The sequence below is a fragment of the Amphiura filiformis genome, chromosome 6 (genome assembly GCF_039555335.1).
Source record: "Amphiura filiformis chromosome 6, Afil_fr2py, whole genome shotgun sequence".
Lineage (NCBI taxonomy): Eukaryota > Metazoa > Echinodermata > Ophiuroidea > Amphilepidida > Amphiuridae > Amphiura > Amphiura filiformis.
This window is the reverse complement of record NC_092633.1, coordinates 65,500,980-65,645,158: the sequence shown is the minus strand read 5'-3', so window position 1 is coordinate 65,645,158 and position 144,179 is coordinate 65,500,980. Positions and strand designations below refer to the sequence as shown.

Here is a 144,179-nt window from a genome sequence, read left to right as displayed (position 1 = left end):
GAGTAGGCGCCTGCAAAGTCTAGATATGCGCCCAAAAATACTCAAAAAGGCTCGAAAATGGATTTTAAGGTTAATAGACATTGTTAATCTGCATGAAGCCGTTTTGCTGAATCTTCAGTAGGCCTACGCAAAAAGATCGTAATTGCTACCACTGGAACGGGGGGGGTATTTATACTTCAGACTTAGTAATAAATGATTTCCAAAACAAAATGGGAACACTGATAATCTAGAAATGAAATTAAACTTGGTTCAAAGACGTGCTCAAATTGTCGTCTGTCACTAAGTTTGTGAGTTTTGTATAAACTTTCGCATATTGGAGGAAAAGTCGAAATATTCGATTTTCGGCATTTCGGCACTGATCTTTAAAACATCATATCTCGTGAACGGAATGTCGCAGAGACATGAAATCTTCGGTGTTGAGCTTCAAATTTTCTCTAGTTTACTTAATGAGTAATAAATGTGGATTTTGAAAACGTTTAACACCTTATAACGGCCGTCGTTATGAACGCGTTCCTTTTACATTCTTCGCGCAAAATAAGAGATGCGCTTCACAAAATGTGTTCCATTTCAATCATGATGATAAACAAAGATTACAAAAAGTCATCCCCATGAAAAATTATTGGAAAAACACTTTATTGGCCGAGTAGGCGCCTGCAAAGTCTAGATATGCGCCCAAAAATACTCAAAAAGGCTCGAAAATGGATTTTAAGGTTAATAGACATTGTTAATCTGCATGAAGCCGTTTTGCTGAATCTTCAGTAGGCCTACGCAAAAAGATCGTAATTGCTACCACTGGAACGGGGGGGGTATTTATACTTCAGACTTAGTAATAAATGATTTCCAAAACAAAATGGGAACACTGATAATCTAGAAATGAAATTAAACTTGGTTCAAAGACGTGCTCAAATTGTCGTCTGTCACTAAGTTTGTGAGTTTTGTATAAACTTTCGCATATTGGAGGAAAAGTCGAAATATTCGATTTTCGGCATTTCGGCACTGATCTTTAAAACATCATATCTCGTGAACGAAATGTCGCAGAGACATGAAATCTTCGGTGTTGAGCTTCAACTTTTCTCTAGTTTACTTAATGAGTAATAAATGTGGATTTTGAAAACGTTTAACACCTTGTAACGGCCGTCGTTATGAACGCGTTCCTTTACATTCTTCGCGCAAAATAAGAGATGCGCTTCACAAAATGTGTTCCATTTCAATCATGATGATAAACAAAGATTACAAAAAGTCATCCCCATGAAAAAATTATTGGAAAAAACACTTTATTGGCCGAGTAGGCGCCTGCAAAGTCTAGATATGCGCCCAAAAATACTCAAAAAGGCTCGAAAATGGATTTTAAGGTTAATAGACATTGTTAATCTGCACGAAGCCGTTTTGCTGAATCTTCAGTAGGCCTACGCAAAAGATCGTAATTGCTACCACTGGAACGGGGGGGTATTTATACTTCAGACTTAGTAATAAATGATTTCCAAAACAAAATGGGAACACTGATAATCTAGAAATGAAATTAAACTTGGTTCAAAGACGTGCTCAAATTGTCGTCTGTCACTAAGTTTGTGAGTTTTGTATAAACTTTCGCATATTGGAGGAAAAGTCGAAATATTCGATTTTCGGCATTTCGGCACTGATCTTTAAAACATCATATCTCGTGAACGGAATGTCGCAGAGACATGAAATCTTCGGTGTTGAGCTTCAAATTTTCTCTAGTTTACTTAATGAGTAATAAATGTGGATTTTGAAAACGTTTAACACCTTATAACGGCCGTCGTTATGAACGCGTTCCTTTTACATTCTTCGCGCAAAATAAGAGATGCGCTTCACAAAATGTGTTCCATTTCAATCATGATGATAAACAAAGATTACAAAAAGTTATCCCCATGAAAAATTATTGGAAAAAACACTTTATTGGCCGAGTAGGCGCCTGCAAAGTCTAGATATGCGCACAAAAATACTCAAAAAGGCTCGAAAATGGATTTTAAGGTTAATAGACATTGTTAATCTGCATGAAGCCGTTTTGCTGAATCTTCAGTAGGCCTACGCAAAAGATCGTAATTGCTACCACTGGAACGGGGGGGTATTTATACTTCAGACTTAGTAATAAATGATTTCCAAAACAAAATGGGAACACTGATAATCTAGAAATGAAATTAAACTTGGTTCAAAGACGTGCTCAAATTGTCGTCTGTCACTAAGTTTGTGAGTTTTGTATAAACTTTCGCATATTGGAGGAAAAGTCGAAATATTCGATTTTCGGCATTTCGGCACTGATCTTTAAAACATCATATCTCGTGAACGGAATGTCGCAGAGACATGAAATCTTCGGTGTTGAGCTTCAAATTTTCTCTAGTTTACTTAATGAGTAATAAATGTGGATTTTGAAAACGTTTAACACCTTGTAACGGCCGTCGTTATGAACGCGTTCCTTTTACATTCTTCGCGCAAAATAAGAGATGCGCTTCACAAAATGTGTTCCATTTCAATCATGATGATAAACAAAGATTACAAAAAGTCATCCCCATGAAAAAATTATTGGAAAAAACACTTTATTGGCCGAGTAGGCGCCTGCAAAGTCTAGATATGCGCCCAAAAATACTCAAAAAGGCTCGAAAATGGATTTTAAGGTTAATAGACATTGTTAATCTGCATGAAGCCGTTTTGCTGAATCTTCAGTAGGCCTACGCAAAAAGATCGTAATTGCTACCACTGGAACGGGGGGGGGGGGTATTTATACTTCAGACTTAGTAATAAATGATTTCCAAAACAAAATGGGAACACTGATAATCTAGAAATGAAATTAAACTTGGTTCAAAGACGTGCTCAAATTGTCGTCTGTCACTAAGTTTGTGAGTTTTGTATAAACTTTCGCATATTGGAGGAAAAGTCGAAATATTCGATTTTCGGCATTTCGGCACTGATCTTTAAAACATCATATCTCGTGAACGGAATGTCGCAGAGACATGAAATCTTCGGTGTTGAGCTTCAAATTTTCTCTAGTTTACTTAATGAGTAATAAATGTGGATTTTGAAAACGTTTAACACCTTGTAACGGCCGTCGTTATGAACGCGTTCCTTTTTACATTCTTCGCGCAAAATAAGAGATGCGCTTCACAAAATGTGTTCCATTTCAATCATGATGATAAACAAAGATTACAAAAAGTCATCCCCATGAAAAAATTATTGGAAAAAACACTTTATTGGCCGAGTAGGCGCCTGCAAAGTCTAGATATGCGCCCAAAAATACTCAAAAAGGCTCGAAAATGGATTTTAAGGTTAATAGACATTGTTAATCTGCATGAAGCCGTTTTGCTGAATCTTCAGTAGGCCTACGCAAAAAGATCGTAATTGCTACCACTGGAACGGGGGGGGGGGGTATTTATACTTCAGACTTAGTAATAAATGATTTCCAAAACAAAATGGGAACACTGATAATCTAGAAATGAAATTAAACTTGGTTCAAAGACGTGCTCAAATTGTCGTCTGTCACTAAGTTTGTGAGTTTTGTATAAACTTTCGCATATTGGAGGAAAAGTCGAAATATTCGATTTTCGGCATTTCGGCACTGATCTTTAAAACATCATATCTCGTGAACGGAATGTCGCAGAGACATGAAATCTTCGGTGTTGAGCTTCAAATTTTCTCTAGTTTACTTAATGAGTAATAAATGTGGATTTTGAAAACGTTTAACACCTTATAACGGCCGTCGTTATGAACGCGTTCCTTTTACATTCTTCGCGCAAAATAAGAGATGCGCTTCACAAAATGTGTTCCATTTCAATCATGATGATAAACAAAGATTACAAAAAGTCATCCCCATGAAAAAATTATTGGAAAAAACACTTTATTGGCCGAGTAGGCGCCTGCAAAGTCTAGATATGCGCCCAAAAATACTCAAAAAGGCTCGAAAATGGATTTTAAGGTTAATAGACATTGTTAATCTGCATGAAGCCGTTTTGCTGAATCTTCAGTAGGCCTACGCAAAAAGATCGTAATTGCTACCACTGGAACGGGGGGGTATTTATACTTCAGACTTAGTAATAAATGATTTCCAAAACAAAATGGGAACACTGATAATCTAGAAAAGAAATTAAACTTGGTTCAAAGACGTGCTCAAATTGTCGTCTGTCACTAAGTTTGTGAGTTTTGTATAAACTTTCGCATATTGGAGGAAAAGTCGAAATATTCGATTTTCGGCATTTCGGCACTGATCTTTAAAACATCATATCTCGTGAACGAAATGTCGCAGAGACATGAAATCTTCGGTGTTGAGCTTCAAATTTTCTCTAGTTTACTTAATGAGTAATAAATGTGGATTTTGAAAACGTTTAACACCTTGTAACGGCCGTCGTTATGAACGCGTTCCTTTTACATTCTTCGCGCAAAATAAGAGATGCGCTTCACAAAATGTGTTCCATTTCAATCATGATGATAAACAAAGATTACAAAAGTCATCCCCATGAAAAAATTATTGGAAAAAACACTTTATTGGCCGAGTAGGCGCCTGCAAAGTCTAGATATGCGCCCAAAAATACTCAAAAAGGCTCGAAAATGGATTTTAAGGTTAATAGACATTGTTAATCTGCATGAAGCCGTTTTGCTGAATCTTCAGTAGGCCTACGCAAAAATATCGTAATTGCTACCACTGGAACGGGGGGGTATTTATACTTCAGACTTAGTAATAAATGATTTCCAAAACAAAATGGGAACACTGATAATCTAGAAATGAAATTAAACTTGGTTCAAAGACGTGCTCAAATTGTCGTCTGTCACTAAGTTTGTGAGTTTTGTATAAACTTTCGCATATTGGAGGAAAAGTCGAAATATTCGATTTTCGGCATTTCGGCACTGATCTTTAAAACATCATATCTCGTGAACGGAATGTCGCAGAGACATGAAATCTTCGGTGTTGAGCTTCAAATTTTCTCTAGTTTACTTAATGAGTAATAAATGTGGATTTTGAAAACGTTTAACACCTTATAACGGCCGTCGTTATGAACGCGTTCCTTTTACATTCTTCGCGCAAAATAAGAGATGCGCTTCACAAAATGTGTTCCATTTCAATCATGATGATAAACAAAGATTACAAAAAGTTATCCCCATGAAAAAATTATTGGAAAAAACACTTTATTGGCCGAGTAGGCGCCTGCAAAGTCTAGATATGCGCCCAAAAATACTCAAAAGGCTCGAAAATGGATTTTAAGGTTAATAGACATTGTTAATCTGCATGAAGCCGTTTTGCTGAATCTTCAGTAGGCCTACGCAAAAAGATCGTAATTGCTACCACTGGAACGGGGGGGGGGGTATTTATAACTTCAGACTTAGTAATAAATGATTTCCAAAACAAAATGGGAACACTGATAATCTAGAAATGAAATTAAACTTGGTTCAAAGACGTGCTCAAATTGTCGTCTGTCACTAAGTTTGTGAGTTTTGTATAAACTTTCGCATATTGGAGGAAAAGTCGAAATATTCGATTTTCGGCATTTCGGCACTGATCTTTAAAACATCATATCTCGTGAACGGAATGTCGCAGAGACATGAAATCTTCGGTGTTGAGCTTCAAATTTTCTCTAGTTTACTTAATGAGTAATAAATGTGGATTTTGAAAACGTTTAACACCTTGTAACGGCCGTCGTTATGAACGCGTTCCTTTTACATTCTTCGCGCAAAATAAGAGATGCGCTTCACAAAATGTGTTCCATTTCAATCATGATGATAAACAAAGATTACAAAAAGTCATCCCCATGAAAAAATTATTGGAAAAAACACTTTATTGGCCGAGTAGGCGCCTGCAAAGTCTAGATATGCGCCCAAAAATACTCAAAAAGGCTCGAAAATGGATTTTAAGGTTAATAGACATTGTTAATCTGCATGAAGCCGTTTTGCTGAATCTTCAGTAGGCCTACGCAAAAAGATCGTAATTGCTACCACTGGAACGGGGGGGGGTATTTATACTTCAGACTTAGTAATAAATGATTTCCAAAACAAAATGGGAACACTGATAATCTAGAAATGAAATTAAACTTGGTTCAAAGACGTGCTCAAATTGTCGTCTGTCACTAAGTTTGTGAGTTTTGTATAAACTTTCGCATATTGGAGGAAAAGTCGAAATATTCGATTTTCGGCATTTCGGCACTGATCTTTAAAACATCATATCTCGTGAACGGAATGTCGCAGAGACATGAAATCTTCGGTGTTGAGCTTCAAATTTTCTCTAGTTTACTTAATGAGTAATAAATGTGGATTTTGAAAACGTTTAACACCTTATAACGGCCGTCGTTATGAACGCGTTCCTTTTACATTCTTCGCGCAAAATAAGAGATGCGCTTCACAAAATGTGTTCCATTTCAATCATGATGATAAACAAAGATTACAAAAAGTCATCCCCATGAAAAAATTATTGGAAAAAACACTTTATTGGCCGAGTAGGCGCCTGCAAAGTCTAGATATGCGCGCAAAAAAACTCAAAAAGGCTCGAAAATGGATTTTAAGGTTAATAGACATTGTTAATCTGCATGAAGCCGTTTTGCTGAATCTTCAGTAGGCCTACGCAAAAGATCGTAATTGCTACCACTGGAACGGGGGGGGGGGGGGTTTTATTCTTCAGACTTAGTAATAAATGATTTCCAAAACAAAATGGGAACACTGATAATCTAGAAATGAAATTAAACTTGGTTCAAAGACGTGCTCAAATTGTCGTCTGTCACTAAGTTTGTGAGTTTTGTATAAACTTTCGCATATTGGAGGAAAAGTCGAAATATTCGATTTTCGGCATTTCGGCACTGATCTTTAAAACATCATATCTCGTGAACGGAATGTCGCAGAGACATGAAATCTTCGGTGTTGAGCTTCAAATTTTCTCTAGTTTACTTAATGAGTAATAAATGTGGATTTTGAAAACGTTTAACACCTTATAAGAGGGCGCAACACTAAATCACTCCGCATTTTATGTAACAACGAAATTCGGCTAATATAGTCCATAGTGAATATGAGATTGTAGCGACCATATCTACCGACATGTTCACTTTAAATCACTCAATATTGGCTCATATGAATTTGACAAGTGTCTTTAATGATAACATGCAGAAAAAAAAAATGGACAATTAATCTCAAAAGCAATTCTCTGTGGCGGATTAAGAGAAACCCGATTTTGAAATGTGAGTGGTGAGTTTAGTATATTTTTAGCTATTTTTTTTGCACCGCAAAATAGCGAAAAAAAGTCAATGGTCATCGATATATGCCGACAAAAGTTTTGGAATCTAGAGAAACAGAGCTTTAATTTGATACCAAATTTATTTTGCCAAGTATTGCAGGGACGCCAGAAATGGCGCTTGAAGTAGGCCGAATTCACACGTTATCCTATGGGAGGCTGAATTAGTGCTGCGCCCCCTCTAGGGAGCACACCACCATAAGATTCCGCGGCCAAATGTGTAACCCGCAAAATAGTCCTCATAAAACGTAGAAATTGAGCTTTTTGTTACATTTTTCAGCAAATAATGTGTCTGAGATACGTTTGTTTGATGACATTCTAAAGCTGAAACGGTTTTGATGAAATTACGTGCAGAAAAAATGATTTTAAATAGGCCTATGTTCTGGCGGACTAATCGTGCATATCATGTATCGATGTAAAATTCCAAGAATTGAGCTTTCAACAGCTTTGAAATCACGGGATGGGGTAAAAATGTCAAATTTGCAAAAAACGGACATTGGCGATCTATGTGCAAAAGAAAATATATTAAAGCTTAAGGTTTATCCCATAACCATGCCCAGTTTCATTACTCTATCTATTGCAGGGAAATAATTAGAAGAGATTTCCGAGAGGCTTTTTTGCACGTATTTCAATGGGAAGCGTAATGGTGGTGTGCCCCCTCTAACGAAAAATGCCGGGATTTTCGCGAGGGACATGGGGGGTATTTTTTTTCTAAATGGTCCATAGAAGTCGAATCAATCGTCAAACCTTACTAGCCAGAGAGTGGTCACCAAATTGAAGTTTTTGACTTAACTAGAAGATTAGTGTAGATTCTTAAATTTATTAGGACATGGAATTAGGTCTAAATTGCACGCACGCTCAACCGGTAACACCTTTAATTCATAGACGTAATTTTTTATATTATTTCAGCAGTTTTCCTTTAAATTATTCCAGGAGAAATCATATTACATTTTCTGTCTGAAGTATTATGTCTAAGGGTTATTTTACTCGATAGAAACCTTTCTCTTGAGACATAATTTATAATTTGATCTACAAATATAGCTTATACTCAGTGCAGGTTTCAGGCATTTTGTTAAAAGCGAGCTGTTATATAATACCTTGCTTTTCTTATCGTATTTAATGCTTTCATGTTGTATTTCTTCCCAGGATATGTGATATAAGTCATAGTAGTTCTTCAGTAACATTATAGCACATTGGATATATAAATAGCGCAACATGTATCACTCTAACACGTTTTCGGTTTCTAATTATATTGCATAGAACTAGGTTAATCTTTAAATCCTATCAAAAAGTAATTAATATAGCTTAAGCATATTAATGATCAATATTTAGGTGCCTTTTACACGATTTGAACATTCATTTTATCTATGTCATTCATTTAACGCTTAACTGAGCCACACAATGAAAATCCGGTTTAACTTAAATGAACTATAGATGAGTGGCAACCCAAAGCATTTTAAACTGTTTTGAGATCACCCTTCACTTTTTTTGATCCCCTTTATATTAAAATTGCACTATGATAAACAAAGCATCGATACTGAAATCATCACGTTAATGCCATAATTACTTTAGCAGGACTCAATTTGATTTTACGAGAAAAAGGCACGATTAGTCATAAGCAACAATAGGAAATAGTTTTAAAAATCAAAACTAACCAAAGCAAATAGAAAAAGCAATACCTTTGTGTTCAAAAAGCAATATAATTATGGTTAAAAACAGTTTTGCTTGGCTTTATATATATATGATTCACTCACGTTAATGCAATTGGAATTCATTCCCAAATATCTAAACTCCACTATTAACGTGCTTTTAGCATTAAATGAAATGGCCTCAACTGGAATTAATTGTTGGAATACCCTTTTCTGGTCTGAATTTAGATGATAACTTCAATATATTTACCTACAAATAAAAAACAAATGTACAAAAATTACGTCCCTTAATTCAATCTTAAATGATATGTTTATGAAGTTTGGCTATAATGATAAAGTAGTAATATGTTACTGATACGGGGACAACTAAAATTAGTATTAAAGGTGAACCTCATTGAAAATAAAGTTATATATCAATGGAAAGCTTATGATGTCTGGATACTAAAAATTATTTTTTCCGATTTTTTGATGGCCAATAAAGCTGAAAAATTAAAAAATGAATGAATTTTTGGTCTTTTTAAGGCGCCCAAAAAGCACCCAAATCCATCGTCTATGCCCTTGGGTATGCTCGTGCCGTAAGCTCAGGGTTCGCAGTCACGTGAACCAACTCGGAAACATGTAAACAAGACTTGCTTCCTGTACTTTGCAAGCTGTCCGGCAAGTCTGATTTTCACAATAAAGCTTGAAATTAGAGGACTCTTCAAGTTGCTGGTTCCTTCTATATATATTAGAAATAATTGAATTATTGTCAGCACATAAATTGTCCGTAAATTTTTGACAAAATCAGTCATAACTCGCTAGGTATAATTGGGTAATTGAGTTTGAATTTCGCGCTGGGATCAGTTCCATGCGCAAATGCTTGCTGCTACCGCTCATGTCATGGACTGAATAAACAAATTAAATACTTGTTTGTGACATTCCCTATTCTTTGCATTTTCGCAATAAAGCTTAAAATTAGAGGAATATTCAAGTTGCAAATAATAGAATTATTGTCAACACATAAATTTTCCGTAAATTTTGGACAAAATCAGTCGAAACTGGATGGGTATAATTGGGTTATTGAGTTCGAATTTCGCGCTGTGATCAATTATTCCATGCGCAAATGCTTGCTGCGACCGGTGTCCGGTCATGGCATAATAATATAAACATCAAATTAAATACTTGCTTATCAAGTGACATTCCCTGTTCTTGATTCATTTTAAAATATCTGATTTCTAAAAATATTGTCTTGCAGTAATCAAAAAAGATTTCATTAAATCCAGCTCATAAAAAGGTTTTCATATCTAGCGCCGTGATCATTCCCCGGTCGGATATCATTCATTGCGGAAAATATTCTTTCCATGAATTCACAATTGAAAGAAACAAATACTTTATAAATACAATTTAGGCTTAGTAGACCGAATATTTGATGGAATTCTGAAATCTAAATTATAATATTGTCATTTCTGTCACAGTTCTTGATGATAGCACAATCGGTGTAGCCCTACTGAAAAAGAAAAACATCCATGTAAATTGTTGTATGGATGATGGTAGTAGCGAAATACTGAAGAAATTGCAGGAGCTGATGTCTGCGAGGCGGGTATGCCCAAACAGCCGCTAGCGCTTCGCGTCGTATTCCGGGAGAACTTCTGCTGTGTAGGCCTATTAGCTGATTTGATCAATCGTTCATTGATATGAACATTTACAGGAATAAATTTTGCTGATGAAGTAGCAATAAGTTGGAAATATCAGAATGTGAATATCAAATCGGTCATTTTGTCTGCAAGTACAGTACAGTCGCGGATACACTCGGCGACTGAGACTCGAGTCACTGAGTTCATCCACCATGGTTCATCCCGTACGTATGTATCTACGAGTTCGGACATGACCGGTTGTAAAGCTAAAAAATAATAAAAAATCCTGTACATGTACCTTATTCTATTCCCTCATTTTCTCATTGTGATAAGTTCATCTCAACTTGGTGTGACGATGGGTGACGATCTGAACTGGTAGCACTAGCAGTTATTTTTTGCAATCTGTTTTCATTCCGGTTCTTCGGCGAATCTTCGCTCTTCGTGCTTTACTGTAATATTCCCTATGCATATCGTGGATGGCTTGGCCAGCACTTTTCCATTTTTATCCACACACTTTATTCAGGAACTTCATTCTTGATTTGATCATGATGTTTCCTTCATTTTATTCTTATTTTATTGAAGATATTTTTCATGTAAAGTAAGTTGGCAATGACTGAATTCGTACATTGGCCCGATGCATGACACAGTAATGCATGGACATTGTGTTTACAATCAAACCCGGACTCACTGTGTGTCCCCGAGCTGACGTCATCAACGAAAGCGCCCAATTTGAACGATTTCGTTTTGTAATTTAGGGGGGTGGCCAATATCCAATCTTTGCATGGAGATTTTGTCTAGCCTGGTACGTTAGGCAAATAAAAAATATTCTTTTCTGCTTCCTGACATCATAAGCTTTCCATTGATATATAACTTTATTTTCAATGAGGTTCACCTTTAACATGATTAATGAATTCTGTATTTCCTCTAGATTGTGCGTGGTAAATACAGCTTGAACTAGACATTGTGCTCACAGAGCACGGCCCTTAGCCAGTGATGTTGATCTTTTTATGACCGTTGACATAGAGTTGTTCATGCGACATTTGTACCACCAGCCTATGGTTCATGGTGGTGACGACATTGTTGTAGGGCTACTATGTAATTTACGGGAGCAGCAGCATTTTGAAAGTATTTGGGGAAAGAAAAAAGAAGAATCAGACAGAAAGACCAAGACCTAGCTTAGCTAGGTAAATACACAGATATCCTTGGAAGGCTCTGTAAAGATTGTTTACCTATCTTTACAAAACCTGGCAAGGACATACCTATTCTTACTATAATGTATACTTTAAATTACACATAATGAGGAATGATCAGCCCAATTATTATTTTACATGGCTCATTGAACCACAATGGGCTTGTAAGGACTATCTTTGCTGTATGGATGATATATTTGTGTGCAAATCTATCATGGGGTAGACTGCTTTGCATTCCTTTTTTACACAATTCATACCATTCCATGCATTAAAACACAACACATCCACATCCCCAGTGACTGCCCTGCCCAGAGAAAAAAGGATAGATAGCTGTTGGATCAGAACAGGATTGGTGTATTTTCCATGGTGGGATAGAGGGATAATAAATTTAAATGGTCTACTACAGTAGACTAATCAGGGGGGTCATAGGGGCCCTAGTAAATCATAGTGAAAATTGCGTGTTTGGTCATTGTCCGTAAGTGGAAGAACTTTGACCACAAATGATCTCGTGACATTTGTGGCACCACCCAATGGTCCTAGTGCTCAACTATGGTCAACATGGCAAAAAGCATATGGCTACAATGTCCGATTTAAGGTATTTGGTTACATGCCGGAAATGACCCCTAAATGACCTTTGACCCCAATTCTGTGTACAACTTTTAGACACTGGCTATAGACGATGCATGTGTGCCAGTGACGTCACGGTGCTATGTAATATGGGGAAGGGGTAGCATTTTAAGTGAAAAACATGTTTTGGGCTATAATGACCTTGACATGACATTTGCGCCAGACATTTTCACGTGACATTTGTGGCACCCCCAATGGTCATAATAACCAAATTTCGTCAAAATTGACAAATGCATATGGCTACGATGGCTCATTATTTGATTGGTAGAAGAAAGAAAGAAAGAAAGAAAGAAAGAATCAGAATCTAAGAAAAAGAGACCCTTAGCCAAATGCCATTTGGCTAAGGTAATTAATGAATGGCGTGCAAGTTAATTGATATATAGTTGTTAAATGAAGTAGTTCAATAATACTACAAGTAGGCCTACTTCAAGTGTATACTTACTCGGTTATTAAACTGTATATTAATTACTGTTTAAATCAGATTGCCGAAGTAGATACACAGGCAATGTGCTGTCATTCCTCACTTCACTTCACACTGACCCTCTGTATATTGAATCCCTCTTCAAGAGTTTCCCATACATTTTGTCATATCTGAACGGTCATGTCATCAGATCATCTCGTCATGTCATCAGATCAATTCGTCATGTCATCAGATCATCTCGTCATGTCATCAGATCAATTCGTCATGTCATCAGATCCATCATAATCATCTCGTCATGTCATCAGATCATCTCGTCATGTCATCAGATCATCTCGTCATGTCAGTAGATCATCTCGTCATGTCATCAGATCATCTCGTCATGTCATCAGATCATCTCGTCATGTCATCAGATCATCTCGTCATGTCATCAGATCAATTCGTCATGTCATCAGATCATCTCGTCATGTCATCAGATCAATTCGTCATGTCATCAGATCTGTCATAATCATCTCGTCATGTCATCAGATCATCTCGTCATGTCATCAGATCATCTCGTCATGTCATCAGATCATCTCGTCATGTCAGTAGATCACCTCGTCATGTCATCAGATCATCTCGTCATGTCATCAGATCATCTCGTCATGTCATCAGATCATCTCGTCATGTCATCAGATCATCTCGTCATGTCATCAGATCATCTCGTCATGTCATCAGATCATCTCGTCATGTCATCAGATCATCTCGTCATGTCAGCAGATCATCTCGTCATGTCATCAGATCATCTCGTCATGTCATCAGATTATCTCGTCATGTCATCAGATCATCTCGTCATGTTATCAGATCCTCTCGTCATGTTAGCAGATCATCTCGTCATGTCAGTAGATCATCTCGTCATGTCATCAGATCATCTCGTGATGTTAGCAGATCATCTCGTCATGTTATCAGATCATCTCGTCATGTCATCAGATCATCTCGTCATGTCATCAGATCATCTCGTCATGTCATCAGATCATCTCGTCATGTCATCAGATCATCTTGTCATGTTAGCAGATCATCTCGTCATGTCATCAGATCATCTCGGCATGTCATCAGATCATCTCGTCATGTCATCAGATCATCTCGGCATGTCATCAGATCATCTCGTCATGTTAGCAGATCATCTCGTCATGTCATCAGATCATCTCGTCATGTCATCAGATCATCTCGTCATGTCATCAGATCATCTTGTCATGTTAGCAGATCATCTCGTCATGTCATCAGATCATCTCGGCATGTCATCAGATCATCTCGTCATGTCATCAGATCATCTCGTCATGTTAGCAGATCATCTCGTCATGTCATCAGATCATCTCGGCATGTCATCAGATCATCTCGTCATGTTAGCAGATCATCTCGTCATGTTATCAGATCATCTCGTCATGTCATCAGATCATCTCGTCATGTCAGCAGATCATCTCGTCATGTTATCAGATCATCTCGTCATGTTAACAGATCATCTCGTCATGTTATCAGATCATCTCGTCATGTCATCAGATCATCTCGGCATGTCATCAGATCATCTCGTCATGTTATCAGATAATCTCGTCATGTCATCAGATCATCTCGTCATGTCATCAGATCATCTCGTCATGTCATCAGATCATCTCGTCATGTTAGCAGATCATCTCGTCATGTTATCAGATCATCTCGTCATGTCATCAGATCATCTCGTCATGTCATCAGATCATCTCGTCATGTCATCAGATCATCTCGTCATGTCATCAGGTCAATTCGTCATGTTATCAGGTCAATTCGTCATGTCATCAGATCATCTCGTCATGTCATCAGATCATCTCGTCATGTCATCAGGTCAATTCGTCTTGTTATCAGATCATCTCGGCATGTCAGGAGATCACCTCGTCATATTTGTTTTTACCTAGCTCTTCTCAACTCACTTGTTTTTGATTGCCATCCCAGTAGTGGCGGCGCTACCTTGGGTCATGGGGGAAATGTCCACCTAGACTGGATCCTTCAGTCTTTCAACAACTACGCACGGTCATTGGGTTGTGCTGTGGGAAGGCAACATGAAGGATTGTGGGTAAATAAAAGGCGCCGCCATTAGAGGCCAGAAGGATTCAGGCTAATGTCCACCAGTCAAGACTCTTGCCACCCATGTGACCCATAAAAATCCAAAATTACGAAAAAATGACCCTTTTACGTAAATTTTGGGCGAAAATTTGTTAACCCCCCCCCCACCCAATTCACTTTGCCCCACTTCCCAGAAAATAATTCTGGTGCCGCTATGATCCTGTGATTCTCTTGGCCTGTATTGTAGTCATTGCTACGTGGCAGACCTGCTCACGTCCCTTTCGCTTCGCTGATCTTTTCCATGATGCGTGTTTCGTTTTGCCGCATCTGTCTTTTCGCCAGCCCATACGCGGGGCTGGTATCTATTTCTGAGATAGGGTTTGTATGCTCAAGAGATTAACTTTATTGGTATTGGTAAGAATTATTTTATTTTACTTTTTGAGGTGGAATGTTTTAAAATTATTGTTATTCGATTTGTAAGGAAAAGTAAGTATGTTTTGCCGTTTCAACGAATGAGTATTACCAAAGTTATGTTTGAACTAATTATGACTTTAAAAGTTCTAGGTATAGGCCTAAATGTAACAATAATAGTTAATATACAGCATCATATGGTCAGCAGAAGAAAATTGCATCACCTATGATGTCATATCAGTGTCCTTGACCGGGGGTCCTTACTCCTTGACCACTGAACAGCGTGATATCATGTTGATAACAGATCTATACAATCAAAATCTTCATCATATCACAGATTCTCAACAATCTGTGATCATATGGACCATATTGATGTGAAAGTAGTTATCTATCATATCCTGTGTCGTTTTATGGATAAAATGACTCAAAATGTTATTGATGAAATGGTTGCTATCATAAACATCAGTTTTGTCTTTTCAACGGGAAAAAACCGATGCAAAATAAAGTTTTTAGGGCCTAGCTATAATATGGGCATAATGTATGCATGTAGGCCTATAGTATTGAACAATGTACCCCATTTGACATGCACTTATAGATAAATAAATTGTCTTACCCAGCAAACACAAAAACGTTTTAAAAACGTTTTAAATAAGTTATATTTTGGCTTTTGGTTTAGGTAAAAACGTTTTAATAACATTAAAATGTCGGGTTATATAAAGGTCATGACAACGTTTTAAAACGTTTTGCATGAAAACACACTACAACAATATTTTTAAATGTTTTCAAAAAATGTTATTGTAAACTATTTTTACAAATATTTTTGCCAAATATTGTGTCAATACTTAAATAACATTATGTTAAAATGTTTGAACCCAGCAAACACAGAAATGTTCTTAAAATGTTTTTTCAAACCTTTTAATAACATTTAAATGTCGGGTTATACAAAGGTCATGAAAACGTTTTTAAAACGTTATTGAAAATATTTTGGGCAAACATTTTTCGCAAAATATAATTTCAACCCCAAAATAACATTCTGTTTAGAATGTTTTGTATGAAGTTTTCAAGAATGTTTTTGGAATGTTATTAAAACGTTTTTATACCCTTTATATAACCCGACATTTAAACGTTTTCTGTAAAACATTTTTGTTTGCTGAGCAGTAGATTATCAAAAATGTCTTCTTAGGTTATGAAAACGTTTTATACTCTTCATATACCCTTTATATAACCCGACATTTGAACGTTTTCTGACAACCTTTTATAACCTTTTGCGAGTGATGTCGAAAACGTTTTGTGTTTGCTGGGTACTTTATTAATTTAATAACTTCTTTATTATAAATAAAATGACACATAACTTATGTGAAGTCATTTCTATCTTTTTTATTTGATTCATAAAATTACATTCAACAAAATGATTGAAGAGAAAACACACAAGGTACAGGGTGGGCCATTAAAAAGTTTACACTTTTTTGATGGCTTATTTCTCAAAAGTGCAAACACATATTGAAATAAGTTGAACATATTTGTAAACCTCTATGTCTGGACTGTCATTGCTGAAAAGGGCATTAACATCCATGGTATAATTACAAAATGGCGGCCATTTGAAGCAAGGGGGTCAAAAACCACTTTGCACACACGTAAGTCAAATGGAGCGGATGATCACGCGATATATGTGGTCGCTGGTTCACACCACAATGGATTAGGAACAAAGGAAGAAAAATAACAGTACGCATGAAAGTTCTGTCAATATTTCTCTTGTAAATTAACCATATTTAAATAAATATTTCTTTTTCAAACAGAATATGTAGCCTTCCAGTTGAACAGAATATGTAACAGTAGCTTTAAATAATCTGCGCAGTTATAACACCTTGGTCTGGGGCGGACATTTTAAAAATGAATTTAGAAGAGCAGCAACGACATCACTTGCATTACATTCCAGATGTTAAATCTACATCATATGCAAAATTTGAGGAAATTCGCACGAGTCCGTTTTAATTTAGGGCCATTTGTCTATAACTGGTCTTTACATGTAGCCCTATGGAGAGAGTGCCCGTTGAGGGCGCTATAACCCCATTTTAGGAACAAAATGTGATTTAAAAAAACGGACTCAAAGAATTTTCTACAAATTTCAGAGTATGTAGTATGAACATGTAGAAATATAATCAAGTAGTTGCCTTACCTGCTCTTCTCCGAAAAATAAAAAGTCCTATACCTCAATGATAATGAAACCTAGGTGAAATTAACGTTTGTTTGCAGTCGCATTCTAGATAATGTGCATAATTTTATACCCGAGTCTTCATAATGGTTATTGGACTATAACATAAACCTTATATAGAGATATAACAAGATAAATTTATAAATAGGTTGTCAGGAATGTCTCTCCTTCTCTTCGGAAATTATTTCTTCATATAGACACATGTAAACCGTAGCAGTGCTTCAATGGAAACGAGTTATTTGTCTCAAATTGTCATGAAATTAAAAATATTGCACTAGAAAAGTAAGAATACAAGTAAAATCATATTTGACTCTGATAAAAATAGTTCTGTTCTTCATTATTGCTTATCATGGTTCCATAAAGTCACGTATTTATGCATGCCACAGTGAAAATGCTTCTGTCTTTAAAGTGTTCTTATCGTCCTTCAACATGGCCATGCATTCAGGACAGAGCGCACCTTTCCGGTTCTTGAAATTTCCTCCTCGATGAAAATTCGTTCCTCCTTTGTATTGTAAACTGCCGCATTTTGAACAGCAAGAATCACCTCAAAGTACTTACACGGGTATCTCTAACATGAATGACAAGAACGCACGCAAGGCATTTTAAATTTGAAGTTCCCTCCAAAACTAGTGTATTTGTTATGTAAATGAGCATGTCCAATCAGCCTTTTGTGTCAATTTCACAGGTGAATGATTTTCAAATAGTAAACAACTCATACACGCATGAGTCCGACGACCCCGGCAATGACACTCAAGTAAATGCATATAGAGTCATCAAACTTTTTTAAAACTTGCTTAAGCCTAAAAACTTAATATGCATGATCATTGTCTATAGTATTACGTGTGTGCAAAGTGGTTTTTGACTTCTCTGATTTAAATGGTCGCCATTTTGTAATTAGACGTTAATTGGATGTTAATGCCCTTTTCAGCAATGACAGTCCAGACATAGAGGTTTACAAATATGTTCAACTTATTTCAATATGTGTTTTCATTTCTGAGAAATAAGCCATCGAAAAAGTGTGAACTTTTTAATGGCCCACCCTGTACTAGGCAGACTGTTATAGAATGGAGTAGGTAAGATGCCATGTTCATAGCTTCGCAGGAGTTTCCGACTAGCAATCAACATGATCAGTACATTCAGAAAAACACAGTTTAAGAGTGAAGATTGTAGTGAGTAATCAGTCCTTTATAAATGTGCTGTCCACTATCTATTATAATATAGTAGGCTTAAACTATACATTGCGAATTAATATCAAGTTATTTTAAAATAAAATGTACATGTAAGTTAACTCAAACCGGCAGTGTATTTGTGACGTGGTATATCGAAAGCAGAAAAATCGGACATTCCTAAGCGAAGATATTGAGTTCGTAAGTTCTGGTATTACAAAATTGGAAATTGAGATATCGTGGGTAAAAAGCTGGAAAAAAAAACAAAAAAACCCAACAACAACAACAACAACAACAAAACAAACAGACCAGAACAATTTGGAGTATAGTATTATTAAAGAGTTGACATGAGATTAGGAATTAATGTTTTCTGCTGTTTCAGTGTACATGTTCTCATCGTTGATGGTTTGGTGGACTGTCATGTAACATGGATGTAAGCGTGATCCTAAAAATGCCTTTCACATTGACCAAAACTAATTACAAGACCTCTTCTACATTGAGGCTGGCTTTCCCTTTTAAAGGGAATTTTTATTATGGCTCTTTCGACCGAAGTGAGGTTTAAAGTTTAGAATGATTGGTAACAAAACACGGATCGTACATTCACCTCCTTTCTTTGATGCCATTTGCATTTATTCATACAGGGTTTTCACTTATTGGCTATTGTTGAATTAAATAAACGAGTGTAATGAAATTAAATTTTAAAAAAAGGCGCTCATTTCACCATTGAATGAGTTTTTGACGGCACTTTGACCAAAATCGGCATTTTCTTAACCGCAAAATACAACTCGTACATGTTAACGTGTTTCAAGTGATTTCCGTTCTTAACGAGAAGTATTAAAGAAGTTGCCATAATATAATCTCCCGTATAATCTGTAAATCTGTTGTTTTAAAAAGATAGACACTGTCATACGTTCGAAAAAACGTTGAAGGCGTACAATATTATAGAGCTCGTTGCTTGCGATTTCCAAACGTACGTATGTCTGGGATCTATTCAAAATCCCGTCACATGAGATGAGAGTGATATATGAACGGGCGTATGATATGTACGTTCAGAAATCGCTACCTCTCTAACATGTCTAATGATAGTGTTTGTAGACGTTGGTTCAAGGCCTTATGATAGGAAACTCATAATTAATTAAGGACTTGGATAGCGATGTTTTCACGTATTTTTTGTGAGACCTGAGAGCACATCCGCACACCAAATTACATTTTGAACACGATGATTGTCCTTCTGATATCGAATAATTTTGATTTTGTGAAATTCGCGATATAATACAAATTTTATGCCAAATTATTAAAAATTATAATAAACATTTTTATAACATTCGGCCAAAGATAGGTAAAGCCAAATAGTGCTCAACTGACGTCAAAAAGTGGGAGAAACACGTAAGACACAACACACACTGTTATACAACATGTCATGATGTAGGAATGAAGAGATGAATTGCACTGAACAAGATCTTCAGGGAGGTAATTCCAAATTTTGCTTATACATTTTTTTTTTTTTGACAATTTTTGACAATTTTCGTCACTTTCCCCCTCCCACCTTCCTCCCGGCCCTCTTCTGATGAACAAAATCAATGCTAGGAGAAATCACTGAGTGATAGGAGAAAAAAGATATAATAACTTCTGAGATAAGGGTACTGGACAGAAATGTGGAGTTGAGAAATGATGCGGAGTGAAGGATGATTCATATTTCAATATGAAGTTTCAATTCAGATGACCGTTTCTTGTACATAATATGTAATACAATCCCCGAGTTTTTTTGGTTTTTATAAGCAGAAAAAGTGCGAGGATAACATCCGGATGTACCTCCCCACATAAAGTATACACATGCAATTACACGTGGATATCTATTTGAACTAACGTAACAGATCTGAGTGAGGACGAGATCGCGTCATCCGGTCAGCCTTGTGACTTGATAAACTTTTAAAATTTCTTGTTGATGAGAAAAATCTATTATCAGATGACATTTACATGGGTTACCATGGTTATTCTAAGGCGGGAAGTAGTGCTACCTCGATGCTTCGAATGTCTTTCAATAGAGGTTATCCGTGTTCTAGCTGCATATCTTATCAGCGACTGCTATACCTTGTTTAGGACTTTCAAAAGAAGTATACCTGCACGTGCAACCATAACTGTTTCAAAATAGCCCGCCAAAGTCATACAGGTATAACTCCGAGGTCGTGCATTAGTTTGAATGAGGAATACTACGGGAACCATCGCCTTTTGCATGAGTAAAGTGGATAACCTCTATTGGAAAGAGACGTAAAAATCAACATTTTGGGGCTACTTCAAGAGGTTAGTGTTATTTATTTCCGTTACAATTGTTCTAAGTAGGCCTAATACCTCCCTTTCTACGCATGTACATTATTAAAACGCGGTTTAAACAAAATTAAACAAACCTGATTAACTGGTGAACTGAGCTGCATCAGTTGCTTAAAATAATTCACCAGGTTGTTCAAAATTCTTAACCAAACTCTTTAAATATTTGAAGGTAGATTGTTCAGTTCACTCGTTAAATATGGTTGTTTAAACTTTAAAAAAAGTGAAGTGGAAGACAGTTCCAGAGTTTTGGCGCGCACACTGCAAATCTCCTATTGCCGTAAGTTTTTGTGCGGGACGGCTTTTCCTCAAGCAAATATTGGGTAGCAGATCTGAGGCGACGTTTTGGTTCATACCGGTTGATGAGTTCTGAGATGTAAATGGGAGCTGCATCAGAGAGTGACTTTTTAAAATGTCAAAAGCAAGATTTTATATACAATTCTCTGGCGCATATTTTAAACACTATCTTGTGTTAAAAAACATAAACATCTTCATATTTCTAAACGTGTTTTGGTGTTTATAAATTAACATCCCTATATCTTCACTGTACAAACAAGTGTTTATGAAGTGTTAAAGTGTTTATTAAGTGTTGCTCTGCTGTTTTTGAAGTGAGGACGCGAACCACTGCAATTCTGATCCACAAATACCATAACGCTCTTTCAGCCGCCTCATTAAGATGGAATAGTCAATCGTATCAAAGGCGGCTGAAAGGTCTAACAGTACAAGCACCGCTTCTTGATGTTCGTCTACGCCTTCAACAAATCATTATTGACACGTACTAATACTGTTTCTGTGCTATGGAAATTCCGATAAGCAGACTGGTTCTTTGAGTACAGGGAGTTGTTATTCAGGTAGGTTTGCAATTAGTTGATGGCAACGCGTTCAATTACTTTTCCTAGAAACGGTAGGTTGCAACAAGCGCCTGTTTCAAGCAATCAGGGAACACGCCGGATTGGAGGGACGCGTTCACAATTGAGGTGATATATAGATGGAATCAGATCTTTAAGACACTGTTTAGTTAGTGAAGCAGGTAGAGGGTCCAACTGACAAGTCTTTATAGCTGAGCGTTTGATGATCTTTTCGACTTCTTCTGATGAAAAGACATCATATCAAATTGCGAGAAGCGGCTCTTACACTCCTGCTGATAAATCATACTGTGTGGTGGCAGACACATCCAAAGCTAAGCGGATTTTGCGAATTTTCTCGTCGAAAAACGGAATAAATCGATAAGTCCTTTTTTTGACTCAGGTTTAATGGGAACTACGGGAACCATCGCCTTTTGCATGAGTAAAGTGGATAACCTCTATTGGAAAGAGACGTAAAAATCAACATTTTGGGGCTACTTCAAGAGGTTAGTGTTATTTATGTCCGTTACAATTGTTCTAAGTAGGCCTAATACCTCCCTTTCTACGCATGTACATTATTAAAACGCGGTTTAAACAAAATTAAACAAACCTGATTAACTGGTGAACTGAGCTGCATCAGTTGCTTAAAATAATTCACCAGGTTGTTCAAAATTCTTAACCAAACTCTTTAAATATTTGAAGGTAGATTGTTCAGTTCACTCGTTAAATATGGTTGTTTAAACTTTAAAAAAAGTGAAGTGGAAGACAGTTCCAGAGTTTTGGCGCGCACACTGCAAATCTCCTATTGCCGTAAGTTTTTGTGCGGGACGGCTTTTCCTCAAGCAGATATTGGGTAGCAGATCTGAGGCGACGTTTTGGTTCATACCGATTGATGAGTTCTGAGATGTAAATGGGAGCTGCATCAGAGAGTGACTTTTTAAAATGTCAGAAGCAAGATTTTATATACAATTCTCTGGCGCATATTTTAAACACTATCTTGTGTTAAAAATCATAAACATCTTCATATTTCTAAACGTGTTTTGGTGTTTATAAATTAACATCCCTATATCTTCACTGTACAAACAAGTGTTTATGAAGTGTTAAAGTGTTTATTAAGTGTTGCTCTGCTGTTTTTGAAGTGAGGACGCGAACCACTGCAATTCTGATCCACAAATACCATAACGCTCTTTCAGCCGCCTCATTAAGATGGAATAGTCAATCGTATCAAAGGCGGCTGAAAGGTCTAACAGTACAAGCACCGCTTCTTGATGTTCGTCTACCGCCTTCAACAAATCATTATTGACACGTACTAATACTGTTTCTGTGCTATGGAAATTCCGATAAGCAGACTGGTTCTTTGAGTACAGGGAGTTGTTATTCAGGTAGGTTTGCAATTAGTTGATGGCAACGCGTTCAATTACTTTTCCTAGAAACGGTAGGTTGCAACAAGCGCCTGTTTCAAGCAATCAGGGAACACGCCGGATTGGAGGGACGCGTTCACAATTGAGGTGATAGATGGAATCAGATCTTTAGGACACTGTTTAGTTAGTGAAGCAGGTAGAGGGTCCAACTGACAAGTCTTTATAGCTGAGCGTTTGATGATCTTTTCGACTTCTTCTGATGAAAAGACATCATATCAAATTGCGAGAAGCGGCTCTTACACTCCTGCTGATAAATCATACTGTGTGGTGGCAGACATATCCAAAGCTAAGCGGATTTTGCGAATTTTCTCGTCGAAAAACGGAATAAAGCGATAAGTCCTTTTTTTGACTCAGGTTTAATGGTTTCATTCTGACATGGAATTAGATCTAAATTGTACGCAAGCTCAACCGGGAACACTTTTAATTCATAGACGTAATTTTTTATATTATTTCAGCAGTTTTCCTTTAAATTATTCCAGGAGAAATCATATTACATTTTCTGTCTGAAGTATTATGTCAAAGGGTTATTTAACCTTTCTCTTGAGACATAATTTATAATTTGATCTACTGATATAGCTTATACACAGTGCAGGTTTCAGGCATTTTGTTAAAAGCGAGCTGTTATCCCGGGCTGTTATATAATACCTTGCTTTTCTTATCGTATAATGCTTTCATGTTGTATTTCTTCCCAGGATGTGTGTAAGTCATAGTAGTTCTTCAGTAACATTATAGCACATTGGATATATAAATAGCGCAGCATGTATCACTCTAAAGCAGTATTCAGACTTTTTATTGTACGTACAATATTGTATGCAACATATCTACGTTGTTTAATCTATTGCCATTCTATTTCCAGTAATGTTTAAGTTCTAACGAATGTTTGATGACGTAAAATCGATAATATATTTCTACTAGATATTACATGTAACATATTATCGATTTTTCGTCATCAAACATTCGTTAGAACTTAAACATTACTGGAAATAGAATGACAATAGATAAACGTAGATATGTTGCATACAATATTGTACGTACAATACTCGGAGTCTGAAGCGCGCTTTGCACATATAACTAGGTTAATCTTTAAATCCTATCAAAAAGTAATTAATAGCATAAGCATATTAATGATCAATATTTAGGTGCCTTTTACACGATTTGAACATTCATTTTATCTACGTCATTCATTTAACGCTTAACTGAGCCACACAATGAAAATCCCGTTTAACTTATGAACTATAGATGAGTGGCAACCCAAAGCATTTTAAACTGTTTTGAGATCACCCTTCACTTTTGCCGTGATGTTATGATGCGATTTTTTTGATCCCCTTTATATTAAAATTGCACTATGATAAACAAAGCATCGATACTGAAATCATCACGTTAATGCCATAATTACTTTAGCAGGGCTCAATTTGATTTTACGAGAAAAAGGCACGATTAGTCATAAGCAACAATAGGAAATAGTTTTAAAAATCAAAACTAACCAAAGCAAATAGAAAAAGCAATACCTTTGTGCTCAAAAAGCAATATAATTATGTTTAAAAAACAGTTTTGCTTGGCTATATATATATATATGATTCACTCACGTTAATGCAATTGGAATTCATTCCCAAAGAGTTAAAGCAGTTATCTAAACTACACTATTAACGTGCTTTTAGCATTAAATGAAATGGCCTCAACTGGAATTAATTGTTGGAATACCCTTTTCTGGTCTGAATTTAGATGATAACTTCAATATATTTACCAACAAATAAAAAATAAATGTACAAACATTACGTCCCTTAATTGAATTAATTCAATCTTAAATGATATGTTTATGAAGTTTGGCTATAATGATAAAGTAGTAATATGTTACTGATACGGGGACAACTAAAATTAGTATTAACATGATTAATGAATTCTGTATTTCCTCTAGATTTTGTGTGGTACATACAGTTTGAATTAATGTGTGGCGTGCAAGTTAATTGATATATAGTTGTTAATGAAGTAGTTCAATAATACTTCAAGTGTATACTTACTCGGTTATTAAACTGTATATTAATTACTGTTTAAATCAGATTGCCGAAGTAGATACACAGGCAATGTGCTGTCATTCCTCACTTCACTTTACACTGACCCTCTGTAGAATGAATCCCTCTTCAAGAGTTTCCCATACATTTTGTCATATCTGAACGGTCATGTCATCAAATCATCTCGTCATGTCATCAGATCAATTCGTCATGTCATCAGATCATCTCGTCATGTCATCAGATCAATTCGTCATGTCATCAGATCCGTCATAATCATCTCGTCATGTCAGCAGATCATCTCGTCATGTCATCAGATCATCTCGTCATGTCAGTAGATCACCTCGTCATGTCATCAGATCATCTCGTCATGTCATCAGATCATCTCGTCGTGTCATCAGATCATCTCGGCATGTCATCAGATCATCTCGTCATGTCATCAGATCATCTCGTCATGTCATCAGATCAATTCGTCATGTCATCAGATCATCTCGTCATGTCATCAGATCAATTCGTCATGTCATCAGATCATCTCGTCATGTCATCAGATCACCTCGTCATGTCATCAGATCATCTCGTCATGTCATCAGATCATCTCGTCATGTCATCAGATCATCTCGTCATGTCATCAGATCATTTCGTCATGTTATCAGATCATCTCGTCATGTCATCAGATCATCTCGTCATGTTATCAGATCATCTCGTCATGTTAGCAGATCATCTCGTCATGTCAGCAGATCATCTCGTCATATTAGATCATCTCGTCATGTTAGCAGATCATCTCGTCATGTTATCAGATCATCTCGGCATGTCATCAGATCATCTCGTCATGTCATTAGATCATCTCGTCATGTCATCAGATCCTTCAGTCTTTCAACAACTACGCACGGTCATTGGGTTGTGCTGTGGGAAGGCAACGTGAAGGATTGTGGGTAAATAAAAGGCGCCGCCATTAGAGGCCAGAAGGATTCAGGCTAATGTCCACCAGTCAAGACTCTTGCCACCCATGTGACCCATTAAAATCCAAAATTACGAAAAAATGACCCTTTTACGTAAATTTTGGGCGAAAATTTGTTAACCCCCCCCCCCCATTCCCTTTGCCCCACTTCCCAGAAAGTAATTCTGGTGCCGCTATGATCCTGTGATTCTCTTGGCCTGTATTGTAGTCATTGCTACTTGGCAGACCTGCTCACGTCCCTTTCGCTTCGCTGATCTTTTCCATGATGCGTGTTTCGTTTTGCCGCATCTGTCTTTTTATGGCTCTTTCGACCGAAGTGAGGTTTAAAGTTTAGAATGATTGGTAACAAAACACGGATCGTACATTCACCTCCTTTCTTTGATGCCATTTGCATTTATTCATACAGGGTTTTCACTTATTGGCTATTGTTGAATTAAATAAACGAGTGTAATGAAATTAAATTTTTTAAAAAGGCGCTCATTTCACCATTGAATGAGTTTTTGACGGCACTTTGACCAAAATCGGCATTTTCTTAACCGCAAAATACAACTCGTACATGTTAACGTGTTTCAAGTGATTTCCGTTCTTAACGAGAAGTATTAAAGAACCATAATATAATCTCCCGTATAATCTGTAAATCTGTTGTTTTAAAAAGATAGACACTGTCATACGTTCTGGATTCATTACGTTGAAGGCGTACAATACCCAGTGGGCACAGGTTAGGATTTCGACGTTGAATCAACGTTGATACAACGTCGTAGTTAAAACCTAACCTGATTTCAACCTGATTTCAACCTAGAGGATAGTTGAAATCAGGTTGAAATTTCGACGTTGATACAACGTTGAAATTTCAACCTGATTTCAACTAACCTCTAGGTTGAAATCGGGTTGAAATCAGGTTGAACTCCATCAGGTTGAAGTCCATTTACAAATACAAAGTAATTTCAACCTGATTTCAACGTCGAAATTGATTTCGACGTCGAAATTTCAACGTGATTTCAACGTGATTTCAACGTCAGGTGTGCCCACTGGGATATTATAGAGCTCGTTGCTTGCGATTTCCAAACGTACGTATGTCTGGGATCTATTCAAAATCCCGTCACATGAGATGAGAGTGATATATGAACGGGCGTATGATATGTACGTTCAGAAATCGCTACCTCTCTAACATGTCTAATGATAGTGTTTGTAGACGTTGGTTCAAGGCCTTATGATAGGTAACTCATAATTAATTAAGGACTTGGATAGCGATGTTTTCACGTATTTTTTGTGAGACCTGAGAGCACATCCGCACACCAAATTACATTTTGAACACGATGATTGTCCTTCTGATATCGAATAATTTTGATTTTGTGAAATTCGCGATATAATACAAATTTTATGCCAAATTATTAAAAATTATAATAAACATTTTTATAAAATTCGGCCAAAGCTAGGTAAAGCCCAATAGTGCTCAACTGATGTCAAAAAGTGGGAGAAACATAAGTAGGCAATGAAAATCACAACGAACACGAAAGACACAACACACACGGCTACAACATGTAGGAATGCAGAGATGAATTGCACTGAACAAGGTCTTCAGGGAGGTAATTCCCAATTTTGCTTATACATTTTAAGGTTTTTTTGGACAATTTTCGGCAATTTTCCCCCTCCCACCTTCCCCCGGCCCTCCTCTGATGAACAAAATCAATGCTATGAGAAGGGGGGGGGGGGGTTGCAAGGGTGCAGTACTTGAGATAGCGTTAATCGGAATTCAGGTACCCCGATAGATTTTAAAAGTTTCAATTCTCGCTATTCACAATAAGGGCGCCGCCAGCGGTTTGTGATGTAATCGTGATGTATCATGGGAAAAGGTCGACATCCAAGTCCGCGCAATACGAATATTACCATGCTATTACATAGGAACACGTGACAATATTTTTTTAGTTTGTCAAAATAAAGGTGTTACAATCGATACTCAATAATACTTAATAATGTGATTTGAAATGTGCACAATTAATTTTTCTCTATCGATTTGCGTGTAATACCGTTATATTGACAAACTAAAAAATATTGTCACGTGTTCCTATGTAATAGCATGGTAATATTCGTATTGCGCGGACTTGGATGTCGACCTTTTCCCATGATACATCACGATTATCGCAAAATCCGCTGGCGGCGCCCTTTATTAGAATAGCCCCAGACATTGTCTGGGTGAATAGCGAGAATTCATATGACCGTTTCTTGCCCATATGGCCAAATATGTAATACAACCCCCGAGTTTTTTTATAAACAGAAAAAGTGAGAGGATATAACATCCGGATGTACCTCCTCTCGTAAAGTATTCCTACAACACATGCAATTACACGTGGGTATATCTATTTGAACTAAAATCTAACGTAACAGATCTGAATGATGACGAGATCGCGTCATCTGGTCAGCCTTGTGCCTAGAAAAACTTTTAAAATTTCATTTTGATCGTTCTTGTTGATGTGAAAAATTTATTGTCAGATGACATTTACATGGGTTGCCAGAAAAAGTGAGAGGATAATAACATCCGGATGTATCTCCCCTCATAAAGTATTCCTACAACACATGCAATTACACGTGGGTATCTATTTGAACTAAAACCTAACGTAACAAATGATGACGAGATCGCGTCATCTGGTCAGCCTTGTGACTTGAAAAACTTTTAAAATTTCATTTTGATCGTTGTTGATGAGAAAAATGTATTGTCAGATGACATTTACATGGGTTGCCATGGTTATTCTAAGGCTCGAAGTAGCGCTACTTCGATGCTTCGGATGTCTTTCAATTGGAAAGAGACGTAAAAATCAACATTTTGAGGCTACTTCAAGAGGTTAGTGTTATTTATTTCCGTTCATTCATTCATTCATTCATTCATATTTTATTTCCATAAAAATCAAAGACATTACATAAAAAATAATATATAAACACGGTACATATGGAGGAAAAGGCTGGAAGACCAAAAGGTCTGACAGTTAGCCTTCCTGAAATCAAAATAAATCAACATCACATAACATAAAATGAGACAATGCGAAATTCCATAGCCGTGGAGTGGCTGCTTCCTGGCTTGATCTTCAATCACTGATAATAGAATCTGATGGAAGCGGTAATGTACATCAGGGAGGTTCTTCAAAACTACGTCTTTGTGGACACCCTTGCATACCTAAGTATATAAGTGTGCATACATAAAGTGTGCAATTTGATGACTATTAACATGATTAATGGCTTCAGCTTATACTAGAAAAAAATATCCGAGTAAAAGCACTTATACTTAATGAAAATTAAGACTGAGAAGGGTTACTTGAAGATGACGCTACTTATTCCCATCAGTGAAGAGAAGAGGTCATTTATAGACTCGAGGTCAAAAATGAGACAATGTGAAATTCCATAGCCGTGGAGTGGCTGCTTCCTGGCTTGATCTTCAATCGACGTTTTTTTTAAGGACGTGTATAGATGAAGCAAGTTGTTGTTTGCTGTATCAAGCCCAGGTAGACATATTATAAACCCTGTTCCATTAATCTAACATTCTGCTGCACTGCCCCCGACTTGAAACGGGCGATGGTGGGTTGAGCGCTTTGTTCCCGGGAACCCTCCCTCGTCCAGTGCAGCAACTGTTGACATCAGGGAATCACATTACAGTAGTGGCTACTCCCTTCTTGCAGACCAGGAACTGTTGGTATAAGGTGAAACCAACGTGCCAAGCCATCACCCTTAGTTTAGCAAGCAAACCCTTTGTCATGGATCTGCATGGCAGGGCTTGCACTGCTGGAACATCTTGATGTGTGCGAGTTCCATTAGAGGTTAAGCTGGTTACATGATCATGATGATCCTAGTCCTATATGTAGGGAAGTAAAACTTGGACATTTATTCAACTTCAGGTAGGTCGAGTGGTGGCATATACGGACGATTCACCAATTCTCAGTTTCCAAAGTGTCTGTTGTTGCGTGCAAGCCATAGAGTGTATGTTGCTCTTATTGCTGTTCTCGCCACCCATACAGTGCCTTTTTGGTTTCTTTGTTTATGAGGCCAAAGAACTCGAAGCAGGTTCGATATGTCTGGTGTACTGTCAGCTTCCACAAAATACTGTGACACGTTAATATTCGTCATTTGTCATCAGTCCTTTATAGCTAAAGGCCAATGCAATTTGGAAAAACCCATTATATCCTAAATATCAGAGTCATCAACGATTTATTATTATTGAAAATATGGGCCACGACCTCGTGAAAAATTATTGTACCGAAATTTCTGCAAAATTCAATTGTTCAACATGTTAACTCTTCGCATGCAGAACACTTCGAGTATATACAAAAGGGTGTGTTTTCAAAGTTCGCCGACGAGCATGCCTACCCGTGGATACACGGAGTGCGGGGCTGTGGATATTTCCTGGAACATGTAAAACTAAGACCCCGAAGTAGGCACGGGGTGAACGGATCAGTCGATGAATTTAACATTTTACTGAGGGTATTTTACAAAGAAAAAATACCGACAAGCAATCTTTGTCATTTTCCCGACAGGAACAGGTAGGTCTACGATGGATGGAGGTGTACGCCTCCATTTCAATCAAGCTTCTATAATAATAGAAGAAACACCGGGAAGAAATATCAGCTTATTATAAACCAACGACATGGCTATTAATAGTGATAACATATGGTAGCAGTTTTAAAATTCAAACATCTTTTTAAACGGTCGGATCAGTGTATTAGCCCAGTCAAATTAAGAAATCACCCACCACTATATAATTGCAACAGTCGGATCAGTGTATTACTATTAGCCCAGTCAAATAATTGCAACAGAATCCATTCATACTGCAGTTACTGTCCGTTTTCCTATACACAATACACAGTGCTCTTTCCCATTGACGCGTGACCTCTACAAATAGCCTACGTTAAAAGTATGGGGATATGCCTAGTTAACGTCGCTGTGTGAAAAATAACCGGCCAATATTAAAAGTACTCTTCTAAAGTTCTAGAAAATATAGTTTTGTAACATGTCCTAAATTTTTAGCTAATTTAGATGTTTGGAAATATGCGTACTTTGGTGTTTTAGTTAATGTTATAGGTAATAGTACATTGCCTAGTTAACGTCGCTGTGTGAAAATAACCGGCCAATATTAAAAGTACTCTTCTAAAATTCTAGACAATATAGTTTTGTAACATGTCCTAAATTTTTAGCTAATTTAGATGTTTGGAAATATGCGTACTTTGGTGTTTTAGGAAGGATATGTAAACGACAGATAACACCAAAAATATGAAGAAATTATTTCTAAACCGTGTTAAGTCTGCAAACCACCATGTTTCTCATTTTCAAGAACGCTGGTTAACAATAAGCACGTATTGTCTCATTTCGTAAACAAAGACCACAGAGAATTGTTCTCTAGCGCTCGCTTTATAATCGTTCACCCAACTGAAAGTATAATCCCAGCTCATTGCTCCATTGTACGTGTAAAGCAGACACATATGTTGTGTATTTAACCAGAGAAGATATGATTTAATCAGTTGAGCTGTTTTCAACGAGTGTTATCTTGGTTTAATAGCTTTTAATGGGGTTTAGGCCTAAGTCCTGCAAAGATCGAGTTGAATTCTACTGTAGACATGACTGCATCATGTTCACATGCGTCCATATCCTAAAAGCTCACACAAAAACATATCAAAGTCCCGGAAAATCCAACTAGTGGAACAGTGCCTAATTTGTATAAATCCAAAATGGCCACTTATGCGGGTGATATTTTGAAAGTTTGTCCAATCTTGCTTTTAACCATATCCATGTATTCCGCTCGTCATAAGTATTCAGAAAATGAATGGTTTGACCTATCTCCGATGTACATTTCTTGAGTTACAGGGGAAAATGTCAAAGTTTGGATTCCACAGGGGACAAAATGGTAAGAATTCTTTGATTTTGATAAAAATGGTCTCAGATTGCTCCGTTTGCAAAAACATTTATTTTAGACCCCAAAATGTTGACATTGAAATTTTGCTGAATCCATTGTGTGTTGTCTTTTTTAAACAAGATTTGACCAACTTTGAAATTTACCCCCTGCATAAGCGGTCATTTTGGAATTATACAACTTAGGCACGTCTAGAATCTGTGCTTAAATAAATAAATATAAATCAGATATTAATACAACAAGAGTAAACTTAGATGAAACAATCACTACAGATAAAGTGCTCAACTAAAAAGGAGCAGAGATATATTTAAATGTAAATATTAATATAAATATAGATAACTAAGAAGTACCTCAGCCTAACGGAGTCTTTCCTGAAGATTAGTGTAGATTATTAAATCTATTAGGACATGGAATTAGGTCTAAATCGCACGCACGCACAACCGGGAACATCTTTTATACATAGACCATGTAGACGCACTTTTCTATATTATTTCGGCAGTTTTCCTTTAAATTATTCCAGGAGAAATCATATTACATTTTCTGTCTGAAGTATTATGTCTAAGGGTTATTTAACTCGATAGAAACCTTTCTCTAGAGACATAATTTATAATTTGATCTACAGATATAGCTTATACTCAGTGCAGGTTTCAGGCATTTTGTTAAAAGCGAGCTGTTATATAATACCTTGCTTTTCTTATCGTATAATGCTTTCATGTTGTATTTCTTCCCAGGATATGTGATATAAGTCATAGTAGTTCTTCAGTAACATTATAGCACATTAGATATATAAATAGCGCAACATGTATCATTTTAACACGTATTCGGTTTCTAATTATATTGCATATAACTAGGTCAATCTTTAAATCCTATCAAAAAGTAATTATAGCATAAGCACATTTGATCAATATTTAGGTGCCTTTTACACGATTTGAACATATGTCATTCATTAAACTCTTAACTGATGAGCCACACAATGAAAATCCGTTTGAACTTAAATTAGTATTAATGAATTCTGCATTTCCTCTAGATTTTGCCTGATACGGCTTGTATTAACGAATTAGCGTGCTAGTTAATTGATCTATAGTTGTCAATGAAGTAGTTAAATATGTACTGCAATGAGTACTTGAAGTGTATACTTACTCGGTTATTAAACAGTATATATTTACTGTTAAGCAGATTGCCGAAGTAGCTAGATGCATAGGCAATGTGCTACTACGTCTATCATTCCTCACTTCACTTTACATTGATCATCTATAGAATGAATCCCTCTTCAAGAGTCTCCCATACATTTTGTCATATCCCTCTGAAAGATGTCATGTCATCAGATCATCTCGGCATGTCATCAGATCACCTCCTCATTTTGTTTCTACCTTGCTCTTCTCAACTCCCTTGTTTTGATTGCCACCCGGGGATGGGGGGCACTCCACTTTAGAAGTGACGGGTATGTGCCTACCGGCGTCGCGAAGTAGGGGCCTATCGGGTACAAAACGTTATTTAAAAAAAGGGGGGTCATTGGGTACAAAAAAGGTATCATTGGGTATAATATTTTGAAAAAAGGGGTCATTGAGTATAAGATTTCAAAAAAGGTCATCGGGTAGAAAATTTTGAAAGTCTCGGCATAATTTTGAAAAATTTGAGCAAAATTTGAAAGTTTCGGCATTATTTTTTGAAATTTTGATGATGCTATTCTAGAAAATCTAGAAAAAAGGGTCATTGAGTAGCCACAACCAAAAAAAGGGGGTCATTGGGTAGCCGCAACTTTAAAAAAGGGGGTCATCGGGTATGACTTAAAAAAAGGGGGTCATCGGGTATAGTCGACTTCAAAAGAGGGGGCATATTGACAGGCACATACGGTATACCGTCACTTCCAAAGTTGAGTACCCCCCCCATCCCGGCGCTAGCTAGGGTCATGTGGGAAATGCTCACCAGTCAAGACTCTTGCCATTCCTATGACATAAAAACCCAACTTTACCCCACTCCCCAGAAAATAATGCTGGTGCCGCTATGAGCCTGTGATTCTCTTGGTCTGTTGAAGTCCTTGCCACATGGCAGACCTGCTCACGTCCATTCGCTTCGCTGATCGTTCCATAATGCATGCGCGTATTTGGGGGGGGGGGGGGGCACAGTGTCGACTTCCTATTCGATAAATATAAATTTAATACTCCGTTGGTGAGCGACGGGCGACTCTTATTTCACCGAACGCAAGAAAAGGAGTTCTATCTGATTGGCTAGCAATCGATCGCTTAGGTCGCTTAGTAGTCAACTACAAACTCAAAACTGAGCATCGTATTCAATTCGATTGAAATCGATATTCTATTATTGCCGTAGATAAAGAGAGTGATAGTGTGTCAATAATGTACATTGTATTGCAGCTGGATTTTACATGCATTCTTTTATATAAAATTTTTCTCAAAGAGTTGAATATGATCAAAATTTTTACTCAGGATTTCAAATTTTTTACCCGCAAATTGCAGTTAAACATATCCACAGCAAAATACAGGTCCTCACTAATTAGTGTATTTAATTTCCAGTTAGTGTATTTAAGATAAAACCTGACAACAAATAAAAGTTTCTTGCAATAGAAATATCATATGGGATACTGATATGGTAGGCCGCAACCGCCATAACGTGGAGCTGCTACGCGTAGCTGACTTTTTGCTCCGTGGAGCCAAATTGACCAATCATGATCATGTTAGAGTTTTTCGTTACTCGGAGGTAAAACTGACTAATTAAGTACGACTTAATCATTACGTGAAGCGAATTTATTCATTAAGAATTTGCCAGACGAGCGTCACGTAGTTGCAAGATATCCTCGGTCACGAAAGTTATGATTCAAAAAGTAGTTTATGAAAAGTACGAACTGACTTATTATTAAGATGGACATGCACTCATAAGAAACTCATACAGTATTGTACATAACTATATAGCTAGGCAGAGTGGTGGTAAACTATGCACGCAGTTCTGTGATCTGCAGTGTATCGCCGGGAGCTAATTTGTATAACTTGTGCGGTGTCCCTGCGGAATTCGACCTTCTGCAAACTGCAAACCAGTTCGGATTTACTTTATATACTAGTAGTAGGCCACACATACTGTAGTTACTGTCCGTTTTCCTATACACAATACTCAGTGCGCTCACAATTGACGCGTGACCTCTACAAATAGTGTATGTTAGAAGTATAGGCCATTGCCTAGTTGACGTCACTACTGTGTAAAAAATAACCGGCCAATATTTAAAGTATTCTCTGAAATTCTAGAAAATATAGTTTTGTAACATGTCCTAAATTTTTAGCTAATTTAGGTGTTTGGAAATATTGGTACTTTTGTACCAACAAATATGAAGAAATTATTTCTAAACCGTGTTAAGTCATTAAGCTTCTCATTTTCAAGAACGCTGGTTAACAATAAGCAGACTATTGTCTCATTTCGTAAACAAAAGCCCACAGTATTGTTACCTTGCGTTCGCTTTATAATCGTTCACCCAACTGAAACTATAATACCAGCTCATTGCTCATTGCACAGGTAAAACAGACACAAGTGCAGTGTGTATTTAACCAGAGAAGATCTGATGTAACATAGTTGAGCCGTTTTCATTGAGTGTTATCTTGGTTTAATAGCTTTTAATAGGGTTTAAGTCCTTCAAAGGTCGTGGTGAGTTCTACTGTAGACATGACTGCATCATGATTATTTTTAAGTCAACAACATTCAACAATATGATCACCGTGATAGTATGAGAGTATCAGTACCGTGGGTGTCAGTGATCCTGGCCTGACACAGTAGACAAACAAACAAACAAACACGCCACACACATGACACATGCATGCATGCAAGGTAACATTGACTATACACTAATCAAACAATGGTATTGATCCTGTACAACTGGTCGTGGTTTATTTACAATCGATTCATTTAATATCCCCATAGTAAACATTAATTTTGGCAAGAGTTTGCTCTCTCTGGAACGAGAATGCATCCACTGGCTCCGCGTAATGAAAAGATCTAACATGATTGGTCAATTTAGCTCCGCGAAGTGAAAAGTAACCTACGCGTAGCAGCTCCACGTTGTGGCGGTTACGGCCAGCCATATATTGATCATGCGAAAATCGTAAAACATAGAATAGAAACAGTGTGGCAGGCGCTCAAAATCTCAAATTGTATGCTTAGCCTGAGTTGCACGGCCTATCTCGAATAAAATCACCATGCGTAGTTGTTGAAAAACGTGAGGATTCATCGTACTATCACGGCAATTTTTAACACGAAGATATAGGGATGTTGACGGTGTGGGGGGGGCTTTGGGGGCGCCAGCCCCCCGGGGTCAAAGCATGGGGCGGCGAAAATGAAGGGGCGGCGGAAGAAGAAGGGGCGGCAAAAACAGGGGCGGCAAAAACGAAGGGGCGGCAAAAAGAAGAATAAGTAAATAAAAAAGGCGGAAAAATTTGATAAAGCATAAAAATTTTTGAAAAATGGTACTATACATCAAAATGTGCTGCTTTTAGGGCCCTAGCGCAAGAAAACTTTTTGGGTCAACCTTTTCGGGCTGTTAAGGAAGGGGCGGCAAAATTGAATTTTCTTCAGCCCCCCGGGGTTGGGGCGGCCACGGTACGCCAATGTAATGCGTGTTTCGTTTTGCCGCATTTGTCTTTTTATGGCTCTTTTGACCAAAGTCAGGTTTGTCAGGTTAAGAACGATTGCCAACGAAACATCGATCGTACATTCACCTCTTTCATACAGGGTTTTCACTTATTGGCTACTGTTGAATTAAATAAACGAGTGTAAAGAAAGTAAATGAATTCTAACCCAAGATTCTAAACACACTCATTTTACCATTGAATCACTATTCTGAGTTTTTGACGTCACTTTGACTAAAATCGACACAATACAACTCGTGCATGTTAAACGTGTTTCAAATTTCCCTTCTTAAAAAAGCATGAGAATCTGTTAATCGGTTTGTTTAACCGTAGACACTGTCAAACGTTTCCGGAAAGCCGTCCGCCATATGCAAATTTTGACCTTTCGTATTCATCTTTTCCACCAAACACCTATAAATGTTATTTCTGGGAAAAAATGCATATCTTCAATGCGAAAGGTCAAAAGTTTCAATTGTGGTCGGCTTTTAATCCCAGCTACATATATTTTAAGTACATGGTAATTTATAAAGTTTACTTTGATTTTTAATAAATTGCCATGACATTTTTATATTTTATCGTGAATTTCAAAAAAAAAAATCACAACTATATTTGATATCATCAGGACCCCGGAAGCTCCCGGAGATGGACATTCTTCGTATTCATAATGCAATTTTTGGTGTAGCTGACGTGCTCTCCCACAAACAAATACTGTGCAAAGGTGGGTGGCCGACCCCTTAAAGTCGTTGAATGTTATATATGTTCCAGTGTTCGATACGTAATTTATTTATTTATAACATTTGGCGATAACCAGGTAGAACCCAATTTAGGCCTATATCAGTTTAAGGGACGTCTAAAATACCAAAAGTTTGTATATTTTATTAATTAATTAATTTATATATTTAAAACATTCGGCCAAAACCAAGTAGAGTCCAATGGTGCTCAACTGATGCCAAAAAGTGGGAGAAAAAGAATGTAAGTAAAGGCAATGAAAATCACAACGAACCCGAAAGACACAACACACACGGTTACAACATGTAGGAATGCAGAGATGAATGCACTGAACAAGGTCTTCAGGGAGGTAATTTCAAATTTTGCTAGATTTTTAGCTGTTGTTTTTTTGGTGACAATTTTTGACCATTTTTGTCAAATTTGTCTTCCTCCCACCTTGCCCCCGGCCCTCTTCTGAACAAAAATCAATGGCTACTCCACTGGTAGGAGGAAAAAATACAATAACTTCTGGGATGATGAGGGTAGCGGACAGAAAGGTGGGTTAATGGCACAGGAGTTCTGATATTAAGGACGGGAGGATGGGGTTGCAAGGGTATGCACCAAATGGTGCAGTTCTTGAGATATCGTTAATCGGAATTCAGGTACCCAGAGAGATACCAATTAAGATTTTAAAAGTTTCAATTCATATGACCGTTTCTTGTACATAATAATAATACAATCCCCGAGTTTTTAGATTTTTTTTTACAAACAGAAGAAGTGAGAGGATAACATCCGGATGTATCTCCCCACATGCAATTACACGTGGATATGTATTTGAACTAAAACGTAACAGATCTGCATGAGGATGAGATCGCGTCATCCGGTCAGCCTTGTGACTTGATAAACTTTTAAAATTTCTTGTTGATGAGAAAAATCTATTATCAGATGACATTTACATGGGTTGCCATGGTTATTCTATGGCGGGAAGTAGTGCAACCTCGATGCCAGGGAGTTTTTGAAAAAAAAATTTAGCCCACTAGTGAGAAGAAAAAAAAATTGCCCACTATGGCACTAGTGAGATGAAAAAAACAATTGCCTCGCTGGTGAGTAAAAACACTAAAGGTACGAGGGGCGGTCAATAAGTTCGTAGAAAAAGGTAGTTGAAAGAGTACTAGCCAAATTCTTCCATCTCAATGTTGAACATGATCACTGCATACCTTAATGCACCCGTCGCAATTTTTCTTTAAACCTTCTATATCAACAAAATGGAAGTCTTCCGAATGCTCCATGGGCCACTCTTCAGTGAAGACTCACCTGCTATTATGAAGGTAGGACTTAAGATTCTAAAATAGGTTTCACTAACTGGAGGCCGTGCCTGGACCACAATACCCCTTTGTCGTGAATGGCAGCTTGACAAACTGAGAATAGGGCACAGGACACAATCCAAGAAACAGGTTTCACAAAAGCTCAAAGGGCGCAATCCAACAATATTGGCTTTCTTCTTCTCTGATTGATGTTTTGAATAGGCAAGTTTCTACAATATAGGCATAATTATTATACATGGAAATCACAGACAGTTTCACAAGTGTACATTTTCAAAATGTAGGCTTATTTATTCAAGTTGTATGAAATTGATATATTGATTGAGTGCGTCACAGAACACAGTTTAGTTCAATATTTACCCATCTTCAGAATGGCAATATTGATTGAATTATAATTGTATAATAACATGAATAATATAGACTCTATGATCTCATCCCCTTCCTGTTTTGCAAAATGTAGTGACATTTATAGTAAACAATGTAGGCATAATCCGTTATCCATTGTTTTATAATAATAATGCATGATTGCAACTTGCACGTCATTATCTACGATAGATTACGAACTATACAGCACACTATAAACTACGTAGCCCATACCCATTGCTATATCATCCGTTTGCAGTCAAGTTAGCTCAATCGATAAGGCGTTCGACTATGGTGCAAGAGGTTGAGGGTTCGAATCCCGGTGGTGGTTGTTAGTATGCTCTTGTTGTAAAAATTGAGTTGTTACGGTAGATAACAAATAATGCAACATGTATATAATTTGCTATCTACGGTAGATAACAAACAATGCAACTTGTGTATCCATTGCTATCTGCGGTAGATAACAAACAGTGCAACCTGTATATCCATTGCTATCTACGGTAGATAACAAACAGTGCAACATGTATATCCATTGCTATGGTAGATAACAAGCAATGCAACATGTGTATCCATTGCTATCTACGGTAGATAACAAACAGTGCAACCTGTATATCCATTGCTATCTACGGTAGATAACAAACAGTGCAACATGTATATCCATTGCTATCTACGGTAGATAACAAACAATGCAACTTGTGTATCCATTGCTATCTACGGTAGATAACAAATAATGCAACATGTATATAATTTGCTATCTACGGTAGATAACAAACAATGCAACTTGTGTATCCATTGCTATCTGCGGTAGATAACAAACAGTGCAACCTGTATATCCAGTGCTATCTACGGTAGATAACAAACAGTGCAACATGTATATCCATTGCTATGGTAGATAACAAGCAATGCAACATGTGTATCCATTGCTATCTACGGTAGATAACAAACAGTGCAACATGTATAATATCCATTGCTATCTACGGTAGATAACAAACAATGCAACTTGTGTATCCATTGCTATCTACGGTAGATAACAAACAGTGCAACCTGTATATCCATTGCTATCTACGGTAGATAACAAACAGTGTAACATGTATATCCATTGCTATCTACGGTAGATAACAAACAGTGCAACCTGTGTACCCATTGCTATCTACGGTAGATAGATAACAAACAGTGCAACCTGCATATCCATTGCTATCTACGGCAGATAACAAACAAATCAACCTGTATATCCATTGCTATCTAGGGTAGATAAATAACAATGCAACCTGTATATCCATTGCTATCTACGGTAGATAACAAACAATGCAACCTATTATATCCATTGCTATCTACGGCAGATAACAAATAAATCAACCTGTATATCCATTGCTATCTACGGTAGATTACAAACAATGCAACCTGTATATCCATTGCTATCTACGGTAGATAACAAACAAATCAACCTGTATATCCATTGCTATCTACGGTAGATACGGTAGATAACAAACAAATCAACCTGTATATTCATTGCTATCTACGGTAGATAACAAACAATGCAACCTGTATATTCATTGCTATCTACGGCAAATAACAAACAATGCAACCTAACTTAATGAGATTTCAATGAGAGAAGACGTGTTTTCACGACTCTGCTAAAACATGTAGCGGATAATAGCAAATCGATGAGCTGATGGGGCTTGCCACTGCGGCTGTTTATCATTAATATTGCATACTACTACTGTACTACTGTCGTTGACTATTTATATTATCAATTATTGTACACTGTTCTTACTAATTTGAAGGAATTGACATTGGAATTTACCAAGTAACTTGACAGTAAGTAAAATGGAAACTAACGAACTTGCCAAGAGTGTTGTTGATGCACTTGTTGTAAGCGATCAATTTCGAACAATGTTGAAGTCACTGTTATCAGAATCCTTAGACGAGAAACTCAAAATCTTAAGTGACAAAATGGATGTAATAAAGGCTGAAACCAATGAAAAGATGGAAGCGATGAAAGCAGACTACAATGAGAAGATTGAGGAGTTGAAAGGAGAATTGCACGATGCGCGTGTAGAACACGAGAAGCTTGAAAAATCACATGAAAAGCTGCGAGAGAACTCTAATAAGAACTGTAGCACATCTATAAACAATACTCTACTCAACCACCAAGGTATGAACTATTTAGAACAACAGTCCTTTCTTAATTCCATTCGGATAACGGGCGTGCCCGAGTCACCTGTCAAGAAAGACCCAGAGACAGACAAGATCATACCAGAGGACGTGGTGGAAGTAGTCAAAAAAAAGCCCAAAAAAACGGGAGTAGAAGTACGTGAAGAAGATATAGACTATGCCAGGAGATTGCAAAAACCTAAACAACAGCAAAACACAGCAGCCCCTGAGACCAATTGAGGTCAAGTTCACAAGAAATATCATTAGGCAAAAGGTTATCTCATCACGAAAATCACTGAAGGGCACAGGAATTGGAATACATGAAATCCTCACAAAAACAAACCAAACAATATACAATGAGGCCAGAGACATGGCAAAACAGGTTGAAAAAGCTAAATCAGTGTGGACATGGAATGGGGTATGCACAATTCTGGTGGAAGACGGGGGCAAGAAAATCAAATACAAAGTTTCAACTGTCGAGGAGATCAGGAAGATAGCTGACAGGCACTTATAATTATGTCTGAATTAGAAATGAAACTTTAACAGAAAAAATATCTTATGTATATAGATACTCTTGTTGATGTATATATTAAATTGTTCAGTAAAAAATCCATTCGTGATTTATGAGGTCTAATTGACTCATCATAGTATACGTACATACAGAGGTTTCATGTAAAAACTTAAACTATGCTTATGTTAATGTATTTATAATGAGAGAGTGACTTAAAGTTGTACATAGTTCTTTTTTTTTCAAATGAACTCTGTACATCATATTATTTTCAGATTGGAAAACTGGCAAGCACGCCATTTTGTTTTCATATTTGAAAAGCAATACAATCATCATGCATGTAGAACTGTATAATAAAATATGTCTCACAAATGTAATTGTTAACTTGATTATATATCGATACATGTTCGATTCGTTAATAATTTGTTGACAAGCTTTGCGCTTATTTCAATAAAAGTGATCTACAACTTCGTGAAGCAAAATCAATAGTAGAAGAAGCTCAAGTAACCCGTTAAAAACTTCATACAATTTACTACTTGAATATGTTTAATATAATGGCTGCGGAGGCAACGCCTCAAAATCGGCTTAACCTTATCCGCACACTAGCAATCCTCATTATTTCATTTTATATAAACCTTTGATTTTTTAATCTATTTATATTTGTGTATATTTATATATTTTTCTATGTCTGTTTCTAATTTAAATACTCGTGATGTCTGTGTTGTGTGCTCGAAAATAGTAAAAAATGCCACAAAGATATATCATGCCAAATGTGTACGGATATGTGCACAAAAATGTACAAAACTCAAGCCAAAACAACTAAAATGTCTAAATCCTAAGGAGTGGGTGTGCTCAAAGTGCTCAAACAACACTATTCCTGATTCTGATTTTGAAGAAGATGCAAATGACTTAAACGAGAATCCTCAATTTAATGTTACTGAGGTAGACCTAAAAAATATGATAAAATGTTTTTAATCCTATACGATTTGATTGTAATTCAACGGAAAAAAGATATAACGATGTAGTAAATGATGATACGGAAAGGAGTCATGAATGCTCATATATTACCCTGAACATTTTTCCTCAGATTCTAATTCTAGTATTGGCAAATTTAGTTTCCTAAATGTTAATATTAGAAGCCTATCAAAAAATTTCGAAAAGCTCAAAGAATGCATTAATATATTGAAAAATGACTTTAGTGTAATTGGGATATCAGAAACTCACCTAAAAGACAAACCAAATGACTTTTATAACATATCTGGGTATAAAGTAGAATATACAAATAGAATTGCAAGAGAGAAAGGTGGCGTATGCATGTATGTATCTGACAAAATTAATTATAAACTACGAAAAGATCTTTGTATTGCAAACTGTAATTACGAATCCTGTTTTATTGAAATTGAATGTAATAATGCTAAGAACATTGTAGTTGGAGTTGTATATAGAGCACATACGTCTATTGATGACTTCATGACAGATATTGAGCCCGTCTTTAAGAAACTGAATACAGAGAAAAAATCAGTTTATATCATGGGAGATTTTAACATTGACCTTTTAAAGGTAGATACCCATAGACCTACTCATGATTATCTTGAACTCATTTATTCCTATTCCTTATTACCTACGATATACAAACCAACACGGATTACTGAAACTACTGCAACAATAATTGATAATATTTTAACCAATGATGAAAATATTATTAAATCCTCCATAATAGTTACCGATATAACTGATCATTTACCAACTGTGTTAACAACTCGTAATACCCAAACTAGTCCATCTAATAATTCTAAAAGAATTTCTTACAAAAGGAATCACACTGACGATAATATTGCAAAATTTAAAAAGAGGTTATCAGAAGTTAAGTGGCAGGAAGTTCTTGATAACAACAATGTAGATGATGATTACAATAAGTTCCTAGAAACTTTTGATAAGTTATATAACGAATGCGTACCACTTAAGAAATGCACTAATAATAGAAAGAAGGAACCAATGTCTCCCTGGATCACAAAAGGCCTACTAAAAAGTATCAATAATAAGAAAAATAAATTATACAAACAATATCTTCACTCCCCAAGTCAAAATGGACTTCAAAAATTTAAAACTTATAAAATGTATTAAACATGCTTATACGTAAAGCTAAAAGAAAATATTATTTCTTGAAATTCGAACATAGCAAGAATAATATGAAGCAAACATGGAATACAATAAATAATATTCTTGGACGAGGAAAGCAGAAATCTTCCCAGAATAAATTTAAGGATGGTCATGGCAACATATATACAAACTCTGACGATATATCAAATCAATTTAATGATTTTTTTTTAATGTAGGCCCGGAACTTGCATCCAGTATTCAAGATTCCGACAAAAAATATTATGATTACCTTCATGATCCAAGATTTAGTAGCATGTACATGAGCCCAATTGTGGAAATGGATATTATAAAAATTATTGATAAATTTAACCAAAATAAAAGTGCTGGTAATGATAACATAGGAAATTTCATTATAAAAAGAGTAGCTAAGGAAATCGTAAAACCTCTTACAAGCATATTTAATATGTCAATCTCAACAGGTATTGTTCCTGAAAAACTAAAAATAGCTAAGGTTATACCAATATACAAAAACAAGAAGCTGAAGTCTTCTCCAATTATAGACCAGTGTCACTTTTACCATGTTTTTCAAAGATTTTAGAAAGACTTGTATTTGATAAATGTGTTAACTACATAGATACTCACGAAATCCTTAATGACAAACAATTTGGATTTCGATCCAACCACTCTACCTATATGGCTATATTACAGCTGGTGGATAAAATAATACAGCAGTGGACAAAAATAAAGCAACTATTGGAATTTTCTTAGATTTATCAAAAGCGTTTGATACAATTGACCACAAAATACTTCTTCATAAATTAGAGCATTATGGATTTCGTGGTGTGGTATTGGAATGGTTTACAAATTATCTAAGTAATAGAAAGCAATATGTATCCTACAACACGTGTGACTCACAACTTAAAGATATTGTATGTGGTGTTCCGCAAGGATCAATATTAGGTCCACTATTTTTTATATTATATGTTAATGATATCACTAGTACCTCTAATATTCTGGATTTTATACTATTTGCTGATGATACCACTATCCTTTACTCGCATGAAAATATTGAGAATCAAACAAATGTCGTGAATGCTGAATTGAAAGAAGTAAGCAATTGGTTTAGAGCAAACAAGTTATCAGTAAATGCAAGCAAAACAAATTATATGTTATTAGAACGCCTCATATGACATCAGTCAAAGTGCAGCAAGATTTAAACATCGGCCTAAACAACACACTATTGGACCGAGTGAAACATACCAAATTTTTAGGTGTCTTAATAGAGGAAATCCTCCCCTGGAAATGTCATATTGACTGCGTTTCCAAAACTTTGTCGAGAAATATTGGTATCATGAACAAATTAAAACACTTTATTCCTGATCGAATATTATATACCTTATATTGTACTTTTATTTTGCCGTACCTCAATTATGGAATTCTAATCTGGGGAATACATGTAAACTTTATTTAGATAAACTAACCAAACTCCAAAAATGGGCAATAAGAACAATTTCTAATAGTCATTATAGAAGTCATACCAGACCTTTATTTGCCAAATACAACATTTTAAATATAGAAGATATGTATTCTCTTGAACTTGGTGTATTTATGTACAAGAATTCCATACATGAGTTACCCAATTCATTTAATGAGTATTTTACAAAACGTTCTGACATCCATGACTACCAGACAAGACGAAATAATGATCTCCAGTTAACAAAAAATAAAAGAGTTTTTTTTTTTTTTCCATTCGAACGAGCGGGCCCATACTTTGGAACTCTCTAGATAAAAAAATTAAAGACTCAAAGTCCATAAAACATTTCCGCAAACACATTAAACAAAAACTTATCTCTAAGTACAATTAGGCCATTCTCGAGCACTGTAATTTGTCATGTCTGTTAGTCATTTTATTTATTTTTGTTGATTTCATAATCTTTGTTTTGTTTTTTCTTTTTGTTAAGGCAATTCTCAGGCCTTATTGGCCTTCCTGCCTTTTCCGCCATATTGTGTTTCTTTATTTTTGATGTAGTTGTATATTTTTATATATGGAAATAAATGAATGAATGAATGAATGAATGAATGAACCTGTATATCCATTGCTATCTACGGTAGATAACAAACAAATCAACCTGTATATCCATTGCTATCTACGGTAGATAACAAACAATACAACCTGTATACCCATTGCTATCTACGGCAGATAACAAACAAATCAACCTGTATATCCACGGCTGTTTGATGTATATAGAATCTACCAAAAAAACGTTGACAACGTAAAGAAATCAGCAAGTTTTAAAAAACCCACCTCTGCTCACTTTTTGAAACTTGGTCCCATTTGTAAAAGGTACTGATTTAAACTTTATCATATTTACATCAATTTAAAACATTTCCAGAACTGTTATGTATCTTTAATGTGCAGATGCGATATTAATTTGTAAGCTTTCTGGAACGACCTGAACGGTTATTATCTTGTTCTTGCATGATAAGCCAATATCTTTTTGTGTTTTGTTTTATAATATCATGATTAATGATTGAATTAAACGAATAACAAGTAGGCTTGTTTGTAATCTTGTTGGAAACGCTGTATTCTGTTGAACTAAAATAAAAACACTGATTTGCTGTTGGTGTTCAAATGGGACCAAGTTTCAAAAAGTGAGCCGAGGTGGGTTTTTTAAACTTGCTGATTTCTTTACGTTGTCAACGTTTTTTGGTAGATTTCTTTTCTTTTTATGAATGTAGCCAAGCAGCTCCAAGCTTGGAAAGTCAGGTTATGAAGTGCACCATAAACGAATAAAACGAAAAATGGATGTTTGAAGTTGCCATTCTTGATTCATGACAATAAATAAACAAAACTTTATCAGTCGTTTATTTTTAAAACTTGCTCGTCACGCGTGACTGTAATGTTCAGAGGCGTACACAATGATCAATAAACATTTTAATATACTTTAATTATTCAAGGCTACGTAAATATGTAAATAAAATGTAAATATGAACAACACACACCCAATGTTGACAATGCCAGAGAGACACACATAGAGTAAATCCGATTTAGGCCTACTTCATGTCGGAACTGGTAAATGCGCATATATTTAAGCCTATACTACGGAAGCGTCTAAATGCCCCAGATAATCGTGTTTTAATGTTGGTGGTTCTTTGCAGCCCTGCGGGGCAATCTACTTGGCTATCCGAATTTCGCGGTTTGTGGTTCTTTGTAGCCCTTCAGGGCAACCTGAGTTGAATATTCCTATTAAGCGGCGGTTGTCGGCGATCTTTCGTGGTTTGTGGTTTTCATCAAGCCCTGCACTCTATCGGGAGCTAATTTATAGTTTAAGCTTGTTGAATATCCATATTTCGTGGTTTGTGGATCTTTGTAGCCCTGTGGGGCAATCTAGTTGCATATCCAAATTTCGCGGTTTGTGGTTCTTTATAGCCCTGCGGGGCAATCTAGTTGGTATCAATATTAAGCGGCAGTTGTTGTTGATCTATCGCGGTTTGTGGTTCTTTATAATCGAATAATCGGTAGGCCTGCGGGCAATCTAATTGGATATCCCAATTTCGGGGTTTGTGGCTCTTTGTAGCCCAGCGGGGCAATATAGTTGAATATCGTGGTTTGTGGTTTTAATTTCCTCATCAAGCCCTGCCCTCTATCGGGAGCTAGTTTATAGTCTAAGCTTGTTGGATATCCGTATTTCGTGGTTTGTGATTCTTTATAATCGATAGGCCTGCGGGCAATCTAGTCTTTCGCGGTTTGTGGTTCTTTGTAATCTTTCGTGTTTTGTGGTTTTAATTTCCCTCATCAAGTCCTGCTCTCTATCGGGAGCTAATTTATAGTTTAAGCTTGTTGGATATCCATATTTCGTGGTTTGTGGTTCTTTGAAGCCCTGTGGGGCAATAGTTCCATATCCAAATTTCGCAGTTTGTGGTTCTTTATAGCCCTGCTTGGATATCAATATTGAGCGGCGAGTTGGCGATCTTTCGCGGTTTGTGGTCTTAATTTGTTGGATATCCATATAATCGATATGCCTGCGGGCAATCTGGTTGGATATCCAAATTTCGCGGTTTGTAGTTCTTTGTAGCCCTGCGGGGCAATCTAGTTGGATGCCCCTATTAAGCGGCGGTTGTCGGCGATCTTTCGCGGTTTGTGATTTTAATTCCACTAATTAAGTCCTGCCCTTTAGCCCTGTGGGGAAATCTAGTTGGATATCAATATTCAGCGGCAGTTGTTGGCGATCTTTCGCGGTTTGTGATTTTCATTTATAATATTTATATCAAATATAATTTCAGTCTGAGCTGTGAACAGAGCCACTGATAAATAAATAATAAATAATAAATAAATTTCGGTGTTTTAAATGACGAAGATGCCATGATAGTCAGGCCATTGTACTATGATGGTTATGAGTCGATACTGAGCAATCAGTTATGAATGGCGCACTATCGATATGCTAAGCTTCTTATCTATTGAGCTTGGCCGGTTATGAACCACCGTTATCGCGACTTCTAAGCAGAATGGCGTCATTTTAACCCACAAAGCATTGTGGCCGTGACCATAAACAAAGGAAAACAATTTACTTCCGGTAATTTTATAACGCCAATATTTCTTATGGCCAAGCTTGGCGGATCGTAGAAACAACATTGCCAGTCTTGGAAAACCTTTCCAAATCATTTCCACTGGTTTAAAAGTCCCGCAGACACCCGCCAGTATTACTAATCATGATCAGAAAAAATACATAAATTCACCATAACTTTGGAAGGAAAAGAGGGAATTCGATCAGGTTTTCGCTAGTAGATCAACTTGAACTCGGAAACACAATGATGCAATCGAAGATCATGTGACCGATGCAAAAGGGCACTAATACCATCCATTTCGGGTACGGGTCACCTAGGGGGGTCGGTTTAAATTACATTTTAAAATAGATGATCGATATTGTCGCATAACGATCATAAACATCAAAGGCCGTGTTTGAGGGACTGCACTGATTAAATCCATTCAAGTGATGACTCGCGTTGAATAGCGTAATCGGCTTAACCCTATTGAGTGGATTAGGATTTTTCTGTGGAATCTCCTTCCATTAGTAGCTCGACGGTGATAGCATCTGGATGGTGAAAGTAGGCCCAAGGCCTAGGCCTAAATGTGAATAAAAAATCAAACATGTTTGTTTGATGAAAAAAATAATAATATCACAATAGCAATGGATGTTCGAAATGGTGTTATTCTTGATTTACGACAATAAATTGATTAATAAAACATTAAAAAAAAGTGGTGGGAAGTTTCGAACTTGAGCAAAAATTCATAAATGGATTAGAAATCCATGGCCTTAACCACTTCGCCACGGGGACGTCCCGTTATTACGATGTGTGAAAGTGGAGTATTTATTAATATGAATATATGCTGTGGTCCGAAAAGAATAAAAGAATTGTGAAAAACTTGATTTTTTGGCGAATGGGGTCCAGAATTTGTATGTAGGGTATCCAGGAAAATGCCTGGGTATATTTGAAAGTGAATCTGAAAAATTAGTGCGACAGTGACAGCCATGTAGGCCTATGGCTGTAGCAGTGTCGAAAGATTGTGGATATCAGTATGATTAGCTTTGATTTGCCACTAATTTTGGCTATGAAATACCGCGTGAAATAAAGCAAGAATGTTTGTTTATTATCAAACAATCGGATTGACTGTAAGATTCGTGTAACTTTTTGAAATAAAGAGTTATTAAAATATGACACTTTGGACAGTAAATAGGGCCTACGATTTAGCATGGTTTTAGATATATTTTGTACCCAGCGAAAAATATCATAGAACAATAGCGTTTTGTTCCGTGTAAATCTACCAAAAAACGTTGACAACGTAAAGAAAGCAGCAAGTTTAAAAAGCCCCCACCTCGGCTCACTTTTTGAAACTTGGTCCCATTTTGAATATCAACAGCAATAGCATCATTGCCATTAACATGCCTACTTGTTATTCGTTTAATTCAATCATTGATCATGAACTTAATAATTATTATAAAACAAAACATATATAGGATATTGGCCAAGAACAACCTTTCTGATCGTTCCAGAATGCTGACAACCTAATATCGCATCGGCAAATTAAAGATACATAACACTTCTGCAAATGTTTTAAGTTGATAATTATGACAAAGTTTAAATCAGTATCTTTTACAAATGGGACCAAGTTTCAAAAAGTGAGCCGAGGTGGGGGCTTTTAAACTTGCTGCTTTCTTTACGTTGTCAACGTTTTTTGGTAGATTTGCTTTTTATGAATGAAGCCGAGTAGCTCCAAGCCTGAAAAGTCATCCGGTTACGAAGTACTCCATAAGACGAATAAAGCGAAAAATAGAAGTTTGAATAATATTATCCTTGATTTATGATAATAAAAAATACGAGTATAATGTAGCTATACCTATAACTAAATAAATGCATGGGGCAATCTAGTTGGATATCCAAATGTCGCCGTTTGTGGTTCTTTGTAGCCCTGCAGGCAATCTAGTTGGATATCTCTATTGAGCGGCGGTTGTTGGCGGTCTTTCGCGGTTCGTGGTATTCCTTTATTCTTCAAACCCTGTCCTCTATCGTGGCTGATTAATTGTTTAAGCTTGTTGGATATCCATATTTCGCGGTGTGTGGTTCTTTGTAGCCCTGCGGGGCAATCTAGTTGGATTTCCAAATTTCGCCGTTTGTGGTTCTTTGTAGCCCTGCAGGCAATCTAGTTGAATATCTCTATTGAGGTGGTTGTTGGAGGTCTTTCGCGGTTCGTGGTTATAATGTTCCTTATCCTTCAAGCCTTGCCCTTTATCGAGGGCTAATTTATAGCTAAAACTTGTTGGACATCCATATTTCGCGGTGTGGGGTTCTTTATAGCCCTGCGGGGCAATCTAGTTGGATATTTCTATTGAGCGGCAGTTGTTGGCGGTTTTTCGCGGTTTGTGGTTTTAATTGGTAGGATATCCATATTTCAAGATTTGTGGTTCCTGATTCCTGCGGGGCAATCTAGCTGGATATCCAAATTTCGCGGTTTGTGGTTCTTTGTAGCCCTGCGGGACAATCTAGTTGGATATCCCTATTGAGCGGTGGATGTCGGCGGTCTTTTGAGATTTAATTTTCCTTTAATTTCGGGCCGCCCTCCTCTACATCCCGAGGATGCTTTTCAAAATTGTAATTATACGGTGTCAAAAATTACTATTACTTGGTATGGTAATTTATCTTACTATGTTGACTTATATTGTTTGTTAAGGCAACTTTCGCGGTTCGTGGTTATAATTTCCCTAATCCTTCAAGCTTTGCCCTCTATCGAGGGCTAATTTATAGTTAAAACTTGTTGACATCCCTATTTCGCGGTTTATGGTTCTTTATATTTGCGCAAGGCAATCTAGTTGGATATCCAAATTTCACGGTTTGTGGTTCTTTGTAGCCCTGCGGGGCAATATAGTTGAATATTTCTATTATGCGGCAGTTGTTGGCGGTTTTTCGCGGTTTGTGGTTTTAATTTGTAGGATATCCATATTTCAAGATTTGTGGTTCCTGAGTCCTGCGGGGCAATCTAGCTGGATATCCAAATTTCGCGGTGTGTGGTTCTTTGTAGCCCTGCGGGGCAATCTAGTTGGATATCCCTATTGAGCGGCGGTTGTCGGTTACTATTCCTTGGTATGATAATTTAATCTTACCATGTTGACTTATATTGTTTGTTAAGTCAACTGGACGTGACAAAATATCCTGCTATGTAGACATTAATTTGTTGCTAAATTGACTTGGCATAATAATTTATTTCGCGAAGACGATATCCATTTTGGTATGTCGACTTAGCATGACAATTTATCTTGCCATGTTGATTTGTTTGTTCAGTTGTCTTGGCGAGATATTTTATATCGTCATGTTGACATAATGCTGATAATAAGTCGACATGGCAAGATAATTATCTTGTCAAGTTGTGTCACATAGACGCTTCCGTACTATATATGCTTGATAAATGTTATTTGGATATTTTTTTTCCTGCTGGCCTTCCATACTAGCGGAACAATTTTCCACACCTACAGAGTGTTTGTAATCAACCTACCGAGACGGTATGACAATTGTCATGTTCTACGATAGCTGAAGATGACAGAGAGTCAGGTCTCTGAATCGATTCAACAACCATTCATACATATCACAATCATGTTTTATTGTCCTATTATCATGCGAATTTGCCCGTGGTAGGACAAAATATATTTAAATTAGAATAACAATGAGTAACGTCGTATTGCATACCCTATAATACCTGATCTGGTCAGGAGGGTGAAAGTGCATATAGGAACAATGCCAAAAACTACGTCACGCCGGTCACGCTATTGTTCGACTTAAACTACATCATTCGCCATTTTGTAAATATTAACGCATGATCGTTGCTTTGAAGTTTCCACCGGATAGTCTGTGGATAGCGCAAGAGCATGCTTTGACCATGCGCAAAAAAATGAATATCATGAAGATGTTTAAGATTGATTCTTAGATGTTTCAAAAATTACCGTCATATTGCATAGATTCATCAAAGAATGGTTTGAAGTACTAACCTTATTTAGTAATTTTAAAAATCGGGAGAATTTTACAAAATCAATGTTTTTACCTGTCGGTATTACAACTCGTGAAACACATTAGTGATGTGCCTGGGTGACCTAATCTACTAAACCTTTAACGTTTCCTCTATGAACTCTAACCCTCCTGCAATATGGCGCCTATTGTCTAGAGTTAAACTACATCTTTCGGTGTGTTACGTAATACTACGATGCCTATCCCATTATATCGATCCCTGATCTAGTTTCTTGGTTATTCAGATTTCTTTTGATCCTTGATGGTGTTGTATCTCATTATGCTGTGTTTTTAAATAGGCCCTTAACACAATAAACAATTTCCATGAGAATCAAACAACTTGCTTTAATAAAAAAAATAATATCACAATAGCACTGGATGTTTAAAATTATGTTATCCTTGATTAATGACAATCAATTGTTTAATAAAACATTGAAGAAAAAAATCAGTTGGTCACCGGGTTTCGAACTCGGGATAGCGTATCTGGAGTCAAGCGCCCTAACCATTAGACCACGGGCCTCTGCTATAAATTACTGTGTCGAAATACAGCATTTATTATATAAATGGATGCGTCGTCCGATATGAACAAAAGAATGGTGAAAAACTTGATTTTTTGGCGAATGTGGCTCAGAATTTGTATGTAGGGTATCCAGGAAACTGCTAGGGTATATTTGGAAGTGAATCTGAAAAAGTAGTGTGAAGGTGATAACCAGGTAGACCTGTAGCAGTGTCCAAAAATTCTGGATCAGTATGATTTGCAACTAATTTTCGCTAGGAAATACCGCGTGAAATGGAAGCAAAAATATTTGTTTATTACGAACAATGATTGACTGTAGGATTGGTGGCCCTTTTGGAATTAATGAGTTGTCACGATATTACACCTGGGACTGTAAATAACATTTAGCATGGTTTTAGATACATTTTGTACCCAGCGAAAAATAACATCGAACAATAGAAGTCAAGTGTTTTAATGTTAGGTGTAAATATAGTCTCGCGGGAGCATCTGTTATTAGTCTTCTTTATCAGTCTTTTTTTTTTTTTTTTTGCTGGTCACGGCTACCGCGTGACTCTAATATAGTCTCGCGGTGCATCTGTTTATTCTTCTTTATCAGTCGTTTTTAAAAACTTGCTGGTCAAGCTACCGCGTGACTCTAATTGGCTGCATTATTAACTAAATGCAAATTATAGATGGCTTTTTTTTTATCCTAAATCATATTTCTTTATTTGCAAGGGTTAGGTGATTAATACCGCCATTAAAACAGCTGGATTAGGTGAAACAAGCAACAAGGACATTTTATAAACATATTTTATCAAACAACAAAAGGAATTATTTGTATTAAAAGCTTGAAAGGGTAATTTCCAGTAACTAAATAGCGCCACCAATTATATCCGAAAAAGCTTTAAAAAATACTATAAAAGTGCATAATTTTGTAAAAGAGGGGAAATTAAAGTTCTGTACACCCATTGCTATCTACGGTAGATAACAAACAATGCAACCTACATACCCATTGCTATCTACGTAAGATAACAAACAATGCAACCTGTATACCCATTGCTATCTACGGTAGATAACAAACAATACAACCTGTATATCCATTGCTATCTACGGTAGATAACAAACAATACAACCTGTATATCCATTGCTATCTACGGTAGATAACAAACAATGCAATCTGTACACCCATTGCTATCTACGGTAGATAACAAACAATGCAACCTGCATACCCATTGCTATCTACGTAAGATAACAAACAATGCAACCTGTATATCCATTGCTATCTACGGTAGATAACAAACAATGCAACCTGTATATCCATTGCTATCTACGGTAGATAACAAACAATACAACCTGTATATCCATTGCTATCTACGGTAGATAACAAACAATGCAACCTGTATATCCATTGCTATCTACGGTAGATAACAAACAATGCAACCTGTATATCAATTGCTATCTACGATAGATAACAAACAATGCAACCTGTATATCCATTGCTATCTACGGTAGATAACAAACAAATCAACCTGTATATTCATTGCTATCTACGGTAGATAACAAACAATGCAACCTGTATACCCATTGCTATCTCACGGTAGATAACAAACAAATCAACCTGTATATACATTGCTATCTACGGTAGATAACAAACAATGCAACCTGTATATCCATTGCTATCTACGGTAGATAACAAACAATACAACCTGTATATCCATTGCTATCTCACGGTAGATAACAAACAATGCAACCTGTATATCCATTGCTATCTACGGTAGATAACAAACAATGCAACCTGTATATCCATTGCTATCTACGGTAGATAACAAACAATGCAACCTGTATATCCATTGCTATCTACGGTAGATAACAAACAAATCAACCTGTATATTCATTGCTATCTACGGTAGATAACAAACAATGCAACCTGTATACCCATTGCTATCTACGGTAGATAACAAACAAATCAACCTGTATATCCATTGCTATCTACGGTAGATAACAAACAATGCAACCTGTATATCCATTGCTATCTACGGTAGATAACAAACAATACAACCTGTATATCCATTGCTATCTACGGTAGATAACCAAACAATGCAACCTGTATATCCATTGCTATCTACGGTAGATAACAAACAATGCAACCTGTATATTCATTGCTATCTACGGTAGATAACAAACAATGCAACCTGTATATCCATTGCTATCTACGGTAGATAACAAACAAATCAACCTGTATATTCATTGCTATCTACGGTAGATAACAAACAATGCAACCTGTATACCCATTGCCAGATAACAAACAATACAACCTGTATATCCATTGCTATCTACGGTAGATAACAAACAATACAACCTGTATATCCATTGCTATCTACGGTAGATAACAAACAATGCAACCTGTATATCCATTGCTATCTACGGTAGATAACAAACAATGCAACCTGTATATCCATTGCTATCTACGATAGATAACAAACAATGCAACCTGTATATCCATTGCCATCTCACGGTAGATAACAAACAAATCAACCTGTATATTCATTGCTATCTACGGTAGATAACAAACAATGCAACCTGTATACCCATTGCTATCTACGGTAGATAACAAACAAATCAACCTGTATATCCATTGCTATCTACGGTAGATAACAAACAATGCAACCTGTATATCCATTGCTATCTACGGTAGATAACAAACAATACAACCTGTATATCCATTGCTATCTATATCCATTGCTATCTACGGTAGATAACAAACAATGCAACCTGTATATTCATTGCTATCTACGGTAGATAACAAACAATGCAACCTGTATATCCATTGCTATCTACGGTAGATAACAAACAAATCAACCTGTATATTCATTGCTATCTACGGTAGATAACAAACAATGCAACCTGTATACCCATTGCTATCTACGGTAGATAACAAACAATACAACCTGTATATCCATTGCTATCTACGGTAGATAACAAACAATACAACCTGTATATCCATTGCTATCTACGGTAGATAACAAACAATGCAATCTGTACATCCATTGCTATCTACGGTAGATAACAAACAATGCAACCTGCATACCCATTGCTATCTACGTAAGATAACAAACAATGCAACCTGTATATCCATTGCTATCTACGGTAGATAACAAACAATGCAACCTGTATACCCATTGCTATCTACGGTAGATAACAAACAATACAACCTGTATATCCATTGCTATCTACAGTAGATAACAAACAATACAACCTGTATATCCATTGCTATCTACGGTAGATAACAAACAATGCAATCTGTACACCCATTGCTATCTACGGTAGATAACAAACAATGCAACCTGCATACCCATTGCTATCTACGTAAGATAACAAACAATGCAACCTGTATATCCATTGCTATCTACGGTAGATAACAAACAATGCAACCTGTATATTCATTGCTATCTACGGTAGATAACAAACAATGCAACCTGTATATCCATTGCTATCTCACGGTAGATAACAAACAAATCAACTCTGTATATTCATTGCTATCTCACGGTAGATAACAAACAATGCAACCTGTATACCCATTGCTATCTACGGTAGATAACAAACAATACAACCTGTATATCCATTGCTATCTACGGTAGATAACAAACAATACAACCTGTATATCCATTGCTATCTACGGTAGATAACAAACAATGCAATCTGTACACCGATTGCTATCTACGGTAGATAACAAACAATGCAACCTGCATACCCATTGCTATCTACGTAAGATAACAAACAATGCAACCTGTATATCCATTGCTATCTACGGTAGATAACAAACAATGCAACCTGTATATTCATTGCTATCTACGGTAGATAACAAGCAATGCAACCTGTATATCCATTGCTATCTACGGTAGATAACAAACAAATCAACCTGTATATTCATTGCTATCTACGGTAGATAACAAACAATGCAACCTGTATACCCATTGCAACCTGTATACCCATTGCTATCTACGGTAGATAACGGTAGATAACAAACAATACAAGCTGTATATCCATTGCTGTCTACAGTAAATAACAAACAATACAACCTGTATATCCATTGCTATCTACGGTAGATAACAAACAATGCAACCTGTATATCCATTGCTATCTACGGTAGATAACAAACAATGCAACCTGTATATCCATTGCTATCTACGATAGATAACAAACAATGCAACCTGTATATCCATTGCTATCTACGGTAGATAACAAACAAATCAACCTGTATATTCATTGCTATCTACGGTAGATAACAAACAATGCAACCTGTATACCCATTGCTATCTACGGTAGATAACAAACAAATCAACCTGTATATCCATTGCTATCTACGGTAGATAACAAACAATGCAACCTGTATATCCATTGCTATCTACGGTAGATAACAAACAATACAACCTGTATATCCATTGCTATCTACGGTAGATAACAAACAATGCAACCTGTATATCCATTGCTATCTACGGTAGATAACAAACAAATCAACCTGTATATTCATTGCTATCTACGGTAGATAACAAACAATGAAACCTGTATACCCATTGCTATCTCACGGTAGATAACAAACAATACAACCTGTATATCCATTGCTATCTACGGTAGATAACAAACAATACAACCTGTATATCCATTGCTATCTACGGTAGATAACAAACAATGCAATCTGTACACCCATTGCTATCTATGGTAGATAACAAACAATGCAACCTGTATATCCATTGCTATCTACGGTAGATAACAAACAATGCAACCTATATATCCATTGCTATCTACGGTAGATAACAAACAATGCAACCTGTATATCCATTGCTATCTACGGTAGATAACAAACAATACAACCTGTATATCCATTGCTATCTGGGTAGATAACAAACAAATCAACCTGTATATTCATTGCTATCTACGGTAGATAACAAACAATGCAACCTGTATATCCATTGCTATCTACGGTAGATAACAAACAATGCAACCTGTATATTCATTGCTATCTACGGTAGATAACAAACAAATCAACCTGTATATTCATTGCTATCTACGGTAGATAACAAACAATGCAACCTGTATACCCATTGCTATCTACGGTAGATAACAAACAATACAACCTGTATATCCATTGCTATCTACGGTAGATAACAAACAATACAACCTGTATATCCATTGCTATCTACAGTAGATAACAAACAATGCAACCTGTATATCCATTGCTATCTACGGTAGATAACAAACAATGCAACCTGCATACCCATTGCTATCTACGTTAGATAACAAACAATGCAACATGTATATCCATTGCTATCTACGGTAGATAACAAAACAACAATACAACCTGTATATCCATTGCTATCTACGGTAGATAACAAACAAATCAACCTGTATATTCATTGCTATCTACGGTAGATAACAAACAATGCAACCTGTATATCCATTGCTATCTACGGTAGATAACAAACAAATCAACCTGTATACCCATTGCTATCTACGGTAGATAACAAACAATACAACCTGTATATCCATTGCTATCTACGGTAGATAACAAACAATACAACCTGTATATCCATTGCTATCTACGGTAGATAACAAACAAATCAACCTGTATATTCATTGCTATCTACGGTAGATAACAAACAATGCAACCTGTATATTCATTGCTATCTACGGTAGATAACAAACAATGCAACCTGTATATTCATTGCTATCTACGGTAGATAACAAACAATGCAACCTGTATATTCATTGCTATCTACGGTAGATAACAAACAATGCAACCTGTATATTCATTGCTATCTACGGTAGATAACAAACAATGCAACCTGTATATTCATTGCTATCTACGGTAGATAACAAACAATGCAACCTGTATATCCATTGCTATCTACGGTAGATAACAAACAAATCAACCTGTATATTCATTGCTATCTACGGTAGATAACAAACAATGCAACCTGTATACCCATTGCTATCTACGGTAGATAACAAACAATACAACCTGTATATCCATTGCTATCTACGGTAGATAACAAACAATACAACCTGTATATCCATTGCTATCTACGGTAGATAACAAACAATGCAACCTGTATACCTCATTGCTATCTACGGCAGATAACAAACAATGCAACCTGCATACCCATTGCTATCTACGGTAGCAACCTGTAACCATTGCTATCTACGGTAGATAACAAACAATGCAACCTGTATATTCATTGCTATCTACGGTAGATAACAAGCAATGCAACCTGTATATCCATTGCTATCTACGGTAGATAACAAACAAATCAACCTGTATATTCATTGCTATCTACGGTAGATAACAAACAATGCAACCTGTATACCCATTGCAACCTGTATACCCATTGCTATCTACGGTAGATAACGGTAGATAACAAACAATACAACCTGTATATCCATTGCTATCTACGGTAGATAACAAACAATACAACCTGTATATCCATTGCTATCTACGGTAGATAACAAACAATGCAACCTGTATATCCATTGCTATCTACGGTAGATAACAAACAATGCAACCTGTATATCCATTGCTATCTACGATAGATAACAAACAATGCAACCTGTATATCCATTGCTATCTACGGTAGATAACAAACAAATCAACCTGTATATTCATTGCTATCTACGGTAGATAACAAACAATGCAACCTGTATACCCATTGCCACGGTAGATAACAAACAAATCAACCTGTATATCCATTGCTATCTACGGTAGATAACAAACAATGCAACCTGTATATCCATTGCTATCTACGGTAGATAACAAACAATACAACCTGTATATCCATTGCTATCTACGGTAGATAACAAACAATGCAACCTGTATATCCATTGCTATCTACGGTAGATAACAAACAAATCAACCTGTATATTCATTGCTATCTACGGTAGATAACAAACAAATCAACCTGTATATTCATTGCTATCTACGGTAGATAACAAACAATGAAACCTGTATACCCATTGCTATCTACGGTAGATAACAAACAATACAACCTGTATATCCATTGCTATCTACGGTAGATAACAAACAATACAACCTGTATATCCATTGCTATCTACGGTAGATAACAAACAATGCAATCTGTACACCCATTGCTATCTATGGTAGATAACAAACAATGCAACCTGTATATCCATTGCTATCTACGGTAGATAACAAACAATGCAACCTATATATCCATTGCTATCTACGGTAGATAACAAACAATGCAACCTGTATATCCATTGCTATCTACGGTAGATAACAAACAATACAACCTGTATATCCATTGCTATCTACGGTAGATAACAAACAAATCAACCTGTATATTCATTGCTATCTACGGTAGATAACAAACAATGCAACCTGTATATCCATTGCTATCTACGGTAGATAACAAACAATGCAACCTGTATATTCATTGCTATCTACGGTAGATAACAAACAAATCAACCTGTATATTCATTGCTATCTACGGTAGATAACAAACAATGCAACCTGTATATCCATTGCTATATACGGAAGATAACAAACAATACAACCTGTATATCCATTGCTATCTACGGTAGATAACAAACAATACAACCTGTATATCCATTGCTATCTACAGTAGATAACAAACAATGCAACCTGTATATCCATTGCTATCTACGGTAGATAACAAACAATGCAACCTGCATACCCATTGCTATCTACGTTAGATAACAAACAATGCAACATGTATATCCATTGCTATCTACGGTAGATAACAAACAATACAACCTGTATATCCATTGCTATCTACGGTAGATAACAAACAAATCAACCTGTATATTCATTGCTATCTACGGTAGATAACAAACAATGCAACCTGTATATCCATTGCTATCTACGGTAGATAACAAACAATGCAACCTGTATATTCATTGCTATCTACGGTAGATAACAAGCAATGCAACCTGTATATCCATTGCTATCTACGGTAGATAACAAACAAATCAACCTGTATACCCATTGCTATCTCACGGTAGATAACAAACAATACAACCTGTATATCCATTGCTATCTACGGTAGATAACAAACAATACAACCTGTATATCCATTGCTATCTACGGTAGATAACAAACAAATCAACCTGTATATTCATTGCTATCTACGGTAGATAACAAACAATGCAACCTGTATATTCATTGCTATCTACGGTAGATAACAAACAATGCAACCTGTATATTCATTGCTATCTACGGTAGATAACAAACAATGCAACCTGTATATCCATTGCTATCTACGGTAGATAACAAACAAATCAACCTGTATATTCATTGCTATCTACAGTAGATAACAAACAATGCAACCTTAATACCCATTGCTATCTACGGTAGATAACAAACAATACAACCTGTATATCCATTGCTATCTACGGTAGATAACAAACAATACAACCTGTATATTCATTGCTATTTACGGTAGATAACAAACAATGCAACCTGTATATTCATTGCTATCTATGGTAGATAACAAGCAATGCAACCTGTATATGCATTGCTATATAACAAACAATGCAATCCATTGCTATATACAGTGTGTCGCAGAAATAAATTATCGGGTGAATTAATTTACATAAGTCAAGAAATAGCCATAGTAATAAAATAAAAAAGAGTGTAAAACAACGCGTAGCTCATTATGGTGCATCATATACGCAAATGGTATTTGATTCAGTTGACTGGTTGCAAAGAAATTATAATACACACGTCAATGCAGTTCATTTTAAGTTCGTCGTAAAGTTTGTGTATCTCTATCATCTCTTTAACATGAACAAATTCTTTATCCAAAAACAAATAAATAAACAAACCAAAACATGAAAGACATGATCATGTACTGAGCTTTTAGCTTTTAATTTTTCGTACTTAGCAATATGTTTAATGCTTGAACTTTTTGTTTGAAGTTAAAACCTTCGCATTCATTATTCGTAACAATATTTGAAGCAGCCTTTTGTTTGAAAACTTTTGATTTCTGAAAATTTGGAGCTTTATATTTTATTTTATGCAACATGTTTTATTTTAACTTTCCAAAGAACATTTCAGCCAAGAATGACAATGATCAAGTACTTTGAATGTGATTTTTGATATTATGCAATATTATGTTGAAGTTTAAAATGATTTCAATTTTGCATTACCATATTTTTTAAATATTCTTAAAACATTTTATGTGTAAGAAAACTTCTTTAGCCAGCTCAAAATCTTTATAAACTGGGCTCAAAAAGAAGCTTATACTTTTTCACAAGGTCGTATCTTAAAATCCAGTCAATAAAAATGAACCAAAATTGCACACAGGATTACTTCAATACTCGAACACTGGTCAGTAACTGAACAGTTGTCCAACCGACACAACAGCAAAATGCACTGACATGGAACAGCTTCCTGGACCACATTCGCTGCCCAATAATTGGCACCAACACAAGAAATCTGCATGTTCGTGTAATAATTTGGAACTAGACCTGTTTCTTGAAGAAAGTGTGTGAAAAGCAGACGCAGCCCTGTTCCACACTATTCCACTTGGTCTTTGGAAATTATCACTTGTGTAAGGATCTTGTACACATTCTCACAGATTTCTTTTGCTGGGTGCCAATTATTTGTTTGTGAATGTGGTCCAGGCAGCTGTTCCGTGTTCATGCATTTTGCTGTTGTGTCAGTTGGGCAACTGCTTGGTTACTGATATGTGTTTTAGAGTAGAGTATTGAAGTAATCCTGTGTGTAGTTTTGGTTCATTTTTATGGACAGGATTTTAAGATATGACCTATGACCTTGTTAAAACTTTTTGAGCCCAGTTTATTTGGAAGTAAGCTTACTTCCATAGTCTGACTTATTCATATGAATGAAATAAAAAACAACAGACAGCAGTGATTTTCCTTGCAAGTTTATTGAACTAGTTCTATATTTAAACAGCAATGATTACCTTAAGGTTTGAGGTAGTTTATGTTTATGGCATTTCAAGAACAATAAATCCCCTGATTGGATTGGCGGTCAACACATGTATATACACATTGTTTTTAGTGCCAAAAGTATTATGTTGTTGACTTGGACATTTCAGACTCCAAATGGCTAAAATCATAAAGCTTATTACACATGGAGATACAATTAGTGTAGCTCAGGAATTTTGGTGCATATGTGGATTATGCTCAAATCCGGTGTCTTAAAGGTGGTGGTCAGATTTTTTTTCATATTCTGTGTTCCATCTTACATTGAGGCTTACCATTAAAACAATCTGTTTCCTAATATTGAGTTAGCTCCAGCCATTTTGATAAGAGAAGCATAAACTTCTGGTGGTGGTTACCATTATTTCATATTGTTTTTGTTCACACCATCTGAGCAAAACATGCCGTTCAATTTGACTATGAAAAAACTATGAGCTTTCTTCCGATACCAAAATCGTAAATTTTTGATGAGAAAAAAATGGGTGATGAGGCTGTTGATTTGGTCACACACTTTTTATACATGGTATTGGTTGGTATTACACAGGTTTGCATGTTTACTGGCGAGTGCTTACAATTAGCATAGTGCAATGGCTGATCCAGTACTTCCCTCATCTACTCTTTGCGTAGTTTCAGCACCAAATATTTCAATAGTGTTTTCCTCATCAAAACTGAAATATTAGCACCAAATTAAAGCTCATATTTTTCTCATTAGCCTAGTAAAATTTAAAACTTGAGATATATTTCGTTTAGATGATGTGAACAAAAAGGTCATAAAAAGCTTATTAGGCCCTATATCAAAATTCAAAATGGTTGGAGCAGTACACCTCATTATTAGGAAATAAGATTGTTTTAATAGTAGGCCTCATAAACTATTGCCTCGATGTGAGATAAAAAACAGAAAAGGAAGAAATCTGTCCACCCACCTTTAATTACAACTTCCTTAGCAACTCGAAATATGCCTTGATCAGAGTCTTAAGAAATTCACTTAACTTTCAAAAATTCTTAGTTATTGAAAAATCAGAAATGGTTTAAGCATAATATTATTTCAATAGTCAACTTGCAAATGAAGGGTTCATTTTCCAAAACACCTGCATCTCCTCTTGGGAACAGAATGCATCTTTTTATGATTAAACAAGAGTGATTCCAACAGGTAAATCAGGCATATGGTGACAGTGTATTAACCCCATGAGAACTACCTGCCTATTGGTCAAAAAGGAGTTTTTATTATCAATTGGACCAATCAGCAACATTGTTAGAATAATTTCACCACACAAAAAAAATTAAGTGAATTATTTGCAAAACTCCATTCTGATTGGTGAATAAAATGAAGATATCTTGTAATTGACCAATCAGAGGCAATGTTAGATCAGCAGGTAGTGCTCAGTGGATTAAGAGAGTTTGGAAAAAGTGGTCTTCAATTGCAGAAACTTTTGAAGGCAAAAAAACAAAACAAAAAACAATATTAGGAATTCTCTTTTTAACAAATATTTGAGCATAATATTTAAGTCTTGTTCAGAAAAATTGACATCACACAATCACCTGATAAAAATTTAATATACCCAACTGAAAGTAATATTGGATGTCTTTGTATAAACTCTTGTTTTTGCAGTAATCATTTTGTCATCGTTCATCTACATACTATTATCACACATGACTGGACAGTATGAACATATTTGTTGCCCTTTTTAGCAATATGTTATAATATAGCTAATAATTAACATTACAAACATTTCATTGCTACATACACCTATACATACAAATCACATGTTTTTGGCAGTCATCCATGAGGCCAGTTGCTAATGAGCTTGATTGGCTTATTGTGTTATGCTGAATCTCAAAGAATCTCACGGTTTCTTGCTCGTAATCTGTGGACAATTGTTTTTAAAATAAAAACATGCAGAGCATGTACTGACCTAAAAGATCATTGGTATATACTGCTATTTACCAGTGGTACTGGTATCTGGTTCATACAACAGTCAGAAATTCAACTAAATGAACACAATGTGCCATCAAAAACAGGTAATTTCACATGTCTTCTGCATCCCAACCTAACTGTGGGTGCGTTGTCCTGATTGAGTGGCAGGAACATGGGCAAGTGTCACGCTTCATTCAATTGCCTTTGATTATAAACCCATTCACACTGGTCCAGATAATACAGCACTGATCCATTTCAATTGTGGCCCCGATACAACATCCCATTCTAAATCACATCACACACTTGGTAAACAGTTGGTCAACAAAATATCCAGGACCAACACATGACAAAAACAAACAGAAATTGTCTCCCTGATTCTTGGTTCTCTTATGTACAAATTGATAATAAGTAACACAAATCTTTGTGACACTTGTTACCTAGATATATTATATATACAACAATTGACTCATAAACACATTAGAGAATAACACTAATTGTCACATACAACATTCCATATGCTATATCTAAAAATTATATACTTTTGTATAATACTTATAAAATAATAATATATGCAGCAATATTTTTCAACAAAAAAGTGAGGTAACGAAAATCTGAGAATCTGGTATTAATATTACATTTAGTATATAATAAGTTTTTTGAAATTCTTATTCTGATTACATACCAAAATGAGTGAAATGATGTCACAAAACTTCAACAAAACATGTAACGTCCCACCACATAATAAGGCAAGAGAAGTAATGATATTGTCTTTTTTTCAGCTAAATAGAAGGGTTAAGTTGTGTCAAAGTGGCTTAGTTTGTGGATCAACTGCCCCTACATGAACATCTACTCAGCTATTCCATAATTGGGCTCAACAGGTATCAGACGGTATTTGGCCAGTGCTTAATAAGCTTGACTTTGAGTGTCTGGACTCCAAAAAGCCTCCTCTACATGATGGGAGATATGCCATGCATAAATCTCTGCAGCATTTTCAATTGGAAGTACCGTATTACCAAAAAAGTGTCACATGTTTCCGAGGTCATATCACAGCTGTCCATAAAAGGTGTCCATGTTACACAGTGTCCATATTAAAGCCATATTATAACATTTCTGTAAAAATAATGCTAATGCATGTTACTCCCTTGGTTGTAATACGGTACAATCCTCTGGGGTGTGTGTATGTGTATCCCGCACGCCGTGTACGAACTGTGCATACGTGTTCGACTAATATTTGAGTTATGTAAGCTATCCACCAGTGGATCTTCTGCGACCCCTACGCAGAACTTCCGTTAGTGGATTAACTGCGCACGGTGGACGCAGGGAATCCACAGTCGGATTTTCGGCGCACGTGCGCTGAAACAACCCTCCGTATATAGGCGCCGGTGGAGTATTTCTGCGACGGTCGCAGGGAATCCACTGACGGATTTTCGGCGCACGTGCGCAGATACTCCCCTCCGTATATGAGTAATTCTGCGCACGGTCGCAGGGAATCCACTGACGGATTTTCGGCGCACGTGTGCAGAAACTCCCCTTCATGTATAGCTCCGGTGGAGTAATTCTGCGCCGTCGCAGGGAATCCACTGACGGATTTTCGGCGCGACGCGCAGAAACTCCCTCCGTATATAGCTCGGTGGAGTATTTCAAGACGATGCGCAGGGAATCCACAGTCGGATTTTCGGCGCACATTTTTCTTAAATCGTTATGATTTTATATTGGCCTACCCTAGAATGTTTCATAAGAGATAATAAAAAGGTAGAAAGTAAGAAATATTATTTAGGCCTATATTTTTAGAGTCATAAGTTACGGTTCTGCGATCAAATTTTTTAAACGTTTACGCAGAATAAAAATAAAATAATATTTCATATTTTCTACCCTTTTTCTTAAACGTGCACAGAAAATCCGAATGTGGATTCCCTGCGACTGTCCGCAGAAATGCTCCACCGTATCAAAAATGAACTCTAAAAATAATATAGAATTACTCCACCGTTCTAACTTCTGACTCTGTAGGCCTATATAATTTCTTACTTTCTAAGTTATTTTTTTAAACATTGCGCAGAACCATCGTATTAAACTTCCAACTCTAAAAATATAAATAATATTTCATATTTTCTGCCCTTTTTCTTAAACGTGCGCAGAAAATCCGTCAGTGGATTCCCTGTGACCGTGCGCAGAAATACTCCACGGAGCTATATACGGAGGGAGTTTCTGCGCACGCGCACCGAAAGTCCGACTGTGGATTCCCTGCGACCGATGCGCAGAACCGTAACTTCTGACTCGAAAAATATAGGCCTAAATAATATTTCTTACTTTCTACCTTTTTATTATCTCTTATGAAACATTCTAGGGTAGGCCAATATTAAATCATAACAATTCAAGAAAATATGTGCGCCGAAAGTCCGACTATGGATTCCCTCGCGATCCGGCGCAGAAATACTCCACGAGCTATTATACGAGGGGAGTATCTGCGCACGTGCGCCGAAAATCCGTCAGTGGATTCCCTGCGACCGTGCGCAGAAATACTCCACCGGCGCCTATATACGGAGGATTGTTTCAGCGCACGTCATGCGCCGAAAAAATCCGTCAGTGGATTCTTTATGTCCACCGTGCGCAGTTAATCCACTATCGGAAGTTCTGCGTAGGGGTCGCAGAAGCTCCACTGGTGGATCATGTACATACATGAATATTTCCATCGTAATAATAAAACGACGGTTTCAGCGTTTTATTCAAAATCTCAGATTTTTACAAAACTACAGCACCTAAAGTCTTGATTTTTGCAGAATATCTTTATTGACTAAAGTACATTACAATCGTGTAAAAAGCAGAATTAAAAATTTTTTTGAGGGTGTTCTCCTCAGCAAATTTTATAATATGGCTTTAAAAATTGGCATTCCCAATATTCTGTTGAAGTTTTGTGATAGTCATTTTTTAATTCTCTTTTGTCGGGTGTTTAAAAAAACACCCTGAAGTGAGATGTATAGTATTCATTTTAACAAATAACCTTTGCAAGATACCATTTATCTAATTCAATATATTTTCAAAATCCAATCTATCCATATTTCATTATATTAGTTTGTATTTAAACAAGTTGTTTTATTTCAAAGGTTTACATTAATCCTCTTGCAGCATGTAAGCCGACACTAAATTATATTGGCATCCAATTTTGACCTGAGTTTTTGTGTTATGTGACTCAGATGCACTTTACTCATAGGAACAAACAAAAAGATCAACAAATACCTAGTTTTCTAAGGGAGGGGATTTACTATGTTACTATATACTCTTCAAAACATCAGTTATTTTGAAAAACTTCAAGTTTGTTTCTGATGTGGACAGAGGTAAGCTTGGTAAAGAATGTACTTGGCTTCATCAATTTTTGATATGTTCCCATATCCCTGGTCCCCTTAAACAATTTGTCAAATATGCTGATTACAAAATGTTAATAAATTGCCTGTGCTTACAATTGTCACTTTCATACATTCTTGAAAGCCAAAAGGTACACCATATTTCAATAAGTAACGTGGCATTCAATCATAGGAACAGGTTATTTTGCAATAATCATAACACAGGAACATGACAACTTTATACCATCACTGTAAGCCACAATGGTCTCATATCAACAACAACGTTCCATAACCTCCATTCAATAATCCATAGCTCAAAGGTTGACCTTGAGTTGTGGAAGATGAGTTTTTGTACCCAATGCAACCAATTCAAAGGTCCTTCTATGTGTGTATAACTCTATTGGGGTTAAGGATCCTAGTGCAGGCATACAGTTGTGACTTTTGCATACTGCTGAATAGCAGGTTATTATATACTTCATTAATATATTCTTGATTGGTTAAAAGTGGATCACATGACCCAAAATAGTTCTACCATCAGTACTCTCATCCATCCTCATAAGCTGTAAATACTACTTTTGACAACGACTTCCGCCTGTGTGATTCTATGTGACGGAACAATTCACGCGCGTGCAATTACCGTATTTGCACATAGTGTGATTTTGCCCTGCTGTAATTGGTTAGTCCGATTTAGCCCGTTTGATTTTTGAAGGGCAAAATATAGGTTGTTCTGCTCACTCCAGATAGAAATTGGTGAGTACAAAATTGGAACAATATTCTTTAACAAATCAATGAACAAGGAATATATTAATGAAGTACATAAAACAAATATATACTGTGTTTATTTGAGGTTCTGGTTAAAACTATGGTCCCTTGGTGAGATCAATAGTACTATTTTCCTTCAGGGCTGTGCCCTTTAGGAAAATAGTACTATCAATCTCACCTTGGGCCCATAGTTTTAATCAGAATCTCTCATGGCAGTATATAATTGTATCCGTCCCTATAGAACCTGTCAAGCACTCTATGCGAACAGCTTTGCACTGAAATAATTCAATGACATAAAGCCTCTTGCATTATCATTTTTAGTATGTGGTGTTATACATTTCTTAAAATGAACAAGATATTGAATGTTGGGTATTTTTAACACTGCACTTACTGTTACTCTTTAGGATTGTTCCTGATTTACGATTTATGATAGTGTAACATAATTACACTGTTTACATCTTTACTTCTAATCCCTTTGAACTGACCCGATTAAAATAATTGCATTGGATTAAATTATCCTTGAGATCAAGCTGTATTATTGTCAAAATAAAGTACAGTATTTGACATGGAAAAGAAATTTAATATAAAAAAAAAAGGAAAAAAAAGACATTTGAAGGAAATAATCTACGACAATAGTACTAAAATGATCTGGCAAGAAAACAGATTACATATTCACAGAAAAACTGAAACTAATTGGGGAAACTGTGTTTTCTTAAAAATTTACAAAGTAAAGTAAATCACTGGTAGACACAATAATGCCTTTAGAGAACAAACCAAAAAGATCCACAACATCCTATGAATGAAATATGTTTTGTGTGTGTGTTTGAGGGGAGGGGGGGTGGAGGTAAAAATACTTGATTAAGTTTGAAAAAGTATAAATATGTATATGGGTCCAAATTTTCAACATTTCAGGATTAAGTTTCTGGCAGGGGGAGGGGGTCAGCCAAGAAACTAGTTTTGTTTATAGGATGTTATCCATCTTTTGGTTTATTCCCTTCGCGACATCATACAACAAAGGTAACATAGGTATCTTTCTGTACTAATCCCATATTGTTTTTGCCACATTTTGCCTACTAAATTAGGCAAATATTTCACTTCATTGGACACAGGAACTAAACAACAGAGGATTGACAAAGTTTGGAGTAACATGACCCCGAGACCCTTGGCGACATCATAAAACAAAGGTAACATAGATGTTGTGCTATGTTATAACTTATTATACTTTTTTTCTTTTTTTTTTCATCTTTCTGTATTTATCCCACATTGTTTTTGACACATTTTGCCTACTAAATTAGGCAAATATTTCACTTCAGGAACTAAACAACGGAGGATTGACAAAAGGTTGGCGTAACATGACCCTGAGATAATTTTATTTCATGTTAACAACAACCCCAGTCAGTATCTCCTTGTTTATTTTCTATAACTAATATTTCATTTTTTGGCTTGTAATTCTGACCCCATGAGGTAAATTCATTCAATAACGTAAAGGTTAAATACATTTACATAAACCCAAAAGATATTGACTTCACATGCAATACAGGGGCGGATCCAGGAATTTTTGATAGAGGGGGCGCCTTTTGGTCAACGACGAAAAAATGGGGTTAAGGGGATTACCCCCTCCAAAAACTCAAGGGTTTTGGCCCATTGTTTGCTGTTCGTGGCCGAATTTGTTCATTTTCTTAAATTTCTTTCATTTTTTGTATTTCTAAGTTAGGCCGGCGCCCTTTGCTAGTCAAAAAATAGAGGGGGCGCGCGCCGGCTGCGCCCCTAAATCCGCCACTGCAATATCCTTCTTCATACTTTTATGTCATCTAAATCATTCACAAACTTATCCAAAACTGATGAGTTTCTGTAGATAAATGTTTTAGAACAGGCCACTCATTTTGTGTATTAGACCCCGTTTACACAGAGAGAAGTCGACTTCAATTGTGACATCAAATTCAGATTGCGACCAAGTATTAGCATATATTATTTGTTGATGGGCTGTTTACACGGTAGTCAAATTCAAAACAAATTGTGAATTTGACTTTTATGCCATCATTTGCTCATGCTTCAAATAACCATAAGTCATTTGAGGGAACTTGACTTCTAATTGCATGTTCGTTTACACTGCAAAGTCATATTTGAAGTCAAGTTTGAATTCCAGGTTTCTTAAGTCGAGCTCAAAACATAACAACCCTGTTTACACACAAATATAGTTGAGTTCAAATTCAATTTAAGTCAACTTCAGGCTCTGTGTAATGGGGTTTTAGTTTCACATGGATTGTAATCAGTGTGGTCCAGGTCACCTCATCAGTTCATAGATATCCACAATGACAAATATAACGCATTGTGGATTGGCAGATGCACCCATGACTTGAACTGAAGAAGGTATCAAGTAGGGCCACTCCATTTGATATGGTAGGTATATAAACCAAGCAGACATGTTCCTGCGAAGCCTGTATGGCATGCCATTGGTCCAGCAAAAGAAGTTTTCCCACTAGGGTCTCTAAGGTGGGCTCTTGAACCCCAAGTCCCTAGGCAAAAAAATTCCCTCACAGCTGAAATTTACTGTTTACTATCAGCAATTCCCTGAGTCTGACTTTTGTTGTGTCTCAAACAAGTTTTTATATCCTTGTAAAGGTGGTACATCGTTATCAGGCCTCGGCTTTGTGATGTACCTACCTTCATCAAATCTTGTTAATACACAATAATTGTATATTATAATAATGCTATAATGTTTGTAATGAGATTGATGAAAATAAAGATTGATTGAAAACAAAACTTGCCTTTTTGCTGTTGACAATGTTAAACATATCTTACAAACATATACTACAAGCATATTGAGACAGACAGTGTTTTCTCAAATTGCTGAATAATTATAATCTTATATACACTATAACCAACCTATATATTGTCTAACCTAAATAAATGAACACACACTGCCACAGGAAAGCATAGTTCATATTTATAAGGCTTACCAATTAGAAATAAGGTACAATCTTTATATCTGATCACACTTCTTCTTTCCCCAAACCTGTGAGATCCACAGTTCAGATAGGCCATGCCTTTTAGCTGCTGCTGAAATTGGTATAATAGGAGCTATACAGGGCAGTTTAGAAATAGCTGCACAATTAAGGTTTCACCTAACATTTTTCATAATGCACAAAATTATATTTGTATTGTTTCAGCCTAACTTAAATTGTCAGTTGTTTCACAGAACAATTTGTATCATAATGCTATAATCTAATATGATACTACTGAAATAATTTACGAAATGTATCTCATATAACACAGATATAACCATGTATGACAGAAAATAAGGCTGAAAGCTGAATTATTTTATGCCAAAAATAATAATATTGCCTTGTTAGTATAATACAAATGATACAAATACAAAAACAATCTCTATTCAGTTGTCAGTCTTATATCACTTTGGTGTGAGAAGTGCATTATGATGCAGCCCATCATTGTGCATACTACTGCCCTCTTATATTGTCTCATAGAGCACAAGCAGGAAGCAAATTTTTCTGTTTAAGAATATGCCTTTGACCCACACTACCTTATGATATACATTTGCCACATTAGAAAGAAACAAGTAGCTACCACTTACATATCTTCAATTAAAGTGCAGTCAGTAACCCATTGTTGCAGCTACTTTTAAGCACCCTGTATACTCATCTTATTACAATAAACAATATTAACAATACAAGTACAAAATATAAAATAATTCATTGAGATGATTTAGCTGTGTTTTGTGTGATCCAGGAGGGTATGTACCAGCTCAAAATTCAAAGATGTCAGAATTTTTTAGAGATTGACAGCAAAGCTGGGATTTTATCAGAGCTCACGAATGCCTAATAATTAAAACACTTTCCTGCTATAATAACAGGCTAATAATTATTGACTACATGCTGTTTTTACCCTGAAGAGGGTACATGTATCCTCTGCCCCATCCTGGTTGGTATATGTCTTCAGGGGGTTTCACATCAGAAGAGATATCTACCAGTATATCCGAGTTCAAAATCTGCAAGAAGCCGAGATTCCTTATTTATAAGATCTAGCAAACTTCCTCCTGTCAGTTGCCAGATAATCAGCTGCAAACTGCCTCTTCTTGAAGCCATCAGTGGCATTCTCTTGGAAACAAAGGCAAGGTGTATAAGAGGTAGATGGGTCAATTTACATCGATGTGTTACAGTCATCAAACATCTCGAGGAATATTTGCGGTATCTCCTGAGGTCTGTCCAGTTTGATTGTCATAATACGTTCTGCATGCCTTGCACTTATAGTCCTCAAGTCTGTGATCTGAATCAGAAATAAAGGCACAAAAATTGGTTAATTTGCAATCAATTTACCCAATTCACCTTGCTGGCCTGCTCCCAAAACATTTTTCACTGGAACAAATTGGCCCAAACTGAAACTGCTTTAAAGATGATACACCCAACATCCTCACCCCTCCTTGCCTTACTAATAATTACCGAGGACCTGAAAAAATATGAAATTTTTACAAGTCCAAATGTACTTGGTGTGTCATCATGGCAAGCCCTCATAAAGTCGGTAAAACCGAACAAGTGTCAAACCGGTTAACGCTGTGAGGACGTAAGCTATAGAGGGGATAGTAGGGTATAAGACCTCATTTTTCGCCATTTAATTAGGTTTCCGTAGCGAGGATGCATATTTAGGTCCTCGTTATGCACAAGGTCCGCTGGTGTGTCGGTGTGTTGTTATTTTGGAGTCCTCGGAAGTAATGTAAGGCAAATGCACATATACATGTGCACACACACACAGGAAAATAGCACCATGGCAAAATGGTCCAGTATTTGTGACATTTTACATGTATATGCAGGTGAACCCTTAAACAGTATTTATGCATTCTCTTTACTCATGTTACTTGCACAGAGCTTCTGATACAGACATGTAAAGAATCATACAGGAGTGTGATTCAAAGCTTCTGAAATATCATGAAAGTTGTAAGAAAATCCTGAAAAACAGCATGAAATTTGGTTAAAATACCCCAAAATGGATTGAAAATTAATCAATAAAATTTCGGCAATTTTGGCCATAAAAATTCTAAAATCAGGAAAAGTCTGGAAGAATCACATCCCTGGTCATAGAAATACTTGGGTGCTGACAAATTAATGATTAGGTACTGACAAATTATGATCACTTACAAAGCAGCATTATCTTTCATGTTCACTTTCTTTCCTTGCAAATGATTATTTCTACCCTTAAAATTGTAATTTACACACGGTAAACAACTTGTGTTCCCAACCCCATCTGCTCTATTCTCCAAATGTATTGAGTGATCAAAAATTAAGTTTTGTTATATTAGCGTCACTCACCTTCATAAGAATCTTGGCCCAATGTACAGGTGTTTTTGGTCTGGTTTCATTGATGAAATGCTGAAATGCACTCAGCAAAGTATCTTGTAATTGCTCCACTGATCTGGGATTCTTCAATCCAGGACGATCTATTGGGAAGCAGGGATTTAAATGGGTGACTTACAAGTTATTGCCAAGAATGATTAGAAGCATAGGTGTGGGTGAGTGTGGGGTTGCCTTTGTTTTCACTGACAAACATGGACCCACCTTTTCACTCATAATACAGGGTGTATCAAAATTATTGGTACCCATCAGTTTCCAGTGAATATGGACAAGACTACCATAACAAAATGCAACATAAGAGCTACCTTTTTTATAATTGAATGTTATGAAAGGTCAAAAAACTATATAAAACCTTGGCATTTCAATAGGATCTAATGTTGCATATTGAAGAAACAGACTTGTCAACAAACCCCAAAACTGATGGGTACCAAACATTTTGATACAGTCTGTAGTGCGGACCCATAGACACTCTGGACGTCCACAGTCGTAAGAGAGTGACACAGTGCTGCACTTTGTAATAATGCATATGGGGTAATAGGTCCCCCATCATATGTGTAACACCAGGTCCACGGTTTGGTGGTTAGATATCATATCTAATTAGCACAAAAGTCCAGACGTTCAGTAGTGAAATGTCGGTGTGTAGAAGTCCATGTTACTCTGTTCTGGGCCGTAGCAAGGTTGAAAAATGTGGGGCGGCCATCAGAAATAAAATACAAATATATGCCCAAAATGAAATAAATATATAAAGAAAAACATAACAAATTTCTCAAAAAGCGGGGTGGCCATAGTCTCCGGGCCACCCCAGCAACCCTGCTTGCAATGGCCCATTGACATTGTTAACTATATACATAGGGTCCACGTTTGTTGATGAAAATGCGTACGTGTTTGCCGACAAACGAGGACACACACAAGATTTTTCACCCTAAACTGTGGACCTACTTCCAACCGAGGACTGTCCTTGGTCTCAAACTGCTGCAAAAGACCTCAAATGCATGCTAGATGCTTTAAACGCTATTTGCCTGAAACCGAGGACCACACGTGTAAAAACTAACCCAGGGTGATGGCTAAAATTCCGTTTCGTATTATACACACAAAAAATCCGCCATTTTAGTCCACGGTTAGGCGATGAAAACATCATACACACGTCCTCGGTTAGATAGCAAAACACAATGTCCACGTTTGGAGGCAAACACAGACAGGGGTGGGGGTGTGTGTGTGTGTCTACCACAGGTTTATTGTGGGATTAGCTTTTGATTTAACTTGACTTTGTGGAAAGTCCACGGTACCCTGAGTGATCCCTTCAGTTACGTGTTTTCGAATTTATTCAAATGAGCTACAAAGGGGGTATACAACCTATTAACTCTGTGTATTATATGGATACTTGTGTGTGTCAATGCAGAGCCCTAGGGTGTCACTGTCCAATAATTTGGTTGATATTAATTAGTTTTTTATATCTCATGTCTCCATGACAACTGTCAGCCATTTTGACAAGTTTTACTGCTGTGTCAATAATATTCACATTCATAATCATCCATTCTTACTTGATTTGTCATGTTAGGCAAAGCAAAGAAAGCATAGCAAAGCAAATCACATGATATAACGACAAACCAATTTAACATGTTAATATTAGCAACACTTGTTTAATGAAGAGCAATTTTCATTACCTTTATTCTGCACACATTTAATTACACATGATGATACATGACCTGAAAAAGTAGTAAGGTTACAAAGTTGCCCCTTGATGTAGACTTTATGGATGCGGGAGGCATATATTCATGTATCTGTATTAAGCCTGTATTAAATTTGACCTGGATTAAACATGAGCTTATTGGTTCAGCGATTCCAGATCATTTTGTCTGGAGTTGTACTCACAGACAATTCCTTTCATAGAATTGAATTAATTTTAAATATTAAAGAACCAGTGACAAATTGTATGAAAATATCTTAAGTATGGATACAAAAATCTCATTTTCAGGCTTCTGAGTGTTGCTAAGAAACAGGAAAGCAATGTGTTTTTAGGATTTGCATTTTCAACATATACCATCTGCACCCACTGTTTAGGCCAAAAAAGTTTGATTGTCCTCATCCGATCTACCCTAATCTGATAAATATGAAGAAAAAAATTGGGAATATTGACCCTAATTTTGGAAATTCTAGAATGTTTTTTTTTAAAAAGACAAAAATGTTGTCTTTCAAATTTTTGACATCCTAAAGACTGTTTTAAAACATGGAATGCAGTGGTATACAGTAGAGAAATATCCTAATTCACACCTTTTTGGGCTATTTATTAAGCTAATTAGACATATATGTTTTGGCTATGACCTTTATATAAAATAAAAAAATTCTGGCCTACCCTACTACCCGTTGGAGTGGATCTATGGACAACCAAAAAAATTTTTTGGCCTAAAGCATTAGGTAAGGAGGGTATTCTATAGTTAATACGTAAAAAAAAAGAAGAAAAACAGCACAAGCAAAGCCAACATAGATCTCACCTCCAGCAATAAGCAAAACAGCAGCAAGCAAAGCCATTTCTGTGTCCGTCAACTCTAAGCGTGACAGACCTACAGCAAAATCAAAGATAGGTTCCACCAGCTCGTTAAGAACCCCATTGTTAAGCTCGGACTTGTCCACCCGCACTCCATTGCCAAGTATGAGCTTTTCATTTTCGGGGTCATATTTTTGGGCAATGCGGAGACACATTATTTCCATGCAGCAACTTTTAAGCAAAAGGACTTGATCTTCTCCATGAAGCTGGTTAATTGGATAGGAGGAAAAAGGATAAAACAAGTGGTGAATATGCAAATAGATTTGGTGCAAAATAATTATGCATGCATAAAGCAATAGTGGGAGAAAACAAAAAATGCAAGCAATAGCAACTAAAAGGTTATCAACAAAACAAAAGCAACTTATACCAGGGCTTCCCAATTCATATTTATTCCAATTTTTCAAGAAAATCTGACCTATTTTTATACCCGAATAACCCGAGGCCCAGAATTTTGGTCAAAATTGGTGCTTTTTCACAATTTCTACCCATTTCATACCAAACTTTACATAGAAAAGGTCAAATGTGATGCGATCAAGCAAAATGAGTCAGATGTCGGGAATATTGATTTTAAGATATAGCCAATAATAGTTTCAACTTCCTTAGTATTTTGTTGTTTTGAGCAACCCTAAAATGGCCATATCTCTGGAACCGTATATCCAATTTATATGATGGGGTTTTCAGCAAAATAAAGAGCTGAGAATGGCTCATGTAATAAACATCTACATCCGACTCATTTGGCATGATCGCATCACAAATGTTGTGATGTGAAATTTGGATGACCAACCCAGAATATTTTATGTTAAATTTGAGTTAACATCCACATCCATTATGGGTCTCAATTTTTGTTGAAGAAAAATCACAAAAGGGTAGTTATTTGCAACAGCGCCCTCTTACCTCAATGAAACCTGGTACCCGTTTGGCAAACTCTACTACCTTGACAATAGAGGGGGTCATTATACCAGCAAGATTTTGCCAGGTGAGAGATTCTAGTTCTTCTTTGGTGCAGGAACGTTGTTTCTTAGTCTCTGGTTCACCGCCCTAAAAGGAGTAAAAATAATTTTGTTTCTTTTATGATATAATATATATTTGACATGCAATACAAAATATGGCAAAGATGCCATTTTTTTTCTTCTCCCTTTCCAAGTATTTCGACATGACATACCCTAATTTTAATATACATGCCAAACCAAACATGCATCTTTGTTCACAATGTACTTGCCTCATCTCCTGAAGATGAGCTGGACCTCCTCCTATATAAGTAACTAGTTTCTCTGTGAGCGATAACAATAGCGTTAATAAGACCCTCTTCTCCATCTGTCAACCTGTTAGTGAGTAGTAATCCTGTCTGTCTCAACATCTCTTCTCTGCTTCTTTTGTCACGATTCTCTTTGATCAATCTTCGTTTGGCTTTTCTTTGATTTTCATTTAGTACCACTAAATGGAGAAAACAAACATTAATAGTGCTAGTCAAAAGTAATGTATTTGTGGACATAAACTCCAGGTTTGGCAGTGGTTGAGACAATAATGAACTTGTCTTTATGAAATTAACTTTTATTTGGGGAATGGCAAATTTTTGAATCTGAAAATGCCGATTAGTCTGTATTGCACATCTCATATTATTGATTTTGTAATTTTATTAAGGGATCTAAAATGAGCCTTTATTATGCGTTTCGACAGTATTTTTTGTGGGACATGAGAGCACCTCGGACCTGTCGAATTGCATTCTGAATACGAAGAATGTCTTTCTGATATCAAATAATTTTCATTTTTGAAAATCACAATATAATACAAATTTTATGACAAATTATAAAAATTTGATATTTTTCAAATTTTGATATATAACAGTCCTCGAAGTAAATTATATAAATCTAATGATATATTCTTAAAGTGTATGTAGCAGGAGGAAAAGCCGACGGTCAATTGAAAATTTTGACCTTTCATATTGAAGATATGGATTTTTTTCCCAAAAAGACCTAATTTTTTTGGTGTTTTGGGAAAAAATCCATATCTTCAATCACGAAAAGGTCAAAATTTTCCATTGATCGTCGGCTTTTCATCCCACCTACATACACTTTAAGTATAAATCATCAGATTTATAAAGTTTACTTCAAGTACTGTTAAATATCAAAAATATCAATTTTAATGATTTGCCATAAAATGTGTATTAAATTGCGAATTTCAAAAATCAAAATTATTTGATATCAGAATGACATTCTTCGTATTCAGAATGCAATTCGATATGTCTGATGTGCTCTGATGTCCCAAAATAAATACTGTCCAAACGTTCATACCCCAGCCCTTAAGCCAAGAATTTTTTTTGGTCCTGTGGATGTCCACAAGTAAACAAAATCATGATGCCTTTGAGGGTCAGTTTCTCAGGAAAACTTTTTATTTTTTGTTAGATATGGTCCCAATATTGTATAAAATCGTCATTTTCACAGCTAAGATTCCTTGAGACTTATCAACATTATTTCTGACATCAAAATATAACAAAGGATACAAAAAAAACAAAACATTAGTCTGATGGTGATGTTGACTTACAATCTGGTGCCATTCCCACTATTATGCATTTCTTGTATCTACATTGTTGGCATTGATTGCGTGTGGTCTTGTCTATTATACATTCCTCATTCCATTTGCAATAGTAAGACAGGTTCTTCTGTATTGTCCTCCTGAAGAAACCCTGTACAGACAACAAAAGCATTTGACACTAAAATAAATGTCTTCATTTTTCAGCGTTCCGTGTATGTGCTAGTGATCATTGAGCAAGTTGAGGTGAAGTGCTTGGGAGCACATTCGATGACCAATGGGCCAACTGCATAAATGATTGTTGATCAACGAATGTGCTTATCATTTTTGTGTTCACGCTTGTATGCGCTAGATGCACAGCACACAACTCTGAGGAATTAGGAAATTTGGTTTATTATAGATTATAGGTTACATTTGCTCCATTTTTCCAGTTGTTGACATTTTTAACTTTTGTAAAACAATAGTCTCTAACATTTGCTGTAAACACCACATCCATGATCTGGAATTTTATCTGATGGATTTAGACAATTATATCAAGATGGGAAAAACAATTTGAATAATTATACATAGATTTTAATTGTTTTTGTCCACAATTACCAGATAGTGGTTATTAAAAGGCTTCTTCTTCTTCTTCTTCTAATTGAATTCAGTACCTGCCAGCTAGGCAAATCACCTTTTAAACAGATCTGGTTTTATTTAAAAAAAAACATTAAAAATTCTGGAGCCTATTGCCAAATTTCACCTTTTGTTAATTCACCTGCTTTGTGAAACCAGGCTAAAAGCAATACAAATGGTTTCTCAAATGTTATTGTTTGTCACAATTCTAGACAAATACATAGTAATTAAAAAATATCATGTTTTGCCAAATAAAACATAACTAAATTGTCCAGCTGGAACTAACTGGCAAATTAACTTGGTCAAATTTTAATACATTTGCCAATTTCTGGAAATAAAGGCCAAAAACTTGCATTTTATACTTTGATCAGCTTGTAATCAGCAGGCCTTATAACATTGCGGATTAATATCTATATAAAAAGATGATTTATCTTGTGACATCTCGGCAGAAGTATCACAAATTATTAATTCAAGTCTATACTTTGTCTACTTTATTTCATGCATAATATAGACCAGACATGTCAACTATATCACTCTGAATGTGGGTCTATTTTTCGGCATAGTGGTAAAAGCCTAACAATTCCAGCTGATTATGAGCTGATCAAAATATAGGTGTTTTGTGTATGCAGCGACAATCAAGCTTTTTCAAAGCAACATTTTCTTTGCTTGCATAATATGATAAGAGTACAAGACAACTTAAGTTTTAAATTTGGAATCCCAAAAATGTGCAAAGAGGGGGAAGGGGGAAGAATTTTTTTGGGCAGATCAAAAAGGAGGGGGCAAGGTTTTTGGCAGTTTAGCAAAGATTTTTTTGGCATAGCCAAAAGTTTTAGCAGACCATTTTAAGAATTCACTACCCCTTAGGATAGGGATGTTTTTCATTTGGTGAAACACAACAAATATTTGTTTACACTGTCAGATACATTGTATGTCCCTTTGAAAGGTACTCTTTGTTTGTTTATTTGTTTGTTTGTTTGTTTACCTTGCATCCTTCACATGTCATGCATCTGTAGTGATAACCTGTAGCAGCATCTCCACACACAACACATGGCTCTGGGCCATTGGTTAAATCCATATAACTAGGTATATATGGTGCTCCTACATAAATAAAAAATTGATTGAAAACAAAAGGAAAATATTTATAAAAGTATAGGCCCTAATAAAAACTATATCATCAGGATAAATTTAAATTTCACACATTGCTTTAGGCGTAATCAGGCCTGTATGCAGGGGGATGTAAAAGTATACAAAAAGTCTCAAAATTTCAGAATTTGCGAGTGTAGTGAGCAAAAGAATCAAGCAAATCCACTATTCACAAAATTGCCCCCCCTCATGGAAAGAAGTCCCACTTTTTCAAAATCAACACCCCCCCCCCAAAAAAAAACCCCAAACAATCCTCTGTACGGGCCTGGGACTTCTGTTTCATCATGAAATTAACTTGTCACAAAATTCAAATCAATAATATGGTGATTCTAGGCTGATCACTCTACATAAAATTAATATTGGTCACTTCTTTGGGTTTGTCAGCCTGAATGTGATTGATGCAACACTTTTGACACCTTCTCTACATGTATGTGCTTTGCCTTTAACAGCTTATAATTATATTGCACAAGTTTTGTCATATAGTTGATCAAATTAGAGCAGATAATTCCGGTTCAATTATGATTAATTACAAATTGACACGAGACTCTGGCAATTATCATATCCATTTCCTAAACATTGTCACTATAGACTGTGATCATAGAATTCAAATGGAAGAATTGTTCATTTTATGGGCATTTATCTTGCAGACTTATCAAAATTATTAAAGCCTTAATGTGCGATTTCCGTCAAATTTTAATTTTGTTATTCTTTATTCAAAATGTTGAAATAATATTAACTGCCAGGAAGGGTTGCTGTCCATTTGAAGCTGAAATAACAAGGTAAAGTGAAAGAAACCCCACTGGTTATTTTGGGCATTTAACAAGTAGTTCTATGGGAGGACATAAAGTCAGAATTATCACTTAATGTCGAACTTTGCTCTTGATGACCTACAAAGGCAACAAATTTGGCCGATTCCATTTACATTTAGGTGCAAGTTGGGACATGTGTAAACATTACAAATATGCAAAAAAATTAGCTTTGGGAAAAAAATGAACCGATTTCATATTATAAGATCGTACATTATGGCTTTAAGTCCAATTAACATGTAAATATGCAAATTAATTATATTTTGAACAGGTAAAAATGACACTATCATATGTAATTTAAGAGTAGGACCCTTTCTTGTAGATATAATCATGATAATTAGTCTCAGATAAAATTATGCCCAGCCACTAAACATACTAAATGACTAATGTGAAGTAATGACTAATGACCATACAAACAAATATTCTCTGATGGCTGCAGCCAGCTAGCCAGAAGCCTTGTCCTTTGTTAAGGTGAATATTGAATCATTTAATGGGTGTTATGTAATCACTAAACACATTTCCAATATTGATAGATGGAATGCAGCAGATGTCATACATCCCTGCCAAACCAATCAATGTTATGAGCCAGCTTTCATTGTTTTATCTATGAAATCCCAAAACAAGTAGCCCTACTAGATGGAGCCGTTTTGCTTTGACAATCCCTAAAAAATGCTATACCCCAAGAATTGCTAAAACCTACCCCTCCCTGTCACTGGATTTTAGCAGCTCTCAGAATATAGCTTTTTTAAGGGATCTGAAATGAGCTAGCCTTTTGAGCGTTTCGACAGTATTTTTTGTGGGACATGAGCACATCAGACATAACGAATTGCATTCTGAATACAAAGAATGTCTTTCTGATATCAAATAATTTTCATTTTTGAAATTACAATATAATACAAATTTTATGACAAATTATTAAAATTTGATATAACAATCCTCGAAGTAAATTTTATAAATCTAATGATATATATTCTTAAAGTGTATGTAGCTGGGAGGAAAAACCGACATCAATTGAAAATTTTGACCTTTCATATTGAAGATATGGATTTTTTTCCCAAAGACCTATTTTTTTTTTTGTGTTTTAGGAAACAAATCCATATCTTCAATACGAAAGGTCAAAATTTTCAATTGATTGTCGGCTTTTCATCCCACCTACATACACTTTAAGTACATATAATCAGATTTATAAAGTTTACTTGAGTACTGTTAAATATCAATTTTAATCATTTGCCATAAAATGTGTATTACATTGCTAATTTCAAAAATCAAAATTATTTGATATCAGAAGGACATTCTTCAGATTCAGAATGCAATTCGATATGTCTGATGTGCTCTAAATGTCCCACAATAAATACTGTCCAAACGCTCATACCCCACCCCTTAAAAGGCCTTATAATGTTCCATTGACACCATACCAGCAAAAATTCCCCTACAAACATGAATAACTAGGCTTATATGTTCCAAAATAAGTTCTTTTACTTTAGCTCATTATTTTGACTCAAATTGACTGGTCAGAAAACTTTCCTGACAGTTGTTACTATTATTAATATTATTTCATAGTTTGGCAAAGAATAGCAAAATTAAAATTTGACTGAATTGTATATTGTAAAAATACATTGAATAATATTACTTTAATGTGATAGTGAAAGAATATTGAATCTATAACAGAACCGGCCACCTTTATTGAAATGTCAGAAATGTTGGGAAAAAAATAGTTACTACCATTACTAACTTGCTCCTATACACTTAAGCCCGGTCCTGACTCCACATCGCAGCGCGATGCTGCAATGCTATAAAAATTGTAATCTAAGCCAGATTTTTACAAGCTCAGCGGTGAAAATTCTCATCGCGCGGTGGAATTTTCGGTCCGCGATGGAGTTGAACAATGTTCAACTTTTTTCGCATCGCGCTGCGATATCGCAGCCGTGCACGCTTCTGATTGGCTGCTGGAAAATCAAGGTCGGTAGAATGTCCTTAAAAGGAGATGCAGACCCCACATGCTTTTCAAACATCGCAACATCCCGCGATTAAAATGTACATTTTAATTTAATCGCGCGATGCAGCGATGTTTGAAAAGCATCGCAGCACGCTGCAAAGTGGAGTCAGGATCGGGCTTTACTGATGTTGAATCCTAAGGTCTCTTGAATACTTGGTTGCAAAGTTATGAAGCTTTCATATATCCATTTCCTTATGATTTTTATTGTTTTTTCTCCTCTCTTTTAGCCTATATCCCAGTTTCATTAATATTGCCAACTTTTAATAGCCTGATTGGATCAGATCACATATATGTGACCGTACACCACGAATGAGCCGTAAATGTCCTCAATTGTATTCTGAGGTACAGTGTAAAATGGGCAAATTGAGGTATATTCATAATATTTCAATTTCATGCCCATTTTACACTGTAACTCAGAATACAATTGAGGACATTTACGGCTCATTCGTGGTGTACGGTCACATATTAAAGTCAGGAAGAGAGAAAAATATTTATTGTCCAAGTTCCTAGTAATTAGCTAATTATCAATAAAGTGAGGGCAATGACCACGATATTTTCCTTTTCATCATCTTATTCTGCATAATGCTTTACTTACTGTCATTTACATTACATTATAGACAATGTAAAAGTATAACAACCAGTTTCATAAGTAGCCTTGATTTGAGGTATTTGAGAAAATAATTAGCTTTATTCATTTATCTGTTTATGAATTCTAGGAAATTAGCCTTGAAACTTGCCAAGACAGTATTGAATTTTAATGACGTTAATTTTGTAATTGTAAGAAGAAAAAAATGAAAGAAAAGGTTTATGAATCCTAACATATGTCACTGATTCAATGGTTACTTGTATTAAATGTCAGCGCATGCATGTAAATTTTTAACTGCAATTAGGGACCGTTCACAAACACTTGTTAGGGGGGCCTGATGCAAAAAGGTGGGCCCTGAAATTTTTTGACACTCCTAAGGGGGGCCTGAAAAAAAATGACCAAAAATTTTCCTGGAAAAATTGAGTTTATATGCTTTTCTATGGGGTTGACCCATAATTTTCATGTCAAAAAGGGGGCCCTGAAATTTTTGAGGTCTGTAAAGGGAGGGGGGCCCGAAAAAATGTTTCGTGATAATATTTTTTTTTGCATCAGGCCCCCCCCTTACAAGTGTTTGTGAATGGTCCCTTAATTTGGCACATTACTGTACCTGTATGTTGTTTATTTGTGAGTCTGAAGTCTTTACCATGTTTACTAGGAACCCAAATAGAAGTGTCACTAACAAGAATATATATATGTGTTGATTTTACAATTGAGTTTGGGCCAATAAAAATTTCAAACACTAGATGCACTCATATGTTTTCGTGTTACAAAATCATGAAATCACAATTAATTTTAGTGTTTTTGACAAAATACAGTCCAAGTACATGTAGCCCGAAGTCACTCCCATTGTGGCCTGTACACCATCCGCGATAATCAACTTTTGAAAAGCACCCTAAACAAGGATTTAACCCTTGGCTAAAACGACACCCTAAACAGGGATTTCATTCCTAACATCAAATTTCATACCCTAAATTTCATTTCAGCGTATTTAGCAATTGCAATTTTGCTACCCTTTTTCTAATTTTTCATGTTTTTGACACCCTAAACGCGACACGCTGCAGATCGTGCCTACCCACCCACAAAATCGACCCTTTTACGCGCTTTTCATTATCGCGGATGGTGTACAGGCCACAATGGGAGTGACTCCCGGGACATGTAGGCCTACAATAAATGGTTTGCCACATGATACCAAGAATAAAGATCGTAATAATTAGAAGCTGTGCAATAATTATGAGCCCTGGTAAAATTGGGATGGGGGAAGTAATTTTTGGCTAGCCAAAAAAGGGGGGGGGGATGGCCAAGCAATATTTGGCAAGCTGGGAGGGGGGTAGACTATGCCATAGTCGAATTTTATTAAAAATATGTTATTATTAGTCATGATGAACCCATTTCGTTGAACTCAAAATTATACTGATGTTTATTAAAATTAAAGTATTCAATAGTAAAATGGTCATAAAGAGTTAAAAATATCAGACGATTAGTGACAATAAAAGTAATTGAATGCAACATTATCTTGCATAATTATAACGGCTCACTTTAATACTGAACAATTCTGATTTTGGAATCTAACAGTTTATTGATAGCGAACCCCGAAATTTCGACTATGAACTTTGAATTGTAAGCAGAACTTTACCCCCTGGACTTTGCTCTCTAAAAACACACTGTCAAGCATACTTGTTTATCAGTCCATTAACCACAAGTATGCGCTAGATGTTTGATGAGAGATTAACTTTTGCGTCAACACAAAAGCGCCGCAAATACCACAGACAGTTGTTTACGGTGTAGTTAATGGTAATGGCGCTGGCCCAGACGATTTAAACCATAGCGAGGTATGGGCGACCAATCACAAGGCAGATCCATTTAAAGATGCATTACATCATGCCCAATTTTAGTTAGGCCAGAAATTGGCCTAACTCTCCATAGAGTCCCGTGTTAAAAATCTTAACCGCAAGGCAATGTCAGTAGTCCACTTGGGAAGCTAACAAACAGAGGGAGTAGGGTGACTGATCAGATGTGAAAATCTATCAATTGTGCACACATTAATTAAATCAGAGTTTTAAGCTTAAATACAATATCCAGAGTATGCACAATGGGCAAGTGGACTACAGGGTAGTCTAGGAGGGGGGGGGGGCAAGCGATTTTGGCACACATTCATGGGGCACAGTGTAATTTACCCATTAGGCCCTTTACAGCTGATTCTTAGTTTCCTGTTTCATGGTTGAAAACAAGGGATGAGGTGAATTTTAATTATTAATTATCTATTATTTTCTTTATTTTAAAACAAGTAGTCGCAACCTACATCAACCGGTTTTGACTAGGAACATGCATTTAATTATTTTACAACTATGTTTGATTTTATTCATAAGTAATGGTGCAGTTATGTTCTTTGTTTATTCATCATTATAGTTGATATGATAAAAGTCAGAAAGTAGCAAATTGAAGTTAATAAAAGTTATTTTGAAAGAGAAAATCCAAAATCCAAAATAAAATAATTAAATATTTTTGCAATTCTCTGCTTTGGACGTGGGTGGGAAACAGGAAACTAAGAATTAATTGTGAAGGGCCTTACCAACTTCAAAGTAACGCGCCATATTGCCTTAACTCCAAAGTTGCAGCACCCATATGTATCCAACAGTCAAATATGTTGAAAAATCACTCATGAACTTTCATGTTCATTTATTTTTCAGGTTCAAATTATTGTTAAATTATTCAAATGCTTATATTTACCCCATAACGTATTTGAGATTAAACATTGACTTTGTTGTATATTTTACACCCTGCTACGATTGGTACACTCAGTCAGCAGTACTACTACTAGTGTTTATGCATGCAGCGCTTGCATAGCTGACCCCCGTTCCCACACACACACACAGCGGCCATGCGAAAGATGGATTTTTAATGTCACAAAAAACAAGAGAACCGCCAAATTTGCAACGGACCCGCCTCACAAGCTTCAGCGCATTCAACGCTACGATAATAAACGATGTTAATTTGAGATAGACAGTGACATTCATTATCATACACACAAAAATTAAATATTTGCAATTAAAAACTTGTGTTTTTGAACGATTCTGAATTTGATCAATGAAAATGCAGCGATGATGTCATTGGGAAAACGATTTTCCAACTGCTGGTTGGTTGATTGCGTCACTGTCAGTGATCTGTGCATGCACGGTACGGAATGATTTTTCGTATGGGTAAAATACACTGTGTTTTAAATAAAACGCTCTAAAAAGGCTTAGGAAAATAGTACCAAAATGCTTAAATATGCCAATTTTCCTGCTCGCGGCGGCGCTAGCAAATATATATATATCTAGACCATTTCAGGATTGCAAATTAGAATCCCAAAAATTTGGCCTGTGCAAAGGGAGGGGTAAGATTTTTTGACAGGCAGAGGGGGCAAGCATTTTTTGGCGGTTTGAGAGGGGGTCAATTGATTTTTGGCAGGATGTTTGAAAATTTTACCCGGAGGGGGGCTCATAACTATTGCACAGCCCCTTACAATCTTTCTGGCATACCTGAGTCTGGACATATATAGGCCCTACTCCTTTTCAGGATTTTGAGAATTTTTAAACTGAAAAAGCACCTTTGTTCCAGATTTTAGGGAAAAAACTATAATTAAGTTAAATCTACTATTCTTTATGAAGTTTAATTTCCGCAAGCATGTGTCTGATAGTTTGGAGGGTTGCAGGACAGGGATAGATCACCAACAGGGGGGATCACCAATATTGCGGTATTGGTAATTATGCTCTTAATCTTGGATACCAAAAAGCTATTTATGATCTATCAGCTTTTGGTGTATTAAGTTCCTAACCACGATATCATGGAAGTTAAATATTATTTGATAGGACCAGACATCACAACATGAGTCACCACCGATTCCAATAAAATACCTACATAAATACATTGATAAAAGTCTATTCAAGTCCATACTACATTCAAACATGACCTTGCTAGAGCATTGACATCATAGTTCAGTCAAAACAATTCCCAGAATTGACCATAATGCAATGCGCCTGTGCAGAAGTTCAAAATATTGGGGTGGAGCGATATTTGGCACATCTGGGCACCGTTTCAGAATTACGCCCTAATATTATTGGGATAGAGATTTGTTACAAAATGTTCAAATATGCAAAAAATTTCGCTGTGCATCACATGATCAGACAATTTCTGAATTATTTATCATTTATTAAAATGACAACATGATATATATAGATTCTAGTCTAAATAGAATTTACGTCCTCGCTTTGCATATCAGCAATAATAAATATATAAAATTAAAAACTATAATTGATCGACTCACACAACAAGACTTTCTCTCTCTTTTTTTTTTTTTTATTTCTTTCAGGGACTTCCAATTTATGACAATATGTGACTGTTTTTATAATTGTGTGTTAATTTTTAATTGTTCAATGTTTGCGCCTCGGAATAGGTTGTCTAGATAGATGGTGCATTAGGGGTGGTGCAATAATTATGTGTACCCCCGGGGTGAATTATAGGGGGGGCAAAGATTTTTGGCAGGCCAGAAGGGGGGCAAGCATTTTTGGCAGGTCAAAAGGGGGGGTCAAGCGATTTTTGGCAGGTCGAAGGGGGGGCAAGCAATTTTGGCACAGATATTTTGGGTACCGTTTCTATATTATGCCCTAAAAAGGCGTAGGAAAACGTTAGGAACACATTCAAATATGCAAAATTTCCTGCTCGCTGCGCTCGCATTATCTGATAAGACAATTTAAGGTTTTAAATTTGGGTTCCCCAAAATCTTGCATGTGTAAGGGGGGGCATAGATTTTTGGCATGTCAAAAGGGGGAAAGGTTTTTGGCACGTCGAAAGGGGGGGGCAAAGATTTTTGCGTTTTTGGTAGACCATTTTGAGAATTCACCCCCCCACGGGTACACATAATTATTGCACCACCCCTTATAAATGCATTATTATTATTATTATTAATTTCTTTGACAATTTGTATTGACGATAACTTTACTTTTAAATCTGCAGAATTACTCCGTCTGTCATACATGCTGCTCTATCCGGCACCAATGATGATGATCCATCTACCCCCGTCAGCGACATCATCGACTTGTGATACCAGACAATACAATGGCAATTGACCCGACCACACTCAACTTCGGCTTAAGTTTGAAAACGATTGTTTTATCATTAACATATTTAATTAACATGCTAATTAAGTAAAAATTAAAGATTGAAGAATGTTTCAATATAGGGTCAGTCCATGTCAAAACAGACTGAGTGTACACCCACCCTCTTGGATTATGCTCTCCTTTGGCTCAGGGGTACCTTTCATGGACCCCTAGGTGAGGTCACAAGAAAAAATTCAAATTCAATTTAGTTTCCGAATGGCGGGCCATCAAAGTTGGGCGACCTTGACCAAAATTGGGAATTTAAGGTGTCCAAATGACAAAGCGCTCTCTTTGAGAGGCATTTTCTTCTTAATTAAATCAGTTGTGACCCTCTTTTTGAATGTGGTCACTCACTGGCTGTGTCTGAAATGCCTAATGCCAAAAAGATTGTTTTCGGACTTTCGTTGGGATTTCAGAGGGGTTCAAAATCAGCACTTCATACTGTTCAATCAAATTATCTTTGATTTTGAAGGACCCATGATAATGCCACAGTGCACTTATAGGTCCTAATTATGTTCAGAATGGATTAACCATGTGCCAATGTCTATGAGCAATTCAAAAAAGAGAAATTTCTAGACCCCTACAGAATTTTAGGCCCCCTAAAGTGGTTCAGCCACAAATGGCGCTTAAAATCGGCAAATTTTGACACCTAATAACTTTGGGTGTACACCAGATATGAATTTCTAGTCTTTTGCATCTGAAAGAATGTAGTCTTATGTTACTAGGAACATAAGATTTGTTTTGTATTTTTGTGTTTTGATACTTTCAAAAGGTCGTTGACCTATGAACATTTTTTTCGTCATAGCGCCCTCCTGAAAGGTCTGACACATAACAAACTATACATTTTGGAATCCTCATGACCATACGAGTAATTTGATATATTACTTGACATAATTGGGAGCATTCTGAAAATTTGACCCCATAACCTGTACTTTGCATGTGCATCGTTGCCAGGAAGTGCATTTTGACCCCTTAAAAATCCATACAGAGGATTAGAAAGTAGTTTTTTCTTATTACTTGACTCAAGAGCAACTTGAAATATCAGGATAAATAATACAAATGGCTATAAAGTGATCAAAAATATTTAAAGAATATCATACTAAAATTGGCATTTTGTACCGTATCCTGTATGCATGGTATGTTAGGCAAAAATTACTATTTTTGAAAGCGTCAACTTAATACTAAAACACAAAAAATACAAAACAAATCTTATGTTCCTAGTAACATTAAACTACATTCTTTCAGATGCAAAAGACTAGAAATTCATATCTGGTGTACACCTAAAGTTATTAGGGGTCAAAATTTGCCGACTTTAAGTGCCATTTGTGGCTGAACCACTTTAGGGGTGGCCTAAAATTCTGTAGGGGTCTAGAAATTTCTCTTTTTTTTGAATTGCTCATAGACATTGGCATATGGTTAATCCATTCTGAACATAATTAGGACCTATAAGTGCACTGTGACATTATCATGGGTCCTTCAAAATCAAGATAATTTGATTGAACAGTACGAAGTGCTGATTTTGACCCCCTCTGAAATCCCAACGAAATTCCGAAATCTATCTTTTTGGGCATTAGGTATTTCAGACACAGCCAGTGAGTGACCACATTCAAAAGAGGATCACAACTGATTAAATTAAGAAGAAAGTGCCCTCAAAGAGAGCACTTTGTCATTTGGACCCCTTAAATTCACAATTTTGGTCGAGGTCGCCAAACTTTGATTGCCCGCCATTCATAAACGAAATTTTTTCTTGTGACCTCACCTAGGGATCCATGAAAGGTACCCCTGAGCCAAAGGAGAGCAAAATCCAAGAGGGTGGGTGTACACTCAATCTGTTTCGATATGGACTGACCCTATATGTTTTCTGAAACCTTATGTGCCAATCATTATAAATTATGTACTGACATTTAAACAGTCTGGAGCAATTCCATTGCAAGAAACACAAAATTACCACTCAAATCTCCATTACTTTTCTTAATGAACACAACATTTACATGTTTATCATCAATAAGAAAATATATCCTTGAACTGGATGGAACACATCACAGTTGCCTGCTCAATTCCTTTTTTAAAGGAATTTTTATCATACTTGGTACAAAATAAAATATTCAGTGGAAGTGGCAAGAATTTTTTCTGGGGGAGCGAAGTTAAAGGGAAGGTGGGGGAAATTTTATCCCACATAGATTGATTTGACTCAAAATAGAGCAATTTTGACAAAGGACAGAATTTTGGTTCAAATAGGGCAAATTTGATCAAAATTAGTGGATTTTCTGTCCTAGACTAGGTGGGCAAACTGGGGGAGGGCAAAATTGGGGGAAAATGCCACCACAGAAAATATTATGATTTAGCATAGACCCTATACTAATAGGCAGTAATCAGTGGCGTACCGTGGCCACTCCTACCCCGGGGGTGAAGAAAATTCAATTTTGCCGCCCCTTCCTCAAGAGCCCGAAAAGGTTGACCCAATTTTTTTTTCTGGTGGTTTGAAAAAGTGAAGAGCAAAAGCAACACATTTTGATGTATTTACCATTATTTCACAATTATTTATACTTTCTCAAATTTTTCTGCCCTTTATTCTTTATTAATCCTTTTGCCCCCCCCCCCCTTCGTTTTGGTCGCCCCCTGTTTTTGCTGCCCCTTCGTTTTGGCCGCCCTGCTTTTACCCCAGGGGCTCGCACCCCCAACGCCCCCCAAAATACGGGCATGGTATGATTGATGCCTGAAAGTGAAACCAAATAAATTTATTATGAATTTTAATTATATAAAAGACTTGAGCATGTTGAGTTGGCTTTGTTATATTTTCACATGCTCATTTATCTAACCCTATCTCACCACACAGCAGATGGTCTAACCAGGTTACATAACTCTAGATTTATTTCTTATCCAATATTTGGCCTTGGACAACCACTAAGACAATTTCACTGGTTTCCACTGTTCTGTGGCTCCATGACTACATAGATGTTGGGAGCTAATATGTCATCTAGAACCAGTCAATATAAAAGACCTTGGCAGTATCTGGAAGCTCCACCCACACCAAAGATTGAGGTTATTAAATATAGACTGAATCAAGTCTTTTCAAAGCAGGGGAATTACATTAAAATGTTGGGTTTTCTGCAAGAAAGTAGCAAATGGGAGTCATTGAAAAGTTATTTTTAAAATAGAAAATCCAAAATATAAATAAAATAATTAAATATTTTGCATTTCTCTACTTTGGACGGGGGCGGGAAACAGGAAACTAAGAATCAATTGAATACCTGAGTGGAAGAAGGGCCCAACTCCATCAAAACTGTTTTTGAGATATTCAGAAAAAACTTAATATTTGGAAAGGTTTTATAGACAGAATGTTTTCATCTTCAGGGGACCTTTAACACATGAACATACAATATTACATACATTCGAAATTATATATGATGTTTCCATGGCAACGATACAGGTCTTAATACGAGCTGGAGTTGGGCCCTTCTTCCGCTAATATACTGCAAGTGCCAGTTCCGTAAGCAGATGTGTTAGGAATAGCTACAGAAATTAGGTAATTATCCATTAATTGCACAAGTAGAAGCATGTAATATGTTAGCAAGAAAGTTTATTGTAGTGAAAAGCAGATTTCATGTATGAACAAAATTCCTCTTTAACCCAATATTTGTGGAAGAAGGGCCCAACTCCATGGAGTTGGGCCTTTCTTCCATGAAAACCATGATTAAGTGTACGTGGAAGACCATTTATAGAGTGGATTTTGGCTCATCTTTCATATAAAAGGAAGAACAGCCTGCTGTCAATAAAATGCTGGGTCTAACTCATTTTTGTAAAACATTGGAGTTGGGCCCTTCTTGCACTCAGGTATTCAATTGTAAAGGGCCTTATGAGCACTGACAGTGCCATAGTAAACTGGACAACTGTGGAGGCTTTTAAAGAAATCTGTTACACTTTTCTTTAGCTTTAAAATCAAATTTTGGTTATTTTTGTATTCTGGCACTAACAAACTGCACCATCATCAGTGCATCATACAAGACCCCCCCCCACACACACACCCATTTAATAGAATCATGAACATGATTCCAGTGATTCCAATTACAGTTTACTATCTACTGAGACTTGTTATCAGTCTAATTTGTTAGACCCTCACCTTACCAGGCCTCCTATAGACCCTGATAATGAGGTATAGATTGTAGATAATGCAGACCAGTTATACAATCAACAAGGGTTTAATGCAGGCGTCACTCTGCAGCCTGGACCCACCCTCCTCAGGTCATCACCTTTCTTCACCTGAGCCAATTATTTGTAACGTCAGGATTTCACCATCACTTCACATACTTTACAAAAAGCAAAGGCAGAGCATCACTCTTATCAGCAAATGTGTTAATCCAGGCTTCACCCTTTGAAATATTTCCATAGGTGAGGCTTCACTTTTGTGAACCAACTATCATTGGGGATTTATAGGAAGCATGGCGACAGGTAGTGGATACGATGTCACATCACCAGAAAACACAAATTACTAGTCAAAGCGTCCACACTTTCATGATTTGTAATAGGTAAAGCTTCACCCAATGAAGAACAAAGAACGTCAGGACTTCACTACAACAACAAATAGGTCAGGGTCAGGCTTAGGCATCTAATAGACGTCTATATTTGGTGACCTCTGAGGAGGGTGGGTCCAGGATGAAGAGTGATGCTTGCATAAGCATGTTTACTTTCTAGCCCATACACAAAACAATGGGAATGTGGATTGGGAATGGGTAACCTTATCAGGTCATCAGGGACATGAATAATCAAGACAGAGTATAGTATGGGAGCTCCATCTTTGAGTATGACCAAAGATCCTAAATTTTAGGTATACATGTACACACACTATGGAATTTTCTTATTTCTACGAAATTTGAAGAAAGCATTTCTTTGACGAAGATAAAAATTGTTTTATTCCCTGAAGCGATAGAATGGTTGTTTCAACAAAGCAATAGGGCCTACTTCGTTTGACCAAGCTATTTTTACGCATAGGCTAAAAATTACTTATACAGTTTGCATCACTTACAATAAAAATATCTCCTTTTATTACATTTAACATTATGCTTAGAATTCATAAGTAAACCATGTACTTACTCTTCTCTGCTTCTGTAGGACCTGAGAAAAAGAAACAGAAACAGTACAATAACTATAAAACAACAATTCCTGGCACAACTGATCAACCTAAATGATTGATGATGATGATGATAATCTGGTATCTTAAAATAGTACTGAAAACAAAAATCTTTCATCAAACCAGACTCTTTGTGATTGATACACAAATTTCAGGGGCTTTCCCTCCTGATTTCACATACAGTTTTTACACACATGGTCTCAGTCTCTGACTGCATGGTCTCATCTGAATCTTGGTCTTGAACATGCAAGTCTCGACTACAACACTTTCACCCAGAAAGGGGGAAACATACCCTTCCGAAACACCCAACCAGTTGTTGGCAGAACACCATTAACATTACATCGCGAGTTTTTTTCCATGATGTGTTTTACTTTGTTGATCTGTATATTTTCTGACTTATATTATGTAAATCACTCTATAATATTATTTAAAGCCTTGATGTACGATCTTATATTATAATATGAAATTGGTTAATTTTGGAATCGGCCAAATTTGTACTCTTTGTAGGTCAACAGAGCAAGGTTCGACATATTATCATAATTAAAAAATTATGATAATATGTGACCCTCGCACAACTGAGCCCGGATGTCGCCAGTGCCACTATTGAGATATGCTCCATCGAACTTAACAATAAACAATAGGAAACAAAGGATTTATTGACTGTTTTATTGATTTTTCACTACTTAAATGTCAAGTACTATAGACATGATATACATCATTTTAAACCTAATTTCAAGCAGCATATTTTGGTTGAATATCTCAAAAATGATGATTGGCGACTTCAGGGCTCAGTTGTGCCGAGGGGTCACATATGTCCTCCCATAGAACTGCATGTTAAATGGTCAAAATAACTAGTGTGATTTCTTAGATCACTTTACCTTGTTATTTCAACTTAAAATGGACAGCAACCCTTCCGCGCAGTTATAACTAATATTTTTTCAACATTTTGATTAAAGAATAACAAAATTAAAATTTGACGGAAATCATTCATTAAGGCTTTAAGGCTTTTGCTTTGTGTACCTTAAAATGTTTTTAATTTTACTTTGTACATGTAAGTGCTACGAGCTTGTCATAAGGAACAGTGCACATATTAAGCAACAGTGTTCATCAGAATCATATTAACAACACTAAGCAACACTAAGGAAATTTGAAATACATGTAATAATAATTATTCATTTTCAGAGGGTACCAGCCACTCAGTCCTCCTCCCTCAGCTCAAAATACCAGGACAAATTACAAAAGTTGTGATAAACATGAAGATGAAGGGGTTATGTTTTCATACATCATTATATGTTTTGTTAATTACCATAACAAAAATAGACCTCTTATCAAGTTGATGACATCATTATCAACACCTGGTATAGGCAGAGAGGAAAGGACATGAGGGGTGTTAATTAGGTTAATTAAGACAAAGCTTGTCTCATTTAATTGATGGAAATGAGACAATACTTTCAGGATAACCTGAGGTCAACATATGAAAGCTGTATGTGCAGAATACATACACCAACTTGAAATGAACATGTCACTTCACTTCAAAGATCCCATTTGAATGGACAAGAGCCTCCATACTGACACAATTTACAATATTTGTCTGAGGTCCGAACTCCCAAGTAGGGCTCAAAATCCATGTGTGCTATTTAAATTCACTACGGTACTATTAACCACCTCAATAGGTGGTTGATGGATTCACTCGCATTCATGATTCACCTGATCTGTTTCTGCTGGGGCCCTGCAGTTACTGCATATCACCCTAAATTCACCCGCAACCACTGTTTGTATCAGTAGAAACAAGTTGAAACAATAAACCAGTTCAAGGGCAAAATGTACAAGTTTTTGAAAGAAAATGGATTAAAGCCTACAATGTCTCAACTTAGAAGCTCTTAGAGCATAAATAAGTAAACCCATACAAATGTAGATGTTTTAAACCCATCAATTACAATGTTGTGAAGAAAGAGTATAATATGTAAGTGTAAAGGGGTTTTGTGTATGATCTGTGAAACTGATCCAGTTCTATGCTGAAGTAAAAGAAAAAAACATAATGGACTTGCTCAAACTCTTGATTATTAATCTTATTTGATCTTTTCCAAATAGAGCCTACACTGTTTCCACATTGAACAATGTACCTTATTTGACCTTTTAAATAAATAAATAAATAAATAGGCCCTTGATCTTATTATTTCATTATATTATTTATTAATCATTTATGATCTTCATCTATGGTATTGTCTGTTTTAAAAACAGTTCTTGTTCACACAGAAAGGAAACTTTAATTTTGATTATATAATAAGCTATACTGTCCTGCCTGTTACTTGATGATAATTTGCTACTTTCTTTCTTTGATCATCCTAACTACAATGTATGATGTTGAACAAACAAAGAACACCCATCACCCATTATTATCAATGCGTAAAATCAACCATAACTGCAATATAATTAAATCTGCAGTGCCAAATGCAGTTGATATTGGCCAGTGACCACTTGTTTCAAAATAAAGAAATTAATAAGTAATTAGGTTTAATAATTAAAAGTTACCTCATTAAAAAAAAATCTTAAACAGTAAACTAAGAATTTAATGTGAAGGGCCTTATCAACAAACCCTCTCCCTGCCTCTGACTAGATCTCGGAACCAGGGATGTAGCCAAATTAAAGGTGCAGGAGTGTGATGCACCCTCCTGTGTCCCCCATGCCCCCCCCCCCCACACACACACATGCAAAAGGGGAATCTCTACAAAAGAGTCCACTTCGGCCTATAAGTTTTAAATAGGCCTAATGTCAACAAATATCCAATTTCAAACGATTCACTAAAAAAGTCAACTTTTCAGTTTATTTTTGTTTTGTTTAGATGCTTGGAAGTCTAGCATAATGGGGTCAGAGTTTTTAATCCATCTTGAAAAATAGGGGGCATTAATTGTCAAAAAGTGCATGAAAAGAACACAAATTGGGCCAATTAAATTTTTGTCAGTTTTCCCTAAGTCTGAAAATGGAAGAGTCTGCACAAAACAATGTTGAACATGTTGAAGGTCTCATCTCCAACAAATTTCAAAATATAAAATGGTAGCAACAACATCATGACTCACACATAATGACATATGCATGTGTGCAACCCATGTGAGCCTGTCCGATTTTCTTTCAAGGTAAAACCACTCATTATTACCATTATTACATAGCAAAAGAAAAGTGTTGAAAACCTGCTTTATTATTAGGACCTTGATATGTCAAACACAACATAATCTGGCAAGCTGCATAAGTGGGTGTTCTGTGAAGGTTTCTTGCCTTAGTCACTGGCCATTAGAGTAATGAACTTCATTCCTGGAAAGACCTTGAAGCCTAGACATAGTAAATAATTAGACTGTGTATCTATTTTTCTGAATTGTCTTGGTTTCTACAAAGTATTAGTATTCTGGTTTCTTTGAATTTGAGAACTTGATGTTTTATGCTGTATGAAATCAACAACAACATTAGTGGTACATTTTCTCATTCATTATTCATAAAAATACATTGTAAACTACTTTCTGACCAGTTTAAAAATTAAATACTAGTGGCAGAACTGGACTATAGCAAAAAGGGCACAAACTGTGTAAGAAAAGTAGACTTTATTTTTATTTTGACTTTTATTTTTAGGATGGGTGGGATCATCATGAATGCTTTGAGGAACAACAGTGCTAACCTCCTACTTGGTGTCCGTGTAAACATTTAAATATCATAGATCAGTTTTCAATCTTCATATATCTGGTGATCAAATTGGGATTATCATTTAAAACACATTCATTCAAGTCAGGTTTATTTAAAACAATCAATGGAACAAACCCATCTCAAATTTTGACAGTTGAAGTTTGGATAGGAAGTTTTGGGGCACTAGTACACTGTAAAAAACAACTGATAACACTTAAAACACTATAACATGTTAATTTTTATATTTTTAGGTCATACACATAAAAAGTATAGGAGGCATTGCATACGATTAACACTATATCACATTTAGGCCCTTAACAGTCAATTTTGAGTTTCCCGTCACATAATTTCTGAAAACAAGTGAGGTAACTTTTTCATTATTCATTATTTTTCTGCCTTTCATTATATAACCAACACGCATGTAAAATGTGTTGTTATTTGCCGCTCACTCACTTGAAGATGGATGTTGAGCCCAAATGAGATTCAAAAGTATATTAAAAAGAGTCTGAAAGGTTAATAACAGCAAAATGCATGTTTTGATTTTGATTTTTCCACAAAAAATAAAGGGCTATTCATAATTTTTTTTTTGCAAATATAACCAGTTTTTATCGGTATTTTTTGGAAAATCACAATAATGAATTCAAGTGAGGGTCAGAAAATGAAGTGAGGGCGGGTGACGGGAAACTCAAAATCGACTTTCCTTGGCCTTATAGAGGTTTTTGTGATAAAAATATAAACACTCGACTCCAACACGTTTATATCACCGATATAAACATTTGACTTTACCCTGGACTTTTTTTCACAGAAACATGGTAAACATGTACTTTTATCAGTTTATTAAATACTTTTAAAGGTTAATTGTTGTTACAATGGTTAAATGTTGTAAGCTGTAAATCTGAATGATGCCCAACATACAATGTATTAAAATTTGGTTTAGGAGTGCAGTTTAAGGTGGTACTACAGACTACACCCCCTGATAAATTTTGTGACTAATTTTATATTTTTCTCAAAAAATAATTAACAAAAGTTATGTAGACCTATATTATAGGGGCTAGGAATCCAATTACTTTGAACACTGAAATTTCAGTGATTCGAGACAAGTGGTTCATTTAAGAAATGAGGTACATTCTAACGGTACCTCTTTTCTAAATCATAAATAATATACCGAGTCACTGAAATTCCAGTGAAGTAACTGGATTGGATTCCTTGCCCCTAATATACCAGTGTCTTACTATTTTTTGAGAAGAATGCAAAAACAGTCACAAATTCATCAAGGGGTGTAGTATAGTATAGTACCACCTTAAAGGAGGATTTCATGATCCTAGCATCCTCTTTTTATGACATTTTGCAGTAGATATCCACGAAAAAAGCTTATTTCCAAAATTTCAGTTGATTCCGATTTTGAGAGATTATGTGTATTACACTGCTCCATAGATAATGTGTTGTAATTTCGTTCTGGTGCGCCAGAACGAAATTCAAATTTGGCGATATTTTTGCTAATCGAATTAATCTGCAAGAAATATTTGGTACATAAACATTATGTAGCCAGAGGCAGTTGTAGTAACTACAAATTTCGAACGTTTGAGGACTTGTTCTCAAGTTGTAGAAGGTGCCATAGGGTGGCTAGAGTGTTAATTATTTTCATTATAAATGTCGCAAAATATTAATATTGACAATAATTAATAACCTGTTTCACCTCTCCATACATTGCTCACCTGTATTTTCATATCATATTTTGTGGTGAAAAATGATTACAAATGTGTAATTTGCAATAATTTTTGGAGCAAAGATTTCTTCGAACCGACGGCTAAGTGTGTATGTGAATGCACATTAAACATTATACAAACACTGTAACACATACACAGCACCTGTTGGAACTCCCGGTCGGAGCCGGGAGTTTCAATTATTGGAACTGAGCCAGAGGTATCCAGTGGTATAAAAATCTCAACTTTTTGTGGGGGAAAAGTGGGGGGATGAGGCTGTGGATTACGAAATGCCCTTTAAATGACACAAGTTGTAATGAAAGATGTCCAACATATTAAATTTAAATTTTTATTTTATTTAGGAGTGCAGTTCAATATACTAGTATCTATCTACTGTAAAAAATAACTAATAAGACCCAGGAACATGAGGAATAAGACTGTATTCTGAATTCAAGAATCCAAGACATATATACATAGTATGTGTACAGCCTACATTAGGATCGGTAGTGTTTGGTTTTAGGCATAGACCCAGTTGCATGTACACTTTACTAGTACCAGTAGCATTTATTTTATTGATACCAATATCATATGGAATATTTGCAAACACAACTTACCAAATTTGAACTTCTCCATTTTAGGTTCCTAGAATAGAAACAGGCCACTAGTAAACGTCTTGAACCCCGGTCTCAAACCAGGTTTACGTTTAGAACAATGAATTCTTTTCAGTTCTTCCAATTCCAGCTTTCCGAAGACTCCAACCTGTTCATTCGGGCGACTCGTAGTACAAGCAGTCTTCTGACTACTCTTCTCTTCTCTCAAACACTGATCTTAAACTTACTCCCAAGGCCGAACTTTTTCAGGATAAGGCCATCATCAACATAAAATTATATTGAGCTTTATTATGTTTCTCTGCTCGATCAATGCCTCTCTATTCTATAAATAATAGGTAGTGCTGCACATATATTGAGTTGTAATGTTTCTGATGTTTGCTATGTGCCTACTATCTGTGCTACGGAACCAGTAATCAGTAGGCGCATTCATTAATAATGACTTCAGGGAAGGTTATAACTTGGAATGGACATTTCAGGTCATTGACAAATATTGCGTCGTGATTTCTCATATAATATTTAACTTTTTTATATTCTGAATTCCAATGTTACACTTTTCCTTTAAAAAAATATTTAAACATTGTTCAGACATTCTTATAAATTTGGATAATTTTTAGCATTATTACAATTAAACAAGAAACTAAATATTTGACCCCTTGGTGCAAAATGGATTGGCCCAGTTAATGTGGTGTCCGAGTTTGAGGTCAATCTAATGTTACGTAATACTGCGCCACACGCCGTCATTTGCATTAACAGTGGTCGACTGCACACACAGCAATTCATGTGAGGCCAGGGACAACGGCCCGGTCAATGGTCGACAAAATGACAAAGCCGAAGATGAAATGGATGCAGCCAGGGTAGGAAAAGATGGACGAATCAAAAATGGAAGAAAATAGCTAAATAAAAATTAATGGTCCGCCATGGGGAAAACCCTGGAGAAAACGCACAATTCTGCGATTTTAAAAGTACCCCTAGGTTCACTGGGTGATCCCCCAGGTGATCCCGCGGGGAGGGGGTGACCGGGGATGGTGCAGCCACATTGACCCCATTTTTCATCTCGATTTCATGCAATTGTTTTACTGAACTCCCTCTCACCTATTATGTCCCCCTTGTTTGTTTTCCTGTCACTTTTGGGGAAAATTCTGATAATCTCTCACTGCACTGATGACCCCATTTTTTACATTATTTTTTTCAAATTCGAATTTTGTCAAATTTTGTCAAATTTTTTATCAACTTTTATATCTCTTGACCCAAAATTTTTCCCAATCTCACTGAATGACCCTTTTTTGATCAGATTTTCCCCAGTCTCACGGAAACTGATTGGAACCTTAAGACACCCTTTTTTGGTGTCTAATATAGGCTCTCATGCAGAGCTCTGCATGCTCACCGAAAGACCCGTAGTTTCGAACTGCTGTCCGCACATCCCCGTCACTTCCAAAGTCCCACTTCCAGGGGGACACTTCAATGAATGGGTATAGGCCTATATGTAGGCATGTAGGAGCTGGCACTTTCACAAGGGGCATTCGGTAAGAGCAAAATGTGCATTAATTTCGTGATAGTAGCATCCTCTTTTTATGACATTTATCAATAGATATCCACGAAAAGCTTATTCAGTCCCAAAATTTCAGTTGATTCCGATTTTGCGTTGGCGAGTTATGATGTGTATTTTACTGGCCACTGTTGTAATTTCGTTCTGGAATAATTCAAATTTGACGATATGACATGCTAAACGAATAATCTGCAAGAAATTGTTGGTACATAAACATTCCAGTGGTACAAAAATCTCAATTTTGGAGAAATTGGGGGATGAGGCTGTGGATCACGAAATGCCCTTTTAACTTTAAGGTGCGGGATCCTGACAAATATACAATATAAAGCTTTAGTTATTAAGCTATTAGATATATAAGATATTTGGATATTATTAAAGGATTATTTATGGATAATTTGGATAATAGTTGCACCTATTGATATTTTAGATATTTGGATATTTTGGATAATTTAGACTGATTATCAAGGTTCAAAGGGATTGGTTAGTGGGTCAAGGTCACCAGAGGTCATCTAGGGGTCAAATTAGTAAAAACTGTCATATGGGCATGAAACTTGGTGGGTAGGTGCATCTTGACCTAGGACAGAACAAGTTTGTATTGATTAGTGGGTCAAGGTCACCCAGGGGTCATCTGAGGTCAAATTAGTAAAAACTGTTTTCCGCCTATTTTCTCGGAGACTAGGGGTCGCACGTTCCTCAAACTTGGTGGATGGGTGCATCTGGACCTCAGACAGAACAAGTTTGAGGAACGTGTTTCAGTTAGTGGGCCAAGATCACTCGAGGTCATCCAGGGGTCAAATTAGTAAAACTATCGTATGGGCATGAAACTTGGTGGGTACAGTCAACTTTTGTAGTCAAATTTTTGGAAGGTCATTTTGGGGTCATCCGGGGTCACCCAGGGGTCATCTGAGGTCAAATTAGTAAAAAATATCGTATGCGTATGAAACTTGGTGGGTACAGTCAACTTTTAGAGTCAAATTTTTGGAAGGTCATTTTGGGGTCATCCAAGGTCAAATTACTAAAATGGGCATGAAACGTCAAAATTTAGAGCCAAATTTTGGAAGGTCATTTTGAGGTCACAAGGGGTCATCTGAGGTCAAATTAGTAAAAACTGTCCTATGGGCATAAAACTTGGTGAGTACAGTCACCATCAGGCAGGTAATCGCGACAGCCGAGAACCGCCAAATACGGGTAACCGCCTAGTCTATATAATAATACTGGTAGTCTGTGACTCTGTCCCTCTGTGAGTCTGTCTGTCCACCTATTTTCTCGGAGACTGGGGGTCGCACGTTCCTCAAACTTGGTGGGTGGGTGCAGCTTGACCCCACACAGAACAAGTTTGTATTGATTAGTGGGTCAAGGTCACCCGAGGTCATCCAGGGGTCAAATTAGTAAAAACTGTTTTTCTCAGAGACTGGGGGTCGCACGTTCCTCAAAATTGACAGGTGGGTGCGTCTTGACCCGGGACAGAACAAGTTTGTATTGGTTAGTGGGTCAAGGTCACCAGAGGTCATCTAGGGGTCAAATTAGTAAAAACTGTCATATGGGCATGCAACGAGGTCATCCAGGGGTCAAATTAGTAAAAACTGTTTTTCTCAGAGACTGGGGGTCGCACGTTCCTCAAAATTGACAGGTGGGTGCGTCTTGACCCGGGACAGAACAAGTTTGTATTGGTTAGTGGGTCAAGGTCACCAGAGGTCATCTAGGGGTCAAATTAGTAAAAACTGTCATATGGGCATGCAACTTGGTGGGTAGGTGCATCTTGACCTAAGACGGAACAAGTTTGTATTGGTTAGTGGGTCAAGGTCAACCAGGGGTCATCTGAGGTCAAATTAGTAAAAACTGTTTTCCGCCTATTTTCTCGATCTCGGAGACTAGGGGTCGCACGTTCCTCAAACTTGGTGGGTGGGTGCATCTGGACCTCAGACAGAACAAGTTTGTTTCAGTAAGTGGGCCAAGATCACCCGAGGTCATTCAGGGGTCATCTGAGGTCAAATTAGTAAAAATTGTCGTATGGGCATGAAACTTGGTGGGTACAGTCAACTTTTAGAGTCAAATTTTTGGACGGTCATTTTGGGGTCATCCGGGGTCACCCAGGGGTCATCTGAGGTCAAAATAGTAAAAATGTCGTATGGGCATGAAACTTGGTGGGTACAGTCAACTTTTAGAGTCAAATTTTTTGACGGTCATTTTTGGGTCATCCAAGGTCAAATTACTAAAAACTGTCATATGGGCATGAAACATGGTGGGTACAGTCAACATTTAGAGCCAAATTTTGGAAGGTCATTTCGAGGTCATAAGGGGTCATCTGAGGTCAAATTTGTAAAAACTGTCCTATGGGCATAAAACTTGGTGGGTACAGTCACCATCAGCCAGGTAATCGCGACAACCGAGAACCGCCAAATATGGGTAACCGCCTAGTACTTTTATATTTCAGATAGAATTATTTGGATATTTTAGATAATTTGGATTTTATTATGGCTAATTAGGATTATTTGGAAATTTTCCAGGGTGGAAATTTCAGATAATTTGGATACTATTACAGCTATTTAGGATAATTTGGTTATTTTAGGTTTTTGGGAAAGGCTAATTTGGATATTTCAGATCATTTGGATATTCATAGGCCTGGTTAGGATAATTTGGATATTTTAGGTAATTGGATATAGATAATTTGGATATTATTACAGCTATTTAGGATATATTAAGGCTACTTATGATAATTTGGACATTTCAGATCATTTGGATATATTCATATAGGCCCTACCTGTTGTTGGCATAGGCGTAGATGGGGGGGATTTATTCCACTTTTGCACCATTTTTCAACAGTTTAGCTTCAAAATGGCAATTTTTTCACGCGCTTCACACACATTTGTACCATTAACTTATTCTGTTGCCAAAAGGTGCTGGATTCACTATACTTGAAGATTTTTCACAACCCCAGTCAAAAAGAAATCTATGCCACTGGTTTTTGGGTAAAATAGAAAACCGGGCTTTTGTTTGAAGTGAATAAAAATCTTAGAAATAAGCTTTTAGTAAATTTTAATAATTTGCAAAGTAAAACTAAATCAAACAGTCGGTTGTTGACGAGTGTCATTCATATTCATAAAAAGGAAAGTGTAAATTTGTCCGAACACAAAACCAATTTCGTTAAATTCAATCATTGAATTTCATATTTGTATCAGCATTTTTAACATTTGCATCATTGATATTCGTCAAGTCATACCTAGAATTTTATTCTCAATTTGAATTTTATCCTTTTTAGCACACATGCATCTCCCCCCCCCCCAAATCATCGTATAGAACATCCCTGTACTAGGTTATTTAATAATAACTTAAAAGTGATAACAAAGGTCTTTAAATCGAAAATAGGTATGAAAAGGTGAAAAAAAAATTGGGTATCTTTTCGAAATAATACAGGCGTACCTTTAAAATCTGAACATACACCTTTAAACTTGAACAATTAACCTTTGACCTCAATCGGCATACTTTTTAGTCTTTTCAAAGTCTGTAAAATAATATCCGTTACTTGTAGTTAGTTTTGGTGTATGTGTCAAAGACCAGTTTTAATGGCAACAGTTAGTCTCCTACACAGCCAGTTTGCGTCGGTCTGACACTCGTCGATCCTCCTAACAAACAGTCTGCAAAAGAGCACATATAACGACTCTTCTGATTGGTTCCCCATATTTCGGGGAAACGGAAGTGACTGTTGACCTGATCAATTTGATTTGACCTTTGAACAGCTGATTGATTTCGTTCGTCGCAGCACGATCTGTCAACGCGAGCAGATTTGATTGAAAATTGAACGAATTTTCAACATCTATTTGGTAATTTTGAGCACGAAAGAAAATCTCAAGACGAGAAAGTAAGTACTTAACGAACTGATTTCTGTTGATTTTATTGATACAGCTCGACAGGCGCAGGCTAGGTCCATAGTCCCGTCTAAAATTGAATTCCTGCATGATACATCTGTACATTACAATGTTTACATCATTTCACATTTGTACATGGCACACATACTATTACACTGGAATATAAAATATATTATAATACTACCCATTGCATGCATGCATGATACTCTACATACTGATTCTGTCTGATGGCATGGCGTTTGGAGTACATGAGTAAACCTTTGACGAGAGTGTACATCACAAAATTTACTCAGTCATTTGTTGGAACACACTTGTCTGATTGTTGTCTGCAGAGGTGATCTGCTGATGGAGTCAGTGGAAATTTACAAATTAACTTTGTGCCGTGCATAACGCATTGTTAGCTCTGACTTTGCAACATCATCACGGCACGTGCGGGCTCATCAAGGTTTACTACAACATATTATACTTAGGGATTCTTGAGGGTTCAGGATGTGGTGCGAGGTGACTGCGGCCTTCAAACAGTGTTAATTTATAAGCGTTTGATTGTGTGTGTAATTACACAATACACATGAACGCTTGTACGAGAAGTCTAGCTTCGAATTTGTCACAGATAGCTTCACACTATTTAAAGACGAGTCCTGAGCTATCAAAATCTAGTACTTAGAAATCAATGGCTATAGCTGTAAGTAAATACAGCCTGTACAAAACCACATGAATCAGATTGACTTTTAACAGTATCATGTATTGATCAATCAGTTATCGACAATGAGGTTGTTTATCAACCTTGGTCATTACTCCAGTAATGAGTCTGTAGTGAACACATTACATCCCCCTTATTTTAAGGATGTTTTCTTTCAACATAGTTTAAAGAAAATATTAACACTTCTTTCTGTTAACTGTTATCCGAATGTTCATTGTTCATGGATAATTATGCAAACATTTGTTGCATTCACTGAGGTCTCAAAAGTCTATTGGCATATTGTAATCTTTGCCACAAAATCAATATGCATTGAATATAAAAGTTTAGGACATGTCTTTTTTAGTCCATAAAAGTTAAATCAGGTAACTTTGCTAAAAGTCGTTTTTGTAAAGTCTCTAAATGTTAACAACATTTGCCATGTACTTCATGGCTTAACTTTTTAAACTGACTTGCATGTTTTGCAACTTGAAATCAATAAATTGTGATTATTTGATCACTTAAACTGCAGTCTCTGTCTGTTTGTTTCTAAGAGTTCAAGTTCTTGTTGATTTACTGATTTTGGTTAGTTCAAAATTTACTAAAGTGTCTCTTGCATTAACTTTATTGCATGAGTAAATTAAATTACTAACTCAATGACTTGTTATCGAGAGATTTTCAAGAAAATCATGACATTTCAGTGTCTTTTCACTGATTTAAATATGCTCAGTTTCAATTCAGTGTACTTTCACTGATTTAACAATGTTCCAAATACATTAAATGTCCAAATTTGGCACAAAAATGTAAAGTCAAAATTTGGCTTGATTGTTTCACAGAAATCTTTGAAATACAAATGTGGGCTTTATCAATTTTGGATGCCCTTTTGGAGTAATTATTTCACATAATCAGCCAAATAGGATGGGGATTTTATTTGTCTCCCGATTTGGTGGTTTTGGTAGTTAGAGTCTGTTCAGTTGCTGGCTCTGTTGTGCTGCTGGCTTTCTTCAGAACTGGCTTGCTGATCTTGTCTTGTGTCTTGGTCTCTGGTGCTTGTTGATGCTGATTCTGTGTCGTTGCTTGTTGCTTGTTGTCTGTCTCTACCTGTTGCTTGTTGCCTGTCGTTGCTTGTTGCCTGTAGCCTGTAGTTGACTGTTGCATGTTGCTTGCCGTTGCCACGCTGTCTTTGTTAGGTGCTGGTGGTTGTTCTGATGTTTTCTTCAGATGTACTCGGTTGCGCCTGTAGATTGCGTGTGGCGTTTCTACCATGTAGGATCTTTCATCCAGTCTTCTGGATACAATGGCTTTAGTCCATGTTTTCTGACCTTGCACGAGGGGTTTCATTCTGACTACGTCACCCTCGTCCAGAGGCTTGAGATCTTTAGCGGACTTGTTGAACTGGGCTACTTGCTTGTCAGTGCGGCGTTGCATATTTACCGCTTCATCAACGATCTTTGGTTTCAAGAGTTCTGCTGATGTGGGGAGAAGCGTTCTGGTGCGACGATTCATTAGTCTTTGTGCGGGGCTAGATTTTAGTCCTTGTGTGGGGGTATTACGATGGTCAAGTACCGCAATGTATGGGTCGGTACCCGCTTTGTTGGTTTTGGTTAAGATGCGTTTATGGTCTTCACTCGCGGACTCCGCCTTTCCATTGGCCTGACTGTTGCGGGGCTACTACAAAGATGCTCAAAGTCCCAGGCTTTGGCGAATGCTGCACACGCGTCCAAGGATATTGCGGACCGTTGTCGCTAATGACCTGCGTCGGGCTGCCATATCTTGCAAAGTGGTTCTTGAGTTTCTTGATGACAGTTGCACTGGATGTGTCTGGAAGAAGATCAATTTCCCAGAAGTTACTGAGATAGTCAACAGTCACAAGGAAATCTTTCTTGTTCCATGAGAAGAGATCTGTTCCAACGCGTTCCCAAGGTCTTGATGGGAGTTCATGGGGCATGAGGGTCTCCTTTTGCTGACTGTTCTCATATGTCCTGCAAATGTCACAGGTTGCAATGTAGTGTTTAATTTCACTGGACATGTTGGGCCAAAACAGGGATTCGCGAGCGCTGCGAAGACAACCGTCGGTTCCAAGGTGTGAAGAGTGAATCTTAACTTTCATGTCTTGTCGGAGTTTCTGTGGTATGACGACTTGTCCACCTCTAAATATCAGTCCGTTTTGTACCGCTTCTTTCGTCTCTGTAGCCAAAGTATGGCGTAACTTGCTCGGGTAAGAAGTCTCGCGTTACTAGCAATCCATTCAGGATCGTCGTTCTGAGGAGTTGCAGGGATTCGTCTTGTTGTGTTTCTTTGCGAATTTGCTCGAGCCGTTCGTGCCGTAGTGGCAAGAAGCTGACGATGTTGACTTCTTCAAAGCCATGGCTGTCTTGAGGCGAGTTGTCGATGAATGCTCTTGAGAGAGTGTCTGCTAGGTACATAGTTTTACCTGCTTGATGGACAATGTCATAGTCGTATTTCTGGAGTCTGAGCAGCATACCTTGCAATCTCTTGGGGCTTTAACCAGCGCTTTCTTCACAATCATCTCTAACGGCTTGTGATCGCTGATTACTTTGGTGTAGCGTCCAAAGGTATACTGATGGAACTTCTCGAAGGAAAATACCACCGCTAACATTTCCTTCTCAATGGTTGCATACCGCGTCTCCGCGTCTATCAGGGCTCTGCTTGCGTGACGCGATTAGGCGATCATGTTGGAGTAACACTGATCCTATGCCTTTGTTGCTGGCGTCACACTGTATCACCAATGGCTCACTGGGGTCATAGTAATGCGCTAGTACCGGAGCTGCTGTGATCATCTGCTTGATCTTTGCTAAGGCTTCCTGCTGAGGAAAATCCCAGTGCCATTCTACATCTGGTCTGCTCAATTGTCTCATAGGTTCCAACACGCCTGACAAGCTCGGCATGAAGCGGCTGAGGTAGTTGACAAAGCCGACTAGTCGCTGCACACTCTGTATGTCTGTTGGAGTAGGCATGTTGATGATCGCTGTGACCTTTGCGGGTCAGGTTTGAGTCCTTGACTTGTGACTTGAAATCCTAAAAAGGAATTTCCTTTGCTCTGAAAGATGATTTGTCCTTGTTCAACTTGATGTGCTGCTGTACACATCTCTCTAGTAACTTCTCCAGGTTACTGTCGTGATCTGCAAGTCGCGGCTTCTTGGGTTGCTCCATTGCCATAGACTACTATGTCGTCTGCTACGCATAATACACCGCGCAATCCTTCCAGGGCTACATGTAAGCGATACTGAAATATCTCTGAAGATGCGCATGTACCGAAAGGGAGCCGTAGCCACTTGTAGCGACCGAAGGGTGTGTTGAAAGTAGTCAACTTGCTTGATTCTTCATCCAGTGTGAGTTGCCAGAACGCTGACGACAAATCTAACCTGGAGAAGATCTTGGCATCGGTTAAGCTAGGCAAGACATCATCTATTGTCGGCAGTTGATAGTGCGCCCTCTTCAATGCTTTGTTTAAGGGTCTAGGGTCTATGCAAATTCTCAAGTCTCCATTCTTTTTCTCAGCCACAACCAGCTGACTCACCCACTGGGTTGGACCTTCTACTGGTTCAATCACTTCCATGTCAACCAGGCGATCCAGCTCGGCTTTAACTTTTGGCTTTATTGCATGGGGTAGGCGTCGTGGGGGTAGAATTGTCGGTTCTACATCAGGGTTGCATTCAAAATGGACTTCACCTGGTATTTGTCCAAGCTCTTTATTGAAGACATCCGCATATTTATCCTCAGGCTGCTTGAGCTTAGGATCTTGTTTCACATGTACTGCTGCTACGCGATTAAAGTTTTCATCATTTACTGTGATCAAGTTCATCGCTTGACATGCTTTGCTACCAAGTAGTGGGGTCAAATCTTCTTTGACGACTTTAAACTCTACTGAGTACTTTTTGTTGTTCTTTGGGTTGCGTATCTTGAGTCGACGTGCTGCGTGCGACATCAAAGTTGCTTTATTCCACATCTGCAGCTTAGTGGCTTTCTTAACTAATTTCTTGGGGTCAACGTATTCTCGGAGATCAAGTTCACTTTTCGCTCCGCAGATCAACTTGAAAAGTTATCGTTTTCATCCTCGACTAACATTTCAGCGAAGATATCGTCACTCTTGACCGTGTTTACCGTTACTGTGTCCTCTGGTTGCACATCTAAAGCGCCAATGTACTCTGTACTGGTGTCGGTATCGCTGTCATAGTCACCTGTGGGGGCGTCTTCCATGACGTTGTGCACTGAACGCTTTTTCTTACACACTATCGCGAAGTGGTCCTTACCACCGCAGGCTCTGCATGTTTTCTTATATGCGGGGCATTCTAGTTTATTTCTTGTGTGCTGTCGGCCGCAGAACTTGCAGTCTAACTTCTGGTTCTGCATGCTTTGTTTCTTGGCCTGCTTGTGTTTGTCCCTATTACCACTACTAGGCTTTGCCAACCTTTGCTTTACTCCGTGAACACTCGCTCCGTGCTCCCCCGGTGTCGTAGTGTATGCTTTCATCTCGGTTTCTGCTGCCTCTGCACTTTTACAGAGATCTATACATGCATTTAAAGTTAGTTCTCGTTTTTGTAACAGTAGCTTTCTTGTGTTGTTGTTGTTGATGCCTACCACTATTCTGTCTCTCAACAGTGTGTCGCTCAAGCAGGTACAGAAATTGCATGTTTTTGCTAGTGTTCTTAATGTTGTCAAGTAAGCCTCAAATGTTTCACCTTGTTCCTGGTTTCGCTTATTAAATACATATCTTTCATATGTCTCGTTGATTTCACCTATGGCGTCGTGTTGAACTTGGCAATTATTAAGTCTACAGTTTGATTCTCACCTTCAGCAAACTCAAAAGCATTGTAGATTTCAAATGCATCGGGGCCAATTGTGTGTAAAAACAATGCCACTTGATACTCGGGTGTTTGCGTTGCTAACTGTGTTATGACGGCGTAATTTTTCCATCTCAGCCGCCAGGTTTTCCAGTTCTCTAGCGCTCCTTTTTTAACTTGCAAATGTTCTGGGGCCTTAATTCCACCAACTGGTCGCATGGGCGCTGCATGCTGTTGCTGTTGACCCGCTGGGCCGTCACCGGCATTTCCATCTTCTGGGCGGGCATCATCGTGACTATTTTCACTCTTACACTTTCTGAAACCTTCCTGCTACTGTCCGCTACAATTTGAAACAGTTTTTTGGGCGTTTGGTTTCCTAAAAGCGGCGAAAAATGTCAAATCCCACCGCTGTTCACCATGTACAAAACCACATGAATCAGATTGACTTTTAACAGTATCATGTATTGATCAATCAGTTATCGACAATGAGGTTGTTTATCAACCTTGGTCATTACTCCAGTAATGAGTCTGTAGTGAACACATTACACAGCCGATCACTGCTGGAGATCGTATCAAAAAATGTTGCTAAAATTGCAGTTTGCACTTCAACTAAATATTAGACTGTTAAAAATAGGCAACATTTCCTTAAAATACACAGTTGACTCAATCAAATTTTAACTTGCATCAAAATCAGCAGAAATATTACATGTCAGTTCTGATTGGCAGATCCACTGAAATAATGATAGCAAATGGACTCGAGCATGATAGCATCGAATGCGCATACAAAGCTGTACTGTATGTAAAACTATTGTGTGCAAATTTGAAGCTAGAGTTCTCAAGTAAGTAGTAAGCAAACGTTACTGTCTCGATTCTCGAATGGTACAAATCCTGGTCCCATGGGAGTATGGTGGAATTTTTTTCACTTGTGAAGTCCCGATTTTGGCATTCTGAATCTAACTCAAAATTAGTAACAATTTTATCTCAGTATCATTAAATCGGATATTGTACCGTGACGTCGGCCAGATATTTTCGATATTGGTATTGGATCGGATATCAGTCCAAAAAAAATTTTAATTATTTTTTTTTGCAAAGTTTTCTGCAACTTTGAAGAACCACTGGACCTATTCTGAGGTGCTAGCATAGTTAATTTGAAGAAAAAATTTGGAAAAAATTACGAAAACATTACAGTTTGTTATCCAATATGCAAACTATCAACAAATGTTTACCTCTTAGCTCTTCATCTATTAGGCCCACATAATTATTATAAATGCATGGAAAATTGTAATTGTTTCTGATCTTAGCACCTCAGAATAGGTCCAGTGGTTCTTCAAAGTCGCTGGAAACTTTGGGAACATTTTTTTTTAAATTGAATTAAATTTTTTTTTTTTAAACTGATATCTGATCGGATCAGATATTGGCCGGTATTATTTACATCGATATCCAATCGGTAGACAGTTCTGCCATATCGGTTGAGGCCTAGAGATAAATCAGGTTTAGCTAGCTCAAGTTGAGTGCGGTTAATATACCATATCCAATTAGAGCGCCAGCTCAGGGCACAATTTTTTAGCAAACATGAGGAATTGGTAAATGGGGATATACCCCCTAAAAAGTTTTTTACTCATTTTATGATGAAAACATCATTTGTGAGAAAAAAACTGCTATTTATTAAATCATTAATTTGTGTATTTGGTTTGCAGTTGACCAAGATGACATCTGATGAACAACAGTAATGGAGATGGCTTGATGCAACACGATCTTGGGTTTCTGACAGACAGTGACCTGTTACTTTGTAAGTAAAAACATTCTTAATCTCAACTCATTTTTCCCTTTAGAATCATGCCAACAGCAAAACACCATAGAGTATAATGGTGAAATTAAGAATGGTGGAATATAAATAAGCCTAGATAAGACAAGCAACTAAAAAACTGGAAGAGGCTACATTACGCTAAACAATCACAGAAAGGCTTGAAAATGTGAAAAACATCATCTATGGCAGCACATTAAAATGGCTCTTTTTACTTGTTTTTGATTTGAAAGAAAAAATACTAATGCATAATGTCACTGATTCAATGATACGTAATGAGATGTCTCAGCACTCACTTTATTGGTGAATAAATCTCCATGCAGACATTTATCAGACCCATTTAATATATTATGTTTAATTGTTATTATTGTCTTACAGGAGCATGCATGATGATTTGGAAATTGGACCTTGTGATGGCCACCTTGAACAACTGATTTTTGAATCAACAGACAGAACAGAACTATTATTGCTGATTATTCAGTGGATTATGTAGCCTACTGATTTGTCACATACTTCTCAAATAGCAATTAGATGTAAAGTTACAGCATTCAGCAATTGAGAAAAATCAGACAAAAACACTTGTTTGGCCTGTATGAAAATGAATTGTGCAGAAACACAGAACACAAAATGATTGTGTTCATGGAGAACAAAACTAAAAGGGCTCCAGTATTACTCTAAAAATTACATAAACAATGTACACATGTATAACACTCAAAGATTATGACACAGGAATTTGATTTAATACAGGGCCTCTGAAAGAACTGCAGTCAGAAAATTTAATTTTTGAGTACCGTAATTAATTTTGCTACAAAGAAATTAAAAAGGTGTATGTTTTTACGTGGTAAAGCATCTGTCACTTACTTTTTAATTTTGAAAATCAACGGTTTGGTTCAGGAACCAAACTTGGAACAATAATTAAAGTTCAGAGAGTACAGTTCTGTATTTAAGGTTTTTTTGTTTTTATTGTTTTGGTTTTGGAGTGTCCTGTACTAGAGCTAAATGCTAGGATCAGTCTTCATTGACATTTAAAACAAAATATAAGAAAAATAAGGCCCCAGTGTTTTTGCAAAGCTATAATTCGGTGTGTTCATGAGATACTCTTATTAATGATTTCAAAATGCATTTGTATCCATTTTGAAATCATTACTAGAGTATGACATGAACACATTATATATAACTATTTGCATATTAAAAACACTAGGGCCTATTTCTTCTTCTTTTTTAAATATCAACCATGAATGATCCTAGCATTTAGGCCTAAAAAATTGTTTGATTGACATTTGAAAAATTAGGGTAGGTCGGTCAGCATTTTTTCCCTTTTTTTTTCTTCGTTTTTGCACCCGCTTTTTAAGCTGTAAATTGCTTATGATAAAGGCCTTGGAACTTTAAAAAAAAGGTTTTTTTATTATTATTTTTTTAGGGTGTTTAAGTTTAGGGTCGCTCGGTTACGCCAATCAAACAATTTTTAAGGCCTTAGCTCTAGGGTCCAGGGACACTCCAAAACCGAAAAAATAAATAACTAAATAAATTAATTAAATGTTTTTTAAATAGCCCGACGGGCCACATGGAGATAAAACCCAATAGCCCAATGGAAAATTTGGTAGGCATGGCTATTGGGCTATCGCTTATTCCAACCCCTTCAACTTGCAGTTTCTTGTATTCACAGTTTCAAACATTTACAGCCTATGGGACAAAAACATTTTTGCAGGCAAAAATAAAACCCATGATCTTTCATGATTTTTATTTTTGCCTGCAAAAATATTTTTGTCCCATAGGTTTGTAGGATTGTATATTAAATTGCAGACCGCGATGATGCATGAAAAGAGTACCCTTTCCTGCAGATTGTTGCTCGATGATGACAACACATTTATTCTGAGTGGCTCCCCGGGTATTTCACACTAAAGCAAATTCAAACAAACTAAAATAATTATGCTTGTAATTATCATTCTTTCTTTCCATTGTTACACATACAAAGTCATGAAATACAAAGTCATGATTGTTATTAAATGCCATCTGTAATTACCAACAGTATTACCAGTGCTTGTGTTATCAAATATAATTATAGTTTCTTTCAACAGTGTATGAAAAGTAAATCTTCAGATACCATGAAAAGAGTTTGAATAAAATGTACTTTTTTATATACCATGGTCATTTATAAGTCAGATTATAGTCATTCATCTCTCATCAATGTCCTTACTAGTTCCTGACAGACCTCAACAGCATGTACATGTGATCACAATTCACTATAAAATATTTGGCTGACCAACTGAGAGTTAATTCCAGGACCTATGTTACCAGAAACACATAAACACATTTAAAGTCTAAATGAAACAAGTGAACCTTGACCCTTTTTAAAAGAGATGAAACTAAATTTCCTATCAAGAGGTGGAAATTACACATTTCATGTAGACCTCAAGGCCATCTATTGCCACACAATGAGTTAGTGGAAGTATTTCATAGGGTATGAAAATACTTGCATTTTTCTGACAATAAGTTGAGCTGTGAACAGATGTAAGAATGGCCAGATGATTTCGCTGTGAATTTTGTACCAATTACATGCTATTTGCACTGAAAGTGGTACTATGGTGTAATTTAAAGAGTTCACAGTGGTGCACTCATTGGAGATTTGAGAATCACTGAATAAACATGATTCTCAGCTTCTGTCTATCCAGTCTAACAAAGCTTCATAATATCAATCCTTATTCATTTGTTGCCACAGTTCACTGCATAAATTTAGTTTCTAAATTGGAATGTGTTAAATTAAAAGTTGTTTGTGGAATGCTTGTTGCCACACCAGTGTACATCGGACTAATAACGCATAATGTGGAACCTCATATTGCTGACTCCCAGGTGGCTTCTGTAAGTTTCCCAGGCTTGGTCAACCACTTGGCTTACCACCTCAACCTGTAAATTTTAAAGGAAAAAGAATAAAATATTTTTATTGTTTAAAATCAAACAATTTTTTTGGTAAATTGAAAATGATACACTGTGACTGGTCACATACTGGTTGCAGATCAGGTGGACTGTAGGTACATTTTTATAGCTAGTCAAACTTTTAAAATTACCCTCCCAACATTTGGTTTACTCAGTGGCATTCATTTGTAAACTTAAATTGTTTCCCAATTTTGGAAAAATCTCAGTAGGTCAGCCCCATAGAACAGGGTTTTATTTTTTTCGTCACCTATTTTAAAATCAAACCTCCCTTTGGCCTACCAAAAAACTTTGCCCCCCCATTCACCACCCTGCGGTACATATAAGGGGCTGTGCAATAATTATGAGCCCTGGAGGGTAAAATTGGGGTGCTAGGAATTTTGGCACACATTCATGTGGCGCCTTTTAAATAAAAACGCTCTAAAAGGCTTAGGAAAACAATGCGGAAATACAAAATATTCCTGCTTGCTGCGCCGCAACATGTATCTTGTAAATTAGGATCCCAAAATTTGGCATGCGGCCATGCGCAAGGGGGCGAATAATTTTGGCAGGTTGAGAGAGGGTGGGGCAAGCAATTTTTGGCAAACCGTTCAGAAATTTTACCATCCCCCCCGGCTCATAATTATTGCACAGCCCCTAATTATTGCACGGAAGGTCATCAGTTCAAATCATCCTCCAGACATGCTCCAGAAGACATGCAAATGCATTTGCATGTCTTCTGGAGCGCCGGTCTGGAGGTCAGTGGAGGATGATTTGAAGTAATGACCTTCCATGCAAGCACCTTACATGTACACCCATCGAATGTGTGTCATCGGCCCTCAGAGTGCTGTAGGATTCAATTCATGTAAAGCACCTAGTATAAGGGGCTGGCATTTTCTTCAGAAGGGGGGTCCCAAATATGTCAGTGACCAGAGTCAATTTTTTATGACCCCCCTATCGCGGCCAAAACTTTTTAACAACCCCCTATCTTGGGTCAAAAATTTTATGACCAACCCCACCCCCACCCCCCTCCCCCTACCCGCACCCCAGACCAATCATTCCTTGCCGGCACTAAAGCGGAGTGCGCCAAAGGCTAAGAGCGATGAAGACGCGTGAAGTGCATAAAAATTTGCATTATATAGCTATAGATTGTATGCACATTTTGATTGTGAAGTTAATGGATGCGCACGCAGCGCGTGAAGATTTTTAGTCGCCAGCCCTTAATAATTCTACAAACCCCTATTTTGGGTGTTAAAAAAATTATAACCCCCCTATTTTTGGTCTAAAAATTGTATGACCCCCCAAGTATATTTGAGACCCACACCCTTCCGAAGAAAATGCCAGCCACCTAATTATTTAATTAAATATAAATATACTCACGTCACTTTTAACTTAAGCTTTCTTAGATCAGCACAAAACTGCCCTGTCTCTGACACTGTCGCGATCGTGCTTCAGCTGTCTGCCGCGCCGGTCACGGTAAATCCATACAAATTGTATCCATAAAGTGTCACAGCATTTTAATTATACTTTCTTTTGTTCATGTTTAGCACCTTGTTTGTTTACATAAAATCCTCGTAAACATAACCGTAAACAGTTCCCGGGAAATCCCCGTAATACACTGCAGCCAGCTGACGAACGGCTTCCGGGGTTAAATTACGTCATGGTATCTTGACCAATTGCGAACGATGTTATATCAATTGCGTGACTTGACACTCAGAATCGACTGTCCAATCACAATCACGTAGATCCTTCAGTTTCCCAGACTGTATGTTCGTGATAGCCACATACAGTCTGGCCGCGAGACTAGGCAACAGTATCAGCTGCAGCAATCAGCTGGTCGTGCAAACGGATTTTGACATGTAGCACAGAACAGTAGTAGGCGTCTCCTTCTCACTGGAGATGTAAATGTGATTTGTGCTTCACCAGCGTTTAACGTATTCCAGACAAAGTGTAACCTTGTGCGTGGTGTCGAAACAATGGCAGGATCTGTGAGGTAAGCTTAACGTACATGCAAATATGATACCCAGTGCTAGTGACACACCGGCACCACGGGCACTGCACAGACAGTACCACAGGTGTTCTCGTCTATGTAATCGGCAATTGTTGGAGCATACAAAACGTGGTGCTGGCCGGTAACTTTTTAAGGTCAAGCCCGGCTGGCCTGTAACTTTTTGAGGCATATTTCGAACACTGGCCAACAAGTGCATCCCTTTTGATACTAATGATAGGGATGTACACTTGTGACCAATGCATGGGATGGGAGATATTGCTAAAAAAAAATGGTAGGTCCGTTTCCCGGGGTCTGTTCTAGATGTGTTTTATATTTCCACAATACTCTCTGTCACTTATACTCTTTGGCTACGTGTATGTACGCTCCACCTTCAGGTAAACTTAAAATATTTGGGGAAAAAAGTGATATTTTCTCTTTAAATCACAGTATTTTATGGCAATAGAAAAGGGTGCACAGCATTATCCTTTACACCCAAATAATGTGTCCTCGGCAGTAAAATCAGTTAAACAAAGGGTTCGGCTGCGCCTCACCCATTATTTATGTTTTTACTGCCTCAGACTCATTATTTGGGTGTAAGGGATTTATGGATTACCCTTTATTTTTTAATTAAATATCCATGTGTCATGTGTTCTGCACACCACATGAAGTTTCTACTCCGTTTAGTTTTAAAGAAATAGCTAGTTAAAGGAGTATTTCGTGATGATCCTAGCATCCTCTATTTATGTCATTTTTCATTAGATATCCACAAAAAAAAAACTTTTTCCAAAATTTCAGTTGATTCCGATTTTGCGTTCGCGAGTTATGCATGATTATGTGTATACACTGCTCCATAGACAATGCGTTGTAATTTCGTTATCTTTGCTAAACGAATTAATCTGCAAGAAATATTTTGTATAAATATTATGTAGCCAGAGGTTTCCAGTGATATAAAAATCTCAACTTTTTTTTGAGAAAAGTGGGGGGATGAGGCTGTGGATCACGAAATGCCCTTTTAACATGAGACATATTTGAGTAAAAAATGACAAAAAATCTTTAAATAACTGTTGCCATGGAAACAGAATAGAAGACACAGGTTACAAATTTGCCAACATGGCAGAAAAAATTCTCCAGACTCTTCTGAACATTTTGATATTTGATTTATCCATTTGAAACATCTGTTCAACGATGTGGAAATTTCATGGGGCTGGCCCCTATACAGACTGACAGTGATCGATTTTCGTATATTTTTTTTGTGTAGCAAAAATGCTACTTACTTTCAGATTTGAGTAGCAATTCCAAACTTGTGAGGAGCATTTTGCAATGCTACTCTAGGTAAATCAAACACTGTAACCATATACCAACTATTCCAAAAAGACTTGGCCTGAATGTTCCATTTTCAGTTCAGATCAGTGGCCAGTAATCGATTTTCGTATATTATTTTGTGTAGCAAAAAATGCTACTCACTTTCAGATTTGAGTAGCAATTCCAAAATTGTGAGTAGCATTTTGCTATGCTAATCCAGGTAAATCGAACACTGCAGACTGATACATTGTTTTCAATTATTACTTTCTGTGAGTACTACTACAGGACTAGTTTCACCTGAAGATCGCCATTGAGTGAAACACTGACGTAGTCTGTGTAGTGAAATGTAATATAATCTGTGTTTAAATTTTAAAATAGCTGTACCCTTTATTGGTATTGTGCACTGTATAACTGTCTCTGATACATCTACTTCTTAGGACTAGTTTGATCTATTTATCCCTGTAGTGATTATCAGCGTGTTGAGGTTTCTGAAGCCAAGTCATTCTGTGAGCGATGTATGGTATCTGTGGGAACCAAACCTGATCATGCTGCTGCTTTAGCAGAGGTTCTTGTGTGTGGTGATTACAGAGGTCATTATAGCCATGGCATGAATAGGCTAGGTAAGCAACCAACAATCCTCCGTGTATGCATGTGTTCTTACTCTGCAATAAACTCTTTCAGTCCAAGGTAAGATGATTACAGCAACTAAAACATTTTGGTTCAAATAATGCATACACGTATTGCGTCAATGCGCATACATTGAACTGTGTTATATCGTAATTTTTTGGTGGGTATGCTCCCCCGGAATTTTGACGTGGTGGGTCTTTGGGAGCTGACGGCGTACCGGTAAAAGGGGGTCTTTCGGAGCTGCGAACTGGGCTGTGAACAAGTAAAATGTGGTCTTTTGGAGCTGCGAAAAGCCAAAATCAAGGGTCCTTCTTGGCTTTATGGTTGAAAATCGCTTGAAAAAACAAGAAATATGAGGAATGGGCAATTTTTGGGTTTTTTAGAGCTGAAACTATCAAAATCAAGGGTCTTTCGAGCTTTATTTTGGTCAAATATAGGGGCCTTTCAGAGCTGCGAAACCCAAAAGGGGGGTCTTTCCGGGAGCATACCCGTATGGTCATTTGTGTTGAGTCCCCGGAGCCACTCCCAACAATCAAGTGACCAATGCATCAAAAGTGTAAACACGGCTCATTTGCTAGTTGTCTGTTTGTCAGAGTTCATCTTCATAAGTTTGTTACTTTGTTTTTTAACCACAGAAATGTATGTAAAGGACATCAAAAGTGGAACGACAGTTTCAGACAAAGAGCCTGTGATATTAAAAGAGTTGGCTGGTTCAGCATGGGTTGATGGCAACAATCTACTGGGCCCATGGGTAGGCAAATTCTGTATAGATCTAGCCATTAAGAAAGCAAAAGAAGCTGGAATTGGCATGGTAGTAGCAAAAGGTATGATCTAGGTTTTCCTTGGTAGGTAGTAGGTATTTATGAACTACAATAATTGGTTCTAAGTAGTTGGATGGTATTTCTTTTTGTTACAGTGGCATAGCCAGAGGGGCAAGGGGTGTCTGTGACAAAAGGTTGAAAGAGAAAATTGGAAGGAAAAAATCACCCAAAAACTATGGTGTATTTTCTGTGTTTTCCATTTTACACCAATCATGAGCCAAACTTAGTGTAAAATCCCAAATGTTCTTGCGCTACTGTTTTTGATCATAGTTTCACAATTTACAATTACATTGAAGTAGGGTTGTCAAGCTAGCATTTTAGGGCAGATGTTGGTGGCTAATGCCAATAGTTGTAAAATGGCATTGATCAGCTTTTGCATCTGAACTCATCAGTTGGTTAATCTCACTGGTTGGGGAGCATCCTTTACCACCCTATGCACATCAACCCTAACACTGGCATACTCAACTGCTGAGTATGTGTGCACCTGGAGCCACAGCACATTGACAACGTCGACGTTGTCCTCAACGATGATCACATCTGTGGTGCACTCATTGCAACACCTGTCAACAACCTCTCAGTTCTGTCTGGCATCCCTCCAGCAAATCTGAAAAGATTGCAGACCCTGATGCTAGCCCAGAAGTGTGACCAAGAATATGATAGCCTTGTGCCCTCACCACTGTCCTTGTAGATCAGCGTCTTCCTCTAGGAGACATTTTGCGAAAAAAGCCCCAGATCTGCCACTGGAGTTATCTCCTTCCAGCCATTCCTCCTGGATAGTAGAGTGTTGTGCTATTAGGAATGGGGTAACTCATATACTTACCTTAAAAGGCATTCATCACTGAAGTTGCTACTTCTCATCTTCTCTGTTGTAACATATTATACATTAATTAGTAATATTGTTGTTGTTTTCTAAAAGAATATTATATTTTGGAATTACTGGATAGACTATAAAGGTGTTACTGATATACCAGTAATATAAGAATCACATGTGTTGTAATGAATTCTGTTTGTTTATTTTTTAAGGTTCTAATCATTTTGGAATAGCAGGATGGTACAGTCTTCGTTGTGTGGAAGCTGGTATGATTGGCATGGCATTTACAAATACCTCACCATTAGTTGTGCCTACTAGAGGGAGAAAGGTCAGCGACATTTTATCTCTTTTTACAATATTTTGAAGTGTAGCAAAACAAACAAACAGTTACTTTTTAAGTTGGTAATACTAAAGACATCACTCGTATCAAAAGTGTCTAAGATAAAGCGCAAATATGGGTAACAAGACAAGACAAGGGAAGAGTAGGTGCTCGCTGAAAAAAAAATTATATTTAAAGATAGATTAATTATATTTAGAGATAAATTTTATTTTGAATTGATCGTATTCATGTGCTAACAGTAAAACTGTTGAAATGTGTTTCATGCAAACTCTTACTTTGTTTTTATTATGTTAAGAGAACTATGGGAACCAATCCATTGTCAATGTGTGCTCCTGCAGCTAATAATGACCAGTTTGCTTTGGATATGGCAACATCAACCTGTGCATATGGAAAGGTAAGGTGCACCAGGGAGAGTTTGGTATGATTTTATGACAAATGTTTGGAGAATACTGACAACCAGGTACCTGCACTTTTTGAAGCATTAGCCAGTTTTGTAGGTAATCGATGAAAGTTACCAGCCCATTAGAAACCAACACCTACCAAATATACTGGAGTGTGAAGCTGAATTTATACTACATCACTGAGCGATAGCGATTGGTTTCTAGTCAATGAGATAGCACGCTTTTTTGTTTCATTGGGAAAAGCCCGGGGAAAAAGTGTGCTATATATCTTATTGGTCAAATACCAATCGCTCAGTGATGGGAGTATAAATTCAGCTTGATTGAGCTAAATTGCTATCAGGCCATTGGGCATGTAATTTTGAAGTTTTACCAGCTCCAAAGCAGCCATTACCAGCAAAGTTACCAGCCGTTGGCTGTCAGGCTGGCGTGCTCATCCCTGCACAATTGCATTATAAAGTTCCCTTCTATGACTGAAAGCAGTTATTTAATTCTGTAGTGTTACAAACAAAAATGACAGCCAGTGCTGACAAAAGTAAAGGTACACCCCTGATCACAGGTCTATACATGTGTACAAATTGTAGGTACTTCTTCCAACCATGGTTTAATACTTTTTAATAAAAAAAAAGAGGACATGCCACTTTTCAAACTATCTATCCTTGGCTTCATTGGCTCTTAATTGGTGCTCAAAATTGACTTCTGCAGTAATCATCACTAACCCTTAATTGGGGCTCAAATTTAATTGATATTGATAATGTTACGCCTATTTGACTTAGTGAACTTGTTATAAATATGCAGTTCTGATACTTCTAGGATTGTGACAAACATCATTTGAACCTAGTACTTCTGCAGCGATGCAATGCTAATTATTCTTTATTCCAATTAGTTATGATATATATGGCAGCATAGAAGTGTTTGATTGCAGTTATCTATGGATTGGTTTTATGAAATAGGAAATTATGCACGATTCCAGGTGTGAAGCAAATAAAAAAAGATAATAAAATTTTATGTAATATCCTTAATGACTTTTCCCTGCACTTTTTTATTTGTAACAAAGTATCATATAATAATAATAATAATAATAATAATAATAAAACAGCAAAATTGAATTGCTTAAGGGGGTACTACACCCCTCAATAAATTTAGGTCTATTTTTGCATTTTTCTCAAAACTAATAACACAGTGGTAACAAAAGTTATGTATATTATAGGGCAAGGAATCCAATTACTACACTGGAATTTCAGTGACCCAAGACAAGCGGTTCGTTATTTATGATAAGAAAAGAGGTACTACTAGTATGTACCTCATTTCCTATCATATATACTGAATTGGATTCCTTGCCCCAATAATATACATAACTTTTTTTACCAGTGTGTTATTATTTTTTGAGAAAAATGCAAAAATAGTCACGAATTTACCACAGGGGTGTAGTACCCCCTTAAAAATACTACACATGTATACACCATCAAGTTTAATTAAAATATAATATAAAAAACCAGCTGTGAATTTTTTTATTTAATTATTTATATATATATATTTTACACAGTTAAAAGATATGGATGTAGGGCCCACCGACAATAGCCAGCAGACTAGTCAGTGCACCCCGCATAACATAACATACCCAGAATGTACACAACCACAATTCCCAACATGAAGGTTGAGAAGTTAAGGAGTACATGCAAACTGTGCATGAGAGGCCCACCGATATAGCTCCTGGAAGCCACACCACCGGTGCACCTCACAAAACACAACACAATTATAATAAACATGTAAATTAATTCCATAGGATTACAGTAATTTGATTTTAAAATAAAAGTACACATCTCTGATAACATGAACATACAACTAATAATAATTCATAACCTCATTAATATACGCAGCAAGTGCGATCCAATCACAGATAATAACTTTTAAATACGCGGACGCAAATGCAGGTCATTGAAAAGTATAATGACCGCTGCCTCGTGACGTAGCTAAAAGTATCGCTCTACAATGACCGCGTTATGTGATGTGTTACGCGTTCGAACAATTGACGCGGATGCTGGCCGCCGTATTTGGACATCGCATGATTGCGTGCTAGTGTGATTGGTCGCTAGCGGTATTTACTTAATGGGCTATTCGATTTTTTACAGGGAAAACGGCAAAGTTAAAATTGTGTTTGTTTGTTTTTCTAATTAAAAGAAGAAAATGTGACGTAAATTGAATTTTAAAATGTGAAAAGTGACGGTTATGAATCAGGTTAATGACTTTGCATCAGTTATTTTTCAGGTATTGAATATCTAAACATTGTGCTTTGACTCGAATATCCCTCGGGCTGCGCCTCGGGATATTCTTCGGTTCCAAAGCACAATGTTTAGATATTTCACAATACCCTCAAAACAACTGATGCGCAGTCATTAACCTCTAATAATTACATACACTGTACCATATTTATAGAAATAAACATTTTCAGCACCAAGATGTGTATGAGAGACCCACTGACAGCCCAAAAGAACAATCGGTATACCTCCCATAACCATGACAGACTAGCACAACAATTGTATTGAATAACAAAATCAATTTCATAATTATATTTAAAAAACAATAATAATAAAGTGACAAGACTGAGTGCACCCAACCGCTTCCCACACGGAGAAGCGTCTGTATGCAGACACGTCTAGAGAGATGTGAGATCTATCAACATGGCTCAAAGGGGCCAGTCGATGCACCTCACATGGAACGAAAGCAGATAAACAATTCTAAAAATTCAGTACATATCTCATTACCTACAAATAATAATTACATGGCATAAATAAACATTTTAAGTACCATAATGTGTATAAGAGACCCACCGACAGCCCAAAGGAACAGCCAGTACACCCCATCACATAACCATGATAACATAACACACATTCATATGTGATGCGATCAAGCAAAATCAGTCGGAACTCAGAAATATTAAATTTTCAGTTTTTTATAGGATAGTAAAGCTGGATTTTGCAGAAAACCCCATCAAAATTGAACAACCAGTTCCAAAGATTTGAGCAATTAAAGAGTTTCCAAACAAAAGGAAATAGTTTGACTATATCTCAAAATCAATATTTCTGAGTTCCGACTGATTTTGCTTGATCGCATCACGTATATCGATTAATAACAAAATAGAAATAACATAGCAATTATCATTCAGCCAATGTGATACTTATATATGAGAATTCACATTCTCAGTGTACGCTTTATCAATTTTTGTATTTAAGTTTCAAAGTAAATTTCATAGGTATAGCAGCTCAGCACCATCTGATACACTATCAGTGTGTTTATAGTGAATATACCAAGTTTTGAGTATACCGTATACGATAGTCCTTGTATATATATACCGAAACTCTTGCTGTTTATAGTGAGACACAGTTACCGCACAAATTAAATACCAACTAAGATTATTGTACATTTGCAATGACCCCGAGGTCACACATGAAATGTGTAAATATTGTGGCATGAGCTATAACCTGAACAGCCCATTCTTCAGTATGATCATGGCAGAAGAACATGTATATAGCTTCAGTTTTGATAACTCTTGGGGTGAGAAGCATTCTGAATATCATGCGCGCATCCTACGCATCATGAAGAAGCTGCTTCTGGTAATACAGCACACAGTGTTTATTGTGCAAATATCTTGTGCCAATATCCTTCGGTTGAGAAGGATATCGATGTGCGGTAAATACAAATACAGCCAGTGTTAGTGAGCAAGTTTCCGGATAATTTCTGACCAGATAGAAATTATACCGCAATGTAGAGGGTGTTGCTGTCAGAACACAATGAGTCAGTTCTAGAGAGGCATAATTTTTTTATTGGAAAGCCATGTATGTAGCATTCAGTGTTTTCATTATGCCTAACTTTGTTATTAGCATAAAGAAGAACTTTGCAAATAAATGCATGCATTAAATTTGGCAAATTTTTCTGTCAGTAATTTAGAGTACAGAGTCGCGGGACAGAGTCACATAATTAGAGGTTAATAACTCGCGCCGGTTATTTGGAGGGCATTGAAAAATCTAAACATTTTGCCTTTGAACCGAGGAATATCCCGAGGGCGAGCCCGAGGGATATTCCGAGGTCCAAAGCAAAATGTTTAGATTTTTCACAATGCCCGATATATTACCGCTAAAAGTTATTAACCTCATTCATAACCGCTACTTTAATCTCTTCACCTTACAAAATAACACAAAATTTTGCTCAAAAGTTTATAAAATAGATGATTTTTACATCTTCCCTTGCCAAAAATCGATCAGGCTAAAACAGAACGACCAATAACAAAAGTGCGTATCACAATCTGTGCAAATATGGTAGCGCGCAATCCAAATAAGGCAGCCAGCGCTACAAGAGTTTGTTGGACGCACAATACCGCGCACGCAGAAGTCAATTGTGTGCGACATTGGAACAATTACGCATTTTGCGGTCAATTGTGAGATATTAATGACCTCGATTTGCGTTCGCGTTTTGCAAATAATAAAATATGATTGGATCGCACGCATCGCGTTTATTAATGAGGTTATGAATTCGTGATAAATAATACTTTTGTATCCTTACACATCATTGATTTTGTATGCGGTATCCAAGCTTTATGAAAATATGTTGATCACCATACAATCAAAATCGTTTTTGCATGATTATTTATATCTGTTCGACTCCATTTTAAGAATTGTTATCATGTTTTATATCAATTAACTATAATTCTTGTTATAATTTTCAATACCAGGTTGAACTCAATGATATGAAAGAAATTCCTATTCCTAAAAGTTGGGGAAGTAATGCCAAAGGTCAGGAGACAACATCACCAAAAGAAGTTCTCACAGAGGGAGGACTCATGCCTCTAGGTGGGACTGAAGAATGTGGAGGGTATAAGGTATGTCATCCCATAGCCAATGACAGAGTTTCTATACTATACAAATGTATATACATTGTATAAGGCCATCTTAATTTAATAGTTCATCTCAAAGCCCTTCCCAAGTTAAAAACCTAATGCGGAATGCAGAATTTGTTCAGGTTTTTTTTTACTTAATTTTTTTAGTGGGACAAGCTTTTTGACAAGAATAAACCTACTTTTCATCTCTCAAGGAGAATTTTATTGAGATTTAGGGTTTAGGCTATTTTGATGTCTGACATCGTGAGATTTTTTTGTGGCGGATTTGAAAAAAACACCAGGCAAAACGAACTGAAATTTACTCAATCCAGCGGGTTTAATGAAATGAAATGAAATGAAAAGGCATGCTTATAAAGCGCATTTCGTCAAATGACCCCAATGCGCTGTACAAAAAGTTACACTACAACTTAAAACTACACATATATGTATGATACGCAAAATCAGGTGATTTTACTAATGCGCATATGGGGGCTTTGAGACGAATTATTAAATTAATATGGCCTAATTAGGGATTCAATCATGCTTCACCATTATTCGTGAAATATTAGGGATTAAAGATTTTTTGTTTGGATTTTGTCAGGAATCTGCATTTAATGTAGGTTAACCCACTTATAATTCACATGGCTTTCTACGGGCCTTTATCGACTGCTCAGTGCCCAAAGTGGGTAAGTGCAATAGCTGCCCTGTAAACATTTGGCAATTTACACACAGTTTATTGTACTCATCTACACACGGCAGCTATTGCACTTACCCACTTTTGGCACCGGGCAGTCAATATGTGGGATGTGGGGTGCATGTCATTCAAGGAAGGTGGGAAATAACATGTGATGAAATTTGGTCATCCTTTAATTGTAACTATTGAAAAAAGTTTTATCGAATTTGTTTGACAACAAATTAACTTACAAATGCCACAGGAACATTGAGTCCCAGTCCCTTTGTATTGTTTAACACATTGCTATCAACCATATTTCTCCATGCTTGTCTTTCATTCAATAGTTGAAGTGCCCTCTGAATAGTGAGATCTGCTTGTATTTCTTTCAGGTCTTTCGCAATTGATGATATCTATGTTATTTTTTCACCCCCTCGGTCTCTTTACCAGCCTATTGTATTCTGTTAGTGCTTGTCTGGTTGGAATGTTTTCTAAAGGTCTGAGAAGATGACCAAGTCACAGGAATGGCAAACCTCAAATGAATGGCAAAACTCAAATTATGAGGCTGTTTATTACACTTACATAAGCATTGATTTTAATTAAAGGCCCATTCAGTGATTTGCTCATCCGGACGATCGTAAAAATCATCAAAATTCAGATTTTGGTACCTTTGTCATTGTCATAGATGTGCTAACATAGCTCATGCAGTGGTTCAGCCGAAAGCTGTGTATTTAAGACAAAATAAGACATTTCACACGAATCTGTAATTTAGATACTGACAGTATCTAAGTTAGCTACATGTACCATATTTGAATGGGGCTTCAACAGCTGTTTTCTTCGTTTTTTGCCAAATTTGTAATTTCAAAAATACCAAATGACAATTTGAATGACATATCCTTCACTTTTAAGCAATTTATAAACAATTTTAATTTTTTTTACACTTGCGCTGGGATCACTGAATGGGTCTTTAATAATGCATATATTTTGTGATAAATAATACTTTTGCATCCTTTTCAATAAAAACACACAACTTTTCATCTGTAAGTTGCAATTAATTGTGATTTTTTTCTACTGACAGGGTTATGGTTTAGCTGTTATGGTAGAGATTTTGTGTGGTATCCTTGGTGGTGGCAATTTTGGACCATTTGTAAGACAATGGAAAACTAGTACAGAAGTTGCTAATTTGGTAAGTTAACTAATTGAAAATATGAAAGAAAGAACAGTTAACCCAACCCAGAGTGTTAAAATCAAACAAGACAACAAATAACACCAATTCCAACCGGCACACAACCCAACTTGGAAAAAAAGCAAGGGAATATGCCAAGCCGGGTTCGAACCCACAACCTTCCGATTTTGAGAATAAAGAATTATTGTTGCTGTGGCCTGTTTAGACTGCTTTAGACCACCAACTACCATACTGTAAACTTTATGAGGTATACATGTTGTTTTCTCTATAATTGGGTGGCTTTTATTATTAAGCAGTGGCATGTCATGCAAAATTTATGTGAGGAAAATTGCATTGTTGTTCCACTGACCCACTTACAAAATGACTTTCAGGGACACGTGTATAAATTATATATTTTCAAATTTGCCGATCACCTATAAATAAAACATACTAACAATTTACTCACAATGTTTTAAACAAACTGGTTTTGCACTGACAGTTTCAGCATTTTTCACCAATTTACCAGTATTTGAAACGTAATATTTGGGCATGCTACAGGGCTGTAGTTTTGAGAAAATGTTATGTTTTTCTTTATAGCTTTATTCCAATTTTGGCGTATATTTACATTTTTAAACCTTGCTATGGCCCTGGCATATTAAAATGGAAGTTATTTTTTTGTTTTTTAATCTGCTAAATCAAAGCAAAGTCCAAAGTTACATGGGATTATTATCCACAAATGCCCACTTAACATTTTATAACATAACATAACATAACATAACATAACATAACATAACATAACATAACATAACATTTAATTTAACATAACATAACATAACATAACATAACATAACATAACATAACATAACATAACATAACATGGAAGGTACATGTAGATAACGTAAATGGAAGCAATTTCGGAAATCAGGGACTCTCGCAAAGTTCTCTTGCAAGGATCCAAATGGATTCGCCAGCACTGCCACAGATTTCTAGGCCTAGCGCCTGAATGTTAGCTGGGCTGGGTTGAGTTTATATAGTTAGTAAGGTTTGGTAGAATAAGATTTGTGCAAGGTTAGGACCTTCAAATTTTTAATATTTTTTTATTTTTTAAGATTGGGGAAATATTTAGGTTTTAGTATTGGTATTGATTTAAAACCTAAAAAAACCATTGAACTGGTTTATCGATTATGCTTAGTTTGTACTCATTTATTTGTATGTGTTTCTAGGGTCAGTGTTTTATAGCAATCAATACAGAAGCTTTTGCACCAGGATTTGAAGGCAGAATGTCCACACTGCTTGACACATGCCGTGGCTTGGAACCGGTAAGATTCAACTCACCCCAAAATCATTTATATGGGATATTGGTTATTATGGAATCACCCAGGTCAACCAACATTTGAGTTTCTGTTCGCTATGATTTAACATAGCTAGTGAGATACAGAAGTTTTGATAGCTTTTTATATCTGTGACAAGGAAAGAGTCCCAATTTGATTTTGATTTACTTGCTATCAAATTCAGTCAAGTCCAGGTATAAACTGCACAGTTCCTATTCGATTACGACTTCCTAAGTCGCTATCGAATGTTTAAAGGAAATCTGTACCATAAACTAATCAATGGCTATATAGTTGCAGTAATAATAAAAACGACAAACAGTAGAAGTCCCAAGCTTATATACGTCCAAATAAAGGAGAAATTCTTAATTCCTTACGACAATCAGCGATCAGTTTGTAATCCATGGTGGCGGCCATATTGATACCCGATGTATTTTATTACGCTGTAACGGTACCCTGATTTTGAAACCAGTGAAATCCGTGCCACCAGCCTCGTCCTTCCTGAACTTTGGTGACACGAAGCGAATACTACCAAAGTTCAGATTCAACATTTGTTCAAAAGAAAACACAACAATTTTTACCCATAAAACTACAGAAGAACATAAAAAAATGTATTTTAAGTAATATTTATGATCAACAATGTCTTTTGAGAACGAAAAGTAAAAACAGCACTAAAACCAAAATTAAGCTGTGGGGGTCGCTAATGCCATAGCAACACAAGCTCGCCATGGGTCTGTGTGAAAGGTTACACTACCGCTTGTGGCAGAAAGGATTCGCAAGCAGCTATCATGGCGGCTTCCATGAATCGCAGAAACGAAGGATTAAAAGTGCTTTTTCTTTGTTAGGAATATTCTGAAATTCATATAGACTGTCTGGTATGTTTAATTTAGGGGTATATAACTATATTAGCCATTGATTAGTTTATGGTACAGATTTCCTTTAACAGCCTTAATTGAATTCAATTTCACTTATTAATCAAATTATTTTGCTTGTATAAACAATCAGTTGAATTAATTTATTTGTTTTATACATGTCCAGGCACTTATACAGGGTGTAACAATAAAATTTGTACAATTTTGAAAATAGAATGACACAAGTATGCCGCTTATTTTTTGGTTTGATATTTATATGCCCATCAAGATAATTTCTTTAGCCATCAGATAAGCTTTGTTTTAATAAAATCGATGGTATGCAAGTGGAGATATGACCAATTATATAACTTAGTCTTAAAACCGCTTGGGCCACTTTTGTCTAAGTGTTACAAAAGTGACTGAATAGAGTTGAACCACTGACTAATTGGACGGTGCTCTTATGATGGGTACTTTTAAACAATGAGGTATTTGAAGTGGTAGAAATAACTACATAATAGAATATCTCCTTGAGTTTTTGAATGTCACATCTAAGCACTGACATAACAACCTCATTTTCTAGAAATCATGGCTGTAGCTCAACAACTTCAACCCCAATTCATGTTGGAAGAGCGTATTTTTATGGTTGTGACATTCGGTAGCACATGGAGTCAACTAGAAACCATACGATTGTTTATAGCTCATTTTCCAAACTCACATCGTCCATCAAGGCATACAATTACATATAACTATGAGAAGTCCGTAGAATTTGTTAGCAGAAATGCTGGCAATAGTGGGCTGGCAATAGTGGTCGCCCTAGAACAGCTAGAAGCCCAGCTGAACTCAGTTCAAAATTTTATTGTTTTGTACTTATGGATAACCAATGATATCTCAGGGTTATGAGAAATTACTTTATTTATAAGATTAATTGAAAGCAATTTCATGACTTCATTAATACATTTTAAAGAAATATCATAATTATTATTAAGTTCATGTTAAATATAAGAAGAAACACCACTTATAATTCTTTTGTGTCAGTTCTTTGATGTTTAATGCACGATAAACATATCTACGCGGTTCAAACTTAATAATGCGCAAACATGGCAAAAGTGGCCCAATACGTTTTCTGGACAATTTAATTAATCGGACATATCTTTTGAACCCAAGCTTGTAAAGATGTCAACTAAACGTCTTCTTTTACCCAAGATATTACTAATTGTATTGTATATAACATTTATGCCATAACTCTTTTAGTTTTTTCCTGAGAAGTCAAAATGCAATTGTATAAATTTTATTGTTACACCCTGTACAGAATTCAGGCAACATTTTTAAAATGAATGGTCTCGAAGTGGCCATTGTGTCATGCTTGTGTGATGTAGGGTGTGTGTGAGGGGGAAAATTGTCAAATATGAAGGCCTTATTGAAGCCATTTGATGTACCGTTTTACACTATTATTGTTTTCAACAAACAGTGTATGGGTGTACAAAATGGCAACTATTTCTATGAGTGGTGACATTACTTGCGCATTACGTCTGTATGCATATTAGTTTTTTTGACGCAATCACCTATTGCTTTAAATCACATGCATAACTTGGCCCTAAAAAATTACAGGCCTACATGTATATATTTATGTTTGATACTGTTTTGCAACTTTTTTAATCATTGGCCTTCTCTGTTTTGTAAAGTTTACTTATTCCTCATCTCTCTTGCTCCCTTTTTTGCTCACTATTTTTTGTTTATTGGTACATTGGGGCTGTATGCATGTCTTTGTGTCTAATGAATAACCTCAATTAAAAATGTCCCTGAAGATGATTTCAATTTACTGATAATGTAATCATCCACTCACTGGTATTAATTCATTGTATTCCTCTGTCATAATCTATTTGAAGGTCAAAATGGCACTTTTCCTAGTACAAACTAGAGTCTTTGAATCACAGCTGTATAATGAATTGTTGTATAACAAATTAATTTTGCAAATTCATTAGGGCCTGTGCAATAATTATGAGCAGGTAATTATCAGCCTGCCAAAAATTGTGTCCCCTCTTGGCCTGCCAAAAAATCTTTACCCCCCCCCCCCATGCCAAATTTCTGTGTAGTTATATATTGCGAGCCATTGAGCAAGAAACTTTGCATATTTAAGTGTGTCCGTATTGACAGTTTTCCTGAGCCTTTTTAGAGTTTTTTATTTAAAAGGCACCCCTAATGTATGCCAAAAATATCTTGGCCTCCTATCTTGGCTTGCCAAATATTGCTTGCCCTCCCCCTCTTGGCTGGCCAAAAGAATTCTTGCCTCCTTTTTTACCCTCTCCCAGGACTCATAATTATTGCACAGCCCCTTATAAGTTTATAAATAGTTGTCAATGAATAGAGATTAATTCATTTTAAAGAGTAGAAGGTAAAAACTGACAAAAACCCACATTTATTTAGCATTTAGCATTTATTAAGGTAAAATATTGAAGAGAAAATGTCTTTGTTATCATTTGAATATGCAACTTATAAATGTTTGAATGTTATGAATGGTAGCATAATTTAGCAGTTATGTGTAATGTTTGTGTTTTTTTTTGTTTTATTTGATAGGCTGAAGGTGAAACAGAAGTTTTGGTTGCTGGTGATCCAGAGAAAAGACACATGGAGAAAGTAGACAAAGAGGGTGGGGTTCTTTATCACAAAAACTTGATCAGGCAAATGGTAGGTTCAGGCATTTGTGATATGATCAAGCTAAATGAAACTGATGTAAATCAAAATCAAAACTTAGTTTACAATATCATTTCATGAGCCATTCTCAGAGCTTTACATTCTACAAGTACCTTCTGTGGGATGCCTCTGTATTATATGTACCATATGGAGAGGCGGTATATCATCACATGTCTGCCTTTTTGGGGGGTATGTCAATTGTTGCCTACCGGGCACAAAAATCTTCGTAAATGTTGGGCAAAAACTGGCATCTAAAATCACAGGAGCACAGGATACGAATGAAATATTCCAAATAAAATGGCAAAATAATGAAATGTCTTTCTGACGTGGCATAAAAAACACCGCCATGTCCAGGATATGTTCCTGCTGGGGCTCAGGGGGGCTTTCAGAGTTATGCAGGGGGGGGGGCTTGATGGCTGATTTTACATGAAGTGCGGGGGACTTCAGCCCCCAAAGCACTCCCCGACAAGCCACTGAAAAAATGACGTGGGCGAGCGACAGGAAACAGGAAATCAACTTTCATTGGCCTTTTACCCTTTATATAACCCGAAATTTAAATGTTTTCTGTACAGCATTTTATGTTTGCTGGGTAAAGGCATTATCAGTGACTGTGATCCCCACAAAGGAGTTCAAATGAAAACAATGGTACTAGTGTTGATAAATATGATGCTCCTTTCAGTTGCCTGTGGCTACAAGTATCTATATGGGCAGACTCCTCTAATCTTATCACATGCAGGGAATGTTTGCAACAATTTGATTTTCAAGGGTTTTTTAAATTTAAGCAAATCAAAGTTTGTAGGCCAGCTGCATTGTGAAGCAATTTGGAGATACATTATTTCTTCTGTTGATGAGCGACGCACAAACATGTCTGAATCTGAGTTCTCCCTGACAAATTCTGTGATGATAGATGAGTGAGCTTACTATTAATACATATTTAAATATCTTTTTATTATCCAACAGGGAGAATTGGCCAAGAATCTTGGAGTTGAATCAATGAAGACAAAGGAAGCATAAACTTTACATTCCAAATTGGGCTAACAAAAAGATTGTTTGCTTGTATGCTGTGTGGAAGACAGGATCAGTCAGACAGATGTCAAAAATTCAGAATGAAATAACTTTTTCTAGAATTTCCAAAATTAAGGTTGGTATTCATTTGTACAATGGATACTTTTTTCCAGATTTTAATGGAGAATGGACCGAGTACAAGCTAGACAACTTTTATTTTGCCTGATCTACCAGATTTGCAACTTGAAATGATGTATGAGATGTACTGTTTTTACTTGTTTTTTTATCAATGAACTTATTCACAGTGGTATTTTAATGATTTTGGTACAAAGTGCCTGTAATTTAAAATTTCTGATTAATCAATGGTGGAAGAATAAAGTCAATAGAATCTATTGTTGTGAAAATGGTATTAGACTTCAACGTCAACTTCTACGGGAATTCCATGCCTGCTCCATAAATTTTATGGACCACATTTTCTCTAACATTTTGACCAGTTACCCTACAATTTATCTTCTTGATGTAAGGTGTATAGTCTTAAATTTTTGGTGATTCAGATCATACAATTCAACCCTTTTTAGCAACATTTCTGACTTTTTATGGATGCGTTGGTATGATTCGAGGGTAAAGGGTAAGATTGATGACATATTTATTCCAGTCGTTCAAAACAAGCGAATCAGTTGTAAGTAATCAAAGCAACGAGAAGTATAATTATGAATTATTATTGTAATTATTATATTATATATAGTTATTTAATTGTTTTAATCTGTCCTCAAAAACTCAAAAAATGAGGCAGTACGAGGTCAATGGCAACCAGTTCAGTAACATGCCTTGATCACCAATATTTATTACACACTCATTATAAACATTGATCAAATCCAAACAGATTGAATGAGTGGGTGGCATATGCATATATATAAATTTGCAAGATTTTGATAGCACACTCCCCATTTTAATGCACCTGGATTACAAAATGTTATTTGAAAAGAAACAATTAATTACTTAGATTGAGATTTGGTCACAGTTTTGCCATTGTAATTTGGAGCATTTAGAAAATTTGACCTATAACATTGTTACTGGTTACTGTATCCTTTGACTTATACCTCGACATTAACTAGGCATACTGGAGATATATGACCTTGACCTTTTTTTATTTCTTGGGACCCGATCATATAACTTTAAATATTTTATAACTTTATCAAAGCATTTTAAATTTAATCCCCCATGTGACCTTTGACCTCAATAACTCAATTTGCTCAAGGGTGCTTTCTTGACATCAGGTAGCCGCAGTTTGTGGCCCTCACAGACTTAGCGAGCGCATAGCGTGAGGCGTTCAACAGAGCGCGTAATTGCTGACGCAACCTCTGTGGATAGTATACTAATAGCAACAGAGCCCGAAAGTAGTGCTGGCATCAGGCAGAATCTCAATCTACATAAGGCCAAATAAAAAATAAACATGTTTCACGTCCCCTCCCGCTTCCTTTTTTGAGGTTTCCTTAAATATATTTTTATTTTTTGAAATTCAGTTATAACTTTTCAAAAAATATGTCTAGGAAGTTGGGATGCTTACTATAGCCTTGTTGAGATACAAGAAACATTTTAGGAAGGTTTTGTGATCATTAGAGGGGGTGTAACTCTCAGTACAACAAATAAAAAAGGGCCTCCTCCTTTTTCCAGGCATTATTGTATACGCTAAAACAGCTCCAAATATGGGTATTTACACCAATTTTGCGATAAAAAATAGAAAATAAAAAGCCCCCTCTTCCTCCTTTTTTTCAAAAACCCGGACGTGAAACATGTTTTATTTTTACTTGGCCTAATCTCCTCTAATACTTGAAGCCAAAATATCATTCGCATAATTAGTATGCAACTTCATGGTTATAAGTGCATTGCAATTGTGAATTCAATCCGGTTGTGTGTTACAGATTGTTGTTTGAAATTTACCTTGATCTTTTATTGACATAAAATCAGTACTACCTTATTTGTGACACGGTCTGCTCCATGGGGTCCAAAGGAGGCATTTTTGAAAACTGAGTAACTTTAATTCATTACTTGATACAAACATTAGGCTATCATATACTGAAAACACCTGAGTTCTAGCATACTTAGTAATACGGTACTAATGTATTTTATTGTTTTTACTCCATATTTTTGCCTTTATCTCAATTTCATATTTGCCACCTTTGGCCCCGCGGATCAGATTGTGGCAGGGACATTTTGTTTTATTTTATTGCATTTTATTGTGTGTTTTTTTAGAATACAGAAAAAAATGTATTTTTGGATAAACATTTCTGTACAATACATGGGCAATTCCAAGTGCATCATTCCGCAATGTGAAGTTTGCATATGAAAATTAGGGTGGTTTGGAAAAGTTTCTCCTACCTTAATCATTCACTTACCAAAAATAGTTTCAATTATGCTATTCACCTACATGTTTGGCTGCTGCAATAAAATTGAATTCATATGCAAACTTCACATTATGGAATGATGGCTTGGAATTGCCCACCGGTGAATATATATAATTATTCTAACCATGGAAATAGTATATTCTTGAAGAAATTCATCAGGTTTGTGTGATACAATTAACAGAATGTTCTTCTTGTCAAAACCAATTAATTTTACTGACCTGACAGTTTCGGCCATCTTGGTGACCAATCAACCAGAAGGAAGGATCAAGTACCATCACTCCGATGTTGGCCTTCGACCAAGAGAGCCGAAACTGTCAGGTCAGTAAAATTAATTGGTTTTGACAAGAAGAACATTCTGTTAATCATGGAAATAGTAGATATACTATTTCCATGTTCTAACCATTATCAGGTTCTGAGGCTTCCATGCAGTTGAAGCCAAGTGTACTTTGTGTATTGTGCAACTGGCTTGCACATTTCTGACATCATGCCATGATTATTGGTATATAATGCAGGTATATATTAACAAAACCATGCGATTGAAGTTGTATCAAAACCAAAAAAACAGAAACATGTAATTTATAGATAAAGAATTGAAGTTTTATCAAAACCAAAAAACAGAAACATATAATTTATAGATAAAGAAATAAGTTAAGTGTGCAGAAGCCTGTGGGTTTGCACTATAATTTTTTAAAATCATGTTTATATAGAATATTTTAATTTCAAGTTTTATTGTCATGTATGATATTAATTAATTGAATCAAAAATAATTATGTCCAAGGTCAGTACGGCTACAATCTGGTGCAAAATAGTTTGCATGTTAATATTGTTTATAATGTCATTAATCATTGACAAATGTATTTCTTGGATTCCATTTGTCCCTTTCTGGGATTCACCTTGCCAGCTAATAATGGCACATTTCAAAAAGAATTCTAGCTTTAAAAAATATTATGTACAACATTAAACTCATTGAAATGGAAATGGGAAAGATTCCCATATTGTGCAATTACATTTTTTACACTCTTCCAAGTTTGGAGTTAAATTGCCTTTTTCAATTTTATTAGGGTATATGGTCATAAGGAAATATGTTCATATGAGATACCAAAATCTCAATTTTAGTCAAGTGTGGGACTCTCAATGGGGTCACCCATCTTTCAATTCATCAACCATGTTTTACAATATGAAATATACAATCATGTATTAATTTGACATTAATTTGACAATCATGTATTAATTTGACAACTCAATATCCTGTTGTAATTGATGCTTCATTTGGTTTCTCAGAAATTGCCTGTTTTAAGAGGTTTGTAATACAGATCTATGCAGATCAATTACGTGTTCCCGAGGCTGATGACTGGGTTTTCATGCATTCACAGGAAACTAGTACTCTGTCCTCGTGTGTGGGGGTGTGTGTGAAGAGGGCATCAATTATGAATTATGAATGCAAATTATCACAAAACATATTTCTAATTTTTAATCATTACCACAATTTTTAAATATCAAATGTACAAATGGCTGAATAAGAGATTAGATCATGTTGTTGTGTATTCAAAGAATTAAAGACAGGAAGTATTAAAACTTCCATATTGAAGCATTGTATGTAATACTGTGGGATATCTACTGTATTGGATTGGTATATATGGGGGCCAAAGTAGTGTACCTCAAGCATTTTTTAACAAAAGCTAAAAATTAAATAAAAATTGCCATCTTAGGCATGGGTATTACAAAGTTTTTAGCATGTAAAGGCCTCACAAAAAGTAACTCAGCCATCATAAATACGCCTATAACTTTGAAAATATTATTTGTATTTCATACACTTTTAGAACCACATAGCCAATCAGAAAAGCTGTTAGAAAAATATGCGGAGTGCATTAATATTGTATAATTGCACGGGCGGCAGTGCTTCGCATCGCATAGGATTGATCCATTTTCCTTGCGGGTTGATGCATTTATATTTGCTTGTATTTTTCAACATTTTTATAAACAATTTTGTTATAAAAATAGCAAAAATCACGGCTTTTCTTCTTGTGTATGAAATAGGTTAATAAATGCGCATTACTTGTTGCTCCAGAAATTGTACAAAATAATGCACTTGTACTGAGATGTTGCTGCATCTAATGCACTCCCTCCTTCGGGGCTCGTACATTAGACGCATCAACATCTCAGTACGTGTGCATTATTTTGTACAATTTCACTCTCAACAAGTAAGACGCATTCATTAACCTATAATTGGCATTTGAAAAAACAGGAGAGAGACAATTTATTTACAGCATGTACGATAATTTTGCCATTTCATTTGTTACAAATGACCTAAGTATTGAGTTCTCAGTGTAAGTTTTAAGGTGATAAGTTCTATTTTCATTTTTGCAGTGAATTATATTGATTTGAATTTAGCGCAAAGATTATGGCAGGTTTTACATGCCATAATGCTTAAATTTAATGTTGATCAATGTAAATGTAACTTTTAAATTTGTGTTTGTTTTCTTTAAAAATAGTGTGTTATAATATGGAATGATATTGCTATTAAAATGCATGCAAGTAATCTTTCTTTCCAAGTTAAAATATTGTGAAAACAATTAATAGTTCTGAAGCTCTAGGCGTACTTAATGGCTGAGATCCTTTTTTTGAGGTCTTTGGGTGTGTAGCCTGGCTGACAAGACATTACAGGAAGATGGCAAGCCAATTATATCAAAATTTTCCCAGTGCATAAATACAATCTGAGGGAACACTTTTTGGCCTCCATTAGGGACATCAAATATGGTGGAGTTATATTGTTGGGCTTTGATTGTGATAACAAGAATACCACATGAGCCATGGAAATACTGACCAAGTCAAATGTGAAGTTGTTATTTATTTTTATGGCTCATGATAAATAATCTTTGTATGAGTTTTATAAAGTAAAACATGTAATTATGAAAAAAAAAATGTTGCAGTATTAAACTTGTTCATTTGTTTCATGTAGTGCCCAATAGTAAGAGAACTTGATGATGTCCTATAAAAGAAAGTCGTGTTTACTGAACCCTCCCTGAAACAAGTGCGAAATATTGACAATTCCAATCAGTGGCGTAGATTTATTTTTGACATTGGGGGGATGGGGTTGGAAATTTTTTCTTGAAGTATAGTGAATCCAGAACCTTTTGGCGATAAAACAAGTTCGTGGTACAAATGCGCACAAAGCACACAAGAAAATTTGCCACATTGAAGCCAAACTGGTGAAATACAGTACAAAAGTGGAATGAATTCGCACTGAAATTGTCACTTTGTAAGTTAAAATAGTCCAAGGTTAATTTGGTCAAAAACCCACATACAGGCATCAACATGGGTGGGGGGATGATTGTATAGACCACCCCCCTTTAAAATATTGGAGGGGGGATTTATCCTCCCTGGGATCTACGCCTATGATTCCAATCAGTATTTTTAGGATATTGATCATACACAATTAGACTACAATAGAAGTAGTAATTTCTATAATTTCAGGTTGCATTTTTGCCCTTCAATTTCAGTAAATTCCCAGAACTTCTTGGGGCTTTGACATAGGCCTACATGTATGAATATACACTATACCTTTTCACAGTTCATGTTGATTTGTTTTGCATCTAAAATCAATCCCATTCATCAGGATGCCCATACTATTCCAAATTTGGGTAAAATATACATTATCCTGTTTTGCCAAATGACATATAGCTAAATTCTAATCCTTTATTTAGTTCTAAATGGCAACAAAAGTCAAAATTTAAATATTTGGCCAAAACCTGCAATTTTAGGATGTTTTTCGTATGCAGTGACAATCAAGCTCAAAGACTTACATTAAAACTAATTTCAATTATGCATTCTAATTTTTGGAAAACAATTTTCTAATATCTTTACAATACAATTATCAAAATTAATGTAAAATATAAAATTTATGAGTAAACTTGTAGCTTACTCTCGGGCTATACTCAAAATGTTGAATGCATAGACTTGTGCCAAGTCTTTGAATGTTATAACTGCAAATCGTCAGCCTGCTACGCTATTAAATTGCCCAAGTCATTTTTTGTAATTTTGAGAACAAAGTACAAAAGATGGTCCAAACATGCATTTAAACATATTTATTCACCAATCTTTGCACAAGAACAAATAATGATACAAATGAAAGGGAATAATCCGAAATAATTAGGGTGATTATGTAACTGATGCATTCTTGAACCTTATTTTGTTTTTTGTTCTCAAAATTACAAAAAATGACTTAGGCATTTAGCGTAGCAGGCTGACGAAATGTAAGAAATCATGCAAAAATACTTGTTTTATTTGTTCAATGCACAAGCACAAGGTTTTGGAGCTTATGTGAAAGTTGTCATGGATCCATGAATAAAACTCTGGGCTAATATTTGGAGTGGTCTTTGACTAAATCAGTCAATTAAGGACATGATTTACCGAAGTGTCATCAAAATGGTTAGTAATTCTGAACAGCAGACTCAAAACGGTTCATCAGGTCTTACATAGGCTGCAATGCGCATTCAATGGAATTACAAAATACAAAAACCTAACTGCAACTAAATCAAACACTTGAATTGACCCATTGTATCTTGTTTGTGAGTGTGCCAGTGTGTTTGCTGCCAAGCACATTCAATAGAATTACAAATTATAAAACCTAACTGTAACTAAATCGAACATTTGAATCCAACTATTGTATACATGTATGTGTGCACGCAAGACAATCATGAAATAGACAAGTCTTTGTACCTGCTACAGATTTTATTACTTCTAGAATAAAATACACGTATAAGAGATAGATTTTGGGATAGATTGAGAGTATTTCCAATACAAGATGTACCATCTTAATATATTTCCAATTCAGTTACATGATGCAAACATTTTGTCACAATAAATTGTGCCTAGTGATCATTGAGACCATATTATAAAGCCATAATATACGATTTCTATCAAATTTTATAATTTTGTTAATATTATTTCCTAAAAATGATAAGATTTTTGCATTTAATAAGTAGTTCATGTAATGCAGGAAAGTTTTCTATCCATTTTAAGCTGAATTGAGGTGGTAAATGAAAAAATAAATCATTACAAATATCACAACAAAATGGGTAGAAATTTATTTAAGGAGGTCGTACATTATGGCTTTAACAAGTCCCTATAGCAAGAGACTACCCCATATCATTGACACATGCAATATTTTACATTTGTGATGTGATCAAGCAAAATCAGTCGGAACTCGGAAATGTTAAATTTTCAGTTTCTTATAGGATAGTAAAAAGAATTTACCAGGCTGGATTTTGCAGAAAACCCCATTAAATTTGAACAACCAGTTTCTAAGATATGAGCAATTAAAGAGTTTCCAAAACGAGGAAACAAAAGAAAATATTTTGGCTATATCTCAAAATCAATATTTCGGAGTTCCGACTGATTTTGCTTGATCGCATAACATATAAGGCTCATCACATTTGATTCAAAGTTTCCATCGCCCACCCATGTTGAAAAGTCACCACCGCATTTGAATTCATCACTGCGACTTTTCAAAAATTAAAATTATAAAGTGTGTTTTAGCGGTAAAAAAAATAGGAATTTTTGCACTTTTTAAAAAATTGGATCCAAATTGGCTTCACGTACATGTAGTACACCCACTGGATAGTGCCTATAAGTAAATCCTTTAGTTCTTCAATATATAAGCTAGTGCTTGGAGACTGCTTTATGCATTTTGACTGACATTGAAGCTTGGGTAAGAAATGAATAATGCAGAAGTTAACTGCATTTGTTTTCTGATAATATGCGAAGGGAAACTTGAATCAAATGTGAAGGGTCAAAGTGCAAGAAATTAATTGAGTAATCACAATGCATCCAAATATAATAAACATTGGTTATTAATTAAATATGTCCCTACTAATAAGAATTGATTATTAGTAGGAGATTTTAAAATTACGGTATTATTATTTGTTATTATCTATTCATTTAGTATGCTTCTACATAGGTCAACATGTGTGAGTATCCCTCTCATGGAAGTGGCATATCAAATGAATGATTCAGAACATACATTATCTTATCTACTCCTAAACAAAAATGGTTTCAAGGTTTTCCTTGTATTTGTACTTTCGTATGTAGGGTTGTGCATGCACATGGTAGGATCAAGCCCTTGAAATAATCGGACTGGAACCAAGAGCAATTTGTTTTTGAACATTGCTCCTCACCTGGATTTTGCAAGAAGCAGGAGCAATTTGTGAAGAAACAGGAGCTATTTAGTAAATCCTTTTCTGCATTATACAATACAGTATACCAGTACTAATGCATCAAGTGCAAAACTAGAAACAGGAGCATTTTGTTTTAGAACATTGCTCCTGGTTAGTGGGTTTACAAGGGCAAATTTGCTCCCAGCGTCGGCTTATTTCAAGGCTTGTATGCATCAAAGTTTTTGTATTATATGGAATAAAACAAAGCAAGTTGATGATTTTCACCTTTTTGTCCATGTTTAACACTTCATGTAGCGGTGTGGGTGTGTGTGAGTGCATTGGTAAATAACTTTAACTGTCGACATTGACCAGAAAACACTTCTTCCTTCATGTGAAGCATAAATAAAATGATCTTTATGAGTATGGGTTTGTGTGCGGGTCAGTATGTGTATTTGCATTGTAC

The 144,179-nt window shown here is 36.4% G+C and overlaps 2 protein-coding genes and 1 long non-coding RNA gene across 3 annotated transcripts; 2 read left to right on the top strand and 1 right to left on the bottom strand.

Annotated features, from left to right (window-relative positions):
- Window positions 1-71,605: 71,605 nt before the first annotated feature.
- LOC140154313 (thyroid hormone receptor beta-A-like) lies at window positions 71,606-101,051 on the bottom strand. Its single transcript, XM_072176887.1, has 9 exons — window positions 100,681-101,051; window positions 94,655-94,675; window positions 80,880-80,995; window positions 79,295-79,436; window positions 77,973-78,187; window positions 77,648-77,791; window positions 76,701-76,959; window positions 74,167-74,294; window positions 71,606-73,129 (listed from the first exon to the last, which is right to left on the bottom strand). The coding sequence occupies exons 1-9, from the start codon at window positions 100,697-100,699 to the stop codon at window positions 73,004-73,006; spliced, it is 1,170 nt and encodes a 389-aa protein (XP_072032988.1). The 5' UTR covers window positions 100,700-101,051; the 3' UTR covers window positions 71,606-73,003.
- Window positions 101,052-105,946: 4,895 nt separating this feature from the next.
- Window positions 105,947-115,405, top strand: LOC140155842 (uncharacterized). Its single transcript, XR_011859435.1, has 3 exons — window positions 105,947-106,082; window positions 113,268-113,359; window positions 113,753-115,405. It is a non-coding gene; the product is annotated as an uncharacterized lncRNA (long non-coding RNA).
- Window positions 115,406-118,096: 2,691 nt separating this feature from the next.
- On the top strand, window positions 118,097-137,571 carry LOC140155841 (uncharacterized oxidoreductase YjmC-like). The gene is made up of 10 exons (XM_072178830.1): window positions 118,097-118,277; window positions 120,042-120,196; window positions 120,839-121,027; window positions 122,048-122,163; window positions 122,471-122,569; window positions 127,303-127,449; window positions 129,195-129,302; window positions 130,505-130,600; window positions 134,035-134,145; window positions 135,112-137,571. Exons 1-10 carry the CDS (start codon window positions 118,261-118,263, stop codon window positions 135,163-135,165), a joined length of 1,092 nt encoding a protein of 363 aa, XP_072034931.1. The 5' UTR covers window positions 118,097-118,260; the 3' UTR covers window positions 135,166-137,571.
- Window positions 137,572-144,179: the final 6,608 nt, after the last annotated feature.

What these genes read in the sequence shown, in the direction of transcription:
- LOC140155841 (XM_072178830.1), top strand. An exon ending in TGGCATGGTAGTAGCAAAAG is followed by an intron (nt 121,028 to 122,047) that starts GTATGATCTAGG and finishes TTATTTTTTAAG; the next exon opens with GTTCTAATCATTTTGGAATA. An exon ending in AAGAATGTGGAGGGTATAAG is followed by an intron (nt 127,450 to 129,194) that starts GTATGTCATCCC and finishes TTCTACTGACAG; the next exon opens with GGTTATGGTTTAGCTGTTAT.
- LOC140154313 (XM_072176887.1), bottom strand. An exon ending in TCCTACAGAAGCAGAGAAGA is followed by an intron (nt 80,996 to 94,654) that starts GTAAGTACATGG and finishes TTATTTATGTAG; the next exon opens with GAGCACCATATATACCTAGT. An exon ending in TGACATGTGAAGGATGCAAG is followed by an intron (nt 79,437 to 80,879) that starts GTAAACAAACAA and finishes TTGTCTGTACAG; the next exon opens with GGTTTCTTCAGGAGGACAAT.